General features: G+C 47.6%; 1 protein-coding gene across 2 annotated transcripts; it reads right to left on the bottom strand.

Annotated features, from left to right (window-relative positions):
- Positions 1-37,491: 37,491 nt before the first annotated feature.
- Positions 37,492-115,825, bottom strand: LRRK1 (leucine rich repeat kinase 1). 2 transcript variants are annotated; one of them, XM_048482217.1, is made up of 34 exons: positions 115,712-115,825; positions 105,641-105,849; positions 85,932-86,095; positions 84,487-84,658; positions 83,434-83,613; positions 80,500-80,648; positions 79,834-80,060; positions 77,696-77,823; positions 75,828-75,991; positions 73,611-73,748; positions 72,808-72,920; positions 72,395-72,471; positions 69,566-69,695; positions 68,249-68,361; positions 65,117-65,331; positions 64,008-64,172; positions 60,893-61,065; positions 59,617-59,737; positions 58,477-58,636; positions 56,510-56,786; positions 54,394-54,565; positions 52,154-52,317; positions 50,433-50,572; positions 48,826-49,072; positions 47,766-47,932; positions 46,944-47,141; positions 46,079-46,356; positions 45,223-45,417; positions 44,855-45,006; positions 43,805-43,922; positions 43,273-43,389; positions 40,937-41,784; positions 39,921-40,022; positions 37,492-38,730 (listed from the first exon to the last, which is right to left on the bottom strand). In XM_048482217.1, the coding sequence occupies exons 2-34, from the start codon at positions 105,699-105,701 to the stop codon at positions 38,553-38,555; spliced, it is 6,003 nt and encodes a 2,000-aa protein (XP_048338174.1). In that variant the 5' UTR covers positions 105,702-105,849; positions 115,712-115,825; the 3' UTR covers positions 37,492-38,552. The 2 variants fall into 2 exon arrangements, with proteins under 2 accessions (XP_048338174.1, XP_048338175.1); XM_048482218.1 differs by having other exon boundaries at positions 40,937-41,634.
- Positions 115,826-117,915: the final 2,090 nt, after the last annotated feature.

Raw genomic sequence — 117,915 nt, 5'->3', positions numbered from 1 at the left:
AACAGCAAAATCCACTTGCAAACCCATTGTGAAAGTGCACTGAAAGTGGATTATTCTGCATGTGCAGAAGTGCCCACAGGTGTTTCTTTTTTCTGTGAAGGGGGGGCTTCAACATGCAAGCAACATTTACCTACATTTACATAGCTAAGACACAGATAATTATTTCTGAGATGGTCAAACTTAATTATTTCTGAGATGGTAACAGTTTTTGATGCCTCAAGATGAGAATCTTCTTTGGGGAAAGGAATAGAAAGCAGAGAGAGAGAGAACAAAGCATGCAGAAGTTTCAAAACACACATATCCTGTTACAATATTTAAGTGCCTTGGATCAAACACCTTACAACATCGAAACTTGGGCGGTCAAAACAGTATCCTACAATGGCACCTAACCATTTTGTAACTATCTTTTTTTTCAGTGCCATTCCGGCACAACAGTGTAGTGCCACACAGTCTCCATATTGCTGGTTGCGTTTGCAGGAACTCAGAGAAGACGTCAAAAAAGTGTCCTATGCGCAGTGTCCTGGCTGTGGGTAGACTTGTCAGTAACCACTGATAAACTCTGGTGATAAACTGGTTCTGGTGGGTTTTCCGGGCTGTGTGGCCGTGGTCTGGTGGATTTTGTTCCTAACGTTTCGCCTGCATCTGTGGCTGGCATCTTCAGAGGTATCAGAGAGAAAAGTCTGTTTCACACTGTGTCCCCTTCCGCACACGCAAAATAATGCATTTTCAAACCACTTTCACAACTGTTTGCAAGTGGATTTTGCCATTCCGCACAGCTTCAAAGAGCACTGAAAGCAGTTTGAAAGTGCATTATTCTGCATGTGCGGAATGAGCCTAAGTGAGAAGGGAAAGTTTAGTGTGGTATATTGAGTCCATGTCCCAGGGTGGGGAACCAATCATTAAAAGTTTGGGTGGAACTTGCTATGCAAAGGTGTGGTTGAGTTCATTGTATTGCGGGTGGGGTTATCAGTCCATTTTTTAAGCACTGGGAGCCAGGCTTTGCTAATTTGTAACGTCTCTTCTTTCTTATTGAAGTTGTCCTGGTGTTTGTGAATTTCAATGGCCTCCCTGTGCCATTGACATAGTAAGCTTCTGAATTGTCCAGAATTTCAGTGTTCTCAAATAAAATATTATGTCCAGTTTTGTTTAACACATGTTCTGCAACTGCAGATTTTTCAGGATGGTTAAGCCGACAGTGTCTTTCGTGTTCTTTAGTGTGGGTCTGAATGCTGCGTTTTGTGGTTTCTGGTGATAAAGATCATTTCCAAGCAACCAAAAAGAAACTTCTAAAAATAAGTTACCCGGTGTTTGAGTTGTGTTGCAAAGGTTTTCGACTGGGAAACCAAATGACTCTAAATAAGTCCAACTTTTGTGAACTAGGCAGATTCACAGAGGGTATCTTCACAGAGGGTAAGTCTATTAGTGGCTACTGACCTTGGCCAGTGACAACTCTCTCACAACTTTCTCAGCCCATGAAGAGGCAGGTGGTGGCAAACCCAAGCATGATGTAGTGGTTAAGAGGGGTGGACTCTAGCCTGGAGAACCAGGTTTGATTCCCCTCTTGTCCACATGAATGGCAGATTCTAATCTGGTGAACCGGATTTGATTCCCAGCTCCTCCGCAGGAAGCTTGCTGGGTGACCCTGGGCCAGTCACAGTTCTCTCAGAACTCTCTCAGCCCCACCTGGTACCTGGAGGGGTATTGATTGTAATCTTCTTTGAGACTCTAGAAAAAAATGGAGCATAAAAATCAGCTGCTCTTCTCCGATGGAGGAATGAATGTTTGGATAGGGGAAAAGACCACAGATGGTGACATAGAAAGGTTTCCACCCAAGACCCCAGCCCACGTAGCAGTTAGATAGGTCAAGCGCCCACCCTCAGTGTTCAAATGTATATATATTAACTAGTCCCTCAAAAAAGAAAGAAACCCGTTTCCCTCTACTCATTAAAAAGTGACTTTGCGAGGGGGAAACATATTTCATAGCCATTCAGATGTAGGAAAGGGACAATGATGATACAGATAAACAAGTAAAGACATAAAAGACTTAATAAATCAGGAAATACATACTATCCAGCTTATTAGGAATAAAGTGGTGGGTTTGAGTTTCTGTGGGTTTCACCTCAGTCCGCAACCTCTACATAATGGAAATCTGCTATTGGGGTTCAGGTCAATATGCAAAACCATGGTTTAATTAAACTATGGTTAGTGTAATTGCCTGAGAGCCGGCTGCTCTGTGTGCAGTTGGGGTCATCAAGCCAAGATCTGAAGTTGGTTTGTTAACCACCCTTTGTTCACAGAGAGAAGAGAATAAAGCATGTTTTGCGGCAAAGCAGGATTGGAGTGATTGCCTGTGAGCTGAATCCTGTTTCGCAAGCCAGCCAGCATTAAAATAAACTGTGTTTTTTTACATTAAGTCGGAACCAGGCCTGACTCAGAGCAGCCAAAAGGTTGTCTCGGTGGCTACTTCGACCCATAAACTGGAGGTTTTTAACAACTTTTCAAGCAAGTTTTGGTGGAGAAAGAGGCAGCAAAACAGGGATTTGGGTCATCTTGTCCAGCCTCTGGGAAGAAGGAAAGAACCGATGAGTCAACTTATATGCAGACGGAGGGTCAAGGGAAAGGGTATGTTCTGGTAGGCTGTTTTGGGAAGGGTAAGATATAAATGTCCCAGATAGATAGCCAGTGGGTGATGTAAGCCCAGAAGAGGATGGAGAGAGTTTGGGAGAGTCAAAAATGACCTCCCACGTTTTGAACTCTGATTGAAATGTGGAATTTGTTGCCAGAGGATGGCCACAAACACAGACAGCTTTAAAAGGGGGATCAGAGAGCTTCATATAGGGTTGGTCAGTCAGTGACCACTAGCTTTGATGCCTAAAGAGAAACACTATATTCAGAGGCAGCGAACCTCTGAATCTCAGTACTAAAAGGCAGTATCTGTGGAAGGTCGCTATGCTCTGGTGTTGGCCTTCCAGGGAGACTCCTCTTAACTGGTTTGGCCAGTGTGTGAGACCAGGGCTCCTTCTGCACATGCAAAATAATGCACTTTCAATCCACTTTCACAAGTGTTTGCAAGTGGATTTTTCTGTTCTGCACAGCATTATTCTGCATGTGCGGAAGGGGCCTGGGTGGTGTGATCCAGCAGGGATCTTCTGATGTTCTAATAAGCGGTTAAGCACTCTATCAAGGCCGTTTAGGTATTCCATATGTATCCACCAAGAGTCTCCACAAAGAGAAGAATGGATATTGAATGATGTCGTCTTTTCAATAATGGGATGATGTTCAAGGTTTCGTATGACCCACAGCTTTCAACCGGGATGAGCGGGAACACTGTTTCCTGTGAGTCAAAGGATGGAAAAAGAGAATTTAATGGTTTTGCCCCAGCCAAGTGCCTGGGGCCCGGGGTGTTGATGTCATGGCTGAAAGGGGGGGGGGGGCATCAGGCCCTTAAGCATCTTAGCCGGGGAGAATTTGGCTAGCCAGACTCAAGAAATTGACCTTTGCTATTGTAGTCATCTTCTTTTTTCTCAGCAGCCTTGTTAAGGAAAATATTTACTACTGTAAATATGAGAAATGGGGATGAGAAAATGGGGGATGTGTCAACCAGTCAGCTAACAGTTTTCCAAGCAGGCTGTATTTTGAACCTCAGGGCAAATCCACACTGCGCCCGTTCCACGGGGGTGTAAAAATGTGGTGTGGTGGTTTCAAACAGTGCTGGCATAATAGGTATATTCATTGGACTAGGGAAAATATGGGATGATCCCCTTGACTCATCTGATGGGCTAAATTTTTCAGGGGCTCCAACCTTGTTGAGTTAGTGAGCGCTTCTGGAAGATTGCAAACAGGTACTGTTTCCCCGAATATAAGACATCCCCGGAAAATAAGACGCAGTAGAGGTTTTGCTGAAGTGCGAAATATAAGGCATCCCCCAAAAGTAAGACGTAGCAAAGTTTTTGTTTGGAAGCATGCCTGACGAACAGAATACAGAAATATAAGACATCCCCGGAAAAGAAGACATAGCGCATCTTTGGGAGCAAAAATTAATATAAGACACTGTCTTATATTTGGGGGAACACGGTAGTTGGCGGCAGTTCAAAATGGCTGCCGTGAGGACGGGCCCAATCACAAAATGGCTGCTGCTGGGTTTTGGAGCCATCAAGATGTTAGGAACTTGCAAACCAACCATCCTCCTATGATAAAGAAAAAAACAGGATTGGCTCTTTACTTTGAGGAAGAAACAAGCAGGTGCCCAGAAACACACCTTTCAGACACCATGCTGGAACCACCAGATGCAAAATTTAGAAGCCTTTGGTGGCATACTGGAATTTTCCCCACAGATTTGGGGAAGATTTTCAAGCAGAACTGAAGCAGGTGTAATTTGAAGCTGTTGTGTCCCAAGTTCAGGCATAACAACAGCTTTCCTGAATCTCACATTAGCAAAGGTCTGTCCTCTTATCTTGGACCCCGGATTCTTTATCAGGGAGTCAGGGACCTTCTTGTTCAAAACAGGAGATATACCAACAAGACACAAGATGCTGAAAACGTACAACTGAATAAAATGTTGGGCGAGCATCTTTTTTAAGATCAAGTGTTCAGTTGTTAAGTTCTGTACATTTTGTTCCTGTGATGTTGCAACCAAATCTGCTACTCCATTTGTTTCCAAGATCTCTTTTCCAAACCAGTAAATATCCTCTTGGAGATAAAATGACCGCTTTGGCCTAATCTTGTGTCCAGCTGGACTTTGTAAGAAATCCACATTGGCCAAGTACCACCCACTTCTTGCTATCCACACAAGGATTCGAAACTCTACTCTGTTATGGCCCTGTATCAGTGGTTTGTCCAGATGTATGAAAGTCTTTTCCATTCAGTGTGGCCTTTGTTGAATGAGAGGCGGATTGGGGTGAGTCGGAACTCCTTGGTCCTAACTGGACCATAAAACTTACTTCCCCCTGCTCACAGAACGAGCATCTACAATGGGAAGTTGCATTATGAAAAGTATTTACAACCTTCTTCCTGTACCATTTCTGTCAACAACTCTGGAATCTGTTAACTGCAAAAGTAAGTGTCTTTTTATTGATCGCTTGGCGAAAAAACCTCTAGTGGTTGATGATGCAATAGATGTCATTCGGAGGGCCAATTCCCAAACTGAGCACCGGAGAATACATATTGAGCATGAGTACTCTTGAATACGTGTTTGAAAAGAAAGGAAGGCATTCGTCTGTCAAGGAGCTTGCCCACTGCTTCTCTGCATGATTTTATGTTCTGACCTTCTCTCTTAATCAGCCTCCACCACGTTATATGTATGTTTGGTGGGGTGAGGTTGATTTCTGCCATGGCTGTTTATTTGCTATGATTGGATCATGAAATAATTATGTCATATTGCTGCATAAAGGATAATCTGTCATCAAGGGAGGTTAATTGTTGTATCTCTGTAATAGTCACCACCCTTCTAGTGAGGAGGCATTCCCACAGCCAGTGATATATGCAGAAACACATGTGGATGAGATTTGTTTAAAAGGTTGCCAATTATTTCTTCTTTATACACCCTAAACCCAAATGTTCTAGCTTAGCCTGATCTCCAGAGCTTGGAAGCTAACCAAGGTCGGATAACCTTCGGGGACCAGTGTGGTGTAGTGGTTAAGAGCTGCGGACTCTGATCTGGAAAACCTAGTTTGGGTCCCTTCCTCTCCCCACAACAACCTTGTGAGGTAGGCGGGGCTTAAGGAGTTCTGAAAGAACTGTGGCTAGCCCAAGGTCACCCAGCAGGAATGTGGAGTGGGGAAACAAATCCAATTCACCAGACAAGAGTCTGCCGCTCATGTGGAGGAGTGGGGAATCAAAACCCGTTCTCCAGATTAATCCACCTGCTCTTAACCACTACACTACACTGACTGTCATGCTGGAAACATGATGGTTAACCTCAATAAATCCTTGGCTTAAGCCACACGGCTTCCTGTGTTCTGCGACAGCCCCATGTAAACCAGCCAGTTTTGCTGAAACATTACAGTTTTTCAGATGGGCACCACTGTCTGGAATCTGCAACCTGGAACAATGTTCCGGTTTTATTATCCCTCCATCTTTCAGATTTAAGAACCAAAACAAAATGCAAGCAGCCATGGCTGAGTTTAGGCTATAAGCAACACACAAAGTCGGCATTCATATTCGCCCACACGCCAAGAACTCGTGACGGGCTGGACAGGAAAAAGCGCAGCGTCGTTAGATCTTATGATTCCCATGAGTTACTTGCATTTAATTCCAGACTGGGTTTCCCTCCCCTCTAGCTTATTTTCGCAAAATTTAGAGCAACGGTCTTATATTCGCAATTGCATCAGCCACGGCAAGAAAGCCAGTGTGGTGAAGTGGCCTGAATGTCCCACAACGATCTAGACCCAAATTTGACTCTGATGGCAACTTAAAAGACACAATTTTCCAATGAATAAGCTTTCAAAAGGCAGTGCTCTCTTCGTCAGATACAAATACAGTGAAGTTCCATCAACCTTTATGTCCTGGTCAGAATGGAGGAAGGGTCCTTGCAGGTTTGCCATGGAAACTTATTGAGAGACTATGGACTAGTCACACATTCTCTGCCAAGCCTACCTCACAGGGTTGTGGAGTCCATTAAGTATGTCCCTCTCTTCAACTCCCAACATCCATCAGTGTAGTAATCAGACAGGGCAAATTGGAAAGTTGCTCCCCCCTGCAATTCCTGTTGAGAATCTTGTGCCCAGGTTTTTAGCCATTGAAAATGGTTCAAATTCTTGCCTTCTGTCATGAACTTGTGGGATGTCATTCATCCCTCAGCCTCAGTTTTTCCCCCTTGCTTTCAATAAAATGCGGGCAAAAATGTGGATTATTATTTTTTCACATTTCACAGTCTTGTGAGCGCAAACCTAATGCAGGCCAGGGAGCAGTTGAGCCATTAACTGAATTCCAGTTATGTACAATGTGCTATAAAAATGAGAACTAGAGTGGTATAGTGGTTCAAAGCAGCGCACTCTAATCTGGAGAACCGGGCTCAATTCTCCTCTCCTCCACATGAAGCCTGCAGAGTGATCTTGGCCAGACACAGTTTCCTCTGAGAGTTCTCCGCCCACACAGAGACCACCTCTGAATGTGTCTTGCCTTGAAATCCCATAGAGTTGCCATGTCAGCTGCGACTTGACAGCAAACACACAAACACGGCCGTGATAAGACTTTGTGTCTGGGTGATCTCAGTACTGCACATTGGAAAAAGAATCATGCAGCTTGCATTGAGCAAGTTTGCCTGATTTATTCTGACTTGGAAGAAGTTATACACACATAAGCCTTTATTGGCATACAAAACAGGACAATATTTTAAAGCAAAACAAGTTTAAGAAATACTGTTAAAATTACTAATTTCCAGTATAAAATTTGCAACAGTTTCACAAAAGAGCACATCAGAGCTGTTCAGGAGATTGGGTATCTTATAACACTCTTGCCACTGAGAACATTGCAAGAAAATGGAATTCATGTATTTCATGCGTAGCTTATTGCATTTAGGGCATGCAAACAGAGAATGGTCAAGTGTTTCAACCGTAATCAGATCACATGAACAAATGGAAGAAGTTATGAAGGCCAGCTTGCCTTGTTGAACCGCTTCTTGGGCTCCTGAGATTCTGGTCTTTTCCGCACGAGTCACAACATTTCCAAAGGAGAGCTACCAGGACGTCCCCTGGAAGAAAGCTTTTGAAGCTTCTGGGAATTCAGGGGTCCTTTGGGACACGTTTTAACAACCCCTGCCTTAAAGAACCACCTGGAAAGAAATGCTTCCACGTATGGGGTCAGCTGAGGATACGCTGGCATCCCAGAATCCAAATTTCCTGTGCTGTTCATGTTAGACTTTTTTAAAAAAGAAAAAATTAATTTCCTTTGTGTGTATGCCGCCCGCCCCACCCCCGGTTAAAGGACCGAAACCAGGACGTCTATGCTTGTTTTGCGTTTGCCTTTGCAAGCTTGTGCCTTGTGAAGAATTTGACCGTTGTTTTGCGTTGTTTTGCTGGGTCAGCCAAAGGGTGCCTTCCACGATGCCTCCGGGAGCCCTCAAGCCGAGCGGACAGAGAAAGGCTTCTCTGCAGTTTTTATTTTATCTATATCCCACCCTATCCCTGCAGGGCTCAGGGTGGGTCACAACATAAAACTTAAGAACAATCATTAAAATATTAAAATGTGGAATTCCAATATAAGCGGGGTTGCGCTCATCGAACGTGGGGTTGCCTTAAGCTAGCAGGACCGTGCCCCAAAGGGAAAGATGTTCCCCACCCCTCCCTTGCACGGCAAGATCAAAAAATCTTCACCGCTGTTGTCCGTAATCCTGGTTCAAATTTTGCCTGTACCGAGAACATGCAGAATCACAACCTTCCAAAGTCATGGGAGGTAGCACAAAAATAAAAGCAGAGGACATCAGGAATCTAGAAGTGGCTGAAATTCTGTGTCTTGGTCCTTAGGCCTGGGACTTCAGTTTTCAAACTTGAGGTCAACGAACTTCAAAAGGTGAAACATTCCTTGAATAGCACTGTGACTTGTTTAGGGGCTGCATCGGCCCTTCCCCAAACCTACCACTGACGGAGGATTGTTTTGATCTACCGTACAGAGTTGGTGTAAAGTCTGCAAGCATCTAATGTACACAATGTGCTGAGAACGTTGAAATGCCAGTATAAGCAGTGGGTGTTTATTGTGGCTAAGAGGCATCGATAGACCGTATTCTCTACTAACATGCTTGATCTGGTTTATAAAGCTACCTGGGAGGAATTAAAGATAGATTGACATGTTTGGTGTACAAGCTAGAACGTCAGCAGACAGACGGTGAAGACAAACATCAAAAAAGCCTGTGTATGTTAGGGAGGGAGGGAGAAAAGAAAGAATAAGAAAGAAAGAAAGAAAGAAAGAAAGAAAGAAAGAAAGAAAGAAAGAAAGAAAGAAAGAAAGAAAGAAAGAAAGAAAGAAAGAAAGAAAGAAAGAAAAGTGCTGGGAATATAAAATCTGTGTTCGTTGTGTTTATGTCTGGATTCTCAAACATCTGTTTTCAGCTTCCCACTGTCAAGAGTACTTTAAGGAGCGACTGGTTTTCTAAACAGCTCCACTGTACATCTGTTGTCTTGGTGTATGCATATGTATAAAATGCTGTCAAGTCACCAAGGCAAGTGAGAAACGGAAGGGATTTGCCGTTGCCTTCCACTGCAAAGTCTTTGGACTCCCTCACCTGTACTGACCTCACTTAGCCTCCAAGATCGGTCAGGGTCAGGCCAACCCTTCCATCTTCTGCATGCAACGCCAGTAGCTCTACCCCTTCTTCGTGGATTCTCATTCTAAAACTCCACTTTGCAGCTCAGGCTGGCTAAGCATTGGCTTCAAAGCTCCCTTTTTTCAAAGCTGACAGTGAAATACGCCCTGGTCGGATACTTTCCAAGGCACGTTTCCTGGTGACCGATGGCCCAGCCCTTGACGGTTGCTCAAAAGAGTTGCCGCTTGCTACAGCAAAAGCAAGCCCAGCCTTTTCTAATCTGCATATTCTTGTGTGTCAATTGATATCCGTGTAGGCAGAAACGAAAACCCAAACCCACAGAAGGGCAAATGGTAACTGGTGTGTCTGCAGTTTAGCCGGCCAGGTGGCTGACTTGCTTTTGGGACACAAAAAGCCATCGGGAGATAGCCAATGAATGGAGCCAGTGTGGGGTAGTGGTTAAGAACAGGAGGACTGAAACCTATAGTGGTTAAGAACTTAAACCTGGAGAACCAGGTTCAATCTCCCCACTTCTGCATTCCTGCTAGGTGACTTTGAGCCAGTCACAATTCTTTCAGAACTCTCTTAGCCCCACCAACCTCACAATGTGTCTGTAGTATAGAGAGGAAGGGAAGGTATTTGTAAGCCATTTTGAGACTCCTTATGGTTAAGAAAAGTGGGATATAAATCCTCCGCCTCCTCCTCCTCCTCCTCCTCCTCCTCCTCCTCCTCTTCTTCTTCTTCTTCTTCTTCTTCTTCTTCTTCTTCTTCTTCTTCTTCTTCTTCTTCTTCTTCTTCTTCTTCTTCTTCTTCTTCTTCTTCATTGGGTAGCCTCAATGGACCAGGTACGATTTCTTTAAAATGTTTGTTTAATGGGAAGCTCATGACTTTTTTCCCACGAGGCAGGTCGCTTTCCCTTCTTCCTATTTTCAGTTTACTGTGCATCTCTCTTTCTCCTTTTCCCAAACTGATTGTGCCCCCCGCATTCCATTTTCCATAAGCACAAGCAACTCAACGCAATTTGGAATTTGGCTCTCGTCTCACCTGCCCAACACACTGTGTTTTATTATTTTGCAAATGGATCCTTTGAGACTGGACAGCTTAGAAAATGATAGATCAATAAATACACCCCTCTATCACCCGGCTTGTACGAGTCGAGCATTTTTCCTCCACGCTTTATTCTGCTACCAAAAATTGCTGGCAGGGATGTGTGTACAGCTGTTAGCGTGCAATCCCATGCCAATGCCGCTGAGTTCAGTGGATGTTACAAAACTGTCACCATGCTCATGGATCATCGATCTTTGGTGTTTTGGACGCAGCTCAGGTTAGTGTTGCCAGAAATGCCAACTGTTGTGAAGTCTGGACTTTTGATTTTGGTCGGCAATTACTTTGGAGGTCTGGCTAACAGATGTCTTGAAATGCATGCTCTCTGCGAGGAGGGAAAGAGGGCAGAGGTTCTCAGCCCTGGGAATATCCTTCCCACAACTCCTTTCTCCTCGCCACCGTCTCCTCTAGATACATTGGTTAGCTCACCTTCCTTGATTTTCATTTATTTAGCTTTATTTACTGTTGAAGAAGAGACGAGAAAGGGCGCCGGATGGCACTCCCCTGCAGACGGGACGGTTTCCGAATCCCAATCAGTCTGACAAGGTAGCTTTGATGGCTTCATTGGACTTGTTCCTAGTTAGCTGGTTTCCAAGCCAGGATTACAAGACAGAGTCTCTTGTGCAGCTCTGGAGAATCTCCCCTTCTATTTACCAAGCAAGCAAAGAACCAAACAATGTTCTCTGGGCCCAAGGCGGTCTGCTGGCCTCAGTATGGCAAATTTACTGCTTTAATTTTTCTGCAGATATTTCTTTTCTCCCCCACCCCCACCTATCTTTTAAAATATTTTTATACATACCCCCAAACACTGACAACAAAAGAGATTTGCAGAGATTGCAAACATTGGCTCATTCCGCACATGCAGAATAATGCACTTTCAAACTGCTTTCAGTGCTCTTTGAAGCTGTGCGGAATAGCAAAATCCACTTGCAAACAGTTGTGAAAGTGGTTTGAAAACGCATTATTTTATGTGTGCGGAAGGGGCCATAGATAGGTACATTTTTCTTCTTCTCTTCCTCCTCATCCTCTTCTTCTTCCTTGGCCCCTTCTGCACACGCAAAATAATGCGTTTTCAAACCACTTTCACAACTGTTTGCAAGTGGATTTTGCCATTCCGCACAGCTTCAAAGAGCACTGAAAGAAGTTTGAAAGTGCATTATTCTGCATGTGCGGAATGAGCCCTTGTCTCCTTTGGAGGTTTTCAAACAGGCTGGATGAACACATGTCGGGAGTGCTTTGTGGGTTCCTGCGTTGCAGGGGGTTGATGGCCCTTGGGGTCTTTTCCAACTCTATGATTCTATGATTTATTTTAGGGACTTCCAACTTTGCCTGCATCATGTAATAAAGCGAATGTTATGCCTTCACAGACTGATCACCTTGCAGCAATTCAAGTTCATCATTTCAGTTGAAGAACTATTGTGATTTTAGATGCTTCTAAAAGTCTGCAGAGGGGTGGAGTGGAGAATGAACTCTTCATCAGCATAATGCATATATAATGAGAAATATTGTGTTCTTGGGATTGACAGACCTTGGAAGGACTTCGTTTGATTTTGAAAGTGAGAGAATTCTCTGCCTCTCTTGTTTCAAGGGCAAATCAGACTCAGTCTGACAGAAGTCACGATGGGGCGGCCATTTTGTCTTGCCCTCCCCCATGGCTGCCCGCCCTCAGCCCCACTGGTCCAGAAGTGCATTCAAAATGGCCCATGAGCTGTGGGCGACCCATGCGTTCTAGCTCCCCAACATCATGAGATTTTGCTAACAAGGTCTGTGCGTCGGGAAAAATGGAAACTGCTACAAAAGTCTTGCTTCTGTTCTCTGAATTGGGGTTCACATAAGGGTTGCCAGAGCTGGGTTGGAAAGTACTTGGAGATTTGAGGGTGGAGCCTGCAGAGAGGGGAGGGACATCAGTGGGGCGTAATGCCCTAGACCCCACCCCCCAAAGCAGCCATTTTCTCAGGGGATCTGATCTCTGTTGTCTGGAGATCAACAGAAATTGTAGGAAACCTTTCTGCACAAATCCCTGAACATGTTTGCAAAATGTTTGTAAAACATTTTCAATCCCCTCTTTTGTTCGCACTCATTCCCTGCAAATGATTCCCTGCCACCATTTTGTGATTTTTCCACTTATTTCGAGTTTGGCGTGGCATTGATGCTTCAGTTCTTCCCAGCCTCATTCTGCAATTCTCGTATACTCCACACTTCGAAGATTGCCCCCCAAAGAAAAGAACAGAGAACTGCTGCAAATAAACACGTGAGGGAGAACTGAGTGAGCTCAGAAAATGGTGCCCAGGAGGACGTTCAGGGAAGCAAAGAAGCCCTGGAAACTGAAGATGTTCTCAAAACGTTTCAGCCAGAAAATCGTTTTAAAAGAGGACTCCTTTGAAGCGTTTTGAGGCTGCAAGTAAAACATTTGGGGGTAAAAACAATGCAGAACTCCATGGAGGGAATGTTTTATTTCCTGCCTCAAAATGGTTTAAATGAATTGTGTGACAACTCTGGTTCATGTGTGGGGAAACAGGGCCTGCAGATATGAGGGCCATGAAGGCCTGATGTAAAAGGGAAGAAGCGGGTGGTGTTCAGAAGCATCCAGGAAGCCCTTTGCTCGGGTTCTGCGCTTCCACGTGCTCTTTGGGGCTTTTATCGCAGGGCCGTGCTTTGTCACCTCATCCAAAGCTCTCCTCTGACAGGCCAAGTTCTCAGCTTCCATCCAAAATCCTGGGCGCGGTTCTTCTTCAAGTAAGAGCCAGTGCAGAACAAAGCCTTTATTAAGTATAGGACAGCATCAGAGAGGTTTGTGTGTGTTTTTTTTGAGCTGGCTCCTCTTCGTGTCTGCTTTTCTGCTGAGTCAACCCAGACCTGGTTTCTAAGCCAAGGAGGAGGAAGTGAGTCATTTCTAAAGCTCACTGCAGGATTAACTCTAGTACAGCTGAGCTGACTTCTGCAGCAAATCCTCCTTTGCTATATTTGTTTGTGAGATAGATCTCAGCGGTCCCTGTTCTTTCTTCCTGCTCGGGATGTGCCGTTCGAAGCTCATCTTGGGAGCATAAATTTTTGCCTAGTATAGATCCATCATTTATTTATCCATAAGGATAACCTGCTTTTATCTCTGGTGAGTACCAAAGCAATTTACAATGCCATACTCCCTTCTTTCATTGTCCACACAAAATTGGAATGCAAGAATCTGGGTCCTTTAAGAACCAGTAAGATTCTAGATCCGATAGTTAAGAAGAAGAAGAAGAAGAGTTTGGATTTATATTCCCCCTTTCTCTCCTGTAAGGAGACTCAAAGGGGCTTACAAGTTCCTTTCCCTTCCTCTCCCCACCACAGCAGAATGAACAAGGTTTTAGTGTGTGCAGCAAAGTCCTATCTGATCTCAGTGTGTGCCCGGAGCAACAATAATGCTGGGCCTTTTGTCTAACTTGGAGCATCCCAAACAGCCTGCAGGTGAATATATGGCCATGAAACACTTACCCGATATTTTTAGGAAGTGCCAAAAATATACTCAAGTTAATTGTACCTATTCAGCTTCCTAGGTAAGGAGAATCCATAGATGAGTTCTCCCTCATGTGATAAATATATGGCTGGCAGGGTTATGGGACCCTCAGCATCCCAAACTGGGCTGGGATTCATGGGCCGGGATGCTGATGACATTTTCATCTCTGACGTGCCAGAGGGTTTGTGGCAATCTCCTTTCAGCTGAGGCAGCTCCCCAACTGCTGCCCCCCCTCTCCAGGTGGCCAAGATACTCCTGTCCTTCTTAGCGGTGGAGAAAAGAGGCACGGCGAGGCCTTCTCGTGACATCCGCCTCTGTGAGTTCAGCCCTGTGTGAGCTGTATAAATAAGCAGAAAGGAAACCAGCTGGCTTAGCCGGACTTAGACCGCTGTGGCACCAGCCAGCTGGGCCGTTTGCCCAATGACCCTCTCTGCAAATCGCGTAATTGGACATGCCCACCACCCACCTAGCCCTGCTCCTCTGGCCACCCACTTGAAAGTAAAAATACATGCTTTTGGATTGAAGTACCATGTTCAGTAATGCACAAAACAATGGTTTTGACAAAGGCAGCATGTAAAAATCAATGATAATTCTCATATTTGTTTGGGACTATATTCTAATGTGGAAGCATACCATTTTCTAAACTGCTGCACCTCAACTGACCGCACTAACATCTTTTTCTGAGACAGAATATAGTAGACAGCTATCCTGGCAGGCTTCTCAGAGAACCACCAGTGGACGTTTTCCTTTCCCCAGAGCTCTGGTTCTTGAGCCACTAATGCAGTGAATGGCTTTGTGTCAGTTGCACCCCCAATAAAGGGCTTCTAATATTTCCCTGGGAATTAAAGGAGCTCTTTGTTTGGCCCTCTGTTACAGGCCTCGGTTTCGAAGGCGGCACCCTTGGGATTTACTGCTCTCTGTTCGCAAAGCTGCCCTTCATCTTGGCAGCTGCATGCTGACAAGGATTAAATCCTAACAAGGCAAATGAGCTTTGGAATCCTCCTAACTCTCAACAGCCTGGGCTGGTTGAAGCAATATTTTCAAAATTCCTGTGTCAGTGGCACTACAGCAGCCGGGTCAGGGCTTCCAAAGACTGAGCAAACTGAGGCTCCTTCCGCACATGCAGAATAATGCACTTTCAATCCACTTTCAACGCACTTTGCAGCTGGATTTTCCTGTGCGGAATAGCAAAAGCCACTTGCAAACAATTGTGAAAGTGCATTATTCTGCAAGTCTGGGAGGGGCCTGAGTGCCTATTACCACATGGTAAGTGGCAGGGGGAAACGGAGGGGGAATAGGTGTCTTTTCGTTGCCACAATATCACTTCCGGTGTCACCCAGAGGTAATGCCACTGTATCAAGGCTACACTGCAGGACACCCCCAAACTTTTTGGAAATAATAATTTGGGGGGGAGGGATTCTAGCATATCATGCCACCCAAGCCCGAGCTTGACCCCTATTTGCAGGTCCTCACCCTGCACAAGAGACAGCATGGTGCAGTGGTTAAGGGCAATGGACTCTGATCCGGAAAAGCGCATTCGATTTTCCACTCCTCCACATGAAGCCTGCTGGGTGACCTCGCAGTTCTCTCAGGACTCTCTCAGCCCACGGGGAGGCAAGCAATGGCAAACCACCCCTGAGTGTCTCTTTGTCTTGAAAACCCGACAGAGTCACCAGAGGTCAACTGTTCGATGGCATTTTACACGCACACTCTTATATACCTCTCACTGTCTCCCAGTGCTAGGCTGGCAACCCTAATTTAGTGTTGGGGTACGGTTAATGTATTCCCCCAAGTCTTTTTTTAGGTAGGTCTGGGCTGAAAAAGTCCGTGGCTTAGTGAGTGTTTTGAGGAAGGGAATGCTTCTCCTCCTCTACTTCACAACATGAAAAACCAGCAAAACATGTACTGTGTAAAAAGGCACAAACAAGCAATAAACGTAATAGAACTATAATTGGAGTTAGTGTGTTTTCTTATCCATAAATTTGGCAAATTACATAGCCTTTATTGGCATATACATTAATCATAAAATTACAGCACGAAATACGATGAAACAACCAACCAAATAAACTTATTTAAAATCAGCAGTTATCTCTGATAAACATTTTGCGACAGACTCAGAATAATCCCACCTGAACTGTCTGAGAGAAATTTTAATTTCATCTGCTAGTAACCGTCCCATTGCTCAAGGAGCTGTGCCCAATATTTTGCCCTTATGGGGTCCTTATTTGGGCAGTAGAAACCATGTATGTGCTAATGTTTCTGCTTGCCCTGTATTACAAGGACAACATCTTTCAGATTTGGGAACTCTTTGATAGCTGCTTACTAGTAAGGCAGAGGGAACTGCATTAAACCTTGCCGTGGTAAGGGTGCATCTCAATCTAGGGACAATCAAATATCAAAGATATTGAGACATGCGTCCTTTAGCTCCAACTGTAAGCTTATTTAGTGGAGAGCAGGTCTTGTTTGCAGGAATGGCAAATTACAATATTACATAGAAGCAAGACTCATTTCTTTACTTTCTGCATTATTGACCAACCATGAACAATAATTTCCCATAAGTTAAAGAGCCCCTCTGTTCTTAGAAGTGAATAATCCCACAATAGGTGCTGAAATTCTCCTGGTGTTGCAGTCTGCCGGTCGGTGACCTCTATGATGATTAATTATTTTGTTTAAAGAACAAAAAGCGAGAAACGATTTGGATCTGACCCCCAAAGAATGAATGAAGCATTATCCTTGCTAGTGGTCTACCGTAACCCATAGGTGTGTCCGTCTGGATTGAAAAGTCACCGGCAGAGGCTAAAGAAAGGGGGAGGGATACAGAGCCGTCATCTTCTCCCTCTTTCCCAAAAATGTCTTTTGAGGGGAGGGGTGAGCAGATACTCAAACTGGCCTTTCCTAAATGGACTCCTTTCTGTCCCTGGTTAGCCATTCCAAATTCTGGTTCTGTAATATCCTCACACTCACAAAACGCAGGCTAGTCTACCTTCTTAGAAATAAAGAAGCAGAGTGCGCAAATGAATCCAGTGTGGAGAAATTTCTGCATAGCACAACTAATGTTTAGTGACGATTTGCAAAGCCATTCAAAACAACAACTTGGCCAAAGCTTAGGACACTGCAACAACTTTACCTTGGTATAGCATAAGAAAGCCTGCTGGATTAGACCAGAGTCCATCTAGTCCAGTACTCTGCTACTTGCAGTGGCCCACCAGATGCCTTTGGGAGCTCACATGCAGGAGGTGAAAGCAATGGCCTTCTGCTGCTGCTGCTGCTGCTCCTGAGCACCTGGTCTTCTAAGGCATTTGCAATCTCAGATCAAGGAGGATCAAGATTGGTAGCCATAGATCGACTTCTCCTCCATAAATCTGTCCAAGCCCCTTTTAAAGCTATCCAGGTTAGTGGCCATCATCACCTCCTGTGGCAGCATATTCCAAACACCAGTCATGCATTGCATGAAGAAATGTTTCCTTTTATTAGTCCTAATTCTTCCCCGCAGCATTTTCAATGGATGCCCCCTGGTTTTAGTATTGTGAGAAAGAGAGAAAATTTTCAAAGAGCAAAGCTGTAAAAAAAAAATGAAAGGCAGAAAAAGGCAAAAGAGCCCCAAAGACCAGCAAAGAGAACCTAATTCCTATCTAGACAAACGTTTTCCAGTAAGTCTTAAGTTAAAGTTTGTGTTTGGGCCAAGGTTGGAACTCTGTGTTAACTGTTAAGTGTCAATGTACGCAAATTGTGTTTTATTTGTTAATTTGTATTGATGTAAACAGGAATTTCTTTGTTTTAATTGTGATTCAATAAACAACCAGAACAACAGAAGACCATGCTGTGATTGAAAGTGAAGGATAGCTGCTTTGGGAAGCTATTTATTTATTGACTTCCTTCCTCAATTGGCCTTCTTTCTTGCTGAGCCTCAAAGCAGAACGTTCCTCTGTTGAGTACAGCGAGTCTCAGATTAAATGGGGCAAACTATAAAGGAAAGATTATTATCGTACTAGTTACCTGTTGCTGTAAACAGGATGCTGGTCCAAATGGACCTTGGTCTGATCTTGCAGTTGTAGGTAGCTGCTCAGGATTTTTGATGGAAGGACTTGGTACTCTGAGGCCCTTTCGCACATGGAGAATAATGCGCTTTCAATGCACTTTGAAGAGTGCACTTTGAAGAGTTATGGAACAGCAAAATCCACATGCAAACAATTGTGAAAGTGGATTGAAAGTGCATTATTCTGCATGCGCAGAAGGAGCCTAAGAAATAACACTTGCTAATTCTGAAGAGTTAATCTGGATGCGTACTTGGAGCATGAGGTTATAGGGCAGGGGAGAGAAGGTCTAATGGACTTTCCGAAGCTTTGGTGGGCCTCATTTTCATCATCTTTTTGCGGCAAACCCCAAAAATGCGAGCAAAGAAGGCATTCTTTCCCCCAAACCCTCAAGAAACAAATTGGCAATGAACAGTAAGAACTGGGGAGAAATGACTGTCTGGACATAGACGGCAGAAACGAATTCTTCCTTTACATCCAGCCGAAGTCAGACCTAAGTAGGAACAATATCTGTGTCGTGATTTATTATAGTTTGGTTTGGAAGCAGCCAAATTGAAGCAGGAAAATGATGCATTAGCAGTTTTTACGAGGAGGGGAGTGATTGGGATTTGGGATGATGACATGGGTGGCAGGGGGTGGGGGAATGGCTTGCCTGGCATCATGCCCAAAACAGCAATTTATACCTGCTCTTAATACAGCCATTTGCAAACTCCATGAGAGAGCACTTCAGGAGAAATAAGCATTTAGAGGTACTTATGAATCCAAAGGCCCCATCTCCTGGGGAGGCTGCCTGGTGCATCTCAGCATGAATTACTGCTCTGGCCTTGCCTCCTTTCAGAGGGTCTCTTCTGGAGGATGCCATCACAGTGAGACCAATTAGATAATTTATTACTCCCAATGCAGTACAAATACCTACCCTCAGAGGGAACATGCCCTGAACAGTGACTCATTCAGAGTTGTTCAATGTATTGTTGAAGGCTTTCATGGCCAGACTCAACTGGTTGCTGTGGGCTTTCCGGGCTGTGTGGCCATGGTCTGGTAGATCTTGTTCCTAACGTTTCGCCTGCATCTGTGGCTGGCATCGTCAGAGGTGTACAGTGTGTAACACACTTCTCTCTGAAGATGCCAGCCACAGATGCAAATGAAACATTAGGAGCTAGATCTACCAGACCATGGCCACACAGCCCGAAAAGCCCACAACAACCAATCATGCAGAGTTGTTTCTCTGAGAATGGAATAAATCTTTCTCTTAGAGGGAGTAAAATTAAATGGGGCAAACATTACTTTAATTTTAATCCAGAAAAGGGGTTTTCAGCTGCCACCAAAAGTGTGAAAATGCTGACGTTGCCCCCCAAGGAAAAATCTTAGCCCTTTAATTTGCTTGTTAAATTGTGAATTTTAATTGGGACAAAAAGCAGCAATGTATAGCATGCGTATTGTTCCTGTCATTTTCTTTTCAGACAGATTTCTAAAAGGGTCCTCTGTCTTTGAGACGGTTCAAAATCAGCCCACTGCTCGGAAATTTATTAGGGTTTAAAGAAAAGGGAGACGCACAGTTTTACGGCCTCAGCTTGCCTAAGGTGAAAAGGCACAGACTGTAATTTCCCCCCTCTTGGAGCAGACCACAAGATTCCTCTTTTCTTCCATTGTAAAAGGTTTGTAATAAAGTGTTTGGTCATCAGCATTTTTGACGCTAAAGTCTTGGTTCAGAGGCATCAGAGCAAAGTCCATTTGGGCGTCCGGGGAAATGGTGTGGGGAAATGACCTCACCAGAACCCCCAAAAAATCTGGATCCCACCCAAGCTAAACAGACCGATGTGGAGTACTGGCGGGAAGAGCCCCTTAAATTAAAACCAGATGTGTGTCTTTCCGTAACATCCTCACCAGAGGTATAACAGCCGATGATGATTTATTATTGGGCTTATTGTTTGCATTTGCCAGAAGTTATCCCTCGAATCCATTTTCAGTGTTGGCACAGGGAAGTGAGAAGGTATAAAAGTGTTTCCGAGCATGCGCGAAGTGTTTTCTCTTTATTACAACTGAATGCCAAAACCAGAGGTGGGATCCAGCAGGTTCTCACAAGTTCCCAAGAGTAGGTTACTAATTATTTGTGTGTGACGAGAGGGGGTTACTAATTGGTGATTTTGCCACGTGATTTTTGCCTTAGTTACACCCCTCCTCTGCTCCTCAGCAGTAGCGCGCAGAACTTGAAGCAGTCTAGCAGGAGGTAAACCGGCGTGCGTGGCAGCCTGCGCCTGCATGCATTCGTTTCCCACCCAAGGACCGGCGCAGCGGCTGCGTCCTTGCCACAGCCCCGCCCAGCAATGCCCCGTCCCCGGAATGCCCTCCCCTGCCCCCATCATGCCCCGCCCAGCCCCATTGGCGCTACGCCACTGTTTGAATCCCACCACCATGGGAACCTGTTACTAAAATGTTTGGATCCCACCACTGGCCAAAACCCTAGATTCCAATTAATTCAGACGTGTTTTTATTTATCATCTATTTATCTATTTATCTATTTATGTATTCAATTTGACAAACCGCCCTACCCCCGAAGTTCCACTCATCCCCACATCCAAACAGTTGTACCAAGTTCTCCAACAATTAATGTTTCTGAATTACTGACCAGTGATGGGCAGCCTTTCGACGAAATCTTTTCCTCCCAGCTAGTAGGCCCCATAATTGCCAACATGAAGGTAAAAGATATATGGTGAGCATGGCAGGCAATTGCTGCCCTTCATTGCCATCACTGTCCTGCAGTGAAGGAGGGCAAGCAACGATGAGGGCAGCGACGGCGATGAAATATGGTATTGTCAGGACATGCGTGTCCAAAACCCTTTTTCGCTGGGGGACCTGCAGCCAGTCATACACCCCTTTATGGTGTTGTGAGGATAAAATGGAGGACAGGAAGGTGTCATAAACAGTGGTGGGATTCAGCCGGTTCGCACCACTTTGGCAAACCCAGCTGTTAAAATGGTGCTTGTAAACAACCAGTTGTTAAATTATTTGAATCCCATCGCTGGTTATAAGTCACTTTGGGACCCCACTGAGGACAAAAGTAATAAATAAAGGAAGTAAATAAATAAATGACGTAAAGAGCCTTGAATGCTACAACAGGGCTGTATAAATACTGCACCATAGTTATTAAAAGGAACTAAGCGAGTCATGGAAACGGAGACCGTAATGCCGGATTTTCCCTTTCCCATGAGGAGTCGTCTGTTTCAGATTCTCCTCGTTCAAACTTTCTCCCCCCCCCCCCCCCCGCCTCAGGGGGTCTAAATTAAATTTTAATAGAGGTGAGGAAACTCTGAACGTTGCTTCACAAGAGCCTTCCAAGTTGAAGTTGGAAAAGACCCTCACAGGCCGCTATGGGGAATGGGGGTTGATTTATGGGGTGCTAATAGAGTTAGCAGACCTGGCCAGATTTCTAGCCTTTTACCTACGGCTCTCGTATTCTGCAACCTGAAACACCAGAGGCACTCTTTAATAACAGTGGGGTTAGGATGGCCAGATGCTCCCAATTTCTGGTAAATTAAGGTGAAATATAACTGGCATCCAAGGTCATGCTTTGAATGAGCGTGGCTGCCAAGAGAAACGGCCTCTGGAGTTCTTGCCAAAGATGGTCCTACAGGCTATTTGGAAATGTGGGTTGCCAACGCCAGATTGGACGATTCCTAGAGATTCAAGGGTGGTCAGGGTTTGAAAGGAGAGGCAGCGTGGTGTAGTGGTCAAGTGCAGTGGACTGTAATCTGGTGAACAAGGTTTAATCCCCCACTCTTCCACCTGAGTGGTGGACTCTTATCCAGTGAACTGGATTTGTGTCCCTGCTTCTCTGCATGAAGCCTGCTGGGTGACCTTGGGCCAGTCAGAGTTCTCTCAGAATTATCTCAGCCCCACCTAGCACACAAGGGCCCCTTCCGCACATGCAGAATAATGCACTTTAGATCCACTTTCAATCCACTTTGCAGCTGGATTTTACTGTGCGGAATAGCAACATCCACTTGCAAACAATTGTGAAAGTGGATTGAAAGTGCATTATTCTACATATGCGGAAGGGGCAAAGTGTCTGTTGTGGGAAGAAAAGAAGAGTTTGAATTTATATCCTGCTTTCTCTCCTGTAAGGAGGCTCAAAGGGGCTTACAATCATCTTTCCCTTCCTCCCCCCACAACAAACACCCTGTGAGACGCGTGGGACTGAGAGAGCTTCAAAGAACCGTGACTAGCCCAAGGTCTCCCACCTGGCATGTGCTGGAGTGCACAAGCTAACCTGGTTCACCAGATAAGCCTCCACAGCTCAAGTGGCAGAGCGGGGACTCAAACCTGGTTCTCCAGATTAGAGTGCACCTGCTCTTAACCACTACACCACGCAGGCTCTTCCTTATGGGAAAGAGGAAGGGAAAGGAGTTTTTACACCGCCTTGAGACTTCTTACAGAAAGGCAAGATATATATCCATATATATCCAAACTTTCCTCCTTCTTCTTATCCTATGAATCAACGACCTTCCAAACATCCTATGGCCTCGCTCACACCTTGCAAACTGTGGCTTCCTTTATTGATTCAATTAATCTGTTTTTAAGTATTTTATTGGACATTACATTGTATTGTGAACCGCCTAGAGCCCTTCGGGGATGAGGCGGTGTATGAAATCCAGTAAATAAATAAATAAATAAATAAATAAATAAATAAATAAATAAATAAATAAATAAATAAAATACTGCTGGTTCTTCCTCTTTTCCTACAGCCGTCAACTTTTTCTGGTATTACTGTCTTTGCCAGGGGCCGCAGCAGGGTATAATTCAGTCTACCCATCAAAACAGCCTTTTTCTTCTCCCTGTTGTGTGGAGATCAGTTGTAATTTGGGAGATCCTTCGGGTCCATCTGCAGATTGCGTGCCTTCTTGCAAACCCTGCTGAGTAAAGAAATCAGCTTTGGGGAGGCCATCGGATTAGAAAAACCGGCAAGCGAGTGAAAAAGGAAGCTGGTTTTGCTTAGGGGGGGGGGGGAAGGCCATCGGGCTTTCTATTGCGCATATTTCTCCCTAATTTGTGGTCACATCCTGAGCCTGTCACTCAACATCTGCTGTGGGGAAGTTGGCTTCTCTTCATGACCTGACGCAATGGTTAAATTTAGCCTGGCTCTGCCTTTGGTGGGCCAAATCTGTGTGTGCGCGGGGAGGGAGGAATCCACGTTCCATGCTGGCGTTCTCGCATCGTCCGTCGCTCTGACAGATTGTCTTGGAATCTAGACCTGGAGCCTGCGCCCTGTTTCTCCTGAGTCAGATGTGAGCCACGGTGGAACCAAATATGGCTACTTAAAAAGGAAAAGGAAATATTTTAAGATAAAGCATGTTGGAAGGGGAGGGGGGATGCTAGAATAAACAATATGTTCCGGGAATAGCAGGCAGAGATTTCAATAAGACATAGAGATGCTTTGCAATGGGAATTAATTATGGTTGCCAGCCTCCAGGTGGGGCCTGGAGATCTAGAAGAAGAAGAGGAGTTTGGATTTATACCCCACCTCTCTGTTCTGTAAGGAGACTCAAGGTGGCCTACAAGCTCCTTTTCCTTCCATCTCCCAACAACAGACACATTGTGAGACAGGTGGGGCTGAGAGAGCTGGGAGAGAGCTGTGACTAGCCCAAGGTCACCCAGCAGCAGAGGTGGGATCCAGCAGGTTCTCCCCAGTTCCCGAGAGTGGGTTACTAATTATTTGTGTGTACCGAGAGGGGGTTACTAATTGGGTCTGCTTTTCCGTTAGAAATTCCATTAGGTCCAAAAATCATAAAGTCCTGTTGTTTCCTATGTGGCTGGTTAGCGAAGGTAGAAAACGGGATAATTCTCCCTGTTGGGCTGTATTAAAAACATGTTTTAGAAATATGGTAAAGTTCCTTGTTTAAGGAAAGTATCCTTCTTTTGATTTCTAGAAACAAAATTAAGTATTTGAAAGTATTAAGTATTTGACAGGCAGTCAATTAGAGGAGAAGTAGTTGTTTCTGTTGGCAGTGGACGATAGGACTTGCCATAATGAGTTTAAATTATGGACAGAAAGATACCAGCTGGAAATTAGGAACTTTTTTTTTTTTTTTTTTTTTTTTTTTTTTTTTTTTTTTTTTTTTTTTTTTTTTTTTTTTTTTTTTTTTTTTTTTTTTTTTTTTATTTTTTTTTTTTTTTTTTTTTGAAGAGTTTTTTACAGTAACAGAGAAATTATTAATGCCCCGCCCCCGGAATGCCCGGTCACGCCCCTGTTGTGCCCCGCCCAGCCCCATTGGCGCTACGCCACTGTTTGAATCCCACCACCATGGGAACCTGTTACTAAAATTTTTGGATCCCACCACTGCCCAGCAGGAGTGTAGGAGTGCAGAAACACATCTGGTTCACCAGATAAGCCTCCATCATTTAGGAGGAGGAGTGGGCAATCAAACCTGGTTCTCCAGATTAGAACCCACCTGTTCTTAAGCACTACACCACGCTGGCTGTCCTGGAGAACAACTGCTCCCCTGGAGAAAATGGCCGCTTTGGAAAGTAGACTGGAGTTTCTCCCAGATGGGAAATTATTGGAGATTTGGGGGTGGGGCGGAGTCAGGGAAGGGTGGGGTTTGGAAAGACGAAGAGGATAGCTGGGTGTAATGCCAGAGTCCACTTTCCAGAGCAGCCGTTTTCTCCAGAAGACTTGATCTCTGCACCAGAAGATCATTTGTAATCCCCAGAAATCTTTAGCCTCCACCGGGAGGTTGATGACCCTAGGGTAGACTCCATGGCTCTCTGGGTCTCTCCCCAAACCCTGCTTTCCCTAGGATTCACCCCCAACTCCCCAGGTATTTCCCAATCTGGAGTTGGTAATCCACTTTGCAAACAGTGCCCGGAGTCCAAGTGCAAACTACGCACAGACTTTTCCCAGTTCACCAAAAGAATCATGCCGCCGGGGGGGGGGGGGGCTACTGGGTATATTTATTACTTAGTTGGAGAACTTGGGTGTCCCACTTCCAAACAAAGGACTCACAACATAAAAACAGAGAGTTGGAAGAGACCCCAAGGGCCCTCGAGTCCAACCCCCTGCAATGCAGAAACACACAATCAAAGCACTCCTGACAGATGACCACCCAGCCTCTGTTTAAACACCTCCAAAGAAGGAGACTCCACCACACTCCAAGGTAGTTCATTCCACTGTCGAACAGCCCTTAGTGTCAGGAAGTTTTTCCTGATGTTTAGGTGGAATCTCTTTTCCTTCACCTTGAACTCCTAGTCCTGGTCTCCGGAGCAGCAGAAAACAAGCTTGCTCCCTCACCAATACAACATCCCTTCAGAAATATCTGAACATGGATAATGGATATTATGTCACCTCTTAACCTTCTCTTCACCAAACTAAACATCCCCAGCTCCCTAAATCTCTTCTCGTAGGGCATGAATTCCAGACATTTTACCATTTTGGTTGCCCTCCTCTGAACCCACTCCAGCTTGTCTATATCCTTGTTGAATTGCGGTGCCCAGAACTGTACACAATATTCCAGGTGAGGTCTAACCACTGCAGAATAGAGAGGTACAATTATATCCCTCGATCTAGACACCAATACAGCCCAGAATCACATTGGCTTTCTTGGCCACCGCATCACACTGCTGACTCTTGTTCAGTTTGTGGTCTACTAAGACTCCCAGCCAGTGTTTGGGCTGCAGAATTATCACTCAATGTGTTAATTGCTAATCATGCTTTTTTTGCATCTCATGTTACTCTTAAATGCACAGGTGCAGATGAGGCTGTTTTTAATCTAGTCAGTTGATAACCTTACCCTACCTGCCCCAACCCAGTTTTCTCTTATACAGTTAAATCCTATGCAGAGTTACTCCAATCTAAACTTTTGATTGGAGCAACTTTGCACAGGATTGCAGAGTGAACTGGGAAGAAATGTTTAGTGATTAAAATGTCCCAGCGCTGCTTCAATGATAGAAGGATTTGGCTGAAAGAGTCGCTAGGATGGAGAGAGAGAAACAGGCTTCGTGGATTATTTTGGAAGCAGGACTCTCTTTAGCCTTTCATATCTTGGCCACAATTAAAGGGTGCCGTTAAGATGCATACACGGAATGTGGTATTTCTTGCTCTAAAACCCTCTGATTTATGGGACACAGCTGGCCGGAATGCCAGAAAGCTACATTTTATCTTGGTTTGAATATATTGGCTTGAATCGTGTGGCGGTGGCAATTTAATTTTGCGATGTGCAACTTCACTTGTTAGAGCAACTTTTTCAATCTGTCAATAATTTGCTTGCTTAAGCATTAACATTCAATGGTCTATTGAATGCCACAGATATCCTGACTAGCAACTAGGCTTGTGAGTTTTAGCAAGCAAAATTAGCATGTTAATATACCCTGGAGTCAGTTTTCTGAACCGAACGTTACCAAATAAGTCGGCATTGAAAAGTGCAAGTCACATACATTCAGCCTACGTCTACCTCATAGGGTGGGTGATGTGGAAAAGTAGAGGACAGGGAGAAAAGTGGGATACAAAGAAATAAATACAATGCGTAGGATTGTTTGGAAGATAAAATGGTACGGAGGGACATTGATATAAGCCGCCTTGAAGTTGAATTGTGTGAAAAATCAGGGTATAAATGCTTTAATAAATAAATAAGCAAGCAAGCTGCTGCTGCTGCTGCTGCTGCTGCTGCTTTAAGTCCCCTTGGGGAAGAAAGGCAGATCGTAAATTAAGCAAACAAATAAAGGTATTCCAATATTTAGAAGCCCAATTTATGTGAGCAGATTGGCTTTTGTAAAGCTAACCAAGGTCACTCCCGCACATGCAGGATAATGCACTTTCAATTCACTTTCACAATTGTTTGCAAGTGGATTTTGCTATTCCACCCAGTAAAATCCAGCTGTAAAGTGCATTGAAAGTGGTTTGAAAGTGCATTAATGTGCATGTGCGGAAGGGGCCCAAATGTCTCCGGATATACCCAGTTTGCATCAAGCAGTCCAACAAAACATAATTTGGAAATCATTTTGTTTTGGCACGACCTTCAGAGGTATTCATTCCGGAGGTACGTTTAAAAATCAAACATTTCAGCTCATTGGGACCAGCTCTCTTCACTGCTGACCTATTAGTATGTTATCATCTGCTATATTGGAGGTAAGATAATGAACCTCTATTTCATGGCAGCTGTAACCATATGTACCAATTGCCATGAATTAAAGGCCTCACTGGACTCTTTGTATGCCAGACACACCTGGCCAGAGGGAAGCCAAGCTTTCCCAGGCAAAACCCAGAGCAAAATAAAAGCATGATGAAAAGACTTTTAAACATTTTGCCACGAGCGTTACTCTAACTGCGAATAATTCTGTAGAGTAACTTTTGCAAATTTATTCCCCTAGCAGACGGTCCAGAGCTGTGTGCTTATCGCAGCTCAGACTGTTGGCAGTGGGGAAAGACCTTTGCTAACGTTCAGAAAGCGAGGTGAAGTGGTTAGGCAACTTGGAGCGTTCATAAATATTCCATCTGCTGGAGTGGAGGGACAAGGCTGTTGGAATATTTGGACTCCATCAATATCCTAATCTGGAGGGAGGCCCCCGCAAAAATCACAAATTATCAGCGGGCTTCTAGTCGACCTAGCTGCATAGCTGTTAACAATAGTATCAGGCTTGCAAATGTCGGCAAATGTTTAGCTGATTTAATGAACAGATGACACTAGATTAATTGTTGGGAAGGAGGTTTCCAGTCTTATTTTTCTGAGATTGAGTTGACTCTGGTGTAGAAATGAATTGAGAATGAAGAAAAGCTGTCGGAGCTGAGTATAGGGATAATTTGCATACTAATTTACATGGCTTTGCATACTTCAGAATTTTTTTTAATAAAATGTACATAGAGCGATTTTGTATTTCAATTTAGTCAGTTATCTGCCTTTTAAATCAATTCATCGGCTAAAGAAGAAATGTTTTAATCAGTTGATGGCAAGAATGAATGTTCACTGTCCTCCTTGACTTCGTTGGCTAAAAAGGATCTCTTGTTGGGGGGCTTTTAGAGATTAGAAAAAGGAATCATTCTTCTCTTTATTTCTTTGTCCCCATCACTCAATATTCCAGCGCTATAAGCACGGTAAATGCCTTATAGGATCACCAGCAGGCCACTCACAATTTACGGAGTGTGGTGTATCTATTCCATGCCTTGATTGATAGATCGCTAATCTTGAAATCAGCGACAGCTCCATGGTTTACATTGCTCCAAAAAGGATCATCTCAGAGCTTCCTACTCAGTCAAAATTTCAGACCAAAATCTTAGAGCGACCTTCATGTCTTTACACTTTTAAACAATGTCAGTGGCGGTATCAGCTGGACACTATTGTCAAATGGCAAAAGACCAATGCTTTTGTGTCTGTGTATCTCTAGCACCTCTTGTGTTATAATTTGACTGCCCATTGTATGTGGAATCGAGGGCTGAATTACTTGCTGGGATGGTGGTTTAAATGCCCACTCGAACGCTGAAAGACTATTGTTTTTGTTATCAGGTTCTGATGAGCACATCTCTCGTGGAATGACTCCGTATGCCCTGGCAGCAAAGAAAATTAGGTCCAGTGTGGTTGCTAAGAGAACCATTTTTTTTAGAGTGGATTCTATCAGTTGCTAGGTTTTATGGACATATTGTTGTATTTTTTACCTAATATTGCTGTATATTTTAGCCAGCGTTGTATGTTTTCATTTATGTATATTCATAATATTTGATACATCTGCAGATGTATTTGTAATGGCTACATACAAATGCATTCATTCATTTTTCTGTTTGTCATTTATAAGTATTGCAAGCATGTGAGGAGAAAGTGGGCATTCATTTGGGGAGGGGGGGTATTTGCCAGACAGGATGGGACCTTTGCTGAACCCCTTTCTGGCTCTCACAAAGGTGCCATTTTTGCCTGTCCCAGCAAGATCTAGATCGAAGTCCTCTCTTCTTTGTCCCGCCCCATCCAATGCAGCTGTGCTACTGTGCTATCAGTTGATCCAGCTGTGCACATGTGGGGGAGAATTCCACGCCGCGCATCGCTTTCCAGCCTCCTGGCCTCTGTGCCAAAAAGACAAAGCCCTCTTGTTGCCATATGCGATGGAGTTAACCGTTCTGGGGCTTTCGCAGTCCCGCCGCAAGCCGAAGAAACAAGCCCTTGTTCGAAACATCTGCCGGCGGACAGGGAGGTGGCAGCAGGAGGAGGAAGCGGCGCTGATAAAGTTGGGGGCTTTTCCCAGGAGTGAGCTAATGAACCCAAAGGCCATTCCCAGCTGCCCGACGGCCTGTTTTCATCGCCTGGGGGAAGTGGCTGTCCTGTCAGGCCCAGCTGGGAGGAAGTAACCAGCTTCAAATGGAGCTTCTTGGAAGAATGCCTGCTCACCAGTGGGAGAGAGCTGGTAAAAGGCCTGGGGCAGGAAACGAAACCCGGGGAGTATTTTTGGTAGGGGGGAGAGTGAAGCAATTAGCCCAAGGTGCCCAAAGCCAACTTATTGTTCAGTATCCTCACACATGCCTTAAACTGCCGTCTGCCACTGGAGCCACATTCTGTGGATTTGTATCCGGTTCAGGATCATTTGTCTTCCATTATCATCCATAATATGGCCTGCTAAATGAATCGAGACTGCTACCGGGCAGTAATGATACGACCGACACTTGACTGGAGATTCATCATCAACCTTTCTACCAGATTCTTTGTGACTTTTGCTTCATTTTTTTCAAGAATGTTTATTTATTTTACGCATCTAAATAACACATACATAGAAAGATTTTTTTAAAAAATCCTGGTCTAGTTTCCCCTTCCCCCCATAATGATAATACTAAATGAAAAGGGGGAAAAAACACCTACACACACACCTTTGCATACATATGGTGACTTCCAGCTACCTCGCTAAGGATCCAAGTGTAATTCTAACTCCGTGCTTATAATTAATATCTACATCTTTTTTCGCTTTTAGTTCTTCTCACGGTTGCCTTCATCCAATATGCTGTTTTCATTTAAATCGCAAATCCTGCCGTTGATTCTCTGTTTGTATGTTTTCAATAAGTAGTCTGCAAAGGATTTCCAGTCTTTCAGAAAATTGTCCATATTCTTGTCTCTTATAACCACCATGACTTTTGTAATTTGATGAGTGCTGTTTGTGTGTCCTTTGACCTCTGAAGAAGACCAATCAGGTCGAAACGCGTCAGGTAAATCCCTGTAACAAGCTATGGGCAATCGATTTGATGCTTTGGTGTGGCTGGAGAGGCTGTCCTTGGATTCAGGTTTCTATTAATTATTGTAACGTTAAGTGTTTAACATTCTTGTTAACATCAGTTCTTTAAGCACGGTGCAATAAAGACATGATGTGTATATTGTTAATTTTAATTATTCCTTCCGCTTAACACACGCACAAACAGCGTGGCTCAACGGCCACTATTTTGATACCTTGATGGAGCTGTTGAATACTTGCCTATTCCACGGATGTAGTTTATCCCTCCAGTGGTGTTGAATCAGCAAAGGGAGAGCACTTTTCCTGGTGAATTTCTACCTGCTGTGAAGATGATAAAAGTTCAGAAGGCTTATCAAGCTCAGGGAAGACTGGGAAAAGATTGCCAGGAATGGCACAAGGTGTAGAAGAAACAACATCATTAGATAAGAAACAAAAGGTGTATTGCAGACAAGAGAATATACAGCCAAAAAAAGCAGCCAGCCACAGGACAAATGAAATGAATGCTAACTAAAGTTTAATATCAATAGTAATGTACGGTCAATGTGCAAAAAGCTCTACGGACTCTTTAAAAGAACTAGAAGACTTTGAAAACGCTGTATAGCCCACTAAGAAGGAACAGATCTATTAATTGGCTTTTTAATATGGTTACGGAAAGTTAATGGGGCTAATATTAAAACAAAAAGCTGAGGAAATGGGCGGGCATCCATGAAATGGGGAATTACCGGTAAACTCACACTGAATCAATTATTTTCCTAGATAGTTTGGATTCTGTTTCCATCACCTATTTCAGTGATGGTGAACCTTTTCGAGACCAAGTGCCCAAATTGCAACCCAAAACGCACTTATTTATCGCAAAGTGCCAACACGGCAATTTAACCTGAATACTGAGGTTTTAGTTTAGAAAAAATGGTTGGCTCCGAGGCATGCGTTACTCAGGAGTAAGCTTAGTGAAGTAAACGTGCAATGCTTCAAATGGGTGAATCACGATCCTAGGAGGATTTACTCAGAAGCAAGCCTCATTGCCAGCAACCAAGCTTACTCCCAGGCCAGCCTAGATAAGTGTGTGTGTGTGTGGGGGGATGATTTTCCATCCCCCTCCCACATGATGAACTCTGTGCACAAGTGCCCAAAGAGAGGGCTCTGAGTGCCACCTCTGGCACCCGTGCCATAGGTTCGCCACCACTGACCTATTTGGACTTCATATTTGATGAGACATGATTGTTTCTTCTAGCCCATCATTTTGATTGGATTCTCAGATGGGACATAATATTTGGAACTGCCATGACGGGCTCTCTGCTTACTGCGTCGGATTCACAGGTCAGATGTAACCTTCCAAGGAGTCTGGACAGGTTTTTGAATATTGACTGTATATTACTATTGATATTAAACTTTAATTAGCATTCTATTCAATTGTCCTGTGACCAGGTGTAGAGGCACAGACAAAATCCTGAACTGCCAAGCACCTGAATTAAGCTGCCTTCTAGAAGAAGAGGAGGAAGAAGAGGAAGAGGAGGAGTTTGGATTTATATCGCACCTTTCTTTCCTGTAAGGACACTTAAGGTGGCTTCCAAGCTCCTTTCACTTCCTCTCCCCACAACAGACACCTTGTGAGGCAGGTGGGGCAGAGAGTTCTGAGAGAACTGTGACAGGCCCAAGGTCAGCCAGCAGGAATGCAGGAGTGCAAAAACATATCTGGTTCACCAGAGAAGCCTCTGCCACTCAGGTAGAGGAGTGGGGAATCAAATCTGGTTCTCCACCTGCTCTTAACCACTACACCATGGTGGCTTTCAAATCAAATTCTAACAAATCGTCCCATTGGTCCATTGAAGTCAGTATTGTATTGCCTACTCTGACTGGCAGCAGCTCTCCAGGGTCTAAGGCAGAGGTCTTTCAAATGACTTCCTATGAGGCACAGTTAACTAGAGATGCTGGGGATTGAACCTGGGACCTTTTGCATGTAAAGCAGACACCCCACCGCAGAGCTGCAGTCCATCTCCAAGGTCACTGAGACTTGTCAAGCAGAAACTCACTGGGACATTGGAGGCTTGACAGCATGAGAGGAGGTTGTTAGGACTCTGCCCCATGGGGGATACCTCATAAGGGCCGGGTGGTGCCGAGGAAAAGGCAGGATCAGTTCTCAGGCAATGCCACCAAAAGAACTGTAGCCCTGTTAGGCAGGTGCTGATCAGTCACACAGGCATTGGGCTGGTTTCCAGCCATTGGCCATGCAGATGATGGCTGGCATGTTCTTCTGGGCTGCCACCAGAGGTGGGATCCAGCCGGTTCACACCAGTTCAGTAGAAGTGGTACCTAATTCAGCTGAATCCCACCACCCCAGGGGAGGGGGAGCAAAGGGACTTTCAGAGTGCCGGAGCAGCTGGGCAAGCAGCCAGGTAAGTGAACGGCGGTGGCGGGGGGGGGGGGCAGCAGGGGGAGGGAGCACCTGGGGGGGTGAACCAGTAGATAAACTAATAGAATCCCACCACTGGCTGCCACCACCAGCTTGGGCTCAGGTACTGGTGGCACAGGCCCAGGAGTACATCAGGTGGGGCTGAGAGAGTTTGGAGAGAACTGGCCCAAGGCCACCCAGCAGGCTTCATGTGTAGGAGTGGGAAAACAAATTTAGTGCACCAGATCAGAGTCTGCTACTTATATGGAGGAATGGGGAATCAACCCCAGTTCTCCATATTAGAGTCTACTGCTCTTAACCATTATGCCACACTGGTAACCTTTGGATTCCTCAAATCCGGTGCAGGCAATTATTTCCCTTTGGCAGGATGGCAAAGGGTTTTGCCTGGAAAAGGTCTCATGGTGTTTCCGAGCGGGCAGTGAAACAAGTCTGGATGAAACGGTCCGTACGGTTAAATTGTCCTCTGTATCCTGTTCTTCTTTTCCATACTATCTGAAGTTCGGATTACCCTGGCAGCGATTCAAGAAATAACAACTTCCATGGAGTGTAATCGCATTAGCAGCATTTGCGAGTAGCGGCACAAAACCCAACGCTACTGTGAAGGTAAATCGTGGGATTATCAGACAACAGTCGTGGCCAGCGTAGATTTTAATCTGCCGGCCTTCCTCCACCCCTGCTTTACTGGTCTTTAAGAGCAACTGGGAAAGATAAAAACAGAAGCTGACGCCAAAATAAATGCTGTTAGTCTTTGTGGCGCCACTAGACTCGTGTTTTATTTTGCTGCAACTAAGGGCACTTTCGCCCATGCAGAATAATGCACTTTCACAATTGTTTGCCAGTGGATTTTGCTAATTTGCACAATAAAATCCAGCTGCAAAGTGCATTGAAAGTGCATTATTCTGCATGTGCGGAAGTGCCCTAATATGGCTATCCTTCTGCAACTAGGGAGCGCCATTAAGCAGCTGCAACTGCTACCAGTTCGATCTCAAAGTGCATCCATTTCAAAAAAGTTTGGTTTGACAGAGGAAATCCGGTAGAGCTACACACCTGATAACTCCTCCGTAAAGATAATTTGTCACTGGATTTGGGTTTAACAACTTGATCCAGGAGAGGAAATCCTTGCAGGTGTTCACCAGACGCTGGGGTGTTTGCGTCAGTGGAGAGAGCGCATATAGGGACATTTCCTTCTCGCAATCTGTGCCCCATTTTCCCTGCTGGGGTTTCCAGTTTCCTAGTGAAACCTGAAAATTTCTCAGAATGACAACCAAATGGTTGCTTTGGAAGGTGGATGCTATGGTTTTATACCCCACTGAGGTCCTGCTGGTCCCCAAACCTTACTCTCCCACACGAGAGAAATATCCTTATCTCAAAGAGGCTGTGGGCCACAGATGATGTCTTGAATTGGTCTGAACTTTGAGTTGGATCCCAGGTTTATTGGCAGAAAGGAAATTCAGATAACCTACCAGCTGTTACCCAGAGATTACCCGGAGTATGGCAGGGGAGATACAAAGCCAAACAACAATCAAAATTATTATAAAAACTGCCATTATTCTTTTTTTTAAAGGCTCTGTGCCATGTCATCACAGGATGATGAAGAATTTGCATTTGTAGCCCACCTTTCTCTCCTGTAAGGAGACTCAAGGTGGCTTACAAGCTCCTTTCCATTCCTCTCCCCACAACAGACATCTTGTGAGCTAGGTGGGAGTGAGAGAGTTCAGAGAGAACTGTGACTAGCCCAAGGTTACCCAGCAGGCTTCATGTGGAGGAGGAGGGAAACAAATCCAGTTCACCAGGTAAGCCTCTGCCACTCAGGTGGAGGAGTGGGGAATCAAACCCAGTTCTCCAGATTAGAATCCACCTGCTCTTAACCACTACAACCATGTTGGTGAAATCTCTTTCTATAACCAGAATCCGGGACCTCTGAAATAATGGTGGCTGTCTCAAATTTTCTGAAAAGATGCCAAATTAAAGGATGAAAATTAAAACAGAATCAAAAGGGAGAGAAAAGAGTTCAGTTTCCTGCTGCCACTGGAGGGAAGCCGGGATTGTCCTCCAGCTTATTGTCTTGCTCTGTTTCTTGGCTGCTGATATGCTGACTCCACAGTTGGATTTATGACTCTTGGCGAACAAGCGCCCCCTCGTGTCTTGAGCAAGTGTAGGACATTTCAAACAGGATCAAGAACACAACCTATGCAATAGCTTTTATTAGAAGCAACCCAAGGACACGTAACACGTGCGAGATTTCAAGTTCTCCAGAACTTTTATGTCAGAAGAACAGCTGACTTTTATTCTCTGCTTTTCTCTAATTTGAGTGGCTTACAATCACCATCTCTTCGGCCCCTTCCGCACATGCAGAATAATGCACTTTCAATCCACTTTCACAATTGTCTACAAGTGGATTTGGCTATTCCGCACAGCTGCAAAGTGCACGGAAAGTGGATTGAAAGTTCTGCATGGGAGGAAGGGGCCTCAGAGCTTTTTTCACTTTGGAATACGGCCACTGCAGAAGCAACGACCTCATCCAGCTTCGATTCCCCATCGAAGAGATAGAAAAAGTGCAGAGAAGGGCAATGAGGATGATTGAGGGACTGGAGCACCTTCCTTATGAGGAGAGGCTGCAGCGTTTGGGACTCTTTAGTTTGGAGAGGAGACGTCTGAGGGGGGGTATGATTGAAGTCTATAAAATTATGCATGGGATAGAAAATGTTGACAGAGATAAAATTTTCTCTCTTTCTCACAATACTAGAACCAGGGGGCATTCATTGAAAATGCTGGGGGGAAGAATTAGAACTAATAAAAGGAAACACTTCTTCATGCAACATGTGATTGGTGTTTGGAATATGCTGCCACAGGAGGTGGTGATGGCCACTAACCTGGATAGCTTTAAAAGGGGCTTGGATAGATTTATGGAGGAGAAGTCGATTTATGACTACCAATCTTGATCCTCCTTGATCTGAGATTGCAAATGCCTTAGCAGACCAGGTGCTCAGGAGCAGCAGCAGCAGAAGGCCATTGCTTTCACCTCCTGCACGTGAGCTCCCAAAGGCACCTGGTGGGCCACTGCGAGTAGCAGAGTGCTGGACTAGATGGACTCTGGTCTGATCCAGATGGCTTGTTCTTATGTTCTTATGAATACAGTTGGCGACGAATATGCTACAAACCCCACCTGAGGTCCCATGTTTCAATGTGCCTCACACACGGTTTGCTGGGAAAGCTGATTTATTATGGTGAGGATGAATGTTTCAAACATTCTTCTGTACACACTGGCAAACAATACAAAAGTCACCCATGGCCTTATCGACAAAATAAACTCTCTCCAGAGATTTCCATAAAAATAGCAACAGCTCTCTTATATACAAATCCCTCTGCTTGTCAGTTAATAGAGATAACAAGGGTGGGGGGATACATGTTCCAGAGAACACAAAATTATCAGAGAGGGGTTATCATTGACCATGCCCCCAGCTGGCAGGTTGTTACAATGGGATCCCCCCGCCCCCACTGCCAGTGGAAGTTAATGAAGAAGAAGAAAAAGACTTTGGATTTATACCCCACTTTTCTCAACCGTCTCAAAGCCGCTTACAAGCTCCTTCCCTTCCTCTACCCACAACAGACTCCTTGGCCACTTCCGCACATGCAGAACAATGCACTTTCAATCCACTTTCACAATTGTTTGCAAGTGGATTTTATAGTGTATAACCACTGTCTAATACCTAATGCCAATAAAGGTTATTGTGATTGTGATTGCAAGTGGATTTTGCTATTCCGCACAGCTGCAAAGTGCACTGAAAGTGGATTGGAACCGCATTATTCCACATGTACGGAAGGGGCCTTTGAGAGGCAGGTGGAGCTGAGAGAGCAGAAAAAACTGTGTCTAGCCCAAGGTCACCTAGCAGGCTTCATGTGGAGGAATTGGGAATTGAACCCGGTTGTCCAGATTACAGTCCGCTCTCTTAACCACTACACCATGCTGACTTCACAATGTAAAAGTGGGAGGTAGAACATCAACTGTGATGATGTCTGGAAGTGCAACTTTCTGAAGGATACATGGGGGCAAAGAGAGCTAAACATTAGCTGCAACTTGTTAGCTAAAAGAAGAAGAGAAGAAGAAGAGTTTGGATTTATATCCCCCCTTTCTCTCCTGCAGGAGACTCAAAGGGGCTTACAATCTCCTTGCCCTTCCCCCCTCACAACAAACACCCTGTGGGGTAGGTGGGGCTGAGAGAGCTCCGAGAAGCTGTGACTAGCCCAAGGTCACCCAGCTGGCGTGTGTGGGAGTGTACAGGCTAATCTGAATTCCCCAGATAAGCCTCCACAGCTCAGGCGGCAGAGCGGGGAATCAAACCCGGTTCCTCCAGATTAGATACACGAACTCTTAACCTCCTACGCCACTGCTGCTCTAAAAGGCTCTCACAATGACCTAGTTGCTGCCAAAATGGGTGGTGGGATGTATTGTCGAAAGCGTTCATCAATATTGCATCCAAACACTGGACTCCACCCAAACACAGGATTTGCATCCATCAATACTGCTGCTGCTGCAGGGCATGAAAATGTGAATCACTCACTGGACTGATAAGCTCCACCCACAATTCAATACTATCAACCATATCTCTGCATAGCAAGTTCCACCCAAACACTTACTGATTGGTTCCCCACCCTGGGACATGGACAATATATACCCCACTAAACATTCCCTTCTCACTGGACACAGTGTGTAACAGACTTATGTGATACACCTCTGAAGATGCCAGCCACAGATGCAGGCAAAACGTTAGGAACAAGATCCACCAGACCACGGCCACACAGCCTGGAAAACCCACCATAACCGGGTGGTGGGATGTTTGGTGCTTAAGAAGAACAGTTTGGATTTATATCCCCCCTTTCTCTCCTGTAAGGAGACTCAAAGGGGCTTACAATCTCCTTTCCCTTCCGCTCCTTACAACAAACACCCCGTGAGGTGGGTGGGGCTGAGAGAGCTCCGAAGAACTGTAACTAGCCCAAGATCACCCTGCTGGCATGTGTTGGAGTGCACAAGCTAATCTTGTTCCCTAGATAAGCCTCCACAGCTTAAGTGGCAGAGCGAAGAATCAAACCCGGTTATCCAGATTAAAGTGCACCTGCTCTTAACCACTACACCACACTGGCTCTTAAACCAATTCATGGCTAGTTTTCAATGGACTAGGGCCATTGCTATCATCCTAACCTCTGAAGTCTGCAGAACCGAGGGATCAGTGCATGGGGGAAGGCCATTCCAAGGGTTGATTTACACAGTCTGGAGTACATACATGGGGGGGGGGGGGGTCTGGTGTCTCTACCCCATACCAGTTGTAACACAGTCACATGTGAACTGGGCTGCTGCATGTGCTGTTTCTGATTTTGGATCAAAACGATAACAATATGGAGAAGAGACTTCAGCCTTTCCCCCATACCATGTTCTCAATCTGGGAAAGTCTCATGGTTTCCTGGGGGACTGTTTCTCAGTGGGGAAAGAGTGCACGGGGAGAGGGATTGTTCTCCACATGCACTGTGGTTCTGATCCGAAACTGTACACCACACACGCAGTGTGTGATCATTGTCGCTTCTCTTGCAAAGGGAGAGGAAAAGTCATGTGTGACTGGGTTACACAAGTTTGGGAAAGTCTGACACAACGTGGGCACCCCAGGCCCAGTATTCTGTAATTCATGACCAGACTAGCTTGCTTTGGTGAGCACTGTGTCATCAAAAAGAAAAGAAAAAAGCATTATGTTGACCTTACATGGCTTCTATGGGCCAGATTCGCACATACACATAATGAGAAGAAGGGTGTCTAGATTGATTGACTGAGGCAGCTGTCCAGACTGAGAGAATTCGAACTCTTTACTGAAAAGCTGCAGGAAGAACTCTTCGGGTAAGTGTCTTTTAGCAGCAAAGAGACTGGCAGGCTGCTTCAGTTTTCCAGAAATGTGGAAGATTTAAAGTGTCCCTCTGTGCTTTAGGGGTGTGCGTGCGTGTCTTAAAGCTTCCATACTTCTGGAAAACCAAAAGAGTGTCAGTTTTCCACCCGTGGAGCCTTCTTGAGGGGTTGCCTTTTTTTTTGTCCTGCTACCGCTACCTTCTCTTCCTCATGCAGGTCTCGAGCCTGCCCAGTTCCTCATAGGACTTGTAGAAAAGGTCAAAATCTTTAGCCCCCCAGCCCTTCCAGACGGCCACACAGAAGTCCATGTTGTCATTTCTGAAGCAGCAGGCCACCGTGTCCTTCGCCAGAATGGCAGCATCCACCAGGGACCTGGAGCAAAAAAGAATAATAAAACCCTCAGAAGAAAAGGAGGGCACGAGGTTCGTCAGCAGGCTGCTTTGGTTTGTTTATTTTAAAACACAGGTTTCTAGTCCTTTTAGTGTCCGGGCAGCATCTGCTGAATTTTTAGAAGGCAGAAGGGAGCCGAGTGTGATATCTGGTGTTTGGAATCCTGAATGAATTGTGCAAACATGTACAAATTATGTTGCGCAAAACAGATATAGCAGTTATGCAAGTCCACTCATTTGGCTTCGTTTATTCAGGTACTGGAATTCTGTTTTGCTTTGTGCAAAGTCTGAACTGCTCGAGTGTAAAAAATGGAACAGCTGCCTACGCACCTTCCCTTGCAAAACTCCATTCAGGGTCTATTCCCCTTCTTGCAAAGAGCACATGATCACCCGGCTTCATCTGAAACTGGGCAGCCGATAAAACTCTTTGTTATTCGCAGGCTGACTTGTTTACCTAAAAACTTTTTTGGGCTGGGAAGCCTGTCCCACTCCCCTAGTTAAATGCAAGCAACGGTCTTCTGGTCTTCTGTCGTGAGTTCCCCCCTGAATCACTTCCCTTCGAGGTGGTAACACAAGAGAAAAGGCTAAAATACCCTGGCCTAATCAAGAGCAGAGAAAGGTGGGAGAAGGGGGGTAAACCACATGCAACTGTCCAAAGTTATAATTTTCCTGAAATTACAGGTGTCCTCCAGATTACAGAGGTCAGTTGTCCTTGAAGCAACGGCAGCTTTGTAAGCAGGGGTGTACCACCCATGGGGATGCGGGAGGGTGTCAAATGACCCTGGGCACAACCCACCCCCTCCTCCCCCACTTGGAAGAACTGGGTCGGTGTGGGAGAGGCACCTAAAGACAGCCGTGGCGCCCGTCCAAGCCACCTCCTTCCCTCCCCAGGCCCCTGGGAGTGGGGCAGGGGCAGCTCGGACAGGCACTGGGGCAGCAGGCCACCTCCTGGGTCACCCACTGTGGTGCCCTGCCCCCCCACCTCCCTGCAGTTCCTCAGATAAGTCTCTGCCACTCAGGTGGAGGAAGGAGTGGGGAATCAAACCCGGTTCTCCAGAGCAGAACCCGCCAGCTCTTAACCACTACACGATGGTGGCTCTCGAAGAACTTAACTTTGCTTGTTGCACAAGAAGCTAAGGCTTTCTGCCAGGGCCCTTTCCAGTCCCCCCTTACCCGTGGGGGGTCAGTTCCGCAGCCTTCAGGACAGCCATCACTCGCCCCCGCTGCGAGTCGCCTTCCTTTTCCAGGCCGATCACAACGACATCCCCGCCTCTCCTGGAAAAGGGCGAGAGGATTTCCGTTACATTCTGCTCGGGGGAAGAGACGGGCTCATTCTGGAAGCAGGAAAAACACCAGCTTTAAAGACTTCCCTCCCCTCGAGGAAAGCCTTTGAAGCCGCTGCCAGGGCCATTCCAAGCAATTTTTTAAAGAATCTGTTTCTCGGGTCGGGGCTCACAGCTGTGATTTATTCTTCTGTTTGGAGTTCTAGCAAGTTGCCTTTAAAAAAAGTTTTCTCCGGGTATTTTAGGAAAAGGAACTTGCAAATTTGGCTCAAGTGGAGAGGATGGAATGCCTTCTCTATGACACCTGTCACTTCGGAAAGCTGTAGGGACTTCAGAAAGCTGCCACTTTGGAAAGCTGTAGGGTTCAGAAAAGAGAGAGTCTTTTCTGGGAACAAAATTGCAATCCACCTGGGCTGAAAGCCACCAATAAGAATAATAATTTGGATTTATACCCCACCTTTCTCCCCTGTGGCTTACAAGGTGGCTTACAAGCTCCTTTCCCTTCCTCTCCCCATAACAGACACCTTGTGAGGCAGGTGGGGCTGAGAGAGTTCTGAGAGAACTGTGAGTGGCCCAAGATCATGTGTAGGAACAGGGAAACAAATCCTGTTCATCAGATAAGAGTTGGCTGCTCATGTGGAGGAGTGGGGAATCAAACTCAGTTCTCCGGATTCGAATCCACCACTCTTAACCACTACACCACTGAGATAGAAATGAAGTAAAATAAATTAACAAATGAAATTAATCCAGCTGCTTATTGGCTCTCAGCACTTAGCCTTCAGTGGCTCCAAGGGCTACTATCGATATGATTATCCTGAAGACTCGTGATTGAATCCCATAGTCCAAAAACCGAAAACGGGATGCCGCCTTTGAGCAGCCGCCCCAAAAGCTCACAGGACCGTTTACCTGGGAATCCAAACAAGATCTTTCACAGGAAGAATCGTCGTGGCCTGGAGATGCCCGGTGTCATCGTCGGCTGGCCCCGAATCGTTTTCCAGCTTCCTGCAAAGGCTCGTTTCCTTGAGCTTGTCGAGCTCCTCGCTGTCCACCGAGAACGGCACGCTGGAGGAGCTCACGGGAGAACTGGGCCAGCTCGAGGGAGATCTCATCACCCTGTTGTTCACAGAAGGGCTGTGTGAGGACAAGGAACAGTAGTCCGTGAGGGAGTCCTGGTGGTTTAATATCTGTGTGCCCAGCTCAGGGCTATGCACGATGCTGACATCGACCAGAGAGCCAAGTTCGGGAGTGGCCGTCCTGTTTCTTGCAAGCGTCATAGTGGAAATCAAGGCGGAAGGCTGCTGAATGGTGAACATGTCTCTCAGTGGGCTGCGGTCTCCGCAGAAGTAGCGGGCACACAGTTGGTATGTCGCAGTGTAATACATGACCAAGAAGTTTGTTTCATCGTCCAAACACCACGCCATCTCCTCTCCATCACAGTCCGAGCTACAAACGATAGACACGACTGTCGACGGGGGGCTGTAAGGTTCCAGTCTCCGGACGATCGCCAGGGCCGTGCAGTCTAGGACGAGGATCCCGGGCCCGTTGCTGTACCAGACTTCAGTTCCGCTATTTGCTGTTTCCATCGCTTTCACGGGGTAAGGGTTCTGGCGGGGATCATCGTCACCAATCATGAACATGGAGCTGTTAGCGGCGCGGGAGCAAAGGTACTGGCAGGTGTTTTGGGGGATGCCGCACGAGGCTTGGAAAACCGCTATCAGCCCGTCGGACATGCCGGCCAGCACAAAGTAGGAGTTCTAAAGGATGGATGAATTTATCTCACCAGTTATCATTACAGTGTTTATTTTAAACTATTTTACATTTATAAATTGTCAATTGGTTAATTTTAAATGAGGATTTATATTTTAATGTCTATGGATTGTTGGAATTGTGTTGTAACCCGCCCAGAGTCTTTCGGGGATAGGGTGGAATATAAACCCGAATGAATGAATGAATGAATGAATGAATGAATGAATGAATGAATGATCAATCCCTGTTAGCAGATAGCGTGGCACTGTGGTTAGAGAGCCTGCCCTAGGGTCAGAAAGGCCCAAGCTCAAAACCCCCACTCTGCCACAGGTGACTTTGGGCCGTTAACACACTCTCAACCTGACCGACCCTCACAGGGTTGTTGTGTGGATAAAATGGCACAGAGGGCAAATAATGTGAGCCATCTTGGGTCCCCGCTGGCAAGAAAGATGGGATAGAAATGAAGAAAACAAATTAATTTAAAAAATTAGAGACCCAGCCCTGCCGCAGAATTATAACATAAAGGGGTGAGAGTCGTCATCACGTCTGATTTTCCTATGCAGGTCTTTCAAAATGCGAAGACATTACATCCTGCTCATAGAGCATGTACCTGTGTCTTCTCTTAATTTAGCCCCCCACCCCCTCTTAGTATTCCCCATTTGTTACCAAAACACACAGAAGAAGAGGAGGACGAGTTTGGATTTATACCCAATCTTCCTCTAAGAAGTCTCAAAGTGACTTATAAACTCCTTCCCTTCCTCTTCCCACAACAGACCCCCTGTGAGATAGGTGGTATTGAGAGAGTTTTGAGTGAACTGTGACTAGCCCAAGGTCACCCAGCAGGAATGTAGGAGCAGGGGAACAAATCCAGTTCACCAGATAAGAGTCCGCTACTCACGTGGAGGAGTGGGGAATCAAACCCGCTTCTCCAGATTAGAGTCCACCTGCTCTTAACCACTACACCACAATTATTTCACCTGCCTTTTTCGTGGGCCCAAACATCTGGTCTGGCCTGAATGGCTTCTAATTTGAGAACGCAAGCGTCGCATCAAGCATTTTAGGGAGATTGCTCCACAAACCAGACTGAGATCACCAAAGAACTGGTAAGAGCCATTCTACTGCTCCAGCCGAGTCCTCTAAAAAACCCCAAAACCATCCCCTCCCTTTCTCTTTGGGACTTGGTTCTTTTATTAGGCACCCACATTTATACCCTGTGGCAGGGCAATCAAAAACTAAAGGAGTTTTAAAAAGGCACCTGGGTTCAGCAACAGCACAGGAGAGTTCCCGGGATGAGATAAGATAAAATGTTGCTAGAATTAAAATGGGTCAAGTGTAATTTCTCCCAGTTTGGTGGTTTATCTTTCTCAAGAACAAGACTTCTCAGCAATGAGGACATCACACAATGTCATCAGCACAAGGTTCTCTTCCTGAATCCATGAAAGCAGAAGTAGACAAATCCGGCTAATGCGGTCTCTTTAAAATGCACTCTGCTTTACCTTTTTGGCATCGGGGACAGCAAAGAGACAGGTAACAGCCGCTGGGGTGTCTAAGCCCTTCTGGGGAGCCTTCAGAGGACACATTCCTTGTAAACTGTACACGTAAATCTTCTGATCCTTTAAGAAAAGGGAAAAAACCACCCTGACATGATGACAGCTGGGCGGGGGGGGGGCACTGGGTTTACCGTATACGGTTGGCATTAGCTGAAGTTGCAAAGAGAGAAACACAAAATAAACCTTTCCCATAACAAAGCCGATCTATTTCTTAAATCCCCTGAATAGTGTTTTTGGAAGAAGCATTCTGTTGAAGCCCCCCCGGCGCTTTGCTCTTATCCCCAAAATGACCGCACTGAGGACTAGCCATTGATTTTGGAATGGACCACCAAATGGGAAACCCAAACACAACGATGCACAACGCAAATGCATTACTCCAGTTTCCATCACCTCTGTTTACAGGATCAACAACAGTCTGGGGAAGCAAACAGCCGCAGGAATACGTTTAAGAGCCGACTCTGGATTAAGATGCACGTACCTCAGTGGCAGTCCACAGACAACTCTGCACTTTCAGCTGGCAGCAAAGCTTTGTCCCCGGGCAGCTCATCCGAGCGACTTCAATGAGTCCTTTCTCTGCATTGACCACCGTGTAGTTCCTGAAAGCAGGAAGGGGAAAGTGTCCCAAGGGCAGGTGGCACTGGCATAGCTGCCACGGGGACATCTGGGGACAAACGCCCCGGGTGCCCCTGTGCGAGTTATGTGGGGGTGCAAAAATTGTCCCCCAGAGATCCGGGAAGGAGGAGGGGTGTGGCTGGGCCTTGGCATGACATGTGCATGTCACGCTGAGGCCCAGCCACGCCCCTCCTCCTTCCCAGAATTCGCTGGGCATCGGCGCGACAGGAGGCCCCCACCCATCTCTTCCCCCCTTCCCTCGCCCCTCCCTGCCTTGCCCAGGTGTCTTCTTCAGGCAGCAAAGCAGCCAGCTAAAAAAGCCCAGGGGACACACCTGCAGGAGTTGGGGCTCGCAAGGTCCCCTGGGAAGTGCTTTTTCAGCCAGCTGCTCTTTGCAGCTGAACTAAGGTAAGTGGGGGGGGGGGGGGGGGAGCTGGGCGCCATTTTGCTCCCCTGTGCCACTGCTCACTGCATAACTGGCAGGATCTCCTTCTCATAGTGGTGGACACCAAGTTATCAAATGCCCATGTGGCATGTTTGTCCAAGAGCGTACAACCAGCCCAGGATCACAGTGAGTTTCCATGGTAGAGGGAGGATTTGAACCTGGCTCTCCTGGATCCTAGCCTGACACCACATTAACAAATATGACACGCAGGGGCAAAACACCTCGAACCACTTCAACGAGGACTTTAAATCACCTCTTCGCCTCAGCTTCCCACCTCTGAAGCAAGAACAAGAACAAACGACCACAGAGGAGATAGAGGAACTCATGTTGTCCGAAAAAGATCATGTCATCAAAACCCACAGAAGTTTGAATTCTTTCTTTTGCACAGCCTGCACAGCTTGGGGGGTTTATTTGCTTCTAGTGCACGGCTGACGACCAAAGGAATTTTAGGGGAAAACCACATTCACCAACCTGGTTTCCTCCTTCCCGTCCCAGAATATGACCGTGTATTCCTGCCCATGCGAAGAGAAGAACGACGACTGTTTCCCACACGGCAGCAGATACATGAAGGTGGCAAAGGTGGGGTCTTTCATTCGGCCTACCACGGACGTGGCCAATGGGCGCTGTGCAAAAAAAAGAAAGGCTGGTCACATGCCGCGTGCGAGGATGCCCCACTGTTGTCAAAACTCTGTACACCTTTTCGCATGACACAAATAAAACGTTTTCAAGTAGGAAATAAAACATCTCCTCCACCGAGTTCTGCATGGTTTTCAACCCCAAATGTTTTGTTTCCAACCTGAAAAATTAATACACAAACATACACCAGGCTGGCCTTGTACCTGCTCGGGTTTCGTGTCCCAGCATTCCATCATCAAAACCTGCATCCTGTGGAATTGCACCTCTTCCGGCTGGCCCAGGGCGGGGCGGATGCCTTTGGAAAGCTTCTTAGCGATTTGTAGCTGATGTTGCCCAAGGACTGGCCGCTGTCCGGAGAGCAGCTCGTAAATGACCATGCCGTAGGAAAACATGTCCACCTATGGGCAGAGCACACCCACATCACATCATCTTCATTAGGCACAAAAACAAGGACAAGTATAAAATAAATAGATATTAAAGAAAGATCAAGTTATCGTATGTTGTTGTTGAGTACGTCTAGCAATCACTTGCAGAAGAAATTTTGCAGATCAAAGATATTATACAGCATTTCAGATTAAGAAGAAGAAGGAGACTCAAGGGGGCCTACCATCTCCTTTCCCTTCTCACCCCCCCCCCCCACAACAAACACCCTGTGAGGTGGGTGGGACTGAGAGAGCTCTATAGAGCTGTGACTAGCCCAAGGTCACCCAGCTGGCATGTGTTGCAGTGCACAAGCTAATCTAGTTCCCCAGATAAGCCTCCACAGCTCAAGTGGCAGAGCAGGGAATCAAACTGGTTCTCCAGTGCTCTTAACCACTAAATCACGCTGGTTAGATTACACAGACATTAAAAAATAAATCAAAGTATGTTATGTACTCTTTATTTTCGCCAGGGAATCAAGGATTGGTGAAGTGTAAAACTCTAATTAATTATGTCTTATGTTTTCAAATTCTATCAAGTTTTTCTATCAAGGTTTTCAAATTCTATCAAGGTTTTCAAATTCTATCAAGCCCCAAGCGCACAAGTCTGTGCTACCGAAGTGGCTTGTTTCAGATTTACCTTTTCATCGTAGACTATGCGAGGGCGTATCTCTGGGGCTTGGTAGCCGGGCGTTCCCTCCACCCCAAGGGCCCCTTCATGAAAGGACTGCCGCGAAATCCCGTAGTCCGACAGCTTGATGTTGACGCTTTCCTTCACGTCCAGGGACCACACCAGAATATTGTCTGACTTCAGGTCACAGAAGATGATATTCTTCTTATGGAGGTAGGCCAGGCCCGCTGCTATCTGATATGCTATTTTCAGGGTTAACATGTGTCCCAGTGGCACAAAGGATGCCCCTGAAGTCAGAGAAAGGGGGAGGATGAGAATTGGTCCTGGAAGCAGTTCTGGGCCCCACAATTCAAGAAGGATATTGACAAGCTGGAACAGGTCCAGAGGAGGGAGACCAAAATGGTCAAAGGTCTGGACTCCGTGTCCTACGAGGGGAGTCTTAGGGAGCTGAGGATGTTTAGTTTGGTGAAGAGAAGGTGCAGAGGTGACATGATAGCCATGTTTAGATATCTGAAGGGATGTTGTGTTGGTGAGGGAGCAAGCTTGTTTTCTGCTGCTCCGGAGACCAGGACCAGGAGTAATGGGTTCAAGGTGAAGGAAAAGAGATCCCACCTAAACATCAGGAAAAACCTCCTGACAGTCAGGGCTGTTCGACAGTGGAACGCACTACCTCAGGGTGTGGTGGACTCTCCTCCTTTGGAGGTTTTTAAACCGAGGCTGGATGGCCATCTGTCACGAATGCTTTGACTGTGTGTTCCTGCATGGCAGGGGGTTGGACTTGATGGCCCTCGGGGTCTCTTCTAACTCTATGATTCTATGATCTCCCCCGCACCCGAAAATACTCACCCATCCAAAGTCAGACCAGAGTCCTTACCTTTAGAGTTCTCAGATAACACGGTGGTGAGACTCCCCAGTGGGGCCAACTCTAAGGCAAAGCAAAGCGGGTGGATGCTGATCCCAATCAGGGAGACGACACAAGGGTGCTGCAGAGAGTGGAGCATGCTGGCTTCCTGCCGGAACTCAGAAAAGTTCTTCATGGCATCTGCGGCCCACAGGTGCCTCAGCATTGTGTCTAAACGGAGGAAACGATGCCCTGCCATTAGTCATATTTTGCTGCACAGGCACCGCCTCTAAAGAAACGAGCCCTGAAAGATAATTTTGCCGAGCATCCCAAAGGAAGAAGAAGAGTTGGATTTATATCCCCCCTTTCTCTCCTGCAGGAGACTCAAAGGGGCTTACAAACTCCTTTCCCTTCCCCCCCTCACAACAAACACCCTGTGAGGTGGGTGGGGCTGAGAGAGCTCCAAAGAACTGTGGCTAGCCCAAGGTCACCCAGCTGGCATGGGTTGGAGTGCACACGCTAACCTGGTTCACCAGATAAGCCTCCACAGCTCAAGTGGCAGAGCCGGGAATCAAACCTGGTTTTTCCAGATTAGAGTACACCTGCTCTTAAACCATTGCGCCACTGCTGCTCCTGGAAGCCAGAGGATGCCCCACATTTCTTCCAGCACCCTTAAATTATTTCTAAAGGTTGCATCCTCATAGCCGTATCAAAGCACACATTAGTTTTTGTAGGTGGTAAAAAAAGTTGTCTTTAAACAGGGTTTTAAAGCAAGGGGAGCGTATTTGCTTATAAGCATGCTGGGGAATTCAAAAGCAGGCTGCCTCCCAATCCCACGCAATAAGAACATAATACCTGTAGCTGAAAATGCAGAATTTATGCATTTTTTCACCAGGAACTGTTTCACAGCCACCAGTTTCCCCTGGTACTGCGCCTGATATATAACTGTTCCACTTCCTCCTTGGCCGAGAATATTGTTTTCATTTTCGCTGTATGCCAGTTTGCTGTTTTCCAAAAATAACCTGCCGGGCATGCAAGAAGAAGAAGGGAAGCAAGAGCATTGGCTTATTTAGAGGAGCTGGAGCACATGCCACATTCCTGCGGCAAACAGCTGTAAGGTCTTTACGGTTATCTGCCTCCTCCTCTGAAATAGAAGAAATAAAGTGTTTGCATTTATACCCTGGTTTCCTCTCTTGTAAGGAGTCTCTAAGTGGCCTACAAGCTTCCTGTCTCCACAACAGACACCTTGTGAGGTGCGGCTGAGAGAGTCCTGAGAGAACTGGGACTAGACCAAGGTCACCCAGCAGGTGTTCAGGAGCAGCAGCAGCAGAAGGCCATTGCTTTCACATCCTGCCTGTGAGCTCCCAAAGGCACCTGATGGGCCACTGCGATTAGCAGAGTGCTGGACTAGATGGACTCTGGTCTGATCCAGCAGGCTCTTTCTTATGTTCTTATATTCATGTGGAGGATCAAGGAAACAAATCTGGTCCACCAGATTAGATTCCACTGGCAGATAGACATAACAAAGCTGCTACGTGCTTCTTCCAGCCCAGATGAAGAATGCAAAGAGTTGGTTTTTGTACCCTGCTTTTCTCTACCTTCAAGGAGTCTCCAAGCAGCTTGCAGTTGCCTTCCCTTCCCCTCCCAACAACACACACCTTGTCAGATAGCTGAGGCTGAGAGAGTTCTGAGAGAACTGTGACTAGCCCAAGGTCACCCAGCAGGCTTCGTATGTTAAAGCAGGCAAACAGATCTGGTTCACCAGATTAGAATCCATTGATTTTAACCCCTCCGCCATGCTGAGAACAATATTAATAAAGAAATAAGGGAGGAAGTTGCAGTGGAAACATCCAGCGGATGGCAACCAGGAGCAATAATTCCTAAGAGGAGAAAGAAAAGAGAAAACGAACATCACCTTGAAGGAAAATCTGTCATGAAAAGCTCTGGAACCAGTTCCTGTAATGGGACAGGGATATCCGGGTGGTTCGGACAGGTAATGGTGTCCAACTCTATGGCTGTGAGAACACAGTCCTCCATGTTGAAGAACTGCATGTCTTCTATTTGCTGGCTTTTTCCATCTTGAGTTTTAGGGGTGGAACAGACTGGGCAAGGGACATATTGCTCCATGAGGAGAGTTCCGTCGCTTTCTGTGGCCGTCAGCGCTGAGGAGGGACAGAGAAATCAAAAGCGAATCGTTCAACAGTGGGATCGCCATACCCAAAACAGGCCCCTGAAATCAGAGGGTGGTGACATCACCTTCTGTTTGCCGCAAGATGCATCAAGGACATAATCGGGAAAGAAGGACTTGGACAATCATGCTTCTCAATATGATTCTGTACACACACCCTGAAAAGGTAAGTACTGGGCCACTATTGGCCCGTGAAGTGCTGGGCCATTATTGACCCATGGGAAGATATCACATTTTGACATTTACTAGGCAGTAATGGATTATGGGTAATTCATTACTAGGCAGTAAGTGATTATGAGTGTCTTGCTATTGCCTTCCCCAGTTGTCTACACTTTACCTCCAGCAAATTGGGTACTCATTTTACTGATCTTGGAAGGATCGAAGGCTGAGTCAACCTTGGGCTGGCTACCTGAATCCATTGGAATTGAACTCAGGTCACGAGCAGAGTTTTGACTGCAGGACTTCAGCTTACCGCTCTATGCCACAGGGCCCTGAACACATACAGAATCTATACCTCATAAAACTGGACATGACTTGTTGTAAATCTTTGAGGGGTTGGTTGGCCACTGGGATCATCTCCTGGATTCTGAGAGGCTCCCCAGGGCAATATTTCCCCAGAAACTTTCCTTATAAGTTTTATTTTTAATTTTATTTATTTTATTTTATTCTTCAGTTTCTACCCTGCCCATCCCCGTAGGCCTCAGGGTGGCGAACAACATAACACAACAGGATACATTAAACAGAATAAATACTAATAAAATACATAAGAATAATAAAATAAGCAAACAGAGTTAAAGATGGTGACTTAAACACCTAGTGTTAGCCAATTCACAGCAGCACTATATCAATACATTAACAATAAAACTAAAACTACTTATGCTAAAACTATAACTGCTGTAAAAAATAAACCTAACAGTAATACCCAGTTTACTCCAAAGAAGAGCTGGCTACACCTATCTAACCTACACTCCCTAATAATATACTAAGGAAGAGTATACTAAGTTAAATGTCCAATCCTGCCCTGGCCCCTACCAATAAAGAATCACCAAGAAATTGTTTAGTAATGATGCTGTAGAGCCAGCACACAGAAAATAGTGAGTTTTAAGACTGTGTAATGTTCTCTCTGACAATATTAGTTTTGTAATCTCAAGATCCAATGTGTTAGAGCTAATATTCATACAGTTTTGGGGAAGCTGTATTAGCTTTTTCTGTTTGTCTTTGACATTTTGTTTTTTTCTGTTTCATCTTTTTTTCCCTGTTAGTTAACTATATTGAAAAAAAATATTTAAAAAAGAGAATCACTACCGGCAGGAAGTAACTGTCGATGCTCTTACCGGGAAACCACTGGTCTATCAGAGAGTTGATATGATCAGTGATAAACGCCATTGCAGAAAAATCCCTCGTGTCCGACTGGCAGATGATTTTAATTCCACCACTTTTCTTCTTTTTCCAGTTCACGTCAGAAGACTCCACACTGTCCCCAGAAAAAGACTGTGAGATACCCGAGAAGCATCTTTGTAAAATGTCAGTAGATATGCACCCAAAGGGAAAAGTTAACATCGCAACAGTCAGATTGGCATAGTGTTTCAGCCAGTCAGTGGACAATTTCAGCAGCTTTGGGAAGGCTCTCTCTTTTCTATGTAAGCCCAAGGCCCTGTTTGCATGAGCAGTTTTGTTATCTGCACCTGCTAGATACAGGACCAAAACCTACACTTGTATTTGCTGGCAGACAAAGAAAAGCTAGCTTGGGAGTTGGATGTGGAAAAGACAGTTAGTTGCCTTGACTTTGCATCAACTCTGATGACAGACAACTTATCACTCCATGCAGGCAACAGGGCACTTTCACACATGCAAAATAATGCAATTTCAATCCACTTTCAATGCATTTTCACAACTGTTTGCAAGTGGCTCTTGCTGTTTCGCACAGTAAAATCCATCAGTGAAGTGCATTGAAAGTGGATTGAAAGTACATTATTCTACATGTGCGGAAGGGGCCTCACTCTATAAAATGGGGAATGACTTTCTTCCAATTTCCTGAAACTTGGCAGGGACAATCCCTTGAGAGGCACAAAATCCATGTGACACCATTATTAGCTCAAACTCTTGCACAACATTTTGTGTCAATTCGATTGGTCCTGGTAAAAAGTATTGCATGGATTTTGTTCTTAATTTGGGCCGATGGCCATTTACAACAAAAAAAATTTGCTTCAAAAAGTACCATCCCTGGAAACGTCTCCCAATTGGGTAGAAAACAAACAGACAAAGTTACAGCCAGATATATTTGATTTGGAAGTCAATGGAGACCAATAAAGAATAAGAGGGAAATTCCCAAAGGTTTGATAACCGTAATGAACACACATTAAAAATATTGAAATAATAAATATTGAAATATTTATTTCAAAGTATTGGAATAATAAAATGACTTGAGTAAAGATTTTGGGGGTCTCTTAATATATTCAACCCATACCCCCTCGATTTTGAATTTTATAAAGATGATCTGAGCTATGGGCTGTTGTGATCTATTAGGATTTTGAGTTACTGTATTTTTGTCCATTACTTTAAAGTCTGCCAGCCGCTTTGATTCCAATGTTCCAGGGGATAAGTGGCATATAAATATTTAAAATAAAATAAGCATCTTAATTATGAGTGTCAAACTGCAGTCAGATGTGGCTCCAGAATAATTTTCTCTGATTCCCTTGCAAACATATAAATTCTAATCAGGGTGGGGTGGAAATCTGGCCCAGTAGCTCCATTTATTAAAAGAGAAAAACCATTTCCCCAAAGACAGTTGGAGACCGCTTTCCAACATTGTTGTCTGAGAGACAGTTCTCAACACTGACTTTGCTTTGGCCCCTTCAGCACATGCAGAATAATGCACTTCCAATCCACTTTCATAATTGTTTGCAAGTGGATTTTGCTATTTTGCACAATAAAATCCAGTTGCAAAGTGCACTGAAAGTGGATTGAAAGTGTATTATTTTGCATGTGCGGATGGGGCCTTTAAGCTTCAAATAAAAGGTCATGGCCACCACAAAGGTCACACCTCCACCATTACCTTAGATAGCCTCCATCAAAGGTGACAAACAAGCCCTCCTGCCAATAAATGGTGTGATTCCTCTTCACTCGGAACGTGCTGCATCTGTTTCGCTGTCTGCCTGTGAAGCTATAGATAACGGTACTTTTTCTCCTGTTCTTGGTAGCCTTTTTGTTTTCAAAGAACTAGAACAGGCAAAATAAGCACAAATCAACAAGGCCATGTCACCTCGTCAGCCTACAGACCAAACACAGCTACAGTCTCTTCTGTATCATGTTTTTTTCTGGGATGCTATAAATTGCTTTTTACAACCTATTGGGAGCTGCCTGAATGGTTGGGGTTCCTTCCGAAATTTACCACCAGTCGGTTCCAGATCTCACAACAATCGGGAGCAAGGGACCACAACAACTTGAATATTCAGGAGGACATCAGGGGGCGCCAGGAAGACTCGCTGTAGCATGGTGTAGGAAATCTAATCCCTCTCTCAAGGTGGTGCTTTCGGCCTCCTCTCTTGCTCTGCCCTTTCCCAGCCCCTGCACTGTGCAAAGGTTACCAAAACTACCAAAGTGCAGAGAAGACGCTGAACAGCTATGGAACTGTGGGGTCTAAGAACAGAGATGGATGGGCCTTTGCCTCAGCTTTGGGCTGTAAGTAGGCTGACCAGACGTCCCGCTTTTGGCGGGACAGTCCCACCTTTAAACAATTTGTCCCGCGTGTTCTTCAAATTGCCCCGATTTTTGGGAGGCTGCCGCACGGCCTTCTGGGGCGCAAGGCAGTGCGGCAGCCTCCCGCGCGCACGGCCGCAGGAGCGCACGACCTTCTGGGGCTTGCCGTTTCCGGACGGGGGGTGGGAAACGGCAAGCCCCAGAAGGCAATGCGCTCCTGTGGCTGCGCGTACATGTGTGCGCGCGCACGGCCGCCTCCCCCTTGTCCTGGATCACAAAGCTGACCATCTGGTCACCTTAGCTATAAGTCCCCTTGTGTTTCAGGGCAGGAGTGCTACTAATTTAACAGGGCACTTAGGTCCCTTCCGCACATTCAGAATAATGCACTTTCAATCCACTTCCACAATGGTTTGCGAACTGCACAGTAAAATCCAACTGCAAAGTGCGTGGAAAGTGTATTGAAAGTGCATTATTTTGCATATATGGAAAGGGCCTAAGAAATCCCCCCCCCCCCACACACACACACAGACACAAAGTAGTTAGGCAGTTTTGTTTTCCTAGCTATCAACAATGGCACTTGTTATGCCCATAAATGAGTGATGGCAAAGATGCCAAGGAAATGGCTCTCTGCCATAGGACTCAACATGCTGGACCTTCTTTGTTGTAAAATGCTCTGTCTGGGGCCTAGTGCCTACCTAGCCCTGAAACCACCCCCCTCCCCCCACAATCCAGTTGAAAGCGTGCAAGTAAAAAAACATAAAAAATAAATGCACTGTATCAAAGTACCATGTTTAATAATGAACAAAATAACGGTCTTGACAACGGCATTGTGTAAAAATGAATGAGAATACTCATATTTCTTCAGGACTACATTCTAATGCAGAAGCATACACATTTCTTGATTGCTGCACCTCAACTGATTGTACTAACATCTTTTTCTGAAACAGAAAATCGGCAGATACTATTTATAACAAGAAGAAGAGTTTGGATTTATATCCCCCCTTTCTCTCCTGTGAAGAGACTCAAAGGGGCTTAAAATCTCCTTTCCCTTCCCACCACCACACAACAAACACCCTGTGAGGTGGGTGGGGCTGAGAGAGCTCAGGAGAACTGTGACTAGCCCAAGGTCACCCAGCTGGCATGTGTTGGAATGCTCAAGCTAATCTGGTTCACCAGATAAGTCTCGACAGCTCAAGTGGCAGAGCGGGGAATCAAACCCAGTTCTCCAGATTAGAGTGCACCTGCTCTTAACCACTACACCACGCTGGCTCCTATTTATGGGTTGGTTTGCCACTGCCTTCTCCAGGTGGTATGAAAGTATGGGAGAAATGATGAAGGGGCATTTTGTGTGCCCTGCTATAGGAGGGAGGGCCCATGAAGCTCAACTTCAGCCTATAGAACAAACCATCAGTCTGAACAGCCCTGACTATCTCAAGCTTGCCAGAGCTTGGAAGCTAAGCAGGGTCAGCTCCAGTCAAACACAGATGGGAGACCACCAAAGAAGACCAGGGTCGCTAGGCAGAGGAAGGTATTTATTATTTAAGCAACATCCCAGCTTTGTTTTCTAAGTTCTCGCGCTGCATGTCATCTGCCTACCTGGAGATCCATCTCCGCCAGACTGATAAGCATCCGAGCGATGAACCTTTGCCAAAAGCCGACAGGAACGAAGCTCATCTTGAACACCCTCTGGATGGCGTTGGCCATCTGGTGACGTATGCTGTGGATGTCCAAAGCTGGTTTGGCAGGAAGCAGATGAGGGAGGAGATAACTGAAACCAAAAACCACAGAATGTTCCAGTTAGGAGCCGCAGCTGCGTTCTGCTTCTGCTGTGTACACCAGAGACAACCTCTTGCATTCTGCTTTCACGCAAAAGCCATTGAATCACCCCAGGACAATAGGATATCACAGTTACGATAGATATTCATATAACGGAGAGTTGTGGGGTTTCCAATAGCATTTTCTCCTGACGTTTCACCTGTGGCTGGCATCTTCAGAGGATCATATCAGGAGAAAATGCTACTGGAGCTTGGCCATACAGCCCGGAAACCCCACAACACTCCAGTGATTCCGGCCGTGAAAGCCTTCGACAATACATGTTGCAGAAAAAGTCAAGAAAGAGACAGACCCAAGCTGTTGGAAAGGACTTCGAGCACAACAAAGCAGCCGAATGTTTGTGCCACTTGCAATTGGCAGATTTCTTTACTTCCTTCAAGCTGGAAATGATTTAAGGATCACCCTTGCAGGCAAACATGTGCTGGGTGCAGACATCCGCAGCCCGCTGCGAGAAACTTTGATACTTCGCTGCCAAAACCTCATCTTGAAGGCAGATTTTCCACTGCCACCAGATTTGGCTGCACCTGCTCCTGGCCCACAAAACCTCATGGCTGTCCTCAGAAGACCCTCAGAAGACCCTCATGGCTGTCCTCAGAAGACCCTTCAGCCTTCAAAATTCTAGCTCAGGGATCTGTAATCTACAGCCCCACCACCAAATGTGGCTCAACGTGGAACCAAATAAGGTTCCAAAAAAGAAAATGAAAGAAAAAAAGAAAATGAAATCTCTGAATAAAATATGGGAGTATGTGGATTTAGAGAAATTAACTAAAATGTGGAAAGAAAATTGGGAAAATGCGCGAGAATATGGTCTCCCTGGGTAGAATTTATGAAAGAACAATATGGCTCAGATTGATTCTCAGCTGGGTTTAAGTTTTAGAATGGAGTGTGGATATTGATTGTTTTCTCTTTTTAGATTATATTGTATTAGGGTTTTTTCCATTAATCTTCTCTAATGTACGAATTAAACATGCATATGGTATATATTACATAGAGAAATGGAGTGTAAGATAGTTATCTTTCGGGTGGATATGAAGATGGAGGTCGGAATATATGTATGATGTTGATTAAGTGTGATTTTTTTTCCTATTTGTATTTTTTTCCGGAAGAACTGAATAAAGACTTTAATAAAAAGAGAAAGAAAATGAAAGCTCTTAACGTAAGATGTTAGAGAGAAGAAGAGTTAGATTTATACCCCCCTTTCTCTCCTGTAAGGAGTCTCAAAGGGACTTACAAACTCCTTTCCCTGTCCCTCCTCACAAAAAAACCAACACCCTGTGAGGTGGGTAGGGCTGAGAGAGCTCCAAAGAACTGTGACTAGCCCAAGGTCATCCAGTAGGCATGTGTTGGAGTGCACAAGCTAATTTGGTTCACCAGATAAGCCTCCACAGCTCAAGTGGCAGAGTGGGGAATCAAATCTGGTTCTCCAAATTAGAGTGTACATGATTCGAGTGCACCTGCTCTTAACCACTAAATCACTCTGGCTCTCAGAGACAAAGGGAAATGACAGGGGTTCTTGTGAGTACCTAAAAAGGCGATGTGGAGGTCATGTGCCATGCATAGACAAATGTCATGGGAAAGCGGCGCTATACAGCAAACTGGCTGCATCCAACCCAGGCCTGTTCCGCACCTGCAGAGTAATGCACTTTCAATCCACTTTCACAATTGTTTGCAAGTGGATTTTGCTATTCCGCCCAGTAAAATCCAGCTGGAGAGTGCACTGGAAGTGGATTGAAAGTGCATTATTCTGCACCCCAGTCCCCAGCCATTCTCAAGTTTGCTGCATTACAGGGTGCAATAAACAACTGGAGCCATGCCTCCGTCTCTTTGTGTTCCCACCTGACCTGTTTAGCCACACATGTGGTGACAATTACCAGTGTACCTGTTGTTGGCTACCGGGAGTGCGATTTCAAACTTGGCAAGGAATTGGAAATACTGTTCTTCCGTCTGCTTGATAAAGCCTGTCCCGATCAGTAGCATCCGCAGGTCCTCGGCTTTGATCACCCCGTTCTTGGCAACCGACTTTGAACTTTTGATGCTGAAGATTTGCTGCAGACACTCGGACAACCAGACCGGGTCGAGAAAATAGAGGTTCCTCAGCCCGTGGCTTGTATCCGGGAAGTGTAGTAAAGTCCCTGTTTCTATTAGGAAGTTGATGGCTGCGGAGAGAAAGGAAGACGGCTCTGCCACAAACGCCCTGGCCCGGCTTCAAAGCCAAGCAGACAAATTAATTTTTTGTGCGTTTATTCAAAAACTCTAGCAAGCCTGTATCCTGATATGATAGGATCCACAGTGGGTAACAGCAAACTTGAAAGCAGCAAAAATTTAGCAACAATTTGGCACAGTTAAACAACACATATGAAGAGTTTGGATTTATATCCCCCCTTTCTCTCCTGTAAGGAGACTTAAAGGGGCTTACAATCTCTTTTCCCTTCCTCCCCGCCCCAAACAAACACCCTGTGAGGTTGATGGAGCTGAGAGAGCTCTGAAGAACTGGCATGTGTTGGAGTGCACAAGCTAATCTGGTTCCCCAGATAAGCCTCCACAGCTCAAGTGGCAGAGCGGGGAATCAAACCCGGTTCTCCAGATTAGAGTGCACCTGCTCTTAACCACTATACCACGTTGGCTCTCAAGCTGTCTTCTTCTGAGTCAGATCACTGTGCTATCAAGGTCAATAGGACTGGCAGGTGCTGTCCAGGGTCCTGAGATTTTTCATATCATTTTCTGGGGGGGGTTTTGCCCTCAAGTTGCAGGTGACTTATGACGAACCTGCACAGAGTTCAAAGCAAGAGACATTCAGAAGTGGTTTGCCATTGCCTGCCTCTGCAAAGCAATGTTGTTCATGGCCTCCCATCCAAATGCCGATCAATGTCAACCCTGCTTAGTTTCCAAGATCTGTTGAGATCAGGTTAACCTGAGCTATTCACCTACTGTGTGTGCACAAAGTGCAATCAAGTCATAGATGACTTATGGCGACCCCTGCTGGGTTTTTGAGGAGGGGACTGACAGAGGTGGATTGCCATTGCCTTCCTCTGCATAGTAACCCTGGTATTCCTTGGTGGCCTCCCACCCAAATACCAACCAGGGCTAACCCTGCTTAGCTTCCGAGACCTGATGAGATCACGCTAACCTCCACCTATTACCTGATTCTTTTTTTAAGTGGAGCTGCTGGGAATTGAACTTCTGCAGGCAAAACAGGGGCCCTACCCCTTAGTCAGGGCCCCATCCAATAAAACTATTGCTTTGTGGTCCTTGGAAACCAGCAAAGGCTCCATTTCATTGGAAGAGGGCCTGTGGCAAAGTGGCAGAGGATCTGCTTGGACTGATGAAGGTCCCAGGTTCAATCCTTGGAATTTCAACTAAAGGATCAGTGTGGTATCGTGGTTAAGAGCAGCCGGATTCTAATCTGGAGAACCGGGTTTGATTCCCCACTCCTCCACCTGAGTGGCAGAGGCTTATCTGGGGAACCAGACGTGTTTCCGCACTCCTACATTCCTGCTGGGTGACCTTGGGATAATCACAGTTCTTCGAAACTCTCTCAGCCCCACCTACCTCACTAGGTGTCTGTTATGGGGAGAGGAAGGGAAAGTTGCTTGTAAGCCACCTTAAGTCTCCTTACAGGAGAGAAAAGTGGAGTATAAATCCAAACTCTTCTTCTTCTTCTTCTAGATGATGTGGAAGAGCCCCACTCCCTGGAGAATGGCTGCCAGTCTGAGCACGCAATACCAACTCTGACGGTCAAAAAGTCTGATTCTGCATAAGGCAGCGTCATATGCTCACTGCAGGCAAGATCTGCTCCAATTCAGAAACCTCTCAATTTCAAGACAGGGCTATCCAATATTGCCATACCAGACTGCAAATCCTCATAGTCCCTGATGTCATTTCCTGGCGTTCTCTCTACGAGGGTCTCTATCTCCTTGTCCATTAGGTATTGGACGCTGAACTTTTGGCTTCTCCTCTGTTGTTCGGCTATGATGGATTCTCGGAAGCGCAGGTAACTCCTTGGTATCTGTTATATTGAAGACCATTCATTAGTATGGAATGAGGGGAGGTGCTAATATGATGGCTTTTGAGAAGGGAGTGCCCAATGGAAACAGCGATTGGTAACTGGGATCATTCTCAGTTTGTTTGGGGGTTTTCTGGTTGTTTTAATGAAAATATTTATTAAGAGATTGATACAGATCTGGGAAAATTGGTGCATATCCTTTGAACAAAAATACTACAATCATTAATACCAATGCTCCCAACCATACAGACACTGTACAATACATAAAAAGCAAAAAAAGACATCTGTGACTTAAAACCTAAACCATTTTCCTGGTTTTAACTTTAATAAAATATATAAGGGACGGCACTAGGCAAATACATATATGATTCTTCAGGAGCCTGTACACTTGTCAATTAAGATTATGCCTGTGGCAATCCGCTCTGATCTAACTAAGGCCCCTTCTGCACATGCAGAATAATGCACTTTCAATCCATTTTCAATGCACTTTGCAGCTGGATTTTACCATGCAGAATAACAAAATCCACTTGCAGACAATTGTGAAAGTGGATTGAAACTGCATTTTACTTAGATATTTCAACTTGTACAGATATATCACTGATTATTGACTTCTTCTGGAAGATTTCCCCGGATCGTGAAATAAATACAATCAGGAGATGTCATTCCCATTTTTGTGGGGGGGTTTTGCCAAGAAAGTGCCCTGGGCTTAGGGTGACCCTTTTGGGGTTTTCAGGGGAAGAAAAGTTCAGAAGTGATTTGCCATTGCTTGTCTCTGCATAGCAACCTGGGAACTTCTTGGTGGTCTCCCATCCAAATCCTAACCAGGGGCAACCCTGCTTAGCTTCTGAGATCTGACAAGATCAGGCTTGTCTGGTCCATCCAGGTCAGATGACGTAATGATTGACTGGCACATCTCCTGATAATGACCAAGTGTGAGAAACCCTCAGACCAGGAAAGCCAGAAATGTTGCCAAAGATACCCACCAGCCTGCCAACAAGTTTTTGTGAGCAGATAGAACTGCCGGCGTCCTTCATATTACAAGTGATGTGGTAAATCAGTTGCCGGAGCCCGTCGAGGCCTTCCAGGGTCTTACACGAGAGCTCGCTGCAGAGAGAAACCGGAAAAGAGAGAGATTCCTACAATTAGCATGACCCGTAAGTTGAGGCAAGCAAGTCTCAGGCCCCTTCCACACATGCAGAATAATGCACTTTCAATCCACTTTCACAATTTTTTGCAAGTTGAATTTTGCTATTCCGTACAGTAAAATCTGGCTGCAAAATGCATTGAAAGTGGATTGAAAGTATTGCATTATTCTGCCTCAGAGGCAAGTGTAATTTCAAGCTGCCTGGCTACCTTCATATGACTGAGCATAACAGGTTAGCAAGCTGCAACTTTCTTACAGCCGATGGGGTTTGGGGAAAACAGTACTCTGGAAAAAATATATCTGGTGTGAAAATGACTCGTTGGAATTTAATTTCTGTCTGTCTGGCAGTTGCTATACCACTGGGATTTGCTGTGGTCTTGAGGCCCTTTGCAGATGGTCTTTCACCTATCAGGCTTCATGTGTAGGAGTGGGGAAACAAATCTGGTTCCCCAGATAAGGGTCCACTGTTCATGTGGAGGAGTGGGGAATTGAACCTGGTTCTCCAGATTAGAGTCCGCCTGCTCTTAACCACTACACCATGCTGGCTATAGCACTATTTAGTCTGAAAGGATCAGGTTAGAAGCCTTCTATCTGATGGGGACTTTGGGAAGACTGTACCACATGAACATACCGATCAGCTCTTCTCAGTGCTCCTGGGGTGGTGAACTCCCTGGGTGGTTAAAAAACTTTATTTATATCCCGCCTCTCATTCCAATGGGACTCAAAGCAGATTACCTCATTCTCATCTCCTCCATTTTATCCTCACAACAACCTTGAGAGGTAGCTCCAGGCTGAGAGTGTATGATTGGCCCAAGGTCGACTAGCAAGGTTCCACAGCACAAGAAGGGAATTGAATCTGGATTTCCCAGATCCCAATTTGACACTTTAACCACTACACCATGCTGCCTCTCTCTCTCTCTCTTTCTATTTGTGAGTCTGACTTGCTGCCAAACCAGGTCATTTTTCCCAGCATGACCTGCAAAAGGCTGAATTATTCCAGTGAGTTTTGCTTCCACCAAGAAAAGGAGATTGGGGAGGAGTTCTCGTTATATATTCAAACATTATTGGGGGTACAGGAGATCATCGTCAGAGGGAGAAAACCCTATCAGACTTACTGTAAATTCTTCAGAGTGATATCTGGGAATCCAGTGGCTCTCGAGCCAGCAGGAGACCGGCAGATCGCCAGGACGTAGGCTCTCAGGGTGGCGATCCTCTCAACGCGGAATTTGGTGTCAATTAAGTCAAGGTGTGTCCCGACCACCAGCACCACCGAATTCGGAGCTTTGGCCTGGAAAGAGAGAAATTTAGGGTCAGGGTTTTGCACAGGTCCACACAAAAGTCTCACAGGAAGTTTTTGCAAAACAATAAGAATTAAGTCATCACAACTGACTTACGGTTGTGACTTAATGAAGTCAAGTCAGAACTGACTTACAGCAACCCCTCATGGGATTTTCAGGGCAAAAGATGTTCAGGAGCAGTTTACCATTGCCTATCTTTGGCCCCTTCCACACATGCAGAATAATGCACTTTCAATCCACTTTCAATGCACTTTGCAGCTGGATTTTACTGTGTGGAATAGCAAAACCCACTTGCAAACAATTGTGAAAGTGAATTAAAAATGCACTGTGGTCTGATCCATCTCTATTGCCAATTCTCAGATGGTTTTCAAGCAAGAATGCTACACAGGTGTTCATACAGATATTTGTACAGTAAACAACTAGGATGAAGAAAGTCCAAAGCATCTCCGGTTTCGAAGTACCAGTCGCCAGAACTCCAAGGCCCCTTCCACACGTGCAGAATAATGGACTTTTCACAATTGTCTGCAAGTGGATTTTGCTATTCCGCACAGTAAAATCCAGCTGCAGAGTGCATGGAAAGTGGACTGAAAGTGCATTATTCTGCATGTGCGGAAGGGGCCCAAGATGAACAGTCAAACCCAACGACGGTTCTTGCTGAAATCATCATTCTACCAGCAGATAAAGGTAATGCCACGGTTATCATGGAAACAGACCAATACAAAGAAAAAATCAGACAACTTTTGGACCCCACAACATACAAAAAGTTAAAACAGGACCCAACCAACAAAATCACCAGGAAAACCAACACCTTGATTAAAAACTCCTCAATTGATCCAATCATTCGCAAACGTCTCTGCAAATCTGAAGCTCACCCTCCTAGACTCTATGGACTCCCAAAAATCCACAAGGACTCCACACCACTCAGACCTATTGTGAGTGCAATTGGATCTCCTACATATGATTTGGCAAAGTTTCTGGCCACACAACTGCAAATCCATATTGGACTTACTACACATTACATTAAGGACTCAACTCACTTCATTGAAAAAATCAGCAAACTCAAACTCAACCCCAATGACAAACTGATCAGTTTTGATGTGGTGTCCCTATTCACCAAGGTCCCCATAGCAGACACCATTACACTCATTAACCAGAAATTCCCAAAAGACATCACAGCCCTGTTTCAACATTGTCTCACTACCAGCTACTTCCAGTGGGATAATGAATACTATGAACAGAAAGATGGGGGTAGCCATGGGTAGCCCTCTTAGCCCTGTAATAGCTAATTTTTATATGGAACATTTTGAGAAACAAGCCCTGAAAAAACAGCACCAAAAAAGCCCACCATATGGTTCCGTTATGTGGATGACACATTTCACCACATTTTGGACCCACGGAGGAAAAGAAGAACTAAACAAATTCCTGGACCATATCAAAAAGATCCACCCAAACATCCAATTTACTATGGAGAAAGAAAATGAAGGAAAACTGCCATTTTTAGATGATTCAGTCATCCGGCATAAGACCAAACCAGCAATTGGGACAACACAGTATACAGAAAACCTAAGCACACAGACAGATACTTCTACACACAAAACTCCAATCACCATCCAGGGCAAAAAGGAGCACCATAAAACTTTGGTACATCAAGCAAAAGCCAGAATCTGTGAACCTCACCTCCTACAAGATGAATTGAATCACCCTAAACAGGGCTCTACAGGCTAATGGTTACTCTAATACAGAAATCAGTAAGGGCTGCAAAGACTCAAGAACAAGCCACATGAACAAAGCAAAGATAAAGAGAGCCATCTAGAGGGAAAGTGTTCTTACCATACATCAAAGGGTACCACTGATCGCATAGGAAAACTGGATGAAAGAAGCACAACCTACAAGAAGCAATCTACAGACCCACTAAGAAAAAATTCAACAGATGCTCACGTTCAGCAAAAGGATAAGAGGGATCCTTTAGCTACTGCAGGAGTCTATCGCATACCATGCAGCTGTGGACAAGTCTACATAGGAACCACCAAAACGCTGCGCACTTTGAGACACGTATCAAAGAAACACAAAGGCAACGCTGCGGACTATTTCAGCCAGAAAAATCAGCAATAGCAGAACACATGATAAACCAACCTGGACATAGAATATTATTTGAAAAAACAGAAATTCTGGACCACTCTGAAAGCCACTACGTCAGACTACACAGAGAAGCAATTGAAATCCATAAGCACATGGACAATTTTAACAGGAAGGAAAAGAAAACTATGAAAATGAACAGAACTTGGCTGCTGAAGTAAGTTGAAAAAATACTAGAGTAGTCAAGACAGTGTCTAACCAGCTCCACACAAACTACAGGATGACCATAGACAAAAAGGAAAACAAAGGCCAGGATATACTTCTATTCAGATGCTCCCACCAGTGACCTTTGCACTATCTCCATTTGACACTCCCATGCTATAGTCTTCATTGTTACTCATACTTCTATTCCAGATGTCTCCCTCAACTATTGACCTTGGTTTGCCTTCTTTTTATTTACTTTCACAGACTATGTTTCTCCACCCACCCTGGACACTCCAACAGATATATATACTCCACTTGCTTTCCCAACATCAGATCCTCTGAAGATGCCAGCCACAGATGCAGGCGAAACGTCAGGAGAGAATGCTGCTAGAACACGGCCATACAGCCCGGAAACCACACAGCACCCAAGGTTCTTGCTGAGTTTTTCAACGCCATACTTAGGCTCATTCCGCACATGCAGAATAATGCACTTTCAAACTGCTTTCAATGCTCTTTGAAGCTGTGCAGAATAGCAAAATCCACTTGCAAACAGTTGTGAAAGTGGTTTGAAAACGCATTATTCTGCATGTGTGGAAGGGGCCTAAAATGGGTCTACAACTTCTTGGCACACCGGAAAAGACTTCTCCCTTACCTCAATATTCAGCAGCCAGAACTGAAGATTCGCAATGGCTTCTTCGCCCAAAGCCAAGTTCCAGACAACAACATACAATGCTTTATCTGTGAAGAAACACTGGTTGACTGTCGACATGCTGGCGGGACCGCCGATATCCCAGACATTAAACACCACAGAATCGATCTAATGGGACAAAGAAAAACATTCAGCAGAGAGAGAAAGCCATCCATAGCAACTAAAGTAAATCACACAGAGATAATGGTCAATGCACCATGAACCCACGCACTGAGCGTCTTTGCAGTGCACAGCAGTGGGGCCTCAAAGGGTGTCAAAGTTCTGGAAGAGAGAAGCCCTTGATACGAGTGGCCGTGCTTTCCACACAGGAAACCTAAGCTAATGACTTCACCGTTTTGGAAACTGTAACTGCTGAGGCTGGAGACGAGATTGCAAACATTTCTTCGTTCAGTGGGGTTTTGTTCCTTTCGGAACAATGCAGAACTGACAGCAATCATGAAGAAACTCTTCTTTTTTATTTATTTACTTCATTTGTATCCCACCTTTCTGCCCAATAAGGACCCAAAATGGCTTACTCCTATCATTCACCTCTCCTCCATTTTATTCTCACGACAACCCTGCCAGGTAGGTGAGGCAGAGAGTGTGTACCTGGGGGGGGATTTCCATCACATTGGGGGGGGGGATTCGAACCTGGGTCTACCAAATATTAGTCCAATACTCTTTACCACTATATCACATTGACTCTTTTCTCTGGTTATCTATGGGAAGGGGGCACACCCACTGCCAGATAGTTTGCTAGTTCACAGGGAAGTTTGTTTTGCCCCTGAATGAGTCAGAGAAATGAATGAGGTCAGTTAACCAAGAATCAGAAATCTGGCCTAGAGCCTCAATTCAGCCCCTTCCGCACATGCAGAATAATGCACTTTCAATCCACTTTCACAATTGTTTCCAAGTGGATTTTGCTATTCTGCAGTGAAATCCAGCTGCAATGTGGATTGAAAATGCATCATTCTGCATGTGCAGAAGGGGCCTCAATTTATTTCCACACTTTGTCGAGGCACTGAGATTTTTCTGCCCAGCTTAGATAAGTTTTGCATCTTGTTTCTACCGACCTTCGATTTGAATCCGGGTGGTTTCGGAAGCTCCCACTTTGTGGTCCGGATTGTGACGTCGCTCGGCATCGCTTGGGAAGTTCTTCCTGTCTGAAGGATTTCGATCAGTGTGGACTTTCCCTGCCGCGGGGGGCCCACCACTATCATCTTCATCGAGTTGCATGGCTCAGCCTTCCGTAGCTGGGCTCGTAAGAAAGCTAAGATGGTCTTTGGGCCTGATGAGGGACAGAGAAATAAAACCGATCGTAAGTGGCAGAAAAAAGGTTTTTCAAGAACAGTTCGACAGTGCTTCGATGAAGGTAGGTGAGTGGAATTGGGAGAGAAATTCAAATGCAGATTTTGTAAAAAAATTAGGAAGGCATATGCTAAGTGCCTTCAGGCTAAGCGTGAGAACACAACCGGCAGAAACAGATAAAATAATCAAAACAGGATTCTCTACCCCACTACCAAAAATCTGGGAATCGACTGACTGTTTTGTGCAACCTGAGGAATATTATGTGTTCCCTGCAGTCTTTGGTTACAGACAAGAGATGAGTTAAAATATCTGCATCCTGCATTTCCTCCTGGAGCAGCTAGTAGCCCAAGCTCATAAAACTTTGATGGTAGACCACCAAGAAAGACCGAGATCTCTACATAGAGATCTCAATGGCAAACCAACTTTTCTCATCTCTTGTCTTGATAACCCCATGAGGGGGTCACAGTTGCAACTAGATGGCACTTAATTATTATTTCCTCCTGGCAGCTAAAGACAGGCCAAACTGGAGTTACGCAGACTCTAGAATGGCTTTTCCACTTTTCCACTTGCAATATGCAATGCTCTCCCATCGGCAGTTTTTAGACAGACAATATAAAAAGTTCCCATTACAGAGGGGGTTTGTTTGTGTGGAACAGGACAGGTTCAGCACTTTGGACTTGTCTTGCTTCATTGCCTTCTTTAAGGGAACATTTGAACCAAGGAACATGTGTTCAGCTCAGTGTAAGGTTGTCGTTCGACCCAGGAAGGGGAATTTTACTGTTTTGGTTATCTTTCACTTGCTTGCTTGCCTGTGTGAAAACTTTGTGTGAAAAAACTGCCTTGTTTATATTCTTTTGGCGGGAACCTGTCTGATGCCCTGTATAAGCGGTTGCTTGAGATTTGGGTGTCAGTTCTCGCATTGCCTGTGCCTGACTAAGAATGCCAGCTCGATGAAGAACTTAACACGGTTGCTTTTGACTGGACTTTACTGGTTCGTTACACTCAGCCTAGATTTTTACTGAAAGATAGCAACCCAACATTACAGTGTCCATTGCTAAATTCTGCATGATTGCCAGTAAACTTCGTCAAGTGTACTGGCATGCACGTTCTAAATAGTATTTATGAAATTTGAGAGTTTACTTGGTTTTAATATTTGTCCATTACATTTTACAGTATTTAACTATATTGTATCTTATAATTATTTTATCGTTATATAAGGTTTCAATTGTGTACACTGGCCTTTGACAGCATAATAAAACTGGCTGAATGGCTAAAGACCGGCTATGGGTGTTTGATCAGTATTTTTTCCTCCTATGGACACATACTAGGGACTACTAGAGTCATCTAGTGGCTAAAACGTTCGACTAGTTCAAATCTCTGATCTTCCATTAAACCAGCTGGGTGAACTCGGGTTTGACTCAGTCTCCCACAGGCCAATCTACCACAGAAACACGGGAAGGAGCTCCTTAAAAAATCAGCAGGATAAAAATACAACAAGCAAACACATGTAAATAACTTCAGCTCTGAACCACTGCTGGTCACAGGACAGCAGCCAGCAAATTTGGCCGGAGGCCGTTTCCGCACGGCCATGCTGGGGTTGGGTTGGCGTACATGACGCAGACCCAACCCCCCCGGGACTGTTCGCACAAACGGTCCCGGTAACTAAAGGGAAGACGGCGCCGCGGAGCGCTGTCGTCTGATCGACCTACCGTCTCTGCGACCGTCCGGCGCGTCGCCGAGACCAGGGGACACGCCCCCCCCTGCCCTGCGCGACCGCTCCGGAGTCGCAGGGCAGGGGGGGCATGTCCCCAGGCCTCGGTGATGCGCTGGACAGTCGCAGAGAAGGTAGGTCGATCGGGCAAAGGGGGGAGGGATGGCACCTTCCAGCCGCTGCTGTTCGCACGGCAGCGGCTGGAAGCCACCGTTTTCCAAAAACCTCACTCAGGAAGCGAGGTGGGAAAATGGCGGCTTCGCACCGCTGGGGAGGAGCGAAGGCGGCGCGGCTGCGAAGCAGCTGCGCCCCCCATGCGAACAGCTCCCTGGGGACTGCATTTTTGCTGTCCCCAGGGTGCAGTATTTGGCCCATGCAGAAAGGGCCTCAGAGAGCTCCTTCAATCCATCTATTTCTGCACCTGCTTTCAATCTCCTTTTCAAAATCCCATTTAACCTCTTTCTTGTCTTTGGCCCCTTCCACACATGCAGAATAATGAACTTTTCACAATAGTTTGCAAGTGGATTTTGCTATTCCGCATAGTAAAATTCAGCTGCAAAGTGCATGGAAAGTGGATTGAAAGTGCATTATTCTGCATGTGCGGAAGGGGCTTTTGTTTCCAACTTTGACCCCATTCTTTCCTGTGCCAATCTGTCCATGGATTTTGTTCCTTGTTCTCTTGATCTCCTCTCAGCTCACTTGCCCTGTGATCCAGAGTGTCACAAGCGTGGCACTACAAGCCTTCATGATATCACGAAGTGTGGCGATAAATTATTTGGAAATTTGGAAAAGGGGTATACATCATTCTCCTCTGTTTTATTTTCACAGCAACCCTGGATGATAGGCTAGACTGAGAGCATGTGGCCGGTCTGAGATCACCGAACAAGTTTTTATAGCAGAGCAGGGATTCGAACCTATATCTCACATATCCTGAGCCAGCACTCTGGGGCCCCCTCTGCACATGCAGAATAATGCACTTCCAATCCACTTTCGATACACTTTGCAGCTGGATTTTACTGTGCAAAATAGCAAAAGCCACTTGCAAACAATTGTGAAAGTGGATTGAAAGTGCATTATTCTGCATGTGCGGGAGGGGCCTCACCGCTACACCAGAAGCTTGGTTTGGAGTCTCTGTTCAAACACCTGATCTCTGCAAACCGTGGGGCGAAGGGGGAAGCAAACTCACCTTCTTTTCTGATCTCAGCAGGAAGGTTGGCAATAGTTAACTCCTCGAGATCCAGCTGCCAAAGATTAGACAGCTGTCCAAGTTCAGGAGGGAGCTCTTGAATGCCCCGGTTACTGTGAATAAAACAACAACCACCATAAAATGCACCCCTCTATCAATGGCATTTCGGAGATACAGGAGGGCTGTCACCAAATTGCTCCTAAACAAAGCATCAAGGCAACACTTAGGCCCAGTGGTGGGATTCAATTAATTTAGCTATTGGTTCGCCCCCCCACCGCTGCCGCCCCACTTACCTGGCTGCTGCAGAGGACCTTGGCTCACCGAGCCGGGGCCTTTCCCTCAGCCCAGGCGCACAGCTGGAGGTGGTGGCAGCAAGATCCTTTGGAGGGGGAAGAAAGGGGCTTCTTGGCTGCACAGCCGGAGACCTTTCCTCTGCTGGAGATCACACCAGAGTTACGGTGCCGGTGAGATCCTCTGCAGGGGGAGGGAAGGGGTTTCTCGGCTGCGTGGCCGGGAGACCTTTCCCCAGCTGGGGATCGTGCCAGCATGTTCCTCTGGCAGGGGAGAGGGGGAGGAAAAGGCCCTGGCTTGGTCATCCATGGTCCTCCGCAGCAGCCATTAAGTGGGCAGTGGCAGAAGCGGTGGGGGCGTGGTAGTTGTCAGGGAGCACATGTGCAGGTGGGGGCTCACTCCCTCTCCCATGGGGTGATGGGATGCAGCCGGTTCGGTGAACTCAGCCAACCATAGCTACCGGTACTACCGAAGGGGTGCAAACCAGCTGCATCCCACCTCTGCTCAGGCCCCTTCCGCACATGCAGAATAATGCACTTTCAATCCACTTTCACAACTGTTTGCTATTCTGCACAGAAAAATCCAGCTGCAGAGTGCATTGAAAGTGGATTGAAAGGACATTATTCTGTATGTGTGGAAGGCGCCTAGATGGCTCTGGCTCAGAGAAAATCAGAGAAATTTTGATAGTAAGAATAATGTTATGAGGAAAGTCTACATGTGCCTACCTCGGCCACATGGGGCTTTCTGCGGAAACCAAATAAAACGTTTTCAGGCAGGAAATAAAGTATTTCCTCCATGTGCCACTGACTGAACAGGGCTCTCATGCGTGCCAAGTATGTCCTCTGCCACGGAGACATTTTCCTTCCCGCACTGGCCGCAAAAACACGTGGCTCGGTGAGCAAAACGTGGAAATGCCAGCTCACAGAGAAACAACCCAAGCCATTTCAGCCAAAGCAACCTGAGTTTCAACAAAGCCAGCGACATTTCTGGTTGTGCCGGATATCTGGAAGTTTCCCCTTCACTTACTTGCCTAAGTAAAGCTCGGACAGCCCTTTCAGGAAGCAGACAGATTGGGGGACGGTGTCTAGTTGGTTGTCATTCAGGTAGAGGACTTCCAGAGACTCACACAGGAATTCGGGAAACTCCAAGGTAGGACCTAGTGGAACAGTGAAAACCAAAACAGAACAAAACACCACAAATGAAAAGGATTGCACGGTGGAACATATCACACAATGCTTGGGACCAGCTTTTAGGCCTAAGTATTATTTTACTGTCAGGAAATAGCTACATAATTTTTAGGAGGAGAAAATGGAGGAGGAGGAGGAGTTAGGATTCATACCCCAGCTTTCCAATGAGATTCAAGACAGCTTACAAACTCATTTCCTTTCCTCTCCCCACAATAGACACCTTGTGAAATAGGTGGGATAAGAAAGTTCTGAGAAAATTGTGACTGCCCCAAGGTCACCCAGCAGGAATGTAGCAGTGGGGAAACAAATCTGGTTCACCAGATTAGAGTCCGCCACTCAGGTGGAGGAGTGGGGAATCAAACCAGTTCTCCAGATTAGAGTCCACCTGCTCATAACCACTACACTGTGCTGGTTCTGTTGGGAGTAGCCATCCACACAATGACAGAAGACATCTCAGCCCCAATTACTGCGCATAGTCACGATGCACTCTACCCCTTATGGTATCTTGCATGACAAGACTCAAGCTCAGCCAGCCTTAACAACACTGCGCATGATAAGACATCTGAGGTCCTCTTTATGAACTCATTAGGAACCCTTTGAGAGTCATCCGCAGAATCACCCAAACCACTGGCGCATAACATCTTCAGCTTTGAGTTTTAGGTGCATAATGTACTAAAAAAGGCACAGAAGTGAACAACAGTATCAGGGTTTTTTTAAAGCCAGCTGAGTGATCCAAGTTGGCCTTCCCTTGATTTTGATACTGAATTACAAACAAACAACGATCTCACCCTATAGCAGGGAAATAGGGGGCAGGTATGGGGAGGGACTCAGGCCCCTTCCGCACATGCAAAATAATGCACTTTCAATCCACTTTCACAATTGTTTGCAAGTGGATTTTGTTATTCCGCACAGTAAAGTGCATTGAAAGCGGATTGAAAGTGCATTATTCTGCATGTGCGGAAGGGGCCTCAGGGATAGACTGTCTGCTTTGCGTGCAGAAGGCCACGGATTCAATCTCTGGAGAACACATCTCTATCTGAGGTGAGCAACGGTCTAAAGAACAGCTGTGACAGATCAGGCGTCTTGACTTGGTATAAGGAAGCTTCTTATATTCATGAGAGAGTCGCCCAGGTGTACTGTTTCCTGGACTCCGTACACCCATCTGTGCCCAAAATCTTGAAGGTAGGTCAAAGTATTTTATGTCCTCCAGTGCAGATGAAGCAGTTCCCATCGTCAATTCCAATTCCAAAAGCTTTATTAGGCATAAATGTTCCCATCATCAAGCTCACTTTCATGGCAGAGTGGGGGTTCGAACCCAGGTCTCCCAGATCCTCTAGCCACTACGTCACTCCAACAAGCAACTCTGGTTCCTCTTCCCCACCACTTAGCTCAGTTGGTACCACATTAGACATTGCCTAGTTATGTCAAGAGCCTCACAGATAAGCAGAGCTCTGGATCCAGGCGGACACTGGCTTGGCACCCAAGGTCAGCTGCATCTGTCTTTCTTGCTTCTTCCACAGGGAGAGATTTGCCACGTGAGGCCTAGCATAAAGGCTCATTCCTTTGCCTCACAATTGAGAACAAACCCCCTCAAACCAACAAATGCTACTCCGGATAGAGACTGTCAGGCTTTATGGCAGATCTGAGAAGCTTCAGCTCCAGCCACCTGACAAACACACAACAGCAGCAAACCCCGAGTATTCCTCCAGCTTGGCAAAAATCATTCAGTAGAGTTGAACTAGAGTTGAACTAATTCAGTAGAGTTGAACACACAAAGGACCAAAGAGACTCTCTGGTGGCAAGGAGGATAGATGTGACGGACAAGGGGAATCAACAACAACAACAACAACAACAAGCCTTTATTGGCATACAAAACAGGACAAAATTTCAAAGTAAAACAAGATTAAAAAACACAGTTAAAATTACTAATTTCCAGTATAAAATTTGCAACAGTCTCGCAAAAGAGCACATCAGAGCTGTTCAGGAGGTTGGGTATCTTGTAACACTCTTGCCACTGAGAACATTGCAAGAAAATAGAATTCATATATTTCATGCGTATCTTATCATATTTAGGGCATACAAACAGAGAATGGTCAAGTGTTTCAACTGTAACCAGATCACAAGAACAAACCCTTTTAGAACGTTCTATATTCTTAAATCTTCCCTCCAGAACATTAGGAGCTAAAACCACCTAACAAGGGGAATCGCCGGACAAGGGGAATTGCCTATGACCTAGCCAACCCACTGTGCCCCGGGGCTAAGCGGGCCAATAGAGTCCCCGGGGAAACATTGAAGTCCCTTCCCTCCTGTGCCATTTCCCCAAGCTGAAACAGCCGGTGGAGAACTGCTGTCAGGTGACATGTGCTGTTGCGTAGGACAGGAGTTGGGTTGGGAGACCCTGACTCTCATCACATGTATCTCCTAATGGAGGCCATGGTTTTGTTATATTTGTTATTGTTGACGTTGGCGCTGTTGAGGTCCTTCACCTGGCGGTAAGGGAGATGGAACTCAGGACCTTCTGCATGCAAAATGTGTGGCTACGGATTTACAGGGGTGGGGGAGTTATCCGTAGCTGTAATACAAAATAATTACACTTCCTCTTCAGCCTGGCTTTGCATAAATAGCCTCCCACCCTTGCTCCCAACAGGTCACTCCCCACCCTCCGTACCTGTCTCAGTGCCGCTGCGGGTTCTGCACTTCGTCGAGAAAAACGAAATCCGCTTGGTTTTGGCTCCTTCGTCGGCTCTGTGGCTCAAACATAAAACAAAGATGTATGATTTTTTTTAAAGCCCGATCTGCAGTATTACCTTGTTAGCAAAACTGAAGGAATGCGGGCTTTTATCTTCCAATAAATCTGATCCAAACCTGAGCTCTTTTTTAATAGGTATTTGTTTAGGTGGCTTAGTGATTGCGTTAGGCTGCTTTCACACTTGTGGGCTTGCTGTTAACGGCTTCTTGAACATGGATACTTTGTGATTTTTTAAAAATAGTTTTATGAGATTAAAAAAAAATCTAAACTGCTTTAATCCAGACTCTGGAGAGGCGGCATGGAAATGCCCCACAGAAAATAAACAAACTCACTTCCCGAGTTGGTTCTTTGAGAGATCCAAAGTCTTCAACAGCCTGCAAGACCACTTTTCTGGCGAAGGCAAGATGCTTAACTGATTTCCTGAAAGTTTCAATGATACCAAGGCCTAGAAAGAGATAAGATCGACAAGCCAATTGTGGGTTAGGGGATGTACCAGTACGTTTCAATGGAACCATTTTGGACTCGTGCAGTATAGCTTATTCACTTTCCTGTTACAGTTCTATCCCATGTTTCTAAACAAAACTGCTTCCCAAAGCAGCTTACAACAACTGACCCATGACACAACCCAATATAATCCAACAGACAGAACATAACAGCAGAAATCTATTAAACAGTAATAGGTCCTTCAAATTGACCTTGAGTTTGTTTTGAGGTTCTAGCAGGGGAGCGCAGCTATCGTATACCCATGGCCAAAGAAACGTACACGCCTTTTATTTAAGATGGTTGATCTCTTCCTCTGAACACCCCCTTCCGCACATGCAGAATAATGCACTTTCAATACACTTTCAATGCACTTTGCAGCAGGATTTCACTGTGCGAAATAGCAAAATTAACTTGCAAACAATTGTGAAAGTGGATTGAAAGTGCATTATTCTGCATGTGCGGAAGGGCCTGAAGTTTTGCAAATGTTGTAATCCAGAGAACCCTTGCTACATCGAACCCCTTCAGAGAACTAAACTCCACTGAACTTCTTTACTGCTCAATAATGACGGCAAAGAAACGTTCTCTGGTGGTAACGGAGATTATCTTAATCTAATTTTTTTGGAGATATAGTAAAAGATTTCCCCACACTTACTTCAAGCTGGAAAAGACATTGGGGGACTTCTTTTAGGGCATTTTCCGAAAAATCGACTTCCTTCAGATGGTTTTTCCAGAAGGCACCCAAAGTATCGGGTAGGCACTGCAAAGCGTTTTTATCTGCCTTGCAACATTTCTAGAAACGCAAGGGAAAGAAATTGGCTAGAATTCTCCGTGCTCAAAATCACAACATTCTGGTTGGCTATTAAAAAAAAAGTTTATAGCCCTCAAGAATTCCAGCAAAACATGGTGGACCTCTGCATAGCTATTTATTCTTTCCCTTGAAAGTATGTAATCAGCTTACAAAATCCAGCTGTTACTTTGGTACAGAATCCGGATTATCCTACAAGTGAACTTCAGTGTTTTTTTGATGAGGGACATATGTAGGTCATAAAATTACCTTTGCCTTCACAAGCCAGTTTTCTATGCAGAGGGAAGGGCCCCCTTCCACATGCACAAGGGAACGTTCACACAGATCTACATTTTGGAGTAACAGGAAAGGGCACTGCATAAATCTTATTTATTTCATTTATACCCTCCTTTTTGTTGGAATTTCCAGTCTTGCTTTGCATGCAGCAGCAGCACAAGCAGCAGGGAATTCTGGGAAGCAGCACGAACATTCTAAAGGTGACAGTTAAAATCCGTTGGTAGTGTTCTGTTGTTCCCTGACTGAGAGAAAAGATGTTTCTCTGTGTACTGCTAACCAATGCTATATAAAAAGTGCTTTGACTAAAGATACTGTGTAAGCTTACTATCACAACCAAACTGTAACAAATGATGAGCCGTGAATGTAACGATACTTCGTTGATTTGTATATATTGTTTATTTTCTCTCTCTCAGTTAAAGTAAAATTCTCCTTATGTTTATGAACTTCTGAGGTAATACAGCTGAGAGAGAACTATTCTAATTTAACATGCCACACAATCCACATTTCTGCTCGTTACTCTGCTGGACAGGATTATATATTCTAAATATACCTGTTGCCCTTCACCTTTCTCACTAATGGGGATCCATCACATCACATTTTATCTTCCCAGCCACCCACCTGGTTAGGTCCCCTCCACATGGGCAGAATAATGCACTTTCAATGCACTTTTCAGCTGTGCGGAACAGCAAAATCCACTTGCAAACAATTGTGAAAGTAGATTGAAAGTGCATCATTCTGCATGTGCAGGTCTTAGTCTGACGGTCATCCCGCAAATTTCACTGAGAGCAGGGATTCAAACCTGAGTCTTCCAGGTTTTAGACTTACACTCTAACCACCTGGGTTTTTTTTCCTGTAGTGGTAATCACTAGTACCGAGTACCAGCACCTTTGGTGGTGGGGAGGAGCTCTCTCAAGTCCTGAGGGTGCAAATTGGTTCAACTCCACTTATAAATACTGGCAACTTTTCTCTTTTTCAAAAAGCATGCTAACCAATAACCATATTCAGTTTGAGAGCCAGCAGGGTACAGTGGTTAAATGTCAGATCCCCCAAAACTGAAACAAACTCCATGTAGAGAGCAGAGGTTTATTCACGATCTGGAGGACAGCGTGGAAAAGCCAAGACAGTAATATGTTTCCACATTCCCCCCCCCCCCCCATGAGAACAGTACGGAGAAAATATGCAGACAGTGAGGCTCATTCTGCACATGCAGAATAGTGCACTCTCAAACTGCTTTCAGTGCTCTTTGAAGCTGTGCGGAATAGCAAAATTCACTTGCAAACAGTTGTGAAAGTGGTTTGAAAGCACAAACTGACTCCACCGGGCATGGCCTTGGGCCAGCACCTGGCAGTCCGAAGTAGTGAAAGACATCCCCTCCCCCTCCCACGTAATGCACCAAACAGCCCCACAAGCATCCTAACTACTAGGCATCCTGACATTAAAAGGGGCAGATTCAAATGTGAAGAACTGGGTTCAATTCCCCACTCCTCCATATGAAGCCTGCTGGGGGACCTCGGGACAGTCAGTTCTCTCAGACCTCTCCCAGCCTCACCTTCCTCACAATATGCCTATTGTGGGGTGGGGGAGGTGATTATAAGCTGCTTTGAGACTCCTTAAAGGTAAAGAAAAGCAAGGTATAACAACCAATTATTGACCTTGGACCAGTTACACTTTCAGCCTACCTCACAGGGTAGTTGTAAGGATGAATGACATATGACACTTTGGGCTCCCACTGGGCTTTCATCCAGTAAACAAGCAATTAGTGCCACAACTTAACAAGCCCATACTTACCAAGGGACAAACCCAAGGCTGAGGAAACTCTTTCAAATTATTTTTGGAGACATTCAAGATGTTCAGAGATTTCAAACTGTGGAGGAATGGAGCAGGCAGCTCCACCAACCGGTTGTCAGAAACGTCCAGCTCATTCAGTTTCCTCAACCCCAACCAGTTAGTCGCTACAAGAACAAAAACAAAAGCCAAAACAGATTACTTGAGGGGACCCAACGAAGCTGATCGAACCCAGGACAGATACAAGGAAATACTTCTCTACAAGTGATTAAAATAGGGAATTCACCGCTACATGATGTAATGGTGGCCCCAGACAGATGGTCTAAAAAGGGGATTAGACAGACTTACAGAGAATTAGTCCATCAATAGCTACTAGTCATGGTGACTAAAAGGGACCTCCAGCCATTCTTGGAGTCTGCAACCCAGAAATCAGAAGGAGATTGAGAGTAGGAAGGCATCTATGAAGGAGCTGGAAAAGATTCTTAAGTGTAGGGATGTGTAACCAGAGATCAGGTTTATTCAGCCCATAGTATTCCCTATTACTTTGTTCTGGTGTGAAAACTGGTCTATGAAGACAGCTATGACAAGGCCCAATGTATTCCCGCACTCCTGCAATCCTGCTGGGTGACCTTGGGCCAGTCATAGTTCTTTGGAACTCTCTCAGCCCCACCTACCTCACAAGGTGTCTGTTGTAGGGAGAGGAAGGGAATGGAGCTTGTAAGCCACCTTGAGTCTCCTTACAGGAGAGAAAGGTGGAATATAGATCCAAACTCCTCCTCCTCCTCTTCATAAGAACAAGCCTGCTGGATCAGACCAGAGTCTATCTAGTCCAGCACTCTGGTACTCGCACTGGCCCACCAGGTGCCTTTGGGAGCTCAAGTGCAGGATGTGAAAGCAATGGCCTGCTGCTGCTGCTGCTCCCGAGCACCTGGTCTGCTAAGGCATTTGCAATCTCAGATCAAGGAGGATCAAGATTGGTAGCCATAGATCGACTTCTCCTCCATAAATCTGTCCAAGCCACTTTTAAAGCTATCCAGGTTAGTGGCCATCACCACCTCCTGTGGCAGCATATTCCAAACACCAATCACACGTTGTGTGAAGAAGTGTTTCCTTTTATTAGTTCTAATTCTTCCCCCCAGCATTTTCAATGGATGCCCCCTGGTTCTAGTATTGTGAGAAAGAGAGAAAATTTTCTCTCTGTCAACATTTTCTGCCCCATGCATAATTGTATAGACTTCAATCATATCCCCCCTCAGACGTCTCCTCTCCAAACTAAAGAGTCCCAAACGCTGCAGCCTCTCCTCATAAGGAAGGTGCTCCAGTCCCTCAATCATCCTCATTGCCCTTCTCTGCACTTTTTCTATCTCCTCAATATCCTTTTTGAGATGTGGTGACCAGAACTGAACATTGTACTCAAAGTGCAGTCGCACCACTGCTTTATATAAGGGCATGACAATCTTTGCAGTTTTATTATCAATACCTTTCTTAATGATCCCCAGCATAGAGTTTGCCTTTTTCACAGCTGCCATGCATTGAGTTGACATTCCCATGGAACTATCAACTAAGACACCCAATCCCTTTCCTGGTCTGTGGCTGATAGCATTGACCCCTGTAGCGTGTATGTGAAGGTTGGATTTTTTGTCCCTATGTGCATCATTGAAGTCTCTGGGTTTCAAAGGGCATCTCTGTTGAGATTGCATGGAGGATGACCTACACTAGCCAAGGGACTCCACTTTTCAGTACCAGTCCTGTGGTTCCATGCAACGTGCTACTCTGCCTTGAAAATTTATCCCAAGTTTTGTAAGAGATGAAAAACTGCCCACTTGCTTTAGGATGGCTGAGGTTAACCAGAATCTACAGGGCGCACCTACCATTATCCTCATTGAATAACCTTTCCAAATAATTTTTGGTAGCAATGAGGCTTTGGAGTCGGGAAAGGTGTAGGAATCCCGAAGGGAGGTTCTGGAATCTGTTGGCAGACACATCAATCTCAAGTAACCTGTGGAGTTCAAAATAAAAAAAGGTAAACCAAGGATCTATCGGGGCAGGTGGGGCAAAATGAAGAACTGGAAGGTGTATCCTACGACGTGTAACCCTCCCTGTTCTCCATAGGCCTAAATACACAGTGTTGTTTACATGTTCACCCAGGGTTCTGTGGACCAGATGCAGAAGCCAGCATTGAAATATAATTCCCAGGTGTGCAGGAAGATCAGCTTGAACTGGGATCATAACATGCAGGGAGTGGAGGTTTAAATCCCCTTCATGCTATTTCCAGACCTGAAATGGCCTCACAAACCTGCTATTTGCTCATACTGAGCTAGTTTGCATAAGATTCAGCAAAGGGGGCATATGCCAGCTTTGCAGGGCTCTGACCTTATTAGCCCAGGCTAGCCTGATCTCATCAGATCTCTGAAGCTAAGCAGGATCAGTTCTGGTTCGTACTTGGATGGGAGACCACTAAAGAAGGCTAAGGTTGCTAAGCAGAGGCAGGCAACGGCAAACCACCTCTGAATGTCTCTTCCTTTGAAAACCCTTTGGGGGCGCCATAGGTCAGCTGCGATTTGACAGCACTTTCCGCCCTCTGGGGCATTTCGGGTTGGGAAAATGGCATGAGGGGAATAGAATTATGGCTCTGCTCCCTGCCGGACACGGTACCAATCTGAATCAGGATCCCACGCATGAAGTTTCAGCACATACTGGCAGTTCGAGCAGGGATTGAATTACACCGATCCTATACCATCTGCACTGGCTGCCGACTGAGTTCCAGATTATGTTTAAAGTGTTGGTTTTGACCTTCAAAGCCGTTCGCGGTCTCGGACCTGCATACCTGAGGGACCGCCTCTCCCCATATTGCCCCGGTAGGCCCCTCCGCTCCTTGGAGGAGGACCTACTCGTGACCCCTGGCCCAAAAATGATCAGGCTGGCCTCGACGAGGGGCAGGGCCTTTTCAGCCCTGGCCACTACCTGGTGGAACAGACTCCCTAGGGAGACCAGGGCCCTGCGGGACTTACAGAGTTCCCAGCCATAGCAACTGGCTGGCCACTGAGTGAGACAGGATGCTGGACTGGATGGACCCTTGGCCTGATCCAGCAGGGCTCTTCTGTTCTTAAACTCACAGCACATATCCGATTGACAGGACACAGGGGCAGTCCTATAAACAATGTAGTCAAGTCAGTCCTCAAGCATCCCTGGCAAACTCTATTCTCCTCCTTAAGGTCTCCAATCGAGCAGACACTTCAACCACTTACTGCAAGAGACAAGGAAAGGTTGGCTGTCCATTACATACAGCAAGTCCGCAAGGTTTCTATTGAGGCTCAAACTGGGAAGGAGCAGGAACAGTGGCATAGTAAGAGGGGGCGCAGGAGGGGCTGAAGCCCTGGGCACCACTTTCTCAGTGGCACACAACAGGCCATGCCACCCCCCTCACAACTGCACCCCAGCCTCGAACTCCCTGTGGAGCGAGGCCCGCCTCCGATCTTCACATGAGTTTGGGTGGATGTGTGTGGGGGGGGGGGAGGGGGAGCAGCGCAGCTCTGTAGGTGAGCCCTGGGTGCCGGTTTATAAAGCTACAACCCGGAGTGAGACAGGGAAACTTCTGCCTCTAATTCTAATTCTAATCTGGAGAACCGGGTTTCATTCCCCACTCCTCCACCTGAGTGGCAGAAGCTTATCTGGTGAACCAGATGTATTTCCGCACTCCTACATTTCTCCTGGGTGACCTTGGGCTGGTCACAATTCTCTCAGAACTCTGTCAGCCCCACTGACCTCACAAGGTATCTGTTGTGGGGAGAGGAAGGGAAAGGAGCTTGTAAGCCACCTTGAGTCTCCTTACAGGAGAGAAAGATGGGATATAAATCCAAACTCTTCTTCTCTTCTTCTTCTTCTTCTTCTTCTTCTTCTTCTTACAAAAGGAAACATCAAATGTTATTTCCAGCTCGTGTCCCAAGCAAAGCATGGCCCTTGTCAACAACCAGTAGTAGTTGACGGTTCTAAGGACACAGGCATATACCTTGAGCAGAGGATGCTGTCTGAAGATTGAACATCGGAGATCTCGTTCAACCGGTTATCGGAGAGGTTCAGTTTCTGGATATTTATCAGCCCCCAGGGGATCACAGATGGGACGGAGGTTAAGCAGTTGGCCGAGAGGTCCAGCTCAGTTATTTGGAGGGAAATATCGATCAGCCAATCCAAATCCACCCAAGGAAGATGCAGGTTTGACCAGTTCACACATAACCCCTGGAGAGGAAAGAGAGAAAAAGGTTTTAAATAGGATTCCATAGTCAACAATCAAGGTAGCGATAATAAATAATTAAATAAGAGAAAAAAGCCTACTACTACGCCCGTATAACTAGAGCCAACAAATACAAAAGTAGTGAATAGTAACTAATATTTAATGTGAAAACTATCTTCAAATACGCCTGTGTTTTCCCGTCACAGCTGGGATTTCGGTTGACGGCAGAAACTTGCGTGTATCATCACTTTCTCTTTTCTTCTCTTTCCCCCCTCACAACAGCCCTGCGAGGTAGGCTGTGCTGAAGCATATGACTGGCCCCAGGTCACCCAGCAAGCTTTCATGGCAGAGTGGGTTGCCTGGGCCCTAGGAGTCTGGCATTCTGAGAACTACACTATGCCGGCTCTCCCAAATGCCGGCTTCCCCGACAGGCCAGCTCCTTACTGGTTTCGCTGGAGAAGTCCTGGTCGACGTGGTTGGCTCGATGAAGTATTTGTGCAAAATGCGCTTGCTCTCCACAGGGCAATCCATTAGGGTGTAGGAACCCAAGAAAGCTCCGTTTTGAAGCAAAAAAGCAGCTATGTCCTCATGCCCTGGCAAAGGAAGGCGAGAACATGTTCAGAAGAAACAGAAGGCACCTGCGTGTTGGCTGGCATGCATCTCCCTATATTGCACACAATCAATCATAGTTTATTCACAGTTCATAGACTCCATACAATTGGAATACACAAACAGCAGATAGACAGCAGTATTATAACTGCGTGAAATTGAAATAGTGATAAAATAGTGCTATTAACATATGGTACAAAATTATAACTCTGTTATCTTACCCGATCTGATTTTAAAAAGCTTGAGATAAGAAGTTTGTAACATCTCAAGTTAATTTAAAAACTTTGTCCTCGAGTAAAAAATTAACCTTTGGCAATTCAGAACTGAAAGATCTATCATTTAACCCTGAAAATAACAATTTCTTAATGTAAGGAATTCCGAAAGAAGCAGAAATAAAAGGCATTGGTTCAAAGTCCGTTTATTCAGACACTTCAGAAAGCACACATACACGGGATGGCAAGACTGCCAGCTCCCGCCTAAACTACAGGTTATAAACGTTCCCCCCCTTACCACCCAGTCACATTCTCATGGGAACGGAATGCTAGTTTCAAACATCTAAGATAAGGCCACTAGCAAGGTTACTATAGCAGAATCTGGCTTCTCGCCCGGCCGAAGGAATTCTGTCAAGGCCGGACGGCAATCAGAAGGGCGAACTCAACCGGCATCTTTACACTCTGCTTCCCCTAAGAATGCCCCCTCCCCTTCCCCTCCCGGCTTATGAGGGAAGGCTTTATGAAAAGCAGCAATAATATCAAGGACAATCTAATAGAATGTGTGTAGTTGATTCAATCATGTTGTTATTACACTGGCATAGTCTATATTCATAAGAAATACCCTTCAAACGGCCAGACAATACTTCGGATTCAAACACATTTAATCTCGCTCTGGAGAATAAGTTTCTATAATGAGCTATAGTTAAGTTGTTCAGATAATTGGCAACTTTTAATGGCCGGTAATAGTTCAAGTCAAAAACTAATGGAGAACAAGTAGCTACTTAGTTTTGCAAAAGTAATGTCTGAATCTTTGGTACATTGATTTAAGAGCCATCTATATTACCTACCTACCTACCTACCTACCTACCTACCTACCTACCTACCTACCTACCTACCTACCTACCTACCTACCTACCTACCTACCTACCTTCCTTCCTTCCTTCCTTCCTTCCTTCCTTCCTTCCTTCCTTCCTTCCTTCCTTCCTTCCTTCCTTCCTTCCTTCCTTCCTTCCTTCCTTCCTTCCTTCCTTCCTTCCTTTCTTTCTTTCTTTACTGGCATCAAAAGTACAATCCAAAAGTACAAACAGTCGTTTAACATTAAAAAGCAATTCAAAAACATAGAAGAAATCTCCCTACATTGCCCCTAGAGGATGCTTTGCTCTTCGGGTACTAACCTATTGGCAGTCTCTGGCCCCAAAGATATCTGGACAGCCTCAACCAGTGCCAGGGCTTTTTGGTCCTGGCTCCTGCCTGGCGGAACTCTCTTAGGCCCTTTCTGCACATAATAAAGCACTTTCAATCCACTTTCACAATGGTTTGCAAGTGGATTTTGCCATTCCGCACAGTTGCAAAGTGCATTGAAAGTGGATTGAAAGCGAACTATTTTGCATGTGCAGAAGGGGTTGAGGCAGCTTTCCCACCTTTCTGGCATCTCGATCTGCCCCTCTTTCTCCCTCCTGCTAAACTGCGTGGGAGAGCAATTTTGAGGCCATTCTGGACCTGGAAACAGAACCTGGAGTGATTTAACTTGCTGCCGCCATCTTTAGAAATCGTATTGATGAGATTGTTGTTTTAACGTTTTTATTTGCTTGCTACTTTTTATAGAGAATTGTGTATGGTATTATTATGCCTGTTAGCTGCCCTGGGCCCAGCTTCAGCTGGGAAAGGGACGGACAGCGAGCAGAACAAAATAAATCAAAAACTGGAGCGGCAGCTCTACCACTAATCCTACGGAAGCATTCCATTTTCTTTTTAATCGAAAAGCTCGTGAACAAAAGGGCATGCATTTAGCTCCAGTTATAATTGTTTTCATGATTTTGTGTTGGTTTTAATGGTTTTAAAGGCAATTTTATTGTGCATGCTTTGATTTGTTAGCTGCCTAAGCTGCCCTTACGAAGGAAGAAAGGCAGGGTACACATTTTGTTTTAAAAAGTCAAGAAATAAATTCAGAAATAAGCCTGTTTTCCTTCCCTTGTTTGTTTCAATTGCAGCGTGCTATTTATTTGCTATTCAATTGCAGAACAGCTATTTATTTCTCCATTGTTCTCCCTAATGGGACCTCATAAAGTGGCTGATAACTATTTTCTCTCCTGCAGTTTAGGGTCACAACAACATCCCCAAGAGGTGGGACAGGCCGTGAAGGAGAATGGCTGATCCAACAGCCCAGTTTGGGGGTTTGTTTTGCTTTTTTGTCTGAACACACCCAGTGCTTAAAAGACAAACATTTTCCTGTGCAATCCCAGGCAGAGTTGCACCCTTCTAAGTCCACTGAAGTCTGGGCTTGGAAGGGTCTCGACTTCCAAGGACTGCCTTGGAAGAAAGAGGTCTTTGAAGCCTCAGGTCTTTTAAAGCATGGGGAAAACGGAACTGCCTTTCAAAGGCTCCTTCCACACTTGCAGAATAATGTACATTCAGTCCGCTTTCAAAATTGTTTGCAAGTGGGTTTTGCTCTTCTGCCCAGTAAAATCCAGCTTCAAAGTGCATTGAAAGTGGATTGAACGTGCATTATTCTGCATGAGGAGAAGGGGCCACAGAAACGAAATGTGGGTTCACCTACCTGCTCGGATCGCAGCGTAGAGAGGCAATCGGATTAGGGCAGGGAACTCGTTCTTCCGCACGGCGCAGCTGTCCGGGTCGACGCGGTACGTGCAGACCAAGAGCCGGACAACCTCCGAGTGGCCTCGCTGGCAAGCGACAGCCAGCATCCAGTTCAAAAGCTGCAAGGAGTTGGTCGGCGCTGTTGAGAAACAAACACACATATTTCTTTTTCCTCCACCAAAGATAAGCTTATTTTCTGCTTTTTGTTTGGATTTTAATTAAATAATTAATTGGTTTTTGGTAGAATCAAGTTGGAGGAGCAAAAAACCTTTCGCTTCTATCATTGTTTTGTACCATCGTACTAACTGGCATTTGGAAATGAGAGTGAGGAAGTGTCACAGAGGCCACTTCTGCATGGCCACGCTGGGGGGTGCGTCAGCATATATGATGCCGACACCCCCCTGGGACCATTCACACGAACAGTCCCGGTAAAGACAGGGAAGACAGCGCAGTGCTGTGCCGTCGCCCGATCGACTTACCTTCCCTGCGATCTTCCGGCGTGTAGCCGAGGCCAGGGGACATGCCCCCCTGCCCTGCGCGGGGGGGGGGGTGTCCCCAGGCCTCGGCGATGCGCCGGAAGGTCGCAGGGAAGGTAAGTCGATCGGAAAAGGGGGGATGGCACCTTCTGCATGGCACGGCAGCGGCTGGAAGCCGCTGTTTCCAGAAAACCTCGCTCGGGGAGCAAGGTTTGGAAACAGCGGTTTCGCACCGCTGGAGGGGAGCAAGGACGGTGCGGCTGCAATGCAGCTGCGCTCCCCATGCGAACAGCTCCCTAGGGACAGCGTTTTTGCTGTCCCTAGGGCGCTGTAAAAGGCCCGTGCGGAAAGGGCCTAAGCTTTCAAGGTCAAAAGCTGAGCAAACAAATTAAAATAGATAAGTTCTGTTATAACACTGTAACTGAGGAGTTTTTAAGTGCAGCAATAAAGGTAAACACACTACAAAATAAATATACTGGAGGTGAAGAAAAGATGAGTGCTGGCAAGTGTAACAGAAGGCAGGCAACTTAACTTACCAGGAAGAGAATCTAGCAGTTCTGTCACAACATCCGAGTGTCCGAAATATGCTGCCAGCACTGCTGGATTGTCGTCATTTGGTTCTGTGGGCAACGTCACACAAACTTCTTTCAGCAAATACCTCACCACCTGCAGGTCCCCATAGGCCGCTGAAATGCTCAAGAGATGGCACTGGTAGGAGGAAATGAAAAGAAGAGCACAAAAATCCTGATGAACTGGAACCCACCACACTTTCATGCCAACAAGCCACACCGGACATGTTTGTCCGAAACAGTTGCCGTGTCTTTTTCCAGAAAACCAGTCATACAATATGCTCAGTGTAGCTTCCTCTGCTAGGACATTTCAAAAAACACACACCCTGATAAAGCCTGATAAAGGCTCATGGTAAAAAAATGCATCATAAATATCAGTGGGAAAGGAACGGTTGGTGAAAGTTTTAGAAGCAAGCATGCATGCAGTTGGTAGGGGTCGGAGTTTGATAGGACCTATTCATTTTGGCTCCCTCTCTGCACCTGAAAACCCCCCAAACAAATGATTGAAAAATTAATTGTGGGTTTTCTGGGCTGCATAGTTGTGGTGTGGTAGTTTTTGCTCCTACCGTGTGTTTTTAAAAAATACTTTATTGAGTTTAAAAGGAATAACGATATTTGCAAAACAAAGTAAGTTTTTATAGATCCAAAGAATCATGTCTCCAATACAGATAACATTATGGTCATCTTTAATAACACTTAATCTTGTAAAGATGACTTCTGATTCTTGAAGTCTTTCTTATCTCTCTCTCTGCCCTGCTATAGCTAACTAACTTATACATATTTAAGAAAGAGCAAAACATCATATTTACATTAAGCTACTAACAATAGTCTAACTTCCAAGATTGTCAGCTATAGAAGAAGAAAGTTTGGATTTATATCCCCACTTTCTCTCCTGGAAGGAGACTCAAAGGGGCTAACAATCTCCTCTCCCCTCTTCACAACAAACACGCTGCGAAGTGGATGGGGCTGAGAGAGCTTTGAAGAACTGTGACTCGCCCAAGGTCACCCAGCTGGCATGTGTTGGAGTGTACAGGCTAATCTGGTTCACCAGATAACCTCCGCAGCTCAAGTGGCAGAGCAGGGAGTCAAACCCCGTCCCCCAGATTAGAGTGCACCTGCTCTTAACCACTACACCATGCTGGCTCTTATAGCCTAATAGCTTCTATTCCTTTTCTAATATGAAAATTAAAATTACACTATTACAGACTTTCTATCTTCAATCTGTCTACATCTTGTAATTAACAGTTTGAATAATGTTGAATATTTTTTACTCCTACCGTTTTTGCCCGCAGCTACAGCTGCCAGTCATGTGCCTCTGAAGATGCCACTCACAGATGTGGGCAGAACATTAGGAGCTAAAACCACCGAACCACACAGCCTGGAAAAACCCAGCACAACAATGGCTGCCTTACCTTTTCCACTTGGAAGAGGTTCTCCTGACACGTTCTTTTGATCAGCTCCTGGGCTTTAGTGAAGTCTCCACTTTTATAAGCACCCTGGATGGTTTCTGTCACAGGAGACTCGCTGATGGAGAGATCGCTGGCTGTGGACTGCCGGCCACCCATGTCCACGGGACCTGTTCGGGAAGGAAAGCCAGGGAGTCAGGCCACGTCGTGGCAATTCGTCAAGGTTTCTGGCACCCTCTGGTGCAGTGATTAAGAGTGGGTGCACTCTAATCTGGGGGACCGGGTTTGATTCCCCGCTCTGCCACTTGAGCTGTAGAGGCTTATCTGGTGAAATGCCAGCTGGGTGATCTTGGGCTAGTCACAGCTCTTCAGCACTCTCTCAACCTCACCTACCTTACAGGGTTTGTGGTGGGGGGGCGGGGTGGAAAGGGAAATGAGATTGTAAGCCTCTTTGAGTCTCCTTACAGGCGAGAAAGGGGGGATATAAATCCAAACTCTTCTCTTGGTTTGTACCCCAAGCCTGAGTGCATGCCCTTGTTCAGTTAACCCTAAAATGAAACCATGTCAGCGACAGGGAGTGTTGGCTTTCTCCCCCCACGCCATTTCTCTAGTCCAGTGATGGAGAATCTTTTCGAGACCGAGTGCCCAAATTGCAATTCAAAGCCCACTTAATTATCGCAAAGTGCCAACATGGCAATTTAACCTGAATACTGAGGTTTTAGTTTAGAAAAAATGGTTTGCTCCAAGGCACGCGTTACTTGAGAGTAAGCTTGGTGAAGCAACCGTGCAATGCGTCGAAAGGTGAATCATGACCCTAGGAGGTTTTACTCAGAAGCAAGGCCAGCCTACATATGTGTGTGGGTGTGTGTGTGTGATTTTCCACTCCCCCTACATGACAAACTCTGTGTGCACGTGTCCACAGAGAGGGCTCTGAGTGACACCTCTGGCACGCATGCCATAGGTTCGTCACCACTGCTCTAGTCAAAAATGTCATCTCTGGCTGCTCTTATCATCCAGTACGGGGGGCGGGGGGATAGCCCCCTATATTGCAGGGGCTCAACAGCCCTACAAGGATCTGGGAGACCTCAGTTCGAATCCCCTCTCTGCTGAGGAAGCTCCCTGGATTATTTTATGCAAGCCACGTGGTTCCCAGACTAGCTGGCCTCACAGGATTATTGCAATGATAACACAGAGAAATGGAGAATGTAATGCTTTGAGTCTTCATTGAAAAGTGGGGTGAAAATGAAGAAGCAGCTTTCTAGCCTATCAGCAAAGATCTTTCTTATCTCCCACTACTTTATCTTTTTAAGGTGCTGGCTGGGGATTGAACCTGGCACCTTTTGTGTGCACGGGAGCGGCTTTCCCACTGAGCCACGGTCACTCCAAACAGAAGCAAACTTTTACCAATATTTTTAGAAATTTATAGCAATAATCACTGATCCATTTTTCTTATCTATTTTAATTCAGTAGCATTTTTTAAATTATAGAACTTTCAAATATATTACTTTTATTGAATATTGCATAATGCATGCAAGATTATTAAAGTATGTATAATAAAGTATGTATAATGTATAATAATAAAGTATGTATGTATCATTTTATATTGTCAATAACAACTACTGGTATTATCTGTAGCCTAGTGCAGTGATAGTGAACCTATGACTTGTATGAGAACGCGTAGCTTGCACAAGATTATCCGGTGAACTTCCACAGCAGAGTGGGGATTCAAACCAGGGTCTCCCAAAACCTTGTAGGGCTGCTGAGCCCCTGCGATATAGCGAACCTATGAATCTATGAAAGGTGACATGCCACAACATTTTGGGTGACGTGCCAGCATTCGCCAGCACCCCACAACTATTTTCTCTGAGTCATTTTATGTAATTATTTGACTTTTTAAATACAATGCATTACATCACATATGTGTTGTCGAAGGCTTTCATGGCCAGAATCACTAGGGTGTCGTGGGTTTTCTGGGTTTTATGGCTGTGTTCCATTAGCATTTTCTCAGGACGTTTCGCCTGCATCTGTGGCTGGCATCTTCAGAGGATCCATAGATGTAGGCAAAATTTCAGGAGAAAATGCTACTTCAACATGGCCTTACAACTTGGAAAACCCACAACTCCCTAGCATCACACATCTTTGGACTGTCTTTTAAAAAATAAATATATACATAAAGAATTGTTTCTCTTTCATTTGCAAAGGGAGGGGGCATGCCAGAAGAGACAAGTTAGGCATTTTCCAAATTTCTGGCACACTGAATTAAAAAAAAATCACTATCTCTGGTCTAGTAGATTACTGTGTATAATATTATTACATGAGTGTTTTCTTTTTTCTTAGCTTTCAAATGTAATCCTTGCAGCTGTTTTGTCTCTTTTTTCTGTTTATAGAATTTTTTAAAAAGCCATATTGATCTTTTAAAGAAGAAGTGAACTAATTTTGCACAGCACACGTTCGGAGCTCCTGGAATTTTGTCGTTCTCGGCATACGGTGAATGGAAACTTGCACTGCAGTTTGGCTCTTCAGATCTGAACCTGTTCTTCTGTTCAAGAAACCCACCTACCCAGCAGGAGCCCCTTAACACGGTAACTGAGATAAAACTTGTTCAGCGCAGGGGCGTATCGCCCAGGGGAACATATGGGGTCAAATGTCCCTGGGCTGCGGCCATTTAGTCTTGTGGGGGGTGGAAAATCACCCACATACCCCTCCTCCCCCCCCCCCCCCCCCGAGTCCATACACTAACTTCAAGACCTGGTGCAAAAAAACTGTTTGGTCATGGTGGGGGAGGGTGTGTGTGTGTGTGTAAAACTCAGGTTATGAACCAGGCTACATTTTCCCTAGATACGCCTTTGGTTCAGCATGTTCAAAATACTTTCAAATGGGGATACGAAACTGAGGAAGCCACAGAGACTTCCTTAACTCTCCACCCGAGGTACTTTCCACAAGGCGCTATTTTCATAAAAGAAAGGCATTTTGGTTCCCTCAGACACTAACGGAGAATGGCGCACCAGAAACAAATGGATCCCGAATGAAGGCTGAAGGGGGCAAAGTGTTGTTACCTACAGACAGGGAGTAACAAGGGTGGGGCAAGCTGGGGTACGTGCCCTGGGTGCAGCTTCAGAGGGGGTGCACTCAGATGCCCCATCGATTGCATCCAGCCAGCACCTGAAGCTCAGCCCATTGGAGTCAACCCATGTACTGCAAACTGCTTCATACATGTAGCAGAAGAGCGTTCAGCAGGCATCACATGTGGCTGCTTCTGGGGCAATGGCTCAGGGCCCCACAGAGCCGCCCAGACTTGGGGCATGGGGGCAGGGCCAGGAATTGAGGCCGGTCAGGGAGAGGCCCCTTTGCAAGCCCACCACCCAGCAACCTCCATGCCTTTGCCTGTCCCATGCCTGGATGATCTGCAAGCAACGGAGGTTGACCCTGTTGCCTTACCATCTTCTTTGAAGAGGTAGGCAAGAAGTCACACACACCTCAACGCAGAAAGGGTGTGCACCAATGGCAGCCCAACCATCACAAAGCTTCTTTCTGCACTCAGATGTCAGTGGAGAAGTGCGTTGAGGGCACCCTTTCCCTCCACCCCTTCATCCACTCCCCGGGGGGGCGGGGGGGGGCAAGTTCAGTTCTGGCCCCAGGCCCCATTTTTTCTGCAGCTACAACCCTGCTAAGTACCAATGATAAAAGTCGCTTTAAAAATTATTACACTTCACAGTAGTATAGTCTTCAGGCGTTTTCCAAGTCTCTCCTTAGCTTTTCTATAAATACAGCATTCAAAGCAGTTTGCAGGCATTATCTCAATAATCCACCCAAGTATTACAGAGTCAGCACGGTATAGCGGTCATTGTCAGACTAGGACTTGGGAGATCCCGAGTCGAACCCTCGCTCTGTCATGCAAGCTTGCTGGGTGTCCTTGGGCCGGTCTCACGGTCTCAGCCTAACCTACCTCACAGGGTTGGTGTGAGAATTAAATGGAAAAGGGCAGAATGTTGGAAGTTGTTTTGGGCCCCCACTAGGGATGAGATAAATGTTTACATTCAGAAATAAGGAAAAGGTTTTTGGAGCCAATACTACCTAGGACAGCTTTTTTGTCTGGTGATGAGAAACTGATTTTCTTACTATCTGATATTGATTCCTATGTTTCTTACAGGATGGCTTTCTTTGCCCTGGCGGCTAGGAAATTATGAGCAAAGTACTTAAAGCGCTGTTTGAACTGATGTTCCAAAGTACTGGAGGTTAACTTAGACTAGCTGAAGAAGCTGCAAAAACATCTGACGTGGGACGTATTTGATGGGGCATTTTAATTTAGAGATTGCGAATACAAATAATGTATATTTTAATGTAAAACTAAGTTATTGTTTTAATTTAAATGTTTTAACTGCATGTATCTCTGAATTGTTATAGCCAATGGCTCAAACAATAAATACTTGACTTGACTATAAGCAAATCATGCAGGCACCTTTTTGCAAAATACAACATCGCAGGGAGGTTTTAATAAGGCAGCGGCTTTGGGTCACTCTGCAGCTGTCAGTGAATAACCTTGAATAATGCAGACTGCAATACTGATTGGACCTGACTACCTTTTCCTCCTGAATTATTCAAGTGCCAGCTCAAGTCACGGAGGCATCAGTGACACCTGAGAGGGCTCCAGGGGTTCGCACCATTAAGTCACAAAGGCATTCGATAATCCTTTCAGGGCCATCCTTCTGCCTTGGGGAATGCGTGAAGGGCAAGCAGAAATATGAGCCAAGGGGCAGAATGGTGCCAGAGTGCCAATGTTGGCTCGAGTCTTGCTTTTCTAAAGGAGGTGCGGCATGGTCCAGAAAAGATGGAGACGATCTTGGGGCCAAAAAACCCCCACCATTTGCTGACCCAGCATAGCATCAGAAACAAACAGGTATGTGGGTGGCCCCATCATGAACCAAAGCTGGGGCATGTAAGATCTGCAAATCTGACGAGTTAGCTGCACCATTCTGGGAGCACCACCCTGTTGGCCAGACAACACTAAAGGGTCAGTGTGATATAGTGGTTAGAGTAGGGCACTCAGTCCAAGAAGAGGCAGACTCATCCCAAATAAAACCTATGGAAATGCCTCCTACGTATCAAAAGTGAAGGGGCACATTACATCACCACAAAACTGTTATTCGACATTTGTTACAGACAAATACAGGGAAGGGCATCTCATAAATCTAAATCATAAATTGTAAACCATGTAAAATACAAAATAAAGAAGAAGAAGAAGAAGAAGAAGAAGAAGAAGAAGAAGAAGAAGAAGAAGAAGAAGAAGAAGAAGAGGAGGAGGAGGAGGAGTTTGGATTTATATCCCCCCTTTCTCTCCTGTAGGAGACTCAAAGGGGCTTACAATCTCCTTGCCCTTCCCCCCCTCACAACAAACACCCTGTGAGGTAGGTGGGGCTGAGAGGCGTGTGTGGGAGTGTACAGGCTAATCTGAATTCCCCAGATAAGCCTCCACAGCTCAGGCGGCAGAGCGGGGAATCAAACCCGGTTCCTCCACGAGCTCTTAACCTCCTATGCCACGTGCGCCTCCCTGATAGCCAGATACCAAACTGTTTTCTTGCATTTTTAAAAAAGCATGTTTCTAGTTCTCATGCCCGCAAAGGTCGTCTTGGAAATCGGTAGGCAATATCTGGACAAAAAAGGTAGCAGTGACCCGAACAGAAACACCAGACCACGGCCATACAGCCTGGAAAATCCACCACAACCAGAAACCCATGAGATCAAGAATTGGCGCTTTAACTTTTGCTGCAAGTGACAGCAGAGAAACTGCTTTTAGTTTGCAAAGTACTTTACTGGAAGAAAGTATCAGCATTTTGTTAAGAAACATTGTTTAAGAAGGAGAGTTTTGCTTCTCCCAGCTGTTGCTCTGTTTTAAACGCAACATCCACTGTGCTAAAATACTTAACAGTGACTGCTAAAATTAAAACAGGAAACATATGAAACCATAATGCAACACACACTTGGATATCAACAAAAATGAAGTACGAACAAACAAGGGGGGAAAAAACCCAGATTTATATTGCGGAACTTAAATCAACAGAATGAGCAAAGGGCAGATTTTTAAGAGTTAAGCTTCTAAATAGATCATTCAGGGAAGTAGCGGAAGAGTGAAAATGTCAAATGACTCGCCAGTTTCTCTTGGAGACTGTTCTAAAGTCAGTGCATAGGAACATCAGAAAAAGGGTATTAGAACAGCAGGAAACAATAAACTTTGCAAAAATTACACACCCTTTTACAAAATGAACACTAAAACAACAGCAGTATCACTTCCTTGGATGAGATCTCCTTCATCTCCCCTCCCCAGTGATCACAAACCTCAACATGGGTAACACAAGCAATTCCCAGCAATTCCTCAGCAGAGTTGCACACTTCTAAACCCTTGAACCTCAAATGTTGTAGAAGGGGGTAACTCTGTTTAGGAGTGCGCTGTCCGAAACTTAATTTTCATTTGCTCTGCTCCCCAGTAGAAGTTGGTGAAAAGCTCATTTCAGATCATTTTTATTTACTGTCACACGCAGAAAGCTGATTACTCGCGGAAAGGAAAATATAAGAGTGGATTCTGCTTCAAAAACAGTGCCTCGCCATTGGTACGCACCTTGTCATTATTTAGAGGTGTCTTTTCCAAGCCTTGCAAGCAATCTGAACGATAAGTCGGTTTTGAGCCCGCAGCGTCACAAAGCCCCTACTTGTGCTTAGAAAACTTTCATGCACACTAACCTATCAGATACTGCAAAGGTATGTCCCAGATACTCATTTGCGCATTGCTGGGCTGTTCCTCTGACTGAAAGGGTTGTTCCTCTGGCTGAAATAATCACACACACACACCCCCTTTGGTGGTAATGCACATTTCCACATCCCACTGCATTGACATCCAAGCTTTCAGCTGAGTTGGGCGGGGTGAAAGGTTTCAAGGGTGACCTCAGACATCAAATTCCCCAAGACCAGATGGCTGTTGACACAGTTTATCGGTTTAATCTTTTGCCTTTTTGATGCTCAGTCGCTGTGATGCTGAAGCTGAGCAAAGCGAAAAAGTATTCGGCAGCTGTTTGAAAAAGACGTTCGGTTTCGGCAAACACACTGCACTACACAACTTCCAAAAGGGACGGGATTTATTCTGCCATCCTAAAAACATTCTGAAGCCCACTGACTTTGACAGGATTAGAAGAGCGTGAATCCATTTAGGATGGCACTATTATCTGGTTTCTGTAATTCCCGCCACTGATTCAGTTTTTCATCTCCCTTGGACCTTGTTGATTTTGTTCAGGAAGAGGGTCCAGTTTGTCCTTCGAGATCTGCTGGACAGATAATAAATCCTTATTTGGACTTGGGGGCGGGGAAGTTATTTTTCCACCAGACTAATGGTTGAGGCAGTGACCGTTTTGCCATCAAATGGCCTTCCTCTCTCCCATCCTAATCCAGATCTCCCTTCCCCTCCTAATTCCTTGTTTTATGAACGATAAGAACCTTTGGGACTTAAAACAAAATCTTATAGCTGCCATATGGAGTTAGAGTAGATTGCTGGTTTTAACCCTGAATTTTACTGTATTTATTATATGTCGGAAGTTGTCCTTAACCTGCAAAGGGAAAATCAGCATACAAATACAATAACAATTTATTTATTTACTTCACCCTGTTTTTCTCCTCAGTGGGGGTTCATAGTGGCTTAGATTGCTTTCTTTACCTCAAGGTTGTCCTCACAACAGGAGAGTATACAACTGGCTCAAAATCAACCAGTGGGGATTTGAACCTGAGCCTCAGCGATATTATTATTATTATTATTATTATTATTATTATTATTATTATTATTATTATTATTATTATTATTATTATACACATAACAACACAGCATGTGTCTGGAATTCATCTCTGAATATCGAGTCCTTCCCAAGGACCTAGCATTTTAGAGGTATTTGCGTAGAATATAACAATCAATCAATCAATCAATCAATATGTGCAGTTCCTAGAAGTGCTGCTTTCTGCAGCATGTGGACTGATGTTCTGTCCAAGTTTAGGCTTTCCAGATGTTTTTCAAGATTTCTTGGGATTCCTCCTAGAGCACCGACTACTAGTGGGATTACTGTTGTTCTTTTTTGCCACAATCGTTCAACTTATTATTATTATTATTATTATTATTATTATTATTATTATTATTATTATTATTATTATTATTATTATTATTATTATTATTATTATTATTATTATTATTATTATTATTATTATTATTTTTCCCCCCACCCCCCCCCCCCCCCACCCCCCCCCCCCCCCACCCCCCCCCCCCCCCACCCCCCCCCCCCCCCACCCCCCCCCCCCCCCACCCCCCCCCCCCCCCACCCCCCCCCCCCCCCACCCCCCCCCCCCCCCACCCCCCCCCCCCCCCACCCCCCCCCCCCCCCACCCCCCCCCCCCCCCACCCCCCCCCCCCCCCACCCCCCCCCCCCCCCACCCCCCCCCCCCCCCACCCCCCCCCCCCCCCACCCCCCCCCCCCCCCACCCCCCCCCCCCCCCACCCCCCCCCCCCCCCACCCCCCCCCCCCCCCACCCCCCCCCCCCCCCACCCCCCCCCCCCCCCACCCCCCCCCCCCCCCACCCCCCCCCCCCCCCACCCCCCCCCCCCCCCACCCCCCCCCCCCCCCACCCCCCCCCCCCCCCACCCCCCCCCCCCCCCACCCCCCCCCCCCCCCACCCCCCCCCCCCCCCACCCCCCCCCCCCCCCACCCCCCCCCCCCCCCACCCCCCCCCCCCCCCACCCCCCCCCCCCCCCACCCCCCCCCCCCCCCACCCCCCCCCCCCCCCACCCCCCCCCCCCCCCACCCCCCCCCCCCCCCACCCCCCCCCCCCCCCACCCCCCCCCCCCCCCACCCCCCCCCCCCCCCACCCCCCCCCCCCCCCACCCCCCCCCCCCCCCACCCCCCCCCCCCCCCACCCCCCCCCCCCCCCACCCCCCCCCCCCCCCACCCCCCCCCCCCCCCACCCCCCCCCCCCCCCACCCCCCCCCCCCCCCACCCCCCCCCCCCCCCACCCCCCCCCCCCCCCACCCCCCCCCCCCCCCACCCCCCCCCCCCCCCACCCCCCCCCCCCCCCACCCCCCCCCCCCCCCACCCCCCCCCCCCCCCACCCCCCCCCCCCCCCACCCCCCCCCCCCCCCACCCCCCCCCCCCCCCACCCCCCCCCCCCCCCACCCCCCCCCCCCCCCACCCCCCCCCCCCCCCACCCCCCCCCCCCCCCACCCCCCCCCCCCCCCACCCCCCCCCCCCCCCACCCCCCCCCCCCCCCACCCCCCCCCCCCCCCACCCCCCCCCCCCCCCACCCCCCCCCCCCCCCACCCCCCCCCCCCCCCACCCCCCCCCCCCCCCACCCCCCCCCCCCCCCACCCCCCCCCCCCCCCACCCCCCCCCCCCCCCACCCCCCCCCCCCCCCACCCCCCCCCCCCCCCACCCCCCCCCCCCCCCACCCCCCCCCCCCCCCACCCCCCCCCCCCCCCACCCCCCCCCCCCCCCACCCCCCCCCCCCCCCACCCCCCCCCCCCCCCACCCCCCCCCCCCCCCACCCCCCCCCCCCCCCACCCCCCCCCCCCCCCACCCCCCCCCCCCCCCACCCCCCCCCCCCCCCACCCCCCCCCCCCCCCACCCCCCCCCCCCCCCACCCCCCCCCCCCCCCACCCCCCCCCCCCCCCACCCCCCCCCCCCCCCACCCCCCCCCCCCCCCACCCCCCCCCCCCCCCACCCCCCCCCCCCCCCACCCCCCCCCCCCCCCACCCCCCCCCCCCCCCACCCCCCCCCCCCCCCACCCCCCCCCCCCCCCACCCCCCCCCCCCCCCACCCCCCCCCCCCCCCACCCCCCCCCCCCCCCACCCCCCCCCCCCCCCACCCCCCCCCCCCCCCACCCCCCCCCCCCCCCACCCCCCCCCCCCCCCACCCCCCCCCCCCCCCACCCCCCCCCCCCCCCACCCCCCCCCCCCCCCACCCCCCCCCCCCCCCACCCCCCCCCCCCCCCACCCCCCCCCCCCCCCACCCCCCCCCCCCCCCACCCCCCCCCCCCCCCACCCCCCCCCCCCCCCACCCCCCCCCCCCCCCACCCCCCCCCCCCCCCACCCCCCCCCCCCCCCACCCCCCCCCCCCCCCACCCCCCCCCCCCCCCACCCCCCCCCCCCCCCACCCCCCCCCCCCCCCACCCCCCCCCCCCCCCACCCCCCCCCCCCCCCACCCCCCCCCCCCCCCACCCCCCCCCCCCCCCACCCCCCCCCCCCCCCACCCCCCCCCCCCCCCACCCCCCCCCCCCCCCACCCCCCCCCCCCCCCACCCCCCCCCCCCCCCACCCCCCCCCCCCCCCACCCCCCCCCCCCCCCACCCCCCCCCCCCCCCACCCCCCCCCCCCCCCACCCCCCCCCCCCCCCACCCCCCCCCCCCCCCACCCCCCCCCCCCCCCACCCCCCCCCCCCCCCACCCCCCCCCCCCCCCACCCCCCCCCCCCCCCACCCCCCCCCCCCCCCACCCCCCCCCCCCCCCACCCCCCCCCCCCCCCACCCCCCCCCCCCCCCACCCCCCCCCCCCCCCACCCCCCCCCCCCCCCACCCCCCCCCCCCCCCACCCCCCCCCCCCCCCACCCCCCCCCCCCCCCACCCCCCCCCCCCCCCACCCCCCCCCCCCCCCACCCCCCCCCCCCCCCACCCCCCCCCCCCCCCACCCCCCCCCCCCCCCACCCCCCCCCCCCCCCACCCCCCCCCCCCCCCACCCCCCCCCCCCCCCACCCCCCCCCCCCCCCACCCCCCCCCCCCCCCACCCCCCCCCCCCCCCACCCCCCCCCCCCCCCACCCCCCCCCCCCCCCACCCCCCCCCCCCCCCACCCCCCCCCCCCCCCACCCCCCCCCCCCCCCACCCCCCCCCCCCCCCACCCCCCCCCCCCCCCACCCCCCCCCCCCCCCACCCCCCCCCCCCCCCACCCCCCCCCCCCCCCACCCCCCCCCCCCCCCACCCCCCCCCCCCCCCACCCCCCCCCCCCCCCACCCCCCCCCCCCCCCACCCCCCCCCCCCCCCACCCCCCCCCCCCCCCACCCCCCCCCCCCCCCACCCCCCCCCCCCCCCACCCCCCCCCCCCCCCACCCCCCCCCCCCCCCACCCCCCCCCCCCCCCACCCCCCCCCCCCCCCACCCCCCCCCCCCCCCACCCCCCCCCCCCCCCACCCCCCCCCCCCCCCACCCCCCCCCCCCCCCACCCCCCCCCCCCCCCACCCCCCCCCCCCCCCACCCCCCCCCCCCCCCACCCCCCCCCCCCCCCACCCCCCCCCCCCCCCACCCCCCCCCCCCCCCACCCCCCCCCCCCCCCACCCCCCCCCCCCCCCACCCCCCCCCCCCCCCACCCCCCCCCCCCCCCACCCCCCCCCCCCCCCACCCCCCCCCCCCCCCACCCCCCCCCCCCCCCACCCCCCCCCCCCCCCACCCCCCCCCCCCCCCACCCCCCCCCCCCCCCACCCCCCCCCCCCCCCACCCCCCCCCCCCCCCACCCCCCCCCCCCCCCACCCCCCCCCCCCCCCACCCCCCCCCCCCCCCACCCCCCCCCCCCCCCACCCCCCCCCCCCCCCACCCCCCCCCCCCCCCACCCCCCCCCCCCCCCACCCCCCCCCCCCCCCACCCCCCCCCCCCCCCACCCCCCCCCCCCCCCACCCCCCCCCCCCCCCACCCCCCCCCCCCCCCACCCCCCCCCCCCCCCACCCCCCCCCCCCCCCACCCCCCCCCCCCCCCACCCCCCCCCCCCCCCACCCCCCCCCCCCCCCACCCCCCCCCCCCCCCACCCCCCCCCCCCCCCACCCCCCCCCCCCCCCACCCCCCCCCCCCCCCACCCCCCCCCCCCCCCACCCCCCCCCCCCCCCACCCCCCCCCCCCCCCACCCCCCCCCCCCCCCACCCCCCCCCCCCCCCACCCCCCCCCCCCCCCACCCCCCCCCCCCCCCACCCCCCCCCCCCCCCACCCCCCCCCCCCCCCACCCCCCCCCCCCCCCACCCCCCCCCCCCCCCACCCCCCCCCCCCCCCACCCCCCCCCCCCCCCACCCCCCCCCCCCCCCACCCCCCCCCCCCCCCACCCCCCCCCCCCCCCACCCCCCCCCCCCCCCACCCCCCCCCCCCCCCACCCCCCCCCCCCCCCACCCCCCCCCCCCCCCACCCCCCCCCCCCCCCACCCCCCCCCCCCCCCACCCCCCCCCCCCCCCACCCCCCCCCCCCCCCACCCCCCCCCCCCCCCACCCCCCCCCCCCCCCACCCCCCCCCCCCCCCACCCCCCCCCCCCCCCACCCCCCCCCCCCCCCACCCCCCCCCCCCCCCACCCCCCCCCCCCCCCACCCCCCCCCCCCCCCACCCCCCCCCCCCCCCACCCCCCCCCCCCCCCACCCCCCCCCCCCCCCACCCCCCCCCCCCCCCACCCCCCCCCCCCCCCACCCCCCCCCCCCCCCACCCCCCCCCCCCCCCACCCCCCCCCCCCCCCACCCCCCCCCCCCCCCACCCCCCCCCCCCCCCACCCCCCCCCCCCCCCACCCCCCCCCCCCCCCACCCCCCCCCCCCCCCACCCCCCCCCCCCCCCACCCCCCCCCCCCCCCACCCCCCCCCCCCCCCACCCCCCCCCCCCCCCACCCCCCCCCCCCCCCACCCCCCCCCCCCCCCACCCCCCCCCCCCCCCACCCCCCCCCCCCCCCACCCCCCCCCCCCCCCACCCCCCCCCCCCCCCACCCCCCCCCCCCCCCACCCCCCCCCCCCCCCACCCCCCCCCCCCCCCACCCCCCCCCCCCCCCACCCCCCCCCCCCCCCACCCCCCCCCCCCCCCACCCCCCCCCCCCCCCACCCCCCCCCCCCCCCACCCCCCCCCCCCCCCACCCCCCCCCCCCCCCACCCCCCCCCCCCCCCACCCCCCCCCCCCCCCACCCCCCCCCCCCCCCACCCCCCCCCCCCCCCACCCCCCCCCCCCCCCACCCCCCCCCCCCCCCACCCCCCCCCCCCCCCACCCCCCCCCCCCCCCACCCCCCCCCCCCCCCACCCCCCCCCCCCCCCCCCCCCCCCCCCCCCCCCCCCCCCCCCCCCCCACCCCCCCCCCCCCCCACCCCCCCCCCCCACCACCCCCCCCACCCCCCCCCCCCCCCCCCCCCCCCCCCCCCCCCCCCCCTCCCCCCCCTCCCCCCCCCCCCCCCCCCCCCCCTCCCCCCCCCCCCCCACCCCCCCCCTCCCCCCCCCCCCCCCCCCCCCTTCTTCTTCTTCTTCTTCTTCTTCTTCTTCTTCTTCTTCTTCTTCCTCTTCCTCTTCCTCTTCCTCCTCCTCGCAGGTAAATCTGCCTTTGCCTTCAGTCACAGGCTCCCCTCCTTTTTCATCCGCCCACACTTTTAGATGCTTTCATTAACAATGAGCAAAGGTAAGCAGCGTCTCTCCCTCTTGATGGATCCTTTCATGTTGCATATCCAAGGCAGGCTTTTTGAACAAACAGACTATCTGATCAAAGCTCCTGAAAGCTCAGCCTGAAAAATCTGATGAGTATAGAGAAAAGAGATGCCAGGTATTCTAAAACAGCCTATGTCAGTAAACAAACACAGCTCTTTCTCTCTCCTCTAGTCTAAAAATGTACCCTGTTTCTATTGTGTGGGTTCTAGATCCCCTTGCACCCCGATAGCTCTGGGCACGTTTTGTCGAAGGCTTTCACGGGCCAACTGGCTGTTGTGGGTTTTCTGGGCTGCATGCAGGGGCGTACCACCCAGGGGGACATATGGGGCCAGATGTCCCCAGGCTGCAGCTATTTAGTCATGTGGGGGCAGAAAATGACCCCCCCACACACACACACATGTTCTCCTTCCCCCCAGGTGATTTAAAGAACTAGTGCAAAAAAAAGTTGTTTGGTCGTGGTGAGGGAGGGAAGCCGCACATACGGGGGTGGGAGTGGCGGGGGGCAGATAACTCAGATTTTGCACCAGGCTACATTTTCCCTAGATACGCCTCTGGATGCGGGGCCATGGTTTGGTAGTTTTTGCTCCTAACATTCCACCCGCATCTATGGCTACCATCTCCAGAGGCAGGCTACAGTATGGCATTTTTTACCGTGACATGTCTTTAAAGATGCCAGCCATAGATGTGGGCAAACATTAAGAGCAAAAACTACCAGACCATGGCCGCTCAGCCTGGAACTCCCACCACAGCTAGTTCTGTGTACAATAAAGTCAATAATTTAACTTTTGAGTTCCAAACCAGCTCTTCTGGGTTTCTAGAAATCGTGTAAAGGTAAAATGCTAAGATTCCCAGGGAAAGCCGCCAAATAGGGCAGGAACATATGATTTAAATTTATTCAAACATCCCACAACCCCTTCCCTTCACCTTCACATATGAATCATTCTCCTTTGCACGGCCGTTTTAATTTTTAAGCATTTTAATGCTGCCGTAGCTATCTTTGCAGCCACCAATCTTTTGCTACATCTGTATTCTGTGTTAAGTTTCGAGCAGGGCTAATTTTTTTAAAAAACTGTATTTTCTGCCATTGTACGAGGCCCTCTTATTACCCCCAATTTCTTTCTCCAGAAAAACTGCAAATCCTGCTGAGTTTGTGGCTCAGATGGGCTGTTTTTAGTCCCTGCAGGGCTGGCATCAGAGGAAATAGTCCCAGACCTCCAAGCAGTCAGTTCCCAAATTAAAATAGAAGTCTGGTGGCGACACAGTAAAAACTTACACCATTTCTGCCACTGTATGTATTTGATTTATGCTGGACTAAACTATGTCAGTTTTTGAAGAGCCACACAACTATTTTAATCCTGCTGCCACAAATCAACACAGCTGTCTGTCTAGGATCGCTTCTGTCCTCACGTGCACATTTCCCATTCAACGGCTGTCTATAACCATAGGTTAGCATTTAATCTAGATTGTGGGTAACTATTGTTTAGAGTAGGGATCTTTGAACTTTTTTTTAGCCTGGAGACACTTTTAGAATTCTGACCCAGGGTGGAGGACGCGATGACAAGATGGCGGCCACAAGAGGTGAAAGCATCCACGGAATTTCAAGGATCAACATACGCATAACTCTCATAGTCGCCCTTCAACATTTAAGCCAGAAGATCTGTACAACAGGACGTCTTTCAATCTGCACAGCGAATCAGAAGCCCTGCTGGGCACAAGTCCCACCTGCCCTGCCCAACATCAGGAGAGGTCTTGGCACTTGAGCACCAAGTTGGAGACCCTCTGATTTAGGAATAAGTAGGATTTCCTGGAATTGTGGAATGAAAACCTACCAGCCCACACAGCAATCCTGATTATCTTTAAATAATAGCTGGTCCCAGGGTTGAAACAACACTAAGGCTCAGTTGAAGGATAACACCAAACCCGGGTTTGATTTAAACCACGGTTAGTTTGTGCAATTGGGACTCAGTTCCTAGAAAAATTACTCAGATCCTGGCTTCTGCTGTGACAAATTCGTTGCCTCCTCTGTGTAGTCAGGGGAAGCATAATCAACAAAACAAGCCAAACCAAGAATAAGCTAGGATGCTTGCATTGGGACATTACGGGAAACCACAGTTGAGCCTAATTGCGTAAAATAAAACCAGCTTCGTTATGAGTCCAAAAATAACAGGAATGAACAAGAAGAGATTTGCAGAGACATCTTGGTGGTTCTAAAGGACCAGATTCTTTTTAGTTCAAGGTTGCCGATCAAAGTATGCGGCTTCCCCAGTTACTAGGCAACTCTGAACAGCTGACTTTTTTTTCTCCCCCGGAATATATCTATGTTGTTAGCATTAGTCTCCAAAAAGAGAAACACACAAGGCTGTCTGTATTCCGTGTCGAAGGGGGCATGGTGTCCAAGGTGGGCTCAAAGCAAAAAATAAAAAATAAGACAAGACACTTCAAGACAAGCGTGTTTAGGGTAGCTACCTCGTTTTTACCGGGTCTCTTATACAGAAATAGGTCACACAATGTATGTTTATTTGGAGGTAAAGCTGCTAGCCTGATCTTCCCAGAAACTAAGCAGGGTCAGCCCTGGTGAGTAATGGGATGGGGGACCAGCATCGCTATGCAGACGAAGGCCACTTCTGCTGGACTCTTGCCTTGAAAACCCTATAAGATTGCCGAAAGTCAGCTGCGATTGATGGCGCCTTACATGCATTTAAAAAAGCACACAGACTCATTTGGAAAGACTCGCAGGTGAGAATTCACAGAACGGCAGGAGTCGTGCTTACGCGACTAAAAAGAAAAAGAGCAATATTTAAAAGAGGGGAAAAAAACTTCTGATTCCATCTTTGTGAAACGAGAGAGAAAAAAATGCATGCTATATCCCACCGAAGTTGGGGGCAAAGTTTAAAAATGTGCCCTGGGCAAACCCAAGCAAGATAGAGTTTTGCAACGAATACTATCTCAGAAAATCTGCAGTGTCTTTAAAAGGCACAGCTGAGGAATTATTACAGTCAATTTGAGACATGCATTCACACATACAAATGGTTTGAAAATACACTCACTGCAAGAAGGGAACAGAAAGCCAGAGTGAGACAATATAATCCACAGACATGTAAGGATGGGGAAAGTCTGCTTGAGCCCTCTGGGACCTCTGTGCCAAATATCTTTGATGAAGATAAAGAGGGTATTGCACCAGAACAGCCAGCATTTCTTCCCTGGCGATCACAAGAATTCACCACGCACCTCCTCCCAGAGGAATCGCTTCTGACTGTTCACAAGCCAGGATCGAGAACACCTTCAACCCACGTGGTGCGCGGTGCGAACAGACTGCTCTTTCCAAAGGGGAGGGGGCAAATTATCCTCAAAATGAGGCAGGCAAAAAAGGGCAGGTGGCGGTTGCTAGCTGCCCCCTCCCTGCAGGCAAGGAGAAGATCTCTGTGTCACCAGCTGGATCACACTAACCACGCCACAAACAGTGACGCAGTCAAATACTGCGGTGCTGTCTGTCAGTTCGCACTGAAGGAGGGAGCGGAGAGAGAAGTGCATAGCCTGAAGACCGAGCAGCCACCGAGACCCCAGGGATGGTCAGATAAAGTAAGGCAAAATCAGATTGGGGAGGGGGGAAGGTACCAAAGAGACTACAAATCGTTACCAGAAGTGACTGAAGAACCAGGAGGACTTTATTAATCAACTACTTCATTCACATTAACTCCAAAGGTTATATTGAGGGCCCTTCATTTTTGGTGCCTCCTCAAAGCAGCTGCCCACCTTTATCCGATTGAAATAAATAATCACAAAAGGGCTCGTTTGCCGCTAGACGATCAACCCTACCATCCGCCATTTTAGAAGGGAAATTTAATAAGATTCCAAGGGTGGAAAGACGGTTTCATTGCAAGTTTGGGGTTGTTGGAAACTTTTGACCGGGTGTCCTTTTTATAACACAGCTCGCTCAAAGATTATGGAGCCCTGATTGCAACATTGCATATTTGCAGCAAAGAGGAGTCGATCAAAAAGTTTCTTATGGGAGATAACTCCCTAGGTTGCAAAATACTGTGTGATATTACTTGAGGCCAGTGGTGGGATTCAGCAGGTTCGCACCACTTCGGCAGAACCGGTTGTTAAAATGGTGCTTGTAAACAGCCAGTTGTTAAATTATTTGAATCCCACCACTGCTTAAGGTTGAATGGCTTTTTGTATCATTAATGAATTAACCATGTAAATTCCCTTTTAACTTGTTGATCTCTAATCTGGGGGTCCGGGTTTGATTCCCCGCTCTGCCACTTGAGCTGTGGAAGCTTATCTGGTGAATCAGATTAGCTTGTGCACTCCAACGCATGCCAGCTGGGTGACCTTGGGCTAGTCACAGTTCTTCTGAGCTCTCTCAGCCCCACTCACCTCACAAGGTGTTTGTTGTGAGGGGGGGAAGGGAAAGGAGATTATAAGCCTCTTTGAGTCTCCTACAGGAAAGGAGAGATATAAATCCAAACTCTTCTTCTTAAATTTACTGTAACCTATCCTTTTTTACGATTAAGTTTTGTTATGTTCGTTTTACTGGTGAAAACCATACATTATTATCACCTCACTCGCAGGTTACTAATAAAGTTAATCTGGAGAGTATAAAGTCTCCACTTTTATACATTGTGTTCCAATCTAATAGCCTTAGAATGATTTTCTATATAGCACACAAATCCTGGAGACCATTTTGATAGAGCTAGGTCATTTTGATTTTGGGCTAGGTCATTTTGAAAGGGCTAGGCTAAAGCCCTGACCTGAATGGCCCAGGCTGGCAAGATCTCATCTGATGACAGAAGTTAAGCAAGGTCAGCCCTGACTGGTACTCAAATGGGAGACCACCAAATAAGTGCAGGGTTGCTCAGAAGACAAGCAATGGTACACCACCTCTGGTCATCTCTGGTCTTGAAAAACCTGCAGCTCTGACTTGACAACACTCTCCACCATTACACCCACCTGCCTTTATATAGAGGGAAGAGGTGATCCAGGGCTTAGGGGGTTCTGGATTTGAATGTGGGAGACTCTCACACAACCTGACGACTTATCTGGGGAAGGGGTACAAAGGATAGACGGGAACAGAATGCCCCAGAGCCTCCAGAACCATCAACGAACAGGGTTTTTTTGGGGGGGGGGTGGTGTCTCAGCACAGGATTAATTCAGACAATCCCCAGGTTAGCTAGACCCCACACATGCATCAACGTATGAAACTAACTTACTCTGGCCTCAAGTTGAGAAGGAGAAGGAGAAGGAGAAGGAGAAGGAGAAGGAGAAGGAGAAGAAGAAGAAGGAGGAGGAGGAGGAGGAGGAGGAGGAGGAGGAGGAGGAGGAGGAGGAGGAGAAGAAGGAGAAGAAGAAGAAGAAGAAGAAGAAGAAGAAGAAGAAGAAGAAGAAGAAGAAGAAGAAGAAGAAGAAGAAGAAGAAGAAGAAGAAGAAGAAGAAGAAGAAGAAGAAGAAGAGGAGTTTGGATTTGTGTCCCACCTTTCCCTCCTGTAAGGAGACTCAAGGTGGCTTACAAACTCCTTCACCTCCTTTCCCCACAACAGACACCTTGTGAGGTAAGTGGGGCTGAGAGAGCTCCAAAGAACTGTGTCTAGCCCAAGGTCACCCAGCAGGAATGTAGGAGTGCAGAAACACATCTGGTTCACCAGAAAAGCCTCCGCCACTCGGGTGGAGGAGTGGGGAATCAACCCATTTCTCCAGAATGGAATCCACCTACTCTTAACCACTTCACCATGCTGAACACATGTATAATCTTTGTACAGTGAAGGAGGAGGAGGAGGAGGAGGAGGAGTTTGGATTTAAATCCCCCTTTCTCTCCTGTAGGAGACTCAAAGGGGTTTACAATCTCCTTGCCCTTCCCCGCTCACAACTAACACCCCGTGATGTGGGTGGGGCTGAGTAAGCTCCGAAAAGCTATGACTAGCCCAAGGTCACCCAGCTGGCATGTGTGGGAGTGCACAGGCTAATCTGAATTCCCCAGATAAACCTCCACAGCTCAAGCAGCAGAGCAGGGAATCAAACCCGGTTCTTCCAGATTAGAATGCACCTGCTCTTAACCACTACGCCACTGCTGCTCCTACAGTGGAAGTCTGCTAGGGGAATTTGGCCCAGTGACAATCTCTCGATCTAACCTATCTCCCAAGGTGGTAGTTGTGAGGATAAGACGTGGGAAGGGGAATTGTGCAATAAGTCACTTTTGGACCTGAACAGGGAGAAAAGTGGGATATCAATAAAATAAAATAAGCACAGAAACCAAAAGAGATAAAATCAAACTTCTCTAGTTTACCATCTTGCGGTTCCATGGGGCTAGAGCCGTCGCCACCACCAGATCCCACGGACCAGTACATTCTTGGCTAGGAAGTTTTGGAGAGTTGACGTTCCGATACATTTAATCTCTGAAAAGGAGGACTTAAAAATAGATAAGGCGTATCCAGCTTGGAGAAACGGTTCTGCTCATGCTGATCAACTCTTCTCGTTTTCTCAAAATAAGTCGCCCTATTGAAAAGAGTAGAAGAAAAAGGCACATTTTATCAGCAGTCCAGAAATTACCAAAAATATATATATCAAAAGTCTCAAAAGTTTGTCTTCCCCTTCTTGTTTTGTTTCATGCATATCCTGGCATGGTTCTAAGTCAATTTTATGCAGAAATGTGAATGCACAGCAGTAAGTCATACTTCGGTTTTTTAGTTTACTTCCGTGTCGCTGTAAGCCACGCTAGATGACAATGGGATATGAAAGAATCATAGAACACTGGGAACCGTGGCCCATCACGCGAGACAGAGGAAATTCTGTTTTGCAGAAGTTGGAAAAGGAAGTCTCAGCCGGGAAGAAATTTTGATTATTTTCAATTAACCTCTCAGCCTCTCTGCCAAAGATTACTCCCTAAGGAATAATTTATGCACAGTATTACAATGCTCTTCTAGAATTAACTATCAGGATCCTGAATAGTTCAACAGTCTTCACAAGCCTCAGGGTGCTTAAAAACCCGGCCTGTGAAAAGTTAGGCTTTTAAAATTCTCTCTCCTCTTTTAAAAGGTTCCCTCTCCGGTCATGCACTGGTGCTTTCGCACCCACCACCAGGGCAGGGGCATAACCAATATCACCTGCAAGTCTCTGCTTTTCTACTTCCTGCTTTCTGTTTTCAGAATGCAAATTTCAAGATGCTTCAGTCCCCAGTTCAGCAGCCGGAGGGGGTGACATTGCCTTCACTCTCTGGCTCTTTCTGAAGTGATGTTATGATGCAGGCACCCAAGCTTTTGACTCGCAAGATGCTGAAAACACAGGCAGGCACTTGAATGCCACGGGATTTTAAAAGGGCTACATGATTTGGGTCCATTTCCCCTCTTGCTCTAAAGGCACTTTCGCACATGCAGAATGATGCACTTTCAATCCACTTTCGATGCACTTTGCAGCTGGATTTTACTGTGCGGAATAGCAAAATCCACTTGCAACCAATTGTGAAAGTGGACTGAAAGTGCATTATTCTGCATGTGCAGAAGTCCCCTAGCAGATGCAACTAAGACAGGGGGAAAATATCACATGATAGCCCCAAAGCATCCGGCGAGTGATGCTAAAAGAGAAAAGCAGAAGTTGGAAAGATTAATCTGGGCATATTTGCTTTAGGACCAACATGCCAACAGACTCCACTGCAGCCACGAAAATAACAATTTCAAAACAGAGTGTTGTGCAGGGGTAGGACTAGATGACCCTTGAGATCCCTTCCAGCTCTATGTTTCTAACCACAAGGAGTTGGACTTAGGCCCCTTCCGCACATGCAGAATAATGCACTTTCAATCCACTTTCAATGCACTTTGCAGCTGGATTTTACTATGCAGAATAGCAAAATCCACTTGCAAACAACTGTGAAAGCAGCCATGGTGAAGTGTAGAACACGTGAACCAGTCTGTCAACCGGTCCCATTCCACGCAGTCAAGCCCCCACTTGGAGCAACCATCGGCCAGTCAGCTGAACAGAGAGGAAGGCGACACTGAATGGAGGAAACTGCAGCTGTTCAACTCCTCTGCAGCGACCGCAAACCCTGCCGACAGTGTGGCAGGAAGTGGCAGAACACAGATGGAAGAGAGAGGAAGCACCCCCCCCAAAAAAAATAAATGGCAGCTGTGAGTTTCCATCCTGTGGGGCCGGAGGAGTAAACTGTGAGAGTTGCATAATGCCAAGGAATTCACGAAAAACCCTGATCTATTCTTGGCCACTGCATATTCTTGTGAGATGCCACGCCAGGTGCAAAATCTGTGCAACTTGTTTCAACTTGTTTCACGAGGGTCAAGAAGACTGACACAAAATGTGGCGGCCATTTGGACGGTCGCAATAAAAGGTATCATCCATCCATCCATCCAACCAGTGGCAGGATCCAAAAATTTTAGTAACAGGTTCCCATGGTGGTGGGATTCAAACTGTGGCATGGCGTCAACGGGGATGGGTGGGGCATTCTGGGGGCGTGGCCGGGCATTCCTGGGGCGGGGCATTCCTGGGCGGGGCTGTGGCAAGGACGCAGCCACTGCGCCGGTCCTTGGGCAGGAAACGAATGCACGCAGGCGCAGGCTGCCACGCACACTGGTGCACCTCCTGCTAGACTGCTTCAAGTTCTGCGCGCTACTGCTGAGAGGAGGGGCGTAACTAAGGCAAAAATCACGTGGCAAAATCACCAGTTAGTAACCCCCTCTCGGCACACACAAATAATTAGTAACCTACTCTCGGGAACCTGTGAGAACCTGCTGGATCCCACCTCTGCATCCATCCATCCATTTTTAGTAGATTTCTATCCCCCTGTGGGCTACACAGTCATCATCATCATCACCTTTATTAGGAATAGGATAAAACAAGAATCAGACTAACAATAACAACAATAGAAAATGTTATGAGGTGATCAACAGGAGTGCAAAGTTGATAAAGCTGTTGCCAAAAACAAAAACAGTCCAAAAATATATCCAACATTACAATAAAACATCATATACCAGATTTAAAAAAAACTCCTAAAAACATTCCTAAAAGCAATTCCCAGTACTTTCTGGGGCTCAAACCAGGATTTTCTTGAAAACTCCTAGCATCAGGATAAGCACTAGAAGTCCCAGTTGTAAACCCCTGTATGTGAGCGTGGGGTGTGTGTGTGTCTTTGTTATGCCCCCCTTAATCACAAGAATGAATGGTTACCAGCCAAATGGACTGATGATTTAAGAAGCAAGCCTAGAGTTCTCCGTGATTCAGGGCAATTGAGTAACCTAAAAAATAAGACAGTGACCCCCACAGCACAGAGGAGTAAGCTGCGATACTGCAGTCAAAGCTCTGCTCACGACTTGAGTTCGATCCCGACAGAAGTCGGTTTCAAGGTTCACTCAGCCTTTCCTTCTTCTGAGGTTGGTAAAATGAGCACCCAGATTGCTGGGGGTAAAGTGTAGACGACTGGGGAAGGCAGTGGCAAACCAGCCCGTAAACATAGTCTGCCCAGTAAACCCTGGGATATGATGTCACTCCATTGGTCAGTAATGGCCTAGTGCTTGTACAGAAGGCTATTTTTACCTTTAAAGAAAAATATAATGGAGGCAGAGGATCGGAGAGAAAGCATGCAATGCTGTGAGAAGCTCCCTCTGTGCTTTCGAAAAAGATTTGGCCACAGCCTTTCCTGGCATGAAGATAGGAGACACAACAGAAGTTTTCAACCGCCTAATTCTGCGTTTCAAACCACTGCTGAGTGGAGAAGGACCAGAAAATGAGGAAGAGGAACAGAGTCGTTCCACTAGGTAAGAAGCTGGCTTTAGAAAACTGGGGCAAGAGCTCATTCAGTTGTTTTATAACCCACGGCTTTGGCTAGGAAGTCAATAGGTTTCATATTTCAGGACAACAGTGGATACTATAAACCAGCTCAGGTGCAGCATGCAGCGAGCCCAGGTAAAATCCAGGCATGACGCATACCTGAATATTTTTAATACATGTGGTGGATAATTCTCAGTTTTCATTTGATGCATGTGCGGTTAAGAGCAGGTGGATTCTAATCTGGAGAACCGGGTTTGATTCCCCACTCCTCCACCTGAGTGGCAGAGGCTTATCTGGTGAACCAGATGTGTTTCCGCACTCCTACATTCCTGCTGGGTGACCATGGGCTAGTCACAGTTCTCTCTGAACTCTCTCAGCTTCACCTGCCTCCCAAGGTGTCTGTTGGGGGGAGAGGAAGGGAAAGGAGCTTGTAGGCCACCTTGAGTCTCCTTACAGGAGAGAAACGTGGGATATAAATACAAACTCTTCTTCTTCATCAATGCCAGTTTCATTTGTCTCCAAGTTTATTAGTCATGTGAATATGTGTTAGCTGTTTCTTACAAACAGATGTAGACATAGACACCCAGGATGTTCATGTAATTTGTGAATAGGTGACACATGGGGATGAACGTCTTCGCCAGACACACACACACCCACACCCACCCCCGGCAGCCATTTTTCCCCAGGGGAACTGTAGTCTGGAGAGCAAATGTAATACAAAGGGATCTCCCGGCCTGACATGGAGGCTGGGAACCCTAAAAGCAGGGCTTGTGAGCTGTGTATTTTTAAGTTCAAGAAGAGCATGAGTCAGATTTTATAACCTTGGGGGTTTGCCAGGGGGTGACTCAGAGATTGTATAAGTAAGAGCAGACTCACCCAGAGCCGGCGTGGCCTGCAAGCGGATTTCTAGCCCTTCGAAAACTCTAGCAATTGGAACAAGGGGGTGCTATATAGTCTGGGCCTCAATATCCAATCCTAGTGAAGCTTTCTTGACTACCGGGTGTCAAAAACAGCTGGGCTTTGGCCCACCTTCCACCAGCTGTATTATCAATTACGAAGCTAAGAAGTAACAGCTTGTATTAATAAATGTTCAAGGAGGGCATGTGCTGTTCACACAGCACAAGGAAAAGGCCCTGTGAATCCAACCCGTTGCTTCCCATTGGAGCTGAGGCACCTATGAATTTCTCCCACCCCCAAGGTATCACAGATACTTGGTAGGTCTTGTGCTGAGAAATGGATACAAAGGTGTTATCTAAAGAAGAGAAGAGTTTGGATTTATATCCCATCTTTCTCTCCTGTAAGGAGATTCAAGGTGGCCTACAAGCTCATTTCGTTTCCTCTTTCCACAACAGACACCTTGTGAGGTGGGAAAGGCTGAGAGAGTTCAGAGGGAACTGTGACTAGCCTAAGGTCACCCAGCAGGAATGTAGGAGAGCAGAAACACACCTGGTTCACCAGATAAGCCTCCACCACTCAGATGGAGGAGTGGGGAATCAAACCCAGTTCTCCAGATCAGAATCCACCTGCTCTTAACCACTATACCACGCTGTATCTAGTTGAAGAAGAAGAGTTGGATTTATATCCCTCCCTTTCTCTCCTGTAAGGATAGTCAAAGGGGCTTACAAACTCCCCTCACACTTTGTGAGGTGGGTGGGGCTGAGAGAGTTCCGAAGAATTGTGACTAGCCCAAGGTCACCCAGCTGGCACGTGTTGGAGTGCACAAGCTAATCTAGTTCACCAGGTAAGCCTCCACAGCTCAAGTGACAGAGCAGGGAATCAAACCCGGTTCTTCCAGATTAGAATTCACCTGCTCTTAACCACTACGCCACTGCTGCTCCTACAGTGGAAGTCTGCTAGGGCAGTGGTGGCGAACCTATGGCACGGGTGCCAGAGGTGGCACTCAGAGCCCTCTCTGTGGGCACGCACACCCAGAGTTCATCATGTGGGCGGGGTGGAAAATCATGCCCCCCCACACACACACATCTAGGCTGGCCTGGGCACAATCCTTTACCTGGGAGTAAGCTCGGTTGCTGGCCATGGGGCTTGCTTCTGAGTAAACCCTTCTAGGGTCATGATTCACCCATTCAAGGAAATCAGATCCAAGTATGTGAATCTTACTCCTTTACATTTACCCCATCTCCCCAATTTAATTAGATTACACTACTTGTTGGACAATCCTGATCCTTCTCTCTGTATGATAGTGGCAGACTTTCTCCTGGAAATTACCAAACGCCAGTAGATTTCCTTCGGCCTAACATTTATTTCCTGTATTGTATCTGCTTTTTAATCCATTTTTTATTATTGTTGTACTGTTGTCTATGCCAATAAAGGCTTGCTATTATTGTACCCATTCGAAGTGTTGCATGGTTGTTTCTCCAAGCTTACTCCTGAGTAACACGCACCTCAGAGCCAACCGTTTTTTCTAAACTAAAACCTCAGTATTCAGGTTAAATTGCCGTGTCGGCACTTAGCGATAAATAAGTGGGTTTTGGGTTGCAATTTGGGCACTCGGTCTTGAAAAGGTTCGCCATCACTGTGCTAGGGGATCTTGGCCCAGTCACTTGCTCTTAACCACTACATTATGCTGGCTAGTTGGACAAGCGTTGGCCTACAGCAAAACATTGAATGGGTGTGTTGTTCTGAGCGTTTGGATATTTTGAAGGACGTCAGAAATAGGGGGAGGGCAACCTTGTTCACCACTGAAAACAGGACAAAAAGTAAGAGTGTTTATGCCACAAGAGCATAGGTTCCAACATGCAAAAATATGCCTTGTTAAAAAAAATGCCATTTTAGACTAAGGGCGGGTGGAAAATTGTATCTGGGAAGGAAACTTCATGGAACAAAAGGCTCCCTTGCATACAGAAAGACAGCATGTCAAGGACCTTTCTGATACACTCTGCTACAACAGTAGTTTGATGTGCACATTTGACAGCATGACCCGCTGAGAAACACCACTTACAACACCTTTGCTCTTTATTTATTTAAAGCTTTCCTGTCAATATTGGCATTCTAGATGTATCCAGAAATACAGGAAAAACCAGAAGCCGTTTACTCCAGCAAGGTCTGAACAGAATACCAATTCACTGTCGAATTTTGAATTCAACACCGATGTGGTATAGTGGATAAGACCAGGTGGACTCTAATCTGAAGAACTGGGTTTGATCCCCCACTCCTCCACATGAGTGGTGGACTCTTATCTGATGAACTGGATTTGTTTCCCCGCTCCTACATTCCTGCTGGGTGACTGTGGGATACCCACAGTTCTCTCAGAACTCTCTCAGCCCTACCTGCCTCCCAAGATGTCCGTTGTGGGGAGACGAAAGGAAAAGGAGTTTGTAAGCCACCTCATGTCTCCAAATACTGATCAGGGCTGACCCTGCTCATCTTCCAAGCTGTGATGAGATTGGGCTAGCCTGAACTATCCAGGTCAAGGCAAGAGGCGAGCAGAGGTGGCCCCCACTGCCTCCTTCAGCACAGTGACTCTGGACTCCTTGGTGGTCTTCCATCCAGTACTAACCAGGACCCTGCTGAGGTGTCCGAGATCTGGGCCATCCAGACAGAGTTATCAAGCAGAACAAAACAAAACACTCCCCAGTGGCCAATATAGTAAATCATATGCAGATAAATATAATGTGATGGACAGTGCAACAGTGTAGTACAAACATACAAACTCTCAAATACACAAAACAAGCCTCTGTTGTTTTGTGTATCTAAGAGTTTGTGTGTTTGTTCCACACTGTTGCACTGTCCATCACATTATATTTATCTGCATTTGATTTACTACATTGGCCACTGGGGAGTGTTTTGTTTTGTTCTGCTTGATAGCACTTAGGGTTTCACCCAGAGGTGGGATCCAGCAGGTTCTCACAGGTTCCCGAAAGTAGGTTACTAATTATTTGTGTGTGCCGAGAGGGGGTTACTAAGTGGTGATTTTGCCATGTGATTTTTGCCTTAGTTACGCCCCTCCTCTCAGCAGTAGCGTGCAGAACTTGAAGCAGTCTAGCAGGAGGTGCACCGGCGTGTGTGGCAGCCTGCGCCTGCGTGCATTTGTTTCCTGCCCAAGGACCGGCGCAGCGGCTGCATCCTTGCCACAGCCCCGTCCAGGAATGCCCCGCCCCCGTCGTGCCCCGCCCAATCCCATTGGTGCTACGGCACAGTTTGAATCCCACCACCATGGGAACCTATTATTAATTTTTTTGGATCCCACCAATGGTTTCACCTCTCCATTTTCTGAGATAATACCATCCAGATAGAGTTGCCAGCTTCAGGTCAGGAAATACCAGATTTTTGTGGGCAGAGCCTGAGGAGGGCAGGGGTTGGAGAAGGGAGGAACTTCAATGGGGTATAATGCCATAGAGTACCCCTTCCAAAGCAGCCATTTTATCCAGGGTTGTCTGTTGCCTGTAATAGAATCATAGAGTCGGAAGAGATCCCAAGGGACATCCAGTCCAACCCCCTGCCATGCAGGAACACACAATCAAAGCACTCCGGACAGATGGCCATCCAGCCTCTGCTTAAAAACTTCCAAAGGAGGAGACTCCATCACTCTCCGAGGCAGCATATTCCACTGTTGGTTAGCCCTTACTGTCAGGAAGTTCTTCCAAATGTTTAGGTGGAATCTGTAGTTTGAATCCATTATTGTGAGTCCTAGTCTCTGGAGCAGTAGAATACTAGCTTGCTCCCTCTTCATCATGACATGATCCAGTGGTGGGATCCAAAATTTTAGTAACAGGTTCCCATGATGGTGGGATTCAAACAGTGGCGTAGCACCAATGGGACTGGACAGGGCATTCCGGGGGCGTGGCCGGGCATTCCGGGGGCGGGGCATTAATAATTTCTCTGTTACTGTAAAAAACTCTTACTGTAAAAAAAAGTTCCTAATTTCCAGCTGGTATCTTTCTGTCCATAATTTAAACTCATTATAGCAAGTCCTATCGTCTACTGCCAACAGAAACAACTACTTCTCCTCTTATTGACTGCCTGTCAAATACTTAATACTTTCAAATACTTAATTTTGTTTCTAGAAATCAAAAGAAGGATACTTTCCTTAAACAAGGAACTTTACCATATTACTAAAACATGTTTTTAAAACAGCCCAACGGGGAGATTCATCCCATTTTCTACCTTCGCTAACCAGCCACATAGGAAACAACAGGACTTTATGATTTTTGGACCTAATGGAATTTCTAACGGAGAAACAGACCCAATTAGTAACCCCCTCTCGGCACACACAAATAATTAGTAACCCACTCTCGGGAACTGGCGAGAACCTGCTGGATCCCACCTCTGATGACATCCCTTCAAATATTTAAGCACGGCTATCATGTCACCCCTCAACCTTCCCTTCTCCAGTCTAAACATGGGCATGGACCCCAAACCTTGATCCGTTGTAATAACAGAAGAGCTCCAGCTACCACCTGGAGCCTGGCCACCCAACACCCAGATCAAGGCAATGATTCAGCGCTGTCAAGTCATTGGCGACTTATTGGGACCCCAACAGGGTTTTCAAGACCCGAGATGTTCAGAGGTGGTTTGACTCCGCATAGCAACCTGGGGCATCTTCAGCAGTCCCTTGTCCAAAATCTAACTGGGACGGAACCTGCTTAGCTTTTTGAGATTTAATAAGATGGAGCTATCTAGGTTTTCATCCTTAAGTTTTCATCCTTTCATCCCTGGGTACTCCTCAATGGCGCTGATTCCGCATGGGCCAAAAACAGCGGAGTGAAAACAGTGTGAAAATGGTGTAAAAGGGTTTATATTGTTTTCACACCGCTGTTTTTGGCCCATGTGGAATTAGCCAATGTCACTCAAACGTTCTCTACACCCGGCCGCTGCCAACAACACAGGAGCAAACCAGGGGATTTCTCCGCTGGCAAACGCGGTCTGTGTGTCTGAGGTTTTGCAAAAGAAATCTGGAAGTGAGAACAGACTTGGGAGGCTGTTGATCGTCCCTTGCCCGAAATTCCCCCAGCATTTTTTCTCCCTCCCACAGACTGAGGTTATTGTGCTACGAGAAATCAACAGGAGTTTCCCAAAAATTCTGGGAAGGCCAAAAAAAAAAAAAAAAAAAAACGTCCACCAGCAATTCCCCCGCACTTTGGCCCTGCGCCTTCAGCTGCAGTTTTATATGCAAAAACTGAACAGGGGAAGTTTTGGAAGTTTTTTCCCGGAAAGATGGGCGGCGGCGGCGGGGTTCACTTGTACAACCAAAAGCATCCCGCAAAGGCTTTCACCCTTTAAAATCTGACTATATCCCACTGAACTGCAATCTTGCCAACGCTTGTAAATCCTAAAAGAATAGAGGGGGGGGGGGGTGTTGGAAGAGGCTGAAAAGCGGAAGCAAGCGATGGAAATCGACCGGTTAGAACCAGCCCCGCCCCCTCCGGCGGCTAGCCCGCAGCAAACCAGCCTGACCCGAGTCACAGCGCACGTGCGAACGCTCTTCTGCTTTCCCTGGCACTTGCAAAGCGACCTCCAGAATTGGGCGCGCGAGGCAAGCTTGCAAGAGGCAGAGGGAGGAAAGGGGAGGGGAGAGGGCCGAGTTGGAGGGGCGGCGGCTGGCGCTATAACCCTTAGGCAATGCTACCTGCAGTCTTGGGGACAGGCGGCTTCTCCGTTGGGGCTTCACAGGGTCGTCTCTCCGACTTCCTCCATCCAGGCGATGGGTGGGGAGAGACGGAGGAGCAGCGAGGCGGGTCCCGACACAAGCAGGGGTGGTGCCAGTGCAGTGGGGAGGAGATCTTGGGTTACACATGCAAAGAGGGGGGGGGGGGGCAGAGAAGGCCCGCCCCTCTTGCCCCCAAAGTCTGATTTTAGCCCTGATGCCATTGTAAGATGCCCTGAGCCCTTTGGGGGTAAGGCGGGGTATAAACAAACATAAATAAAAGCTGCCCTCTGTATAGATTTTCAATGCATCTGTATCAATCTGCGTAAATTTTAAATGCATCTGCAAACGGAAAGAGGAAAAAGGGGAAGCGCCCGTCCTCAGAACTTTTGACTCTGGAAAGTTTCAAGGCATCTGGAAAGTGTGGCTGGACACCCCCCCCCCCCCGTCTTAACTTGGTCATCCAGTTCTCCCACAATGCTGAGTTGCCTCCTTCTGCAAACCATTTATGCCCCCCTGTGAGAAAAGGGAGCTGGGAAGGAAAGAGGTGAAGGAGCGTGGTTCTCTGTAGTGGACTGATTCTTTCCCCTAGTCCAGGGATGGCGAACCTTTTCGAGACTGAGTGCCCAAACTGCAACCCAAAACCCACTTATTTATCGCAAAGTGCCAACATGGCAATTTAACCTGAATACTGAGGTTTTGGTTTAGAAAAAACGGTTGGCTCAGAGGCACACATTACTCAGGAGTAAGCTTGGTGAAGCAACCATGCAACGCTTCGAATGGGTGAATCACGATCCTAAGAGTGTTTACTCAGAAGAAACCCCATTGCCAGCAACCGAGGTTACTCCCAGGTAAAGGATCGTGCCCAGGCCAGCCTAGATGTGTGTGTGTGTGTGGGGGGGTGATTTTCCACCCCCCCCATGAACTGTGTGCACGTGTGCCCACAGAAAGGGCTCCGAGTGCCACCTCTGGCACCCGTGCCATAGGTTCGCCACCACTGCCCTAGTCCCTGTTGAGCCCACATTGGATATTCTCTGATCTGCACGTCAGAATTGTTTTCTGTAGTGGGCTGACTAGCCCACCCCTTCCGCACATGCAAAATAATGCACTTTCAGTACCCTTTCACAATTGCTTGCAAGTGGATTTTGATATTACGCACAATAAAATGCAGCTGCAACGTGCATCGAAAGTGGACTGAAAGTGCATTATTCTGCATGTACCCAAAGTGAATACTCTGATGTGCACATAAACTCCCAACTAACTTGTTATAGATTGTGCCTCAGGAGGATAGCTGATTTTTACAAAGTGAAAACACAGACAAAGGCTCCCAGAGGACTTTCAACTTAAATTTGGGGCATTTTGGTCTGACTCACCTGGCGCTGACCAGGATGCCAACTCCAGCTTAGGAAATTCCTGGAGATTTGGGATCAGTGTCTGAGATAGAAAAATGGGGGGGGGGGGCGGTCTTTGCCCCAGTTAACCAGACAGGTTTCGGCCAAATGAAGAAGAAGAAGAGTTTGGATTTATATCCCACCTTTGACTCCTGTAAGGAGGCTTACAAGTTCCTTTCCCTTCACAACAGACATGTTGTGAGGTAGGTGGGGCTGTGAGAGTTCAGAGAGAACTATGACTATAACACGGTCACCCAGCAGGAATGTATATCTGTATATCTAAGTATATCTGCTCCTAACGCAATTGAGTGGGGCTTATTCCTAGAAAAGGACCTTTCAGACTGTGACTCAGTTGTCTGACATAGGTAGCTTCTTATGTACCCGCCTTTTAATATCCAAGCGTTTCCAGTATGGTACAGAACAGGCGTATGGCAAAAATTAGGAGTTTTATTAAGAATCAAGGCGCTAACATTACAACAGTATGCCCTTTGTAAAAAAGAAGAAGAAAAGCATATCATTTCCACGTACCGCCAGTGATAAAAATAGATTAATTGCATTCTAGTTTATAAATATATATTTATATTCATATATTTAAACAATTTTAAAGTAATATTTCATTATTTTAAAAAACCTGCTAACATGCAATAGAATATAAAAAGCTCTACAGAGTTTTATTTTACAATTAGTGCCTAATGCTATTTTTGAATATAAAAAATGTAGAAAAATTCAGTGTATACAAAAAAAGTTTAACTGTCGTTACATCGAGAAGTTACAATATGAGGGCTTCAGACATCA

This window comes from Sphaerodactylus townsendi, linkage group LG17 (genome assembly GCF_021028975.2).
Source record: "Sphaerodactylus townsendi isolate TG3544 linkage group LG17, MPM_Stown_v2.3, whole genome shotgun sequence".
NCBI lineage: Eukaryota > Metazoa > Chordata > Lepidosauria > Squamata > Sphaerodactylidae > Sphaerodactylus > Sphaerodactylus townsendi.
The sequence above is the reverse complement of the archived record's forward strand: the minus strand, read 5'-3'. Positions and strand labels throughout refer to the sequence as shown.

Excerpts from the sequence above, each read along its gene's own strand:
- LRRK1 (XM_048482217.1), bottom strand. The coding sequence starts at position 105,701 with ATGTACTGGTCCGTGGGATCTGGTGGTGGCGACGGCTCTAGCCCCATG. Across the intron at positions 75,992-77,695 it reads GTTATTCAATGAGGATAATG|CGACTAACTGGTTGGGGTTG; the intron begins GTAGGTGCGCCC and ends TTGTTCTTGTAG. Across the intron at positions 56,787-58,476 it reads CTATGAGGATTTGCAGTCTG|CCATCAACTTCCTAATAGAA; the intron begins GTATGGCAATAT and ends TTCTCTCCGCAG.